Below are 144179 nucleotides of genomic sequence, written 5' to 3' on the forward strand. Positions count from 1 at the left end.
AAGTTGAAAAGAACTTCCTTGAAAATGTATAAGAGTTTTTAAATTCTTTTGCATGAAGTCACATAAAAAGCATAATGTTAATAGTAGACGCATCTTGAAATTTACCTTTAAGGGCCTCCCATTACTCTTGATAATCTTTGAGATGTTTCTACACCTTGATTGGAGTCACCTGTGGTAAATTCTGTTGACTGGACATTAATTTGGAAGATACAGCTCTGGCTATATAAGGTCTAACAGCTGACAATGCATAGCAGAGTAAATACCAAGCAATGATGCAGGAAAAAACGGCCATAGAGCTCAGAAACAGGACTATATAGAGGCACAGATCTGGGAATGGGTGCCAAAAATCTGCTACACTAGAATTGGTCAAGAGCACAGTGGCCTCTATCATTCTTAAATGGTGAAGAAGTTTTGAACAAACAGGACTCTTCCTAGAGCTGGCCATCCCAACAAACTAAGTAATAGGGGAAATGGGCTTTGGTAAGAACCCAATGGTCCCTTTGGCTGAGCTCCAAAAAACCTGAGAAACTTCCAGAAGGTAAGCATCAATGCAGCTCTTCACCAATCTGTGCACCAAAATGACCTCTCTAAAATAAAAGACACAACAAAGCCTGCAAAAAAAACACATAAAACACTCTCAGCCTTTGTTGAAACGCAATTCTTTACTGAGAGAGTAGTGGATACATGGAATAGCCTTCCTGCAGAAGTGGTAGCTGAAAATACAGTGAAGGAATTTAAGTATGCATGGGATGGGCAAAAGGCTATTGTAAGTCCAAGATGCCGCTAGTTTTCACCAGAGCGGGATGGTCTTGCTGCGGCAGGCGGCACCCAGGTCGCTACCCCTGGCACCACTTGTCCACACAGGTTGCTGGGATGTGGCGTAGCACAGAAGGAAACTGGCAAGACGTGGTCAAGGTAGCAGTAGGTCAGGAAGGGCCAGATCATCATTGGCGCTCCTGGAGCACCTGCTCTGGGCCCCATGCCCGCAGGGGTCCCCGTCACATTTGGGACATCCCTGTGGGCTGCTTAGTAGTGGATCGGGGGGGGGGGGGGACTGTTTTAAAGTGGCCACAGTGCCGGCTGCTTGTTAAAGATCAGTAGCCCGGCCGCAGGCACTTTAAAACAGTGACCAGCGGCGGCTCCTGTGGGCCCGGACACTTCTCCTCCTGCTTTTTCTATTTTTCATATTTCCATACCTGGCCGCGCTCGGCAGGCTCAGGTAATGCGTGGGGTCTTGTGGGCTGTGACGAGTGCGGCTCCTCAGCGCGGCATCAGGGACATCACTCATCATTTCCTGCAGCCGCGGCCGCTACGGGCACAGTTCTCTTCATTATACCCCAGCACTGCAGGAAATGAGGGGTGACGTCCCTGACGCCATGCAGAGGAGCCGCAGGAGACGTCACTCGTAACAGCCCACAAGACCAGACGCATTACCTGAGCCTGCCAAGCGTGGCCAGGTAAGGAAATATGAAAAATAGAAAAAGCAGGAGGAGGGGGGAGAAATGAGCAGAGGAGGATTATGAGTGGGGGAGGATGATGAGGCAGAGGGGGTAATGATAAGCATGGGGGGAATGATTGGCAGGGGGGTAATGATGAACAGGTGGGGTAATGAAGAGCAGGGGGAATGATTGGCAGGGGGTAATGATGAGCAGGGGGGGTAATGATGAGCAGGGGGGGTAATTATGAGCAGGAAGTAATGATGAGCAGGAGGGGTAATGATGAGCAGGGGGTAATGATGAGCAGGGGTGTAATGATGAGCAGGGGGGAATGATGAGCAGGCGGGAATGATGAGCAGGGGGGGAATGATGAGCAGGGGGGAATGATGAACAGGGGGGTGGAGTAATGATGAGCAGGGGGTGAATGATGAGCAGGGGGAATGATGAGCAGGGGGGAATGATGAGCAGGGGGGAATGATGAGCAGGGGGGAATGATGAGCAGGGGGGGAATGATGAGCAGGGGGGTGAATGATGAGCGGAGGGGAATGATGAGCGGGGAGGGAGGAATGATGAGCAGGGGGGAATGATGAGCAGGGGCTGGAATGATGAGCAGGGGGTGGAATGACGAGCAGGGGGTGGAATGACGAGCAGGGGGTGGAATGACGAGCAGTGGGGGTGGAATGATGAACAGTGGGGGGAATGATGAGCAGGGGGGAATGACGAGCAGGGGGTGGAATGACGAGCAGTGGGGGGTGGAATGATGAGCAGTGGGGGGAATGATGAGCAGGGGGGGAATGATGAGCAGGGGGGAATGATGAGCAGGGGGATGATGAGCAGGGGGGAATGATGAGCAGGGGAAAACACGGGAAAGGAGGCGGGGGGAGGGGTAAATATGACACAGGGGCTCATATAAGGGGGAGGAAGGAGAGGGGGGCAAACTGAGGGTCATGGGGAATCAAAGTTGGGGGGATGATGAGGCATATAGTTCAGAGCTTCCAAGTCATTTATTTTACATTTATTTTTTTCGCTCAAATTTTCCTGTGAAAATGAGGGTACATGTTATATGCCAGTGCATTTTATACGCAGATACATGCTGTCATTCCCCCTCTCCCCCCTCACATTCAGCAGGACATCCCTGAGTCCTGAAAGATCTTTTCGGGACACAAGGATCTTTTCGGGACACAATGTCCCGGATACCTTTCTGCGGCTCCGCGTTGACTTTAAAAATGCAGGGGCCGCCAGTAGGTAGCGCACGCATGGACATCACTGACGTCCCGTGCATGCGCCCGTAGGAGCGGAGCAGCAAGGATGCACGCATGGTAAGTTGCCTACACGTCATCTTCAGTGCTCTGACCACCGCTCCTCCTGTCCCGGGACCTACTGCTATGGCCCTTAGGCCATAGCAGTAGATCATGACCCCGGACCAGAGGAGCGGTGGTCGGAGCACTGAAGTGGGCAGTACACAGACATACAGTCTCCAGCCATACACTGTATATGACTGGAGGCTGTATGTCTGTGGGGGACACTGCCAACGTAATTTGGGGGGACTACAACCTAATGCGGGGAACTGCAACCTACTGTGGGGGAACTGTCACGCCCCCTCCCATAGACTTGCATTGAGGGGGCGAGGCATGACGTCACACGGGGCGGAGTCGTGACGTCACAATCTTCCGTTCTCGTGGTCGGGAGCCCGAACCTCCAGTGCTGCCGGAAGCAGATACAGGTGGGTGCTGCATGCTATATTGTGGGGGTCCCTAGCGGCGGGACCTCGCGATCAGACATCTTATCCCCTATCCTTTGGATAAGGGATAAGATGTCTAGGGGTGGAGTACCCCTTTAAGGACCAGGGGAGGACTAAGGCTAAGTTTCCAGAGAAGGCAAAAGTACAAGAAAAAAATGCCAAAAAATTACCATAACATCGGAAAAAGCAGTAGCAGTTTTTCTGTGTTTTTGCAGGTTAAAAAAGAAGGAAACCTAGCCTTAGGGGTCTCTGGGAGCAGGAGTCTGGAGGAGGACTTAGAGGTCTGGGGGGGCAGAGGGGTCTGGGGGAATTAGGGCTCGTCCACACTACGAACTTCCGCCAGCAGAAATTTGCTTGTTTTCAATGGGATGATGCTGCTCTGTGCACACTACGGAAGACACAGTGTGTGGTAGTATTATTATTGATGTTTGGGAGTATAATATACAGGGTACACAGGGTTTGGCAGTATTATATTTAGGAAGCACAGTCTCTTGAAGGGTTTTAATGATTGTTGTCTTTATACAGAGGATGAGGATCAGCTGGCAGAGTGAGGAACCAATGATGTCCAGGCGTCAAACTTTACAGAGGAAGATGGAGCTGGAAGAAGACATGGCGTCTGGACCAGATGAAGAAGAAAAGGAAAGACAACAGAGAAGACGTCTCCTGTGAGTCATTTTATGTTTGTGTATCTCCTGACTGTCCCATTAGATCTCTCCTCACTTCTAAGTTTTGCAGTAATAATGGATGAAACTGTTCCCCAATTTGAGGCTCCAGCTGTTACAAAACTACAACTCCTATAATGCCTGAAGCTCTCCAGACATAATGGGTGTTGTAGCTTTGCAACAGCTGGAAAGAGTGACTTGAACTGAAGTGATTAACGACCATGCAGACCATTTTATTTTAACGGGGGCCTGACTCCTGTTCCACTCAGTGGAAGGGAAGGGGGACTGTCGAGGGGGGAGGGCATCATAATGAGGTACTCCATCTTCCAGGCAGCCTTAATCTGGCCCTGAGGTCAGGGCAGGTGGCACAGGTGCAGGGTCAGATAACGGAACAAGGATCTGGCACACAGAAAACAGGAACACAGAAACACAGTAGCTTTCTCTAGGGCACAAAGGCAACAAAGATCTGGCAGGGAACAAAGGGAGGAGCTGATACTTAAAGACAGGGTGCAGGTGTGAACACTTAATTAAATGAGCACTGGCCCTTTAAATGTAAGCGCTCCTGCATGCATGCGCCCTAGGAGACGGGGGAACGCTTTCCAGGGCTGCAAGGACAGGAAGACCAGGGAGGTGAGTGACGGGCTAGGATTTGCATGCGGGCACATCCCGCAATGCGAATCCCAGCCCTGCCGGCAGCGGTGACAAGACAAGAGAACACTCACGGCCAGTGTGTCTGGCCCGAGTGCAGTTGTTACAGCTATCCTTCATATAAGATAGGGCCAGGGACCATAGTATTCAGAATATTGGGGAGACTAGAGGGGCTGAATGGTTCTTATCTGCAAACATATTCTTTGTTTCTATGTTGAGGAAAAGTTTAATGGAGCAAAGTACAGAGATAATCTTAATTATAACCTGATCCAGAGTGCTCTGGACTTCAGATTCACCTTAAAACATTACAATGGCCCTAAGCCCACAGCCAAGACAACAGAGGAGGGCTTAAAAACAACTCTCTGAATGTCATTGAGGGGCCCAACCAGAGCTCTGACTTTAACTCTGTTGCACATCTGTGGACCTGAAAATGGCTTCCACTGACAGTACCCATTCAAACTTACAGAGCTTGAGAGGAACTTCAAAGCAGAAAATCCCAGAATCCAGGTGTAAACCTTATAGAATCATATTGAAGAAGACTGGAGGCTGAATTTGCTGCCAAAGGTGCTTTAACTATGTTAAGAATAAAGGGTTCTTATACTTACATCAATGTAATATTTAAGTTTTTCCTTTTCAATCAATGAGCTAAGATTTGTAACATTCTGTTTTCACTTTGTCATTGTAACGCAAGCATTTGTCAGCCACCAGTGTGAACCGCATTCTGCTGCCTACCCCGGCCAAAATGCACGCACGGCTCCTCCTTCTCGAAGCAGGCTCCGGACTGTTCTCTCTGCACTATCTGAGGCGGCAACAGTGTCTGGTTCATCCAGTAGGGGCCGTACGAGGTCTGTCTATTTAACCCCTTAACGACCACAGACGTAAATGTACGTCCTATTTTGCGCACCAGGATGTACATTTACATCCTGTGTATGACCACAAGCATCGGAGTGGTGCTTGCGTCATACATGGGAGGTTCCGGCTGCTATTAGCAGCCGGGGACCCGCCGGTAATGGCCGACATCTGCAATCGCGCGGATGTCCGCCATTAACCCCTCAGATGGCGTGATCTTTACAGATCACGGCATCTGCGGCAATGCGCATGTTAAAATAGATGATTGGATCACCCGCAGCGCTGCCGAGGTGATCCGATCATCTGTAATGGCGGCTGGAGGTCCCTTCACCTGCCTCTGGCCATCTCCCGTCGTCTCCTGCTCTGGTCTGAGATCGAGCAGACCAGAGCAGGAGATAGTCGATAACACTGATCAGTGCTATGTCCTATGCAAAGCACTGAACAGTATTAGCAATCAAATGATTGCTATAGATAGTCCCCTATGGGGACATAAAAAGTGTAAAGACAAAAAAATGAAAAATGTAAAAATAAAAAGTAAAAAAAAATGTGAAAAATCCCCTCCCCCAATAAAAAGGAAAATTGTCAGTTTTTCCCATTTTACCCCCAAAAAGCGTAAATTTTGTTTTATGAACATATTTTGTATAGCCGTGTGCTTAAATTATTATAATGTTTATGATCCCATACGGTGAACGGCGTAAGCGTAAAAAATAAAAAAAAGTCCCAAAATGCAGTTTTTTGTCACATTTTATTAAAAAAATGTATAAAAAATGATATAAAAGTTTTATATATGCAAATGTGGTATTGATAAAAAGTACAGATGACAGCGCAAAAAATGAGCCCTCATACCGCCCTATATACGGAAAAATGAAAAAGTCATAGGTGGTCAAAATAGGCGATTTTTTTATTACTGATTTTGTACAAAAAGTTTTAGATTTTTTTTAAGCGGTACAAAAATATAAGTATCTAGCCATGGGTATCATTTTAATCCTATTGACCCACAGAATAAAGAATACATATTTTTTTGGGTCTGCCGTACATTTTATGGGTCTGTAGATGGAAATATAAAAGAATTATGGATTTTAGAAGGCGAAGAGGAAAAAACGAAAATGCAAAAATAAAATCCTTAAGGTGAAAATGGGCTTGATCCTTAAGGGTTTATGGGTCCGTTTGCGCCTCTGATTCTGCTTGCCCACAAATCCCTGATTGGCATTACCTATTTAAGGGCACTCTGCCCTCCTTTCCTTGCCTGAGCAAAATTAAAGGGTTACTATAAGCGAAGGTGCTGCTGCTGTTGTATCAAGGTGAAAAGCAATAGTTTTACATTTTGGTAAGGATTAGTGAACATTATCACTATTGCAATATTACATAATTTTGTAAAAACACCTAGTGGCATGGAAAATTTTGAAGATGTAGCTAAAATAAGTTTAAAAATGCCAGAATTGTGGTAAAATAACTGGTGCACATCCTTTGCACCACAATTATTATGTTTTTGAGACAGTTTGTGACCAAGAAAACATAACTTTGGTAAAGTTGGGCACATGTCCTGTAAAAAAGATTGGAGGCTTCAGATGCAGCGTTCTGCCCCAAAATTGTGTCAGAATTTTGATGCAAGATTTTGGTGAAGTTACAACCAACTGATAGATGGTCTAAACTTAGACTAGCCTAGTTTTAAAGGGGTATTCCGTCCCTAGACATCTTATCCCCTATCCTTTGGATAGGGGATAAGATGTCAGATCGCCGTGGTCCCGCTGCTGGGGACCCCTGGGATTCCCGCTGCGGCACCGCGCTATCATTACAGCACAGAGCGAGTTCACTCTGTGCGTAATGACGGGCGATACGGGGGACGGAGCAGCGTGACGTCATGGCGCCGCCCCTCGTGACATCACAGCCCGTCCCCTTAATGCAAGTCTATGGGAGGGGGCGTGACGACCGCCACGCCCCCTCTCATAGACTTGTATTGAAAGGGACGGGCCGTGACATCACAAGGGGCGGAGCCGTGACGTAACAATGCTCCGGCCCCTGTACTGCCCATCATTACGTGCAGAGCGAACTCGCTCTGTGCTGTAATGATAGCGCGTGCCGCAGCGGGAATCCCAGGGGTCCCCAGCAGCGGGACCGCGGCGATCTGACATCTTATCCCCTAACCTAAAAAACTTTTTTTTTTTTATCTACTGGTGCCAGAAAGTTAAACAGATTTTTAAATTACTTCTATTAAAAAATCTTAATCCTTCCTGTACTTATTAGCTGCTGAATACTACAGCAGAAATTATTTTCTTTTTGAAACACAGATCTGTCTGCTGACATCACGAGCACAGTGCTCTCTGCTGACATCTCTGTCCATTTTATGAACTGTCCAGAACAGTATATGTTTGCTATGGGGATTCCCTTTTACCCTGAACAGTTCCTAAAAATGGACAGAGATGTCAGCAGAGAGCACTGTGCTCGTGATTCAGCAGACAGCTCTGTGTTTCCACTGTAGTATTCAGCAGCTAATAAGTACAGGAAGGATTAAGATTTTTTAATAGAAGTAATTTACAAATCTGTTTAACTTTCTGGCACCAGTTGATTTAAAAAAAAAAAAGTTTTTCACAGGAGTACCCCTTTAAGGTAAACCAGATTTATCAAGCAGCCTGAGCCACTGGCACATTCTTAGACTGTATAGTCTAGGTTTACACTGTGTAAGAATTTGACAGTTTTACTAACTCTGCCCCAATGTTTTTAAACATTAAGTCATTTTATTACAAAAGGTTCTTTATATTGACAAATTACATTTTAGTAAAAATTGTTACTACTGTATAAATGCCATATTATTATTTATTTTACCTTGCCTTGATTATTTTTTACCATCTCTGTTCAGCAAAGCTTTCATGAAATCAATGTTCATGTGATTAAAGGGTGCAGTCTGCCTATTTTCAATCACACTCATGAATCCGAAAGAATGAAAAACATGTGATAAAGCAGATCACCGCTAAGATGGCTGAAACTAGATGCTAATTGCCAACCATGATGAAAAGACGCCTAGATTATTCTTGATTATAAACATTGATGTTAGTGACGTGCATGGTAGGTTTGTATTACTCCTGTGAAAATGGCTGGCATAATGATCAATATGTATTTTGCTAAAAGCTAGTTAAAGCATTTCTTTCGTTGAAATATATAATATTGTGTGCACAACATAGGTGACCTAGGTTTTTCAAGGATCAAGTATTGGATACATCTAAGAGATCCCATACAAACTTTGTGGAAATAAATCAAAGGCCACTCAAACTCATCTTCACCAAAAAAATAAATAAATAACCCAATCTGAAATCTATACAATCCATAATGGTAGGTGCCCGGTAGATGGCTCTATTTGAAAACCTATATTAAAAGTATAAAAGGAGAGGTAAAAGTTTTTGGACTTTTTATTTTAGACAGAGCCTAACACAAATTAAGGAATACAACCAATGTACAAATGAAAGAATACAACCAATGTACAAATGAAAGAATACAACCAATGTACAAATGAAAGAATACAACCAATGTACAAATGAAAGAATACAACCAATGTTCAAATGAAAGAATAAAACCAATGTGCAAATGGAAGAATACAACCAATGTACAAATAAAAGAATACAACCAATATGTAAATGAAAGAATAAAACCAATGTGCAAATGAAAGAATACAACCAATGTACAAATGGAAGAATACAACCAATAAGCAAATTAAAGAATACAACCAATGTACAAATGAAAGAATACAACCAATGTACAAATGGAAAAATACAACCAATAAGCAAATTAAAGAATACAACCAATGTACAAATGAAAGAATACAACCAATGTACAAATGGAAGAATACAACCAATAAGCAAATTAAAGAATACAACCAATGTACAAAGGAAAGAATACAACCAATGTACAAATGAAAGAATACAACCAATGTACAAATGGAAGAATACAACCAATAAGCAAATTAAAGAATACAACCAATGTACAAATGAAAGAATACAACCAATGTACAAATGAAAGAATACAACCAATATACAAATGAAAGAATACAACCAATATACAAATGAAAGAATACAACCAATGTACAAATGAAAGAATACAACCAATATACAAATGAAAGAATACAACCAATATACAAATGAAAGAATACAACCAATGTACAAATGAAAGAATACAACCAATATACAAATGAAAAAATACAACCAAGCACACCTTTTCTCTAATGATAGACTGGAATGGGTAAAAAAAACAAAACAAGAAAATGTCCAGTCTACCTTATTGACAAAGATAAAGACAGCAAATGAAAGTATTCCAATAATTCTATTTAGAGTCATCTTATGTATATGAACACCATGCAATAAGTCAGTGCTTCTCAAACCTCATCTCCCTGGCTGCAACAATCTCTGGTTTAGCTAGCTAACTAATATATATTTATTTTTATATTATATAGAGTTTATGAGACGCAACTTTTGTCGCTAAATAAAATTGCGAAATTCTGACAGAATTTCAGAGGAATTCTGTGTTCTCACAACATTCGGCAACATTAAATACAGAAAATCCCTTTAAAGTCCATGGGCAGCAAATTTCGGCAGAATTTTCAAAATGATTCCGCATCGAAATTCCACTGAAGATGGGCTAAGAGTACTCATATGGCATACATGAAGACCTTAATTTGGCCCCTAGCTGCAATCACCCAGCACCCCTGATCATATCATAGGGGCAGATTCGGTAACAGACAGAGAACCTCCCTGTCTAACAACATATATGTTGCAGTCACTTATGACCAGGCATTTAGGTGGTTGAACAGTCTGGTTTAGAGTTATCCCCTCCAAGCAATACTTGGTCATAACTATGGTAAGTAGGGAGGCCTTCTCAAGCTCCCTGGCTGCCATAGCAAATGAACAGCACCCTGCTATTGCAGCCTAGACATCTAAATGGAGCGTTAAGTTGCCAGAGAAACATCGCCGGGACTGTCGGCTCAGCTTCTGAGCCTACTCCATTATTACCCACTGCTCTTTTCAGGGTTTATGGTAAGAGAAATTTTACATTTAAAGGGATACTCTGGTGGACAATATTTTTTTATATCAACTGGCTCCAGGAAATTAAACAGATTTGCAAATTACTTCTATTAAAAAATATCTTAATCCTTCCAGTACTTAGCTGCTTCAGAGGAAGTTGTAGTGTTCTCTTCTGTCTGACCACAGTGCTCTTTGCTGCTACTTCTGTCCGTGCCAGGAACTGTCTAGAACAGGGGCAAATCCCCATAGCAAACATCTCCTGCTACGGACAGTTCCTGACACAGACAGAGGTGTCAGCAGAGAGCACTGTGGTCAGACAGAAAAGAACAACTCATCCTCCTGTGGAGCATACAGCAGCTGATAAGTACTGGAAGGATTAGGATTTTTTAATATAAGAAATTTACAAATCTGTTTAACTTTCTGGCACCAGTGGATTTTAAAAAAAATTCCACTGGAGTGCCCCTTTAACATAAGAACTTAATTTGATCAATAGATGATTTTGCTAACAAAAATTTCCCTCTAACTAGTAGCTGGTCCTTAAAGCGTACCTGTCATAGTGCAAAAAAAAGAAAAAAAGTTTTATGTTACTCAGAACCCAATCCTGATCATGTGCATATCATTTTTATGTGTCTCAGACCTATATATCCAGAGATATAAGCATTTATCTGCTGGTGAGTTACTTTTTCATTGTGCAGGCTGGAGGGGGCGTGTCAGTCTGTCTCCCTCACAGGAGCAAACCTGTGCAGTCAGCCAATCAGTACTCTCTACTCTGTAACCCTTTCCTCTCTGGTTTTATGCTGTGTCCTGTGTCAGAGAAAGATACTTGGAGCTTGCATGCAGTAATCAGAAGACATTATGGTGAATTCATAACAGGATAAAATGTATAAATATAAGAATAGATCTTTATAAAATTAGTGCAAGGATTTTTTAGATAAGAGTACAGCATTTTTATGAATACATGTTCTATCTGTTTTATCTTCTCCTAGTAAAGCTGGATGCTAATCAGCATAGCTGTCACTATGTGTGTCATTCATCTTTGACAGACTCCTGAATGTCTGATCAACTTCTTTGTCATTCAGGAGTCTGAGAAAGCTTTGACTATTTCAGCATGCTGGGAGTTGTAGTTTAGTAACAACTGAAGCTGCAATGTTTGTAAATAACTGTGTTAGAGCAGTGTTGCCTCCAGTTGTTTTAAAACTACAGCTCCCAGCATGTCCACACATCCTTTATCTGCAGTTTTGCATGCACAATAGAAATCTCCTATACTTAAAACCGGTATGCTTTACGGCCGGTATCCAGTATGCTGTAAAATCTAGACTAGTCTGTCTGGCTAAAAGACAGGAGACCCCTAGTGGTGGCTATTTTGAGGTTGAATTTCAGGTGAAAATTTACTTTTTTTTAAACAGGTGTATATTGTGAAATGTCATATTATAATGAGTCCTGCAATATATGAAAAGTTTTTAACAATCACAGTGCCTCTTTAAACACTTAGGAGGGGAATTATCAAAACCTGTCCAGAGGAAAAGTTGCTTAGTTTGCTTCTTTCAGATCGCTTCTTTCATTTTTGAAAAGGCCTCTGAAAAATGAAAGAAGCAATCTGATTGGTTGCTATTGGCAACTCAGCAACTTTTCCTCTGGACAGATTTTGATAAATCTCCCCTATAATGTGCAGTATACATTTTTTTTTTCAATCTGAAAATTCTGTATCCTATCTTAAATCCTCAAAAAAACAGACCCTCGGGGAAGCCTCATGGGACCAGAAGATCCTCGGACATCTAGGAAGAATAGCTGGGCGTTTGGAATAACGCTCTATACCCAAGATTCTGGACACCAGTGTCCGAATTTTCATGTATAGGTATAGGTTTTGTCTTAACAGCCAGGACCACCATCTACAGATGTCCATCCATTTTTTAAGGCTCCAGATGATCTTCTGGTTCCCTGAGGCTTCTCTAAGGGTCTGTTTCTCTAATCTCAATTACCGCCACAAGTCCCTCAAGTTGCGGTCAGACGCAGGCTTATCCTGGCATCCTGCATACTTGTGCACCAGTGTGGTGTAAGGTGCATGTTGGTGTTGTGCCCACAGCCCAACACAACAAGGTGACTGTGCATAACACTCGCCTTAAATCATATCCCCCAGTCCCTTGGATAACGGCACTTAGTTCCCTTTTTTTCATCTTCTATATCTGAGTTACCAATTAATATCCTGATAGAGAGCAGACTATATCATATGATAATACAGATAGCCTGTACTATTTCTTTATCCATGAGAGGCAGCTTGAGGGTCCTTACAGTGACCATATAAAATATGTAGCTCATGTACTTTACTAGGAATAAGAACAGCTTTCACTCACATAGTCTAACTGTTGAAAAACTGAAAACGGATACTTGAACATTCATAAGGGTTTTATAAATACTGTAGACTGTTTTACAAAATTACTGCACATGACCTTTGTCTCCTTGACTTTTCCCCCTTTCCATCGTTTGAATGTTTTTCTTACAAATACTGTAAATGAAATACTGGATTGCGGATTATGTTTTTAAGAATCAGGGTCAGTAACAAGATATTAACTGAGTTATCAGAGCTCATACAGAAACACCTCGAGGCTGCGTGCACATATAGGGGGAGATTTATCAAACCATGTACAAAGAAAGAGTGGAGCAGTTGCCCATAGCAATGAATCGGATTGCTTCCTTATAAAGGCCTCTAAACAATGAATCTGATTGGTTGTTATGAACAACTACTCCACAGTATCTTTGCCAAAGGTTTGATAAATCTCACCACCCCACGCCCACTCCCATAGACTTGCATTGAGTGGGGTGGGTCGTGATGTCATGATACTCTGGCCCCTGTATCACCCGTCATCATGCACGGAGCAAAGTTCGCTCCATGCAGCAGATGACACAGGGTGCTGTAGGAGAGATCGCGGGAGTTCCCAGCGGTGGGACCCCCGCGATCAGGCAACTTATCCCTATCCTTTAGATAGGGGATAAGATGTATAGGGGGAGAGTATCCCTTTAAATGTAGCCACTAGTTGACAAAAAAAAGTCTGCCAATTAAGGGTATGTTCACACATACGCAGATTTGATCAGCAAGATATTCTGCTGCAGATTTTGATGTAAACTAAATGACTGAGCACAGATTCTAATCTGCAGTTACAAATCCTGTGCATCAAGGAGATCTCTAGGATAGAAAACTAAGGATAGTCGATTACGGTGAGACCACTGGTATCCCCTGTGAACTGTTGTACGGGGCTCTGGTTCTCCTCCTGAGTGGGGCGTGTCGAACACTCACAAAGCAATAGCCGACATGCCCCCCTAATGCATCTCAATAGGAAAGCAGGAGTGTTGCACTCTGGAATCTCCAGCTCTCCCATAGAGCTGCATTGAGGGGGCATGACAGCCATTGCTTTGTGCGGTGGTCGACACACCCCATTCTGGAGGAGAGCAAGGGCCCCATACAGAAGATTGCGCGCAGGGGGGGGGGGGGGGGGTCAGCGGTTGGACCCCCTGCAAGTCTGACACTTATCTCCCCCTGATAAAGGTTTCTATCCCAGAGTACTCCTTTAAAGCCAATGATGTCTGTGCCGGTATGCACATGTACTGTATAAGTCAGGTATACATGAAGTGTAGGCCACAGTCTTATGTGAACAAGCCCTCATATGCTACTAAAGCAAAAATCTGAAGTGTATAGTTTTGATATGGAACATGAAAAATTTTAGTAACCTGCACTTGAAATTAGCCATCAACCTCTGTCGAAAAGTACCTTGGTTTTACTGCAAGTAGCTTCTGCACTTAAAGGCAATAGCCTTAACCTGTTGGGGACGAAGGGCGTATGCATACGCCCTTGCGTCCTGGCACTTAAGGACGAAGGGCGTATCCATACGCCCGTGGGAATTTCGGCCCCCGCCGCGCGCCGGGCGGGGACCGGGCCGGGGTGACTGCTGATATCTATCAGCAGGCACCCCGTGCAAATGCCCAGGGGGGTCATTAGACCCCCCATGTCGGCGATCGGCGCAAATCGCAAGTGAATTCACAATTGTGATTTGCGCCGATCCCGGGTCATTACGGGTCTATGGTGACCCGGTGACCCGGAATAGAAGGGGGATTGCGGGTGTCTAAGACACCCACGATCCCCCTAAAGCGATAGGAGTGAGGTGGCAGAGTTGCCACCCCTCCTATCTCTGCTATTGGTGGTCTAGACGCGACCACCAATAGCAGATCAGGGGCGGAGGGGTTTACTTTTGTTTTCCCCGTCCTGCCCTCCCACAATAGGCGGGGCAGAATGGGGAAAACGAAGAGGAGCGGCGGCAGAGTCCACTAACCCCTCCGGAGGCAGCGGAGCAACGGGGATCGGCGGTCGGCGACGGAGATCTGCAGCGGCGTGCTGCAGAAGAGGACGGCTCCCGGATGCGACGGAAGCCGGTGAGTAGTTGCCTAGCAACATCTAGAGGGCTACAGTCTGAGACCACTATAGTGGTCTCTAGACTGTAGCCCTCCAGATGTTGCAAAACTACAACTCCCAGCATGCCCAGACAGCTGTTTGCTGTGTGGGCATGCTGGAATTTGTAGTTTTGCAACAGCTGGAGGTCTGCAGTTTAGAGACCACTGTACAGTGATCTCTATACTGCCCTCTAGATCTTGCAAAACTACAACTCCTAGCATGCCCACACAGCTGTTTGCTGTCTGGGCATGCTGGGAGTTGTAGTTTTGCAACATCTGGAGGTCCACAGTTTGGAGATCACTGTTCAGTGGTCTCTAAATTGTAGCACTCCAGATGTTGCAAAACTACAAATTCCAGCATGCCCACACAGAAAACAGCTGTCTCGGCATGCTGGGAGTTGTAGTTGCGTACCTTCAGCTTTGCATAACTACATTTCCCAGCATGCCCTTCTGTGATCAGACATGCTGGGAATTGTAGTTTTGCAACAGCTGGAGGCACACTGGTTGGAAAATACTGAGTTAGGTAACAGAACCTAACTGAAGGTTTTCCAACCAGTGTGCCTCCAGCTGTTGCAAAACTACAACTCCCAGCATGTACTGACAGACCGTGCATGCTGGGAGTTGTAGTTTTGAAACAGCTGGAGGTTTGCCCCTCTCCCATGTGAACGTACAGGGTACATTCACACGGGCGGGTTTACAGCAAGTTTCCCGCTTCAAGTATGATCTGCGGCAAATTTTTTGCCGCAGCGCAAATTCCTAGCAGGAAACTCACCGTAACCCGCCAGTGTGAATGTACCCTAAAAACACTACACTACACTACACTAACACCTAATAAAGAGTAAAACACTACATATACACCCCCTTACACTGCCCCCCCCCCCCCCAATAAAAATGAAAAACGTATTGTACAGCAGTGTTTCCAAAACGGAGCCTCCAGCTGTTGCAAAACAACAACTCCCAGCATTTCCGGACAGCCACTGATTGTCCAGGCATGCTGGGAGTTTAGCATCAGCTGGAGGCACCCTGTTTGGGAATCACTGGCGTAGAATACCCCTATGTCCACCCCTATGCAATCCCTAATTTAGTCCTCAAATGCGCATGGAGCTCTCTCTCTTTGGAGCCCTGTCGTATTTCAAGGAAACAGTTTAGGGCCATATATGGGGTATTTCCGTACTCGGGAGAAATTGCACTACAAATTTTGGGGGGCTTTTTCTCCTTTTACCCCTTATGAAAAGGAAAAGTTGGGGTCTACATGTTTTTACACTAACATGCTGGTGTTGCCCTTTACTTTTTATTTTCACAAGAGGTAAAAGGGAAAAAAGACCCCCAAAATTTGTAACGCAATTTTTCCTGAGTACAGAAATACCCCATATGTGGGCGTAAAATGCTCTGGAGGCGCATAACAAGGCTCAGGAGTGAGAGCGCACTATGTACATTTGAGGCCGAAATTGGTGATTTGCACAGGGGTGGCTGATTTTACAGCGGTTCTGACATAAATGCAAAAAAATAAATACCCACATGTGACCCCATTTTGGAAACTACACCCCTCACGGAATGTAATAAGGGGTACAGTGAGCATATACGCCCCACAGGGTCTGACAGATTTTTGGGACAGTGGTACGTGAAAATGAAAAATGTAATTTTTTTGTTTGCACAGCCCACTGTTCCAAAGATCTGTCAAACACCAGTGGGGTGTAAATGCTCACTGTACCCCTTATTACATTCCGTGAGGGATGTAGTTTCCAAAATGGGGTCACATGTGGGGGGGTCCACTGTTCTGGCACCACGGGGGGCTTGGTAAAGGCACATGGCCCCCGACTTCCATTCCAAACAAATTATCTCTCTAAAAGCTCAATGGCGCTCCTTCTCTTCTGAGCATTGTAGTTCACTCGCAGTGCACTTGACGTCCAAACATGGGGTATTTCCATATTCAGAAGAAATGGGGTTACAAATTTTGGGGGGCATTTTCTCCTATTACCCTTTGTAAAAAAGTAAAATTTGGGGAAAAACCAGCATTTTAGTGGAAAAATATATTTTTTTCCATTTACACATCTGACTTTAACAAAAAGTTGTCAAACACCTGTGGGGTGTTAAGGCTCACCGTACCCCTTGTTACGTTCCTTGAGGGGTGTCGTTTCCATAATAGTGTGCGATGTGGTTTTTTTTGCTGTCCTGGCACCATAGGGGCTTCCTAAATGGGACATGCCCCCCAAAAACCATTTCAGAAAAACTCACTCTCCTAAATCCCATTGTTGCTCCTTCGCTTCTGAGCCCTCTACTGCGCCCGCTGAACACTTGACATACACATATGAAGTATTTTCTTACTCGAGAGAAATTGGGTTACAAATTTTGAGAGGATTTTTTTCCTTTTACCCCTTGTAAGAATTCAAAAACTGGGTCTACAAGAACATGCCAGTGTAAAAAATGAAGATTTTGAATTTTCTCCTTCACTTTGCTGCTATTCCTGTGAAACACCTAAAGGGTTAACACACTTACTGAATGTCATTTTGAATACTTTGAGGGGTGCAGTTTTTATAATGGGGTCATTTATCGGGTATTTTTAACCAGAAGACCCTTCAAATCCACTTCAAACCTGAACTGGTCCCTGAAAAATTCCGATTTTGAAAATTTTGCGAAAAATTGGAAAATTGTTGCTGAACTTTGAAGCCCTCTGATGTCTTCCAAAAGTAAAAACTCATCAATTTTATGATGCAAACATAAAGTAGACCTATTGTATATGTGAATCAATATATAATTTATTTGGAATATCCATATTCCTTATAAGCAGAGCGCTTCAAAGTTAGAAAAATGCAAAATTTTCAAATTTTTCATGAAATTTTCAAATTTTTCACCAAGAAAGGATGCAAGTATCGCCGAAAATTTACCACTAACATAAAGTGGAATATGTCACGAAAAAACTATCTCGGAATCAAATTTATAAGTAAAAGCATTCCAGAGTTATTAATGCTTAAAGTGACAGTGGTCAGATTTGCAAAAAATGCTCCCGTCCTTAGGGTCATAATGGGCTCCGTCCCCAAGGGGTTAAAATCTCTCTTTTGCGCTGCAAAAATGTAGCATGGAAACAGCAGTCTCTTCTTTCCTTCTTCCTCTTCCTTCCAACTATTTTTACAAGAAAATGAGGCCAGCTAAAAAAAAAAGCCTGCAAATCAAATGACGTCTTCTTTATACTCAATTCTTAGATTTTCTGTGAACTTCAGCTCTGAAGAGACAGATGCAGGTTATACAATGCATTAAATCCCATTAGGGAAGGTAAAATGTGCAGGAGGTTTGTCACACATGCAGTTGTGCTCATTGAGAACATCCTGTTTATTCAAGTTGTTCTTCTATGATTGGCTTTGGTGTATCAGCACATTGCTGACAGCTGGAAGTGGCTCTAGTAGAAGATGCCTTTCTTATGACAAAGTTCTAGGAAGGAACAGTATCACGGAGATGTCAAGTTTATCCAACAAAAAAGTAAAGTTTTTACAGAAATGAATATACTGTAGTATTGGTTTGTATGCGTTTTTTTTATTTTTTTATTATTTGGAACTCCGCTGAAGGGCCTCATTGACCTTTTCAGACCATCTGAGCTAATAAATCCTTAGACCCCCAGTTCCGGAATGTTTCGGATAAGGTCAGGATGGCAAAATTCCCTCTTCTACAATATCAGATGTTATGGTAATTCCTTTTAACTAATGAGTAAGAGCAAAGGAATGTCTTCAAACCTCATCTAGGCCCAGTGGAATCTGTAGAAAATGTATGACAGCTGTGAGATTTGGCTGGGCTTTTTATGAATGTATGAGAGCTGGCAGAAGAAAATGGGGATGACTGATTGTACATGTAATGTGTACATAATATTTGCTTCACAACCTCTTGTTTCACACACCAAAGCAAAATCAAAGTGTCGTCAACAAGGTCGCCATTATTGTATTTTATGACTAAGCATTGTTGGAAGCATGCTGCTAGACACATCATTATACACCATGAAGTACGATTATTATTTTTTACCGATAATAATATGTTTAAAATAAAAATAGAAAATTCCAATTTTAAATTTCAAAAGTGATATCTGTTCCTGGGAAAGCTGTATAAGATCCCAGATTCTGCAACAACCAATCAATTGATGAGAACACATCAGTTTTCCAAGTTTAAATTGCAATATTACAATTGCAATTTAAATAGACATAAGATTGCAATCCCAGCCATTGCCATGGGGAGACAGTTATCAGTCACAGTAGACCATCCACTGCCATGGTTGAGTGCATGGAAACAACTGCTTTCCTGTACAATCACAGTGCTAATACCATATGGTTATATGTGCTAAGGCCATGTACAGTTCCAACACAGGTGAAGGGTTGTCCAGTGAAATTAAAAGTAGTGCCCCCAGACTGCATAATAAAATAATGAAAACTTTAACTTACCTTCCTCCACTCCCTCTTGGCTCCAGTATCATGGTGCTCTTTCTGCAGCCTTTCCTGGAGCTGCAGATCATAGCGTCTATAGCCAGGTGAACTGATGGTGCAGCACATGCCAATCATTGGCTGAGGCGAGACACTTATGTGGCCAGTGATTGGCTGATCAGCCCTGTGACATCAAATCTACACCTCTGGCCAGCTCCAGGAAGCAGACTGGCCAGAGAAGGGACACCCTGATACCGGAGACTACAAGGGAGCGGAGGAAGGTGAGTTAAAGTTTTTATTATTTTATTAGGCAGTCTGGGGACATTGCATAAAAAATGTTCACTGGATAACCCCTCTAAAGAAGGCAGGTTATTGTGATACACCAATTAAAATAAAAGACATCAGTATGATACCCTGGGTGGTTTCACACCCTGGAGAAAATAACGGGGCAAAAATCACATGGAGGATGCATGGCATTTTTGTTTTGTGTTTCCTGAATAAATCTCTGCATCCATATATTAGCTGGGAGTCATTAGGAAAATATAAAATACTAAACCTACAGTGCTTTTTTGTTGGTAGCATTTTTGTACCTTCGCAGTTTTTCACCAGGTTTGTGGTAATTGTCCTCCCATAGACCTCATTGGGTTTAAGAAAGTGCTTAAAAAAGATATCTATATGTGTGTGTTTTGCAGTTTTTTCACATTCTTCGATTGATCTAAGATTGCGCCAGATTGTTAACAGTGGCTGTTTGAAAATCTTGTGCACCCTACACTGTATGCTCATTCTACGCCACCTCGGAGGTGGTATAGTTAAGGACTGTTTTTTTTTTAAGCAGACTTTCGAGCAAGTTAAACCCTGCCCCTGCACAGCCTGTTTGGAGTACATGTTGCTTTTTTTTTTTTTTTTTATTCCCTTCCTGAGATATGCCCGAAAATCTATATATGTAAAGAGGTGGTTTGGTGCACTCATGGGGGAAGATTTATCAAAACCTGTCCAGAGCAAAAGTTGCTGATTTGCCCATAGCAACAGATCACTTCTTTAATTTTTTAAAAGGCTTGTGAATGGGCAGCTCAGCAACTTCTCCTCTGCACAGGTTTTGATAAATCTCCCGCTAGGTGTTCCCCAGCCTGAGGTGTGCTGGTACAGCCGGCCCACTACAGGATAGGGGATAAGTGTTTATGGCTGCAGATCTCCTTTAACATGTAGGCCGTCCATGTTGGGACTAGCCTGGAAGTGTCACATGCCCAGTGATGCCCCTGGCAGTACTAGAGATGTTGCTGCACACTGCGCAGCTGTATTTTTTTTGTGTGAACATACCCTTACCCTAACAAAGAAAATGGTTTGGTCATCAAAAAGTGAGAACATTGTTAATAATGTTTAAGGCTAGGTTTCCACTTGTTTTTTTTTTGTTTTGTTTTTTTTATACACCTAAAAAAACGCCAGCAAAAACGCCAGAAAAACTGCCACAGCTTTTTCCTGCGTTTTGGCAGTTTTTCTGGCGTTTTTTTCTGGCGTTTTTCCTGGTGTATGGAAACAGCCAAATTTGTACCCTGAGTACAGTACAATTTTCTCACTGTCTTCAGGGTACCACTCCGTGGGTCGGATGCTGAGCGCCCGGTCCACAGAATGTATGGAGATGAGAATTGATGTACAGCATCACTACTCACCTCCCCAGGCCCTATAGTATACAGGGGGGCATAATGTACCCGTGTATACTATACAGAAACGGGAATCCCGTCACCAGACTGACAGGACTCCCTGCTCCTATAGCCCCTTTTGGAGGTATACAGAATATACAGCTATCTATAGATAGCTGTATATAGTGTATACAGAAGACACGATCCCCTTCCCTCCCTTGTTCCTGTCCCCACCGGGTCCGTGTAGCTCTGCCCCTAGTGATGACATCATTAGGGGGCAGAGCTACAAACGGGTGCCAGGCTGGTAAGTCTGAAGCTCTGTTCGTATTGTCCATTTTGTATAATGTGAACAGACCCTTATGTCAGTGTCTTCCCAGACAGGGAGACTCCAGCTGTTGCTAAACTACAACTCCCAGCATGTCCAGACAGCCAAAGGCTGCCTGGGCATCCTGGGAGTTGTAGTTTTGCACCAATTGAAGGCTCCCTGTTTGGGAAGACATTGCATTATGGGCGCTCTCCCCTGCGGAGAGCGCAAAAAATGTCCTAACCCATTTTTTTGTGTATTTTTTTCTTCTCATTTCAGATCAGTGTGTGCAGAGGACTACAGCAGATTTGATGGATTACGGCAGATGAACTGTATTTTTTTATTTTAGTAAAGGTTAATGAGGGCTGTGGGGGAGTGTTTTTAAAATAAAATAATTTTTCCAATGTGTTGTGTTTTTTTTATAGAATTTTCAGGCTTAGTAGTGGAGGCTGTCTAATAGACGGAATCTGTTACTAAGCCGGGGCTTAGCGTTAGCCCCAAAAACTGCTAGTGCTAATCCCCAATTATTAACCTGGTACCCAACAGGCATGAAGCATCAAAAATGGCGCTCCTGGGCCTAGGCGGTAACAGGCTGGTGTTATTTAGGCTGGGGAGGGCCATTAACAATGGTCCTCGCCCACCCTGGTAACGTCAGGCTGTTGCTGCTTGGTTGGTATCTGGCTGTGAATAAAAATACGGGGAGCCCCCTTAGTTTTTTTATTTTTCATAAATAAATAAAAATAAATAAATAGAATGCATAGGGTTCGCCATATTTTTATTCACAGCCAGATACCAAACAAGCAGCAACAGCTTGACGTTACCAGGGTGGGTGAGGACCATTGTTACTGGCCCTCCCCAGCCTATATAATGCCAGCCTGTTACCACCTAGGCCCAGGAGCGCCATTTTTGACGCTCCAGGCCTGCTGGTATAGGCTCTTCCCGGCACCCCTCTGGCAGTGGTTTCTGGGGTAATAATTAGGGGTAAGCGCTAGCTGTTTTTGGGGCTTAGTAATGGATTCCGTCAATAAGATAGCCTCCACTACTAAGCCTGAAAATTAAATAATAAAAAAACACAATACATTGGAAAAATGATTTTAAAAAAAACACTACCCCACAGCCCCCGTTTACCATTTTATTAAAATAAAAAAAATCCAGTTCATCCGCCGTAATCCATCAAATCCACCATAATCCTCTGCATACATGGATCTGAAATGAGAAGAAGAAAAAAACACAAAAAAATTGGTTAGGACATTTTTGGCGCTTTCCGCTGGGGAGAGCACCCATAATGCAATGTCTACCCAAACATTGAGCCTTCAATTGGTGCAAAACTACAACTCCCAGCATGCCCATACAGCCTTTGGCTTCCTGGGCATGCTGGGAGTTGTAGTTTATCAACAGCTGGAGTCTCCCTGTCTGGAAGGTCACTGCTAGAAGGGTCTGTTCACATTATACAAAACGGACAATGTGAACAGAGCCTCACACTTACCAGCCTGGGTCCCGTCTGAAGCTCCACATTCTAATGACGTCACCGCTAAGGGGCAGAGCTACACTGACCCAGCCTGGACTTGAAGGAGGTAAGGGGACTTCTTTATCTTCTGTATACACTATATAGAGCTATTTATAGATAGCTGTATATATTGTATATTGCCCAAAGGGTTAACCTACACTGTCCAGCTCAGCAAGGGGTGTCGGGAGAGACACTGTGATCTGTCCCTTACTGCAGGCAGATTCTGCTCCATGCTGGAAGCTGTAGTTCCTGCATTAATAGACAGATCGTAGCGAGTGTCACTCCTGACACCCAATGCGAACATCCTGTATAATGTATAGATGCGGCCGGCCACTTTTCTATGGTCCGCTGCACTGACGTATAAATACACCTATTATTATTTCCCACCAAGAGTTGGGAAATGGCTGGAACCATCCGGCCAATCACAGCTCTCTGCGGGAAATATGAATAGGTGTATGTCAAGATCCGGACTGGTATGCAGGGAGGACACGGGTGGTGGATCCTCTGTGTCAGTGAGGTGATGGCGTGGGCTGTACCAGGGGAACGGAATCTAAGGGGTTACTGGTTTTCACCAGAGCCCGCCGCAAAGCGGGATAGACTTGCAGCGGCAGGTAACCCCCAGGTCGTTCCACCCGATAGCAACTAAACCTCACTGACAGCTGAGACAGGTGGGGTACAGAAGGACAAAGCAAGAGCAAGGTCGGACGTAGCAGAAGGTCTGGGCAGGCAGCAACGGTTCGTAGTCAGGGGCAATGGCAAGGGTCTGGGTACACTGGCAATGGAACACACAGAAACGCTTTCACAGGGCTCTAGGCAACAAGATCCGGCAAAAACAGGAAGGGGAAGTGGGTTTAAATAGTGTAGGGAGTGCTTGGGACTAATTGGGCCAGGCACCAATTAATGGTGCACTGGCCCTTTAAATCTGAGAGACCCGGCGTGCGCGTGGCCATGAGAGCGGGGCCGTGCGTGCCGGGACTGAACAGGAGGACGGGGAAGGTGAGAGACACGGGGCGCGATCCGAGAGCGGGCACGTCCCGTACCTTGGATCGCGTCCCCACCGGAGACATGGAAGCAGCGCTGGTCGGAGTGCTGCATACACGGGCACGCCGTGAGCGCTCTTGGGAAGTGAGATCTCTCTTCGGGACCACAATTCTCCCAGTCAACAAGAATTTTTTTTTTATCTCTGGCGACCTTGGAAGTGAGGATTTCTTTTACTGAGAAGACGTCAGAGGACCCAGTGACAGGAGCAGGAACGGTGACCTTGGGGGAAAAGCGATTAAGAATGAGAGGTTTGAGAAGGGATACATGAAAGGAGTTAGGAATACAAAGAGAAGAAGGAAGATGGAGCTTGTAGGAGACAGGGTTGATTTGACTTTTGACTCTAAATGGACCGAGGTAACGAGGACCCAGCTTGTAGCTAGGGATGCGAAACCGAATATATTTGGCAGAAAGCCACACTTTGTCACCAGGGGCAAAGACAGGAGAGGTTCTTCTTTTCTCATCCGCATGTTTCTTCATGCAAGAAGAGGACAGTGAGAGCGACTTTTGATTCTCTTTCCAGATAGTGGAGAAGTCCAGGGTCAATTCATCTACAGCAGGAACTCCAGATGAAGTGGGGATGGGGAGGGGGGGAAGCGGGTGATGGCCGTACACCACAAAGAACGGAGACTTGGCTGATAACTCAGAGTTTCTGAAATTGAACGAGAATTCAACCCAGGGTAACAGGTCGACCCAATCATCTTGGCGGGAGGAAACAAAATGTTGCAGGCAGTCACCAAGGATCTGGTTCACTCTCTCCACTTGTCCATTGGACTGCGGGTGGTAGGAGGACGAGAAATTTAATTTGATCTTTAATTGATTGCAGAGAGCTCTCCAAAATTTAGACACAAATTGAACACCTCTATCCGAGACGATATGTGTGGGAAGCCCATGAAGACGAAAGATCTGCAGAAAAAATTGCTTCGCCAACTGTGGCACAGAAGGAAGGCCTGGAAGCGGAGTAAAGTGAGCCATTTTGGAAAAACGATCAACAACAACCCAGATGACAGTGTTGCCATGGGATACAGGAAGATCAGTGATGAAGTCCATGGCTATGTGGGACCAAGGCTGTTCAGGCATGGGCAGCGGATGGAGAAAACCTTAAGGTTTCTGACTAGGGGTCTTGTCACATGCACATACTGTACAGGCTCGTACGAAATCGGTCACATCCTTTTCCAAGGAGGACCACCAATAGTGTCTGGCAATCAACTGTAAAGTCTTTTTTATTCCAGCGTGACCAGCCAGAAGGGAGGAATGGCCCCATTTGAGGATCCGGAGGCGAAGACTGGGAGGAACATAATTCTTTCCTGGAGGGACAGGTACCAGAGAATCAGGGGCAGAAGAGATCAGGCACTCAGGGGGAATGATGTGCTGAGAAAATGGATCTGAAAGTTGAAACGGGCAAAAAACAACGACCTCCTAGCCTGGCGAGGATTTAGCCACTGGGCGGATTGGAGATAAGACAAATTTTTGTTATCTGTATAGATGGTGATGGGGTGAAGGGATCCTTCCAGAAGGTGTCTCCACTCCTCAAGGGCCAACTTAATTACCAATAGTTTGCGGTCTCCGATGGAATAATTTTTTTCTGGAGGTGAAAAGGTTTTGGAGAAAAATCCGCAAGTGACATTTTTTCCTTTAGCAGATTTTTGTAGGAGAACAGCTCCGGCTCCAACAGAGGAGGCGTCAACCTTGAGGAAGAAGGACTTCTGAGGATCAGATCTGGACAGGACTGGAGCAGAGGAGAAGGCGGCTTTGAGGTGGTTAAAGGCTTCCTCCGCCTGTGGCGGCCAGGATTTCGGATTAGCATTTTTTCTTAGTCAGTGCTACAATAGGAGCAACGATGGTGGAGAAGTGGGGAATTAATTGACGGTAGTAATTTGCAAATCCGAGAAATCTTTGGATTGCTCGCAGGCCAGTGGGACGAGGCCAATCCATTAACGCAGAAAGTTTATCAGGGTCCATTGGAAGACCTTGTCCGGACACAATGTAACCCAAGAAGGGAAGACTGCTGCATTCGAATAGACACTTCTCGATATTGGCGTAAAGTTGATTTTGGCGTAGTCACTGGAGCACTTGACGAACATGAAGGCGATGTTCCTCTAGGTTGGAGGAAAAAATGAGGATGTCGTCAAGATAGACTACCACACAAGAGTACAGCATATCCCGAAAAACTTCATTAACAAAGTCCTGAAAGACTGCTGGGGCATTGCATAGACCAAATGGCATAACTAGGTATTCAAAGTGACCATCTCTGGTATTAAAGGCGGTCTTCCATTCATCACCTGCTCGAATACGGATGAGGTTATATGCGCCCCTTAGATCTAGTTTGGTGAAAATCTTAGCACCTCGCAGTCGGTCGAAGAGTTCGGAGATGAGAGGAAGAGGATAGCGATTTTTTATGGTAATTTTATTGAGACCGCAGTAATCAATACAAGGGCGTAGAGATCCATCTTTTTTAGCGACAAAGAAAAATCCAGCTCAAGTCGGGGAAGAAGATTTCCGTATAAAACCTCTTTTGAGGTTTTCTTGTATGTACTCAGACATAGCTTGGGTTTCCGGGGCAGAAAGTGGGTAAATCCTACCACGGGGCGGTGTGGTACCAGGGAGCAGGTCGATAGGACAGTCATAGGGTCTATGTGGTGGTAAGACCTCTGCCTGCTTTTTACAAAAGACGTCCGAAAAGTCCTGATAGGCCTTAGGAAGACCTGGCAAAGGAGTAGCCATGGAGACTTGGCAGAAGAAACTGGGTGAAGACATCGCTTGTGGCAAGAAGATCCCCAGCTCTTAATGTCCCCGATGACCCAGTCGAGGCTAGGCGAATGACGTTGGAGCCAGGGCAAGCCCAGAAGAATTTCAGAAGTGCAGTTGGGTAGCACAAAAGATTCAATATGTTCATGATGGTGAACGCCAACAGTCATGAATAGCGGTTGAGTGCGGTAACGCACGGTGCAGACCAGTCTCTCTCCATTGACGGATGAAATGAAGAGAGGCTTGACGGGTTACTGGAATGTTGAATCTGTTTACTAGGGAGGCTTCAAAGAAACTTCCTGCTGAACCCGAGTCAAAGAAGGCCACAACGGAGAAGGAAGTAGCGTAAGCGGGTATAGCAATCCGCACAGGTAAAGTAAATCGTGGAGAGGTAGAATTCACTCCTAGCAACGACTCTCCTACGTTAACTAGGTGAGTGGGTGCGTTTCTCAGACGCGGAGGACGAATAGGACAGTCTTTTAGGAAATGTTCCGTGCTTGCACAGTATAGACACAGGTTTTCATTCCTACTGCAAGTCCTCTCTTGTTGAGTCAGGCGAGACCGATTCACTTGCATAGCCTCCTCGGCAGGAGGCACAGGAACAGATTGCAAAGGACGTTGGAGGAGAGGAGCCTGGGAGGAAAACCGCCTGGTGTGAACAAGATCCTTTTCCTGACGAAGCTCCTGGCATCTTTCCAAGAAACGCATGTCGATGCGGGTGGCCAAATGGATGAGTTCAGACAGGTTAGCAGGAATTTCTCGTGCGGCCAGGACATCTTTGATGTGACTGGATAAGCCTTTCTTGAAGATCACGCAGAGGGCCTCATTATTCCAGGAAAGCTCAGAGGCAAGGGTGCGGAACAGGATGGCGTATTCGCCCACTGAAGAACTCCCTTGGACAAGATTTTGCACAGCAGTCTCGGTTGAGGAAGCCCGGGCTGGCTCCTCAAAGACACTACGTACTTCTGAGAAGAAGGACTGGATTGTAGCAGTGGCAGGATGGTTGCGGTCCCAAAGCGGTGTGGCCCATGACAAGGCCTTTCCAGACAGGAGGCTGACCACGAACGACACCTTAGACCGTTCTGTAGGAAATTGGTCTGACATCATCTCCAGGTGTAGGGAACACTGGGACAGGAATCCACGGCACAGTTTATAGTCCCCATCAAACTTGTCTGGAAGAGACAAGCGGAAACTGGGAGCAGCCACTCGCTGCGGAGGAGATGCAGGAGCTGGCGGAGGAGATGGTTGCTGTTGTTGCGGCAGAAGCTGTTGCAGCATAGCGGTCAGCTGAGTCAGCTGTCCTTGTTGCGTGATCTGCTGTGATTGCTGGGCGACCACGGAGGTTAGGTCAGCGAAAATGGGCAGTGGGACCTCAGCGGGATCCATGGCCGGATCTACTGTCAGGATCCGGACTGGTATGCAGGGAGGACACGGGTGGTGGATCCTCTGTGTCAGTGAGGTGATGGCGTGGGCCGTACCAGGGGAACGGAATCTAAGGGGTTACTGGTTTTCACCAGAGCCCGCCGCAAAGCGGGATGGACTTGCAGCGGCAGGTAACCCCCAGGTCGTTCCACCTGATAGCGACTCAACCTCACTTACAGCTGAGACAGGCGCGGTACAGAAGGACAAGGCAAGAGCAAGGTCGGACGTAGCAGAAGGTCTGGGCAGGCAGCAACGGTTCATAGTCAGGGGCAACGGCAAGGGTCTGGGTACACTGGCAATGGAACACACAGAAATGCTTTCACAGGGCACTAGGCAACAAGATCCGGCAAGGACAGGAAGGGGAAGTGGGTTTAAATAGTGTAGGGAGTGCTTGGGACTAATTGGGCCAGCCACCAATTAATGGTGCACTGGCCCTTTAAATCTGAAAGACCCGGCGTGTGCACGCCCTAGAGAGCGGGGCCGTGCGCGCCGGGACTGAACAGGAGGACGGGGCAGGTGAGAGACACGGGGCGCGATCCGAGAGCGGGCACGTCCCGTACCTCGGATTGCGTCCCCACCAGAGACATGGAAGCGGCGCTCGCGGTCAGCGGTGCCGAATGAAGCGCTGCATACACGGGCATGCCGCGAGCGCTCCGGGGAAGCGGCAGGACCAGGAGCGCTCGGCGTGACAGTGTATCTATACGTCAGTGCAGGGGACCATAGAAAAGCAGCCGGCCGCATCTATAAATTATACAAAAGGATCACAACTGACCCTGGGCGATCTGTCAATTAGTGCAGATACTACTACTCCCATCATGGAACAGTGTGTGTTCCATGCTGGGAGTAGTAGTACTACCTAAAAAAAATATTAAAGGGAAAAACACACACACACACTACATTTTTATTATTGTCGGCTACATTTTGTTATAAAAAAAATTGTTAAATACAATTTTTTTCATTACTATTGTATCTTTTTTTGTATTTTTTTTTAATGGTACCCTACAAAATGTGAAGAAAAAAGGTATCTCCATCACTTTTTTTGGATCCCTAAAGTCCAAAAAAGAATAAAAACCTCCTGCAAAAATGCCAAAGTTAAAACCCACATGGCGATTAGACTTCTATGGGAGGAAAACACCGTAATTTTCCTGAAAAAAATGCCAAAGTCTCAACAAGAGGTCGTTTTTTAAAAAACTGCCAATGAGCCTAAAAATCGCCAAAAGGATAAAAAAAAAAACCCAAACTGAAAAACGCCAGGTGCATATGGCATTTTGCAGTTAACTACAGTGACCCCCCGACCTACGATGGCCCAGACATATGATCAAATCGACATACGATGGCCTCTCAGAGGCCATCGCATGTCGATGTCAGCATCGACATACAATGCTTTTTTATGTCGGGGCAATCGCATTAACTGCTATCCGACAGCACAAAGTATTTAAGCTGCTGCCGGATAGCAGCTTAATGTTCCCCGTGTGGTGCGGTAAGTATTACTTACCCCTCCACGATGCACCGGGGTGCCCTCCGGGTCCAGCGCTTGTCTTCCCGTGTCTTCTCGGCCCTCTCCGATGACGGCAATACGCTGCTGCGCACGTCATCCAATAGGAATGGCGTACGCAGCGGCGTAATGACGTCGCTACGCAGGCCCAGTAAGGCCTTGCGGAAGACAGCAGAGGACCGGAGAAAACAGCGGAGGACCGGAGAAGACAGCGGAGGACCGGAGAAGACATCGGAGAGCCCAGCGGAGGCCCGGGTTCACCTTCGGGAGCGGCGGGGACACCATCGCGAGCGACGGGGACAGGTGAGTACAGCTTCCTATACTTTACATTGCACGAATCCCTCAACATACGATGGATTCGACAAACGATGGCTCGTTTGGAACGAATTACCATCGTAAGTTGAGGGACCACTGTATTGATTTGCACCTAACATCTGGCCGCAATGTTTTTTCACACAAAAAAATGCCATGTGGCAGAATGGGCGTTTTTATTGGCGTTAAAAAAAAAACAAGTGGAAACCTAGCCTAATTGGATTTAGAAACAGGACCTGGTACTAGAGACCAAGAAGTAAATTCGGATTGAGAGGGACGGATGGGGTAACGAGGAAGTGAGCATCTGTTGAGCAGGTTTGCCACCCCCCCTAGATAATCATGGCCACCGAGTACTGCGACATTGGCATATCTAATTTACATTATTTATTATGAGTCTGACAGTAGGTCATATCGTGAAAATGAGCTGACAAACTCCCTTCAAGGAAAATAATATTTCTATGATCATACCCAGATGATGAGCAAATCATTTATGAATGTTGTATATTATATCACTTCTTTATGTATGAATGAATATGCTAATTCAGCCACCACAGAAACACCTGCAAATATTTCCAACAAAAACATACTTTTATTCAAGCAATTAATGGCAAGCGGCTTAGAAATGACAGGAAAGAACTTGTGATAACAGATTGATTCACCATAATTATCAAATGTCTGGCTTCGCTGCCCATGTGTGAATGCAATGTGAGTCAGGGATAAAAGAATACATCTGTAATTGCCCCATTTACAAACTATATGCTGTACATATAACTGTATGAAGGGCAAACCCAAACTCAATTACAAAATGGCTGCGTTTACACATGTTGTGCATTTTACAGTGATTTACATAAAAAGCATAATTGTGTCACTTTTACCGCAGTTTAGTTCATTCTCAGCAAAAGGCACATGCTCTTATTAGTTGCGGTACCGCAAAGTTAGAGCATGGAATAAAATTGGCGGAGGTCCCAATAAAGCATTGCCATGCTGGTTGTGGAGAAGGACTCAGAGTGTACAGAGTGCACTGAGGAGGTATAATGTACCGATGCAGCACTTTCATCACTAATGACAAGAATGCTGCTCTGTACAGTATACAGTAGGGCTAAGCACAACAGTGTATATTGTACAGAAGCAGGACCCCCTTCACATGCGTCCCCCCTCTGTACTAGCTGCAGAGCAGAGCATCCCTTCTTAAAGGGGTACTCCAGTGGAAAACAATTTTTTTTCTAATCAACAGATTTGTAAATTCCTTCTATTAAAAAAATCTTAATCCTTCCAGTACTTATCAGCTGCTCTCTGCTGACACCTCTGTCCATGTCAGGAACTGTCCAGAGTACAAGTAAATCCCCATAGCAAACCTCTCCTGCTCTGGACAGTTCCTAACATGGACAGAGGTGTCATCCAAGAGCAATGTTGTCAGACTGGACACTCTCACTACACATTCAGTAGCGAGAGAGCCGGACACCTCTGGCTCCCTGCACTTGCAGGCTCGTCCTCTCTCTTGGAAAACCAGCTAACCGTGGATCTTTTGTGACCTGATCCCGCTGGCTCAATAACTAAACCCCAAGGCCGAAGCCCGGGGTGTAATCCCCTATTGCTTACCCCTTAAAAGTTAACTTTTATTAATATTGGTTAAAAAGTAATTCCCACAACAAAACGATTAAAACTGACAACCATGTGATCCAAATATATCAGTGGGTGCATCTATAGGATCAATGTCCTCTCAGGTACTAGGTAGCCCTGCGGAGGCGGCGAAACATGTAGAGGCGGCAATTGTGTGTATTTTTTAAGCGACACCAGAGTGATCCCCTGAACAGGCAGCCACTGCAGGGCTACCTAGTACCTGAGAGGACATTGATCCTATAGATGCACCCACTGATATATTTGGATCACATGGTTGTCAGTTTTAATCGTTTTGTTGTGGGAATTACTTTTTAACCAATATTAATAAAAGTTAACTTTTAAGGGGTAAGCAATAGGGGATTACACCCCGGGCTTCGGCCTTGGGGTTTAGTTATTGAGTCTGATTTTGGCCCCTTACTACCCTAGGGTAGTTTTTTCCATATAGCTGATCCCGCTGGGCCACGGAACCTGTGTCATGTGACCATTATGGACAGTTTATCTCCCTGCAGCATTATCAATTGCCATGTTGGCTCTAAACTGATCCCTCTCTTTATTGCAGGTGGTTTAGGGATAGTTTCTTTTGCAGGTCCCTGGTCACTTTTATGGTCTGTTACCAGCTGTTTGTTATGCTATATCTATTAACATCCTTATCAATACCGGTCTTACTCTTGCATTGCTATATTCCCCCCTGATGACGCCACTGCTAACCCGGTGGAGGAAACGTGTTGACGGAATAATTGTGTGATTTTCACCCAGAGTGGTTACTGACATTATATACTCCTGGTGTGTGGCACCTCTGGGCTGACTGGGCCCCCCAAAACCCAGAGTCTGCCTTAGTGGTTTATATATGAGACAAGTCTATACATTATAAAATCACTTGGACGCTTTGTATATGATAAAGAAATGTAATAGTAATTAGTAAAAGTTATGTTTTAAGCACATCCCAAGCACTAGTATCTCCATATTTTTCATATGATTTTTGCTGGATGAGATTGCCTTGAACTGAGGTTTTACGTAGGACCTTTCATCTTTCTACTAAAGATATTGTTGTCAGTTAGTACAGAAGGAAGACTCCAGTGACTCTACTCCTGTACAGTATTCTACAGCATTCTACTCCTGTACAGTATACAACAGTGAGCTCTGCATCGCTGTATGCTGCACCCCTTTATCTGCTCAAAGTAGTGCTCCCATCATGAGTAACGGGAGTGCAGCTGAGGTACAGTATACAGTTGTGTGCTATGCATGGTTGTATAGAGCACATAGGTCATCTCTCATTCCATGCACCCCACACACAGAATGATTAATGCCCTGCATGGCCCACGCCAGCAGGGCGCATGCATTTACACCAGCTCTTGGCTGGCGCAAGCTGTGCAACTTTGTATGCAATTTTTTAAGCATTTTTAAAAAGTTGCACATATTACATCCCTGAGTAAATAGTATGCTGGGATGACCCCTTCCCAAAAAGCACAGAGAACAGTGTAGTCAGCTGATAAAGAGTAGGGGGTACATTTTCATCTGAGGATGGCTGATGACACTGTTCATCTTCATTTCTAGAGTCAGTTGTGCATAAAACAAAATAAATTATTCATATTTTAACAAAAAAAAAATGTTTATTAATTTTATAAATATATATTTTTTAAATATTAATTTCACATATTAGTTGGTTAGCTGATCTAAAAGATGTTGCCAATTTTTTTATTTTTTTTTGTAGAATGCAGTGATCTTCTGCATACCCAGTTGCTGGGGCTGTGGGTAGAAAATAAAACACAGCTCTGGCTGCACTAAAGAATTAAAAGGGTACTCCAGTGCGAAAAATATGTTTTCAAATTAACTGGCACCAGTTGATTTGAAAACATTTGTTTTCCACTGGAGTACCCCTTTAACAGACCATTAAAAAAAATGCTGCATCTTGAATATTAGCTATGGGCAGCTGCCATGTTCGGGATTTTCATCAGTTTTGATAAATCTCCCCCAATTAGTTTTTCAACCAAAAGCCAGATAAAATGGTTTCCAACCTGTGGCTCTCCATCTGTAGCAAACTACAACTCTTTTTGCAATACAGTTCCCGCATCAGGTTTTTGATTAAAAAAACAGATTCCTCAAAACCTGACTAAGGCTGGGTTCACACTACGTTTTTCAAATATGGTAACCGTATACGGTTTTCCGCAAAAAAATGTATACGACCGTATCCGAAACCGTATGCATAGAAAATTGTAAACCGTATTCCAAATATTGTGTACGGTTACATCCGTTTTGCCTCGGATATGGTTTTATCGATTTTTCAACCGTAGGCAAAAACGCTGTCGACCACGTTTTTGCCTCTGGTTGGAAAACCGTATGCGGTTCTTTTAACATTGTTGTCTATGAGATCCGTGCACAGAATTTCAGAACAGGGTTTTTCTAATCCGTTTTTGGAGTTGACACATGCACAGATTGGAACTTCAATAGAACAATAGTAACTTTATTAAATTGCTGGAAAACTAATTCCAACAAAATAGCAAAACCGTTGGCAAAAACTGATGCAAACGGATAGAACCGTACGTACGTTTTGGAACGGTATACAGGGAAAAACCGTATGCATTTTAATTTGGAGTCATACGGTTGTATACGGTTGCATACGGTTTTTGCCATACCTTTTTTAGCGGAAAACCGTATACGGTAACCGTATTTGAAAAACGTGGTGTGAACCCAGCCTAAACTGTATTAAAATGTGTGTACAAATTTTAATCCATATATAGTTTCCAAAAATGATGTACGGTTTGAAAAAATGATATCAGGTTGCATCAATTTTGTAAGAAAAAAAACTATACGTTTTTAACTTTTCATTCTATTATGAATAAAGTTTCACTTGTTTGATTGAAATTCCAAGAAAAAAATTGTGCAAAGTCAAAAACCGTATGGTGAAAACCGTATGGAACTGCATGCACATACGGTTCTGTACGGTTCCCATTGACTCCCATGTTAGAAAACCGTATACGTTTCAGTACGGTTTTTCACCCGGACTAAAAACCGTGATAGGCTACAGTTTTCAATATGGTTCCGTATGGTTTTCAAATTGAAAACGTGTACGGGAACTGTACTGCAAAAACGTGGTGTGAACCCAGCCTTAGTAAGCCCTGGCAGCCTCTAGCTTGTTCCAGATGTTTCTGCCCTCCTCTTCTATACACTGGCTGTGGTCTATGCTTGTCATAACAAGAGTTGTGTTGTCATGAGTACCTTGGAAGTCAACATATCCAATACACTCTAACTATCAATGCAATCAGATAAAAATAAGCATAGGCTTTAAGTTTATATTTTTATTTTATTTCATCATGCCAGTTCTATGACTCATCCTTTACAAAAGGAATTTTGAATTTTTATTACTATGTACTATTACTAATTTAGTGTCAAAAGATATATTTATTGACAGCAAAAGTAAGCATTACAGTAACAACAGGTACAGTACACCACGTAGGGTGATAGTAACAAGAAAAAAAAAAAGAAAGGAAAAACAACCATAAGAAAAAGGTGGTCATATATAACAAGCATCATAACCAAACTGAACCACAGTTCCCAAGAGTGACGGCTTGACATGTAAGTAGGGGTACATGGAGTAGGGGGGGGTAGGGGCAGGGGAGTCAAAGGAAGGGTTACCTCTCAGTATAATAAAAGTACAAGTGGAAAATAAAAAGGATAAAGTGAACCCTTCATATATCATAGCCTAGGGGAGTTAGACTAGTAGGCCCTATCATAGGGATAAATAATGAGACATGTCTGGGGCATACGAAGAAGAGAGCCAAGGGTCCCACACTTTAGTAAATGTTTCCATGGTATCTGCCCTAAGTGCATTCAGTTTTTCAGAGATCATGATCCTATTAATCCTAGTCACTACCGTAGGAATAGATAAATCTGTGGAATGCCGCTTAGAGGCAATATGTATATGTGCCGCTAGTAAGATGAATTGGACTAATTGAAAGGATGCAAAGGGTAGACCCTGAGGTCTGCGACCCAACAAACAAACCTCTGGGGTCAGAGGTAACTGACGGTCAATAACCGTAGAAGCTATATGAATGATCTCAGACCAGAAGGCTGTTACCTTAGGACACGACCACCACGTATGTAACATAGACCCCGTGTCAGGGCAATCCCTAAAACAGAGAGGAGAGACCTCCGGATATATGGCATGTAGTCTGCTAGGGACATAATAGGTTCTATGCAATACTTTGAGGGCTGTCTCATCCAAAGATACCTGCCAACTGCCTTTACTAAGTTGAGAACAGCATTCGTGCCAGTCGAACAGAGGCATAGATATCCAGAGATCTTCCTCCCATCGAGTCATGAACTTCAGTTTGACATCAGCGGGGGGGACTGTTGAGTAGGGAGTAAATCCAAGATAGCGCCCCAAGGCGCATAGGAGTATAGGTTGCCATAGCTTCTATGGGAGTGGTGTTAAAGGTAGAAGGAGAAAGGGGGAAGGAATTGAGAAAGGAAAAAATCTGTGCGTACCTAAAAGTTTCTGAAATCGGGGGCCAGAAAGTAGATAAGAATGCATCCATAGTAATAATATTCCTACCTACTAGGAAGTCGTTGAGTCGTGTAAGTTTATTCGTGTACCACCAATTAAACTTTGAGGGGCAGAGGCCTGGTTGGAAGGAGGGGTTACCAAATATAGGCATCGCTGGAGAGAGTGGTGACTGGAGTCCTAACTTAAAACGTACTGAGCGCCATAGCAGAAGAGAGTAGCGGGACAGTAAAGCAGAAGGGGGGAGGAAGGAGCAAACCAGACTGGACGACCACATAAGAGCGCTCAATGTATAGGGAGACAACATGTCATTTTCAAGGGTCAACCAACGAGGACCTGAAGAACCCATATTACAGATTACCAACTGAGCTATGCGGGCAGCTCTATAATATTTCAGAAGGTTAGGTACTGACATACCCCCTACACCTTTATGGAAGTATATTATATTCCGGGGAATTCTAGGATGCAGACCACGCCATATAAACTTGAATAAGTCCGCTTGGAGCGCCTTAATGTCAGCCAACCTAACAGGAACAGGCAGGGTACGAAAGAAATAGAGAAGGCGGGGAAGTATCACCATTTTAACTGAGTGAAGGCATCCCAACCAGGAAATATGAGGCTGGTTCCATCGAGCTAGATCTGCCCGAACAGATTTGAAGCGAGGGTGATAGTTGAGTTTGTAGAGAGAGGTGAGTTGAGTAGGAAGAGAGACCCCCAGATAGGGAAGATGTGAAGTAGCGGGATGGAGAGAAAAATTAAGTTGAATCAGGTTTCGTCAGACGTTGAGGTAATGGCGTAGAATCTTCGCAAGGGATATTCTCTTTGCGGAGTAACTCCAAAGCTTCTTGAGGGGTACGAACAGTGAAGTAGGTCGAGCGGATTTGAAACTGCAAGCTGAAGGGGAACCCCCAGCGATAGCGTATCTGAGCTTTTTGCAAGGCTAGGGTAATAGGTCTCATATGGCGTCTCCTTTCCAGGGTAGACGGGGCCAGTTCCGCATATATATGGACCGAGGAAGGCAGACCCGGCAGGGTATCCATATTTCTGGCTGCCTGAAGAATACGGTCACGTACCTCAGGGTAATTGAGGCGGAGGACAACATCTCGCGGGGTATCTGGGGTCTTCGGACGAGCAAGTGCCCGGTGGACCCTGTCCATGCGAAGAAGGCTGGGGTCCCCTTGAGGTAAGAGGGACTGGAAGAGGCCCGTGACCACTTTTGTAAGGTCCGTGTAAGATTCCGGCAGGCCCCGAATCCAGATGTTTGCTCTCCGGGACCTGTTCTCCAAATCCTCAATTTTCAGTTCTAACATCTCCAGGCGGTCGGCATGATCCGCACAGGTCAGACGCTCAGAGTTAATGGCCACCGCCATGTCATCCGTCTTAAGTTCCAAGTCGGCCACCCTCTGGCTCAGCTCACCCATCTGCTTAGTAAAGTCGGTAACCGCCCTAGCCAGCTCCGTTTTGAACATCCCTTGTATCGTGCACAAGAGGTCCACCGGAGTGAGCGGTATCTCAAGTGCCTGTAATTGTGGAGGTGGGTCCGCTATATTGTCCTCCTCAAGCAGCTCTGGGCTCGGAGCGCGCGAAGGAGTTGGCGCCATCTTAGATTTCGGGCCCGTGCGGAAGATCTCAGGAATAGTTTGCGACAGCGACCTCTGCGAAGGGCCAGACTTGGTCTTTTCACAGCGGGAGTTTCACCGCTGTGGAGCCGATAAATCGGCGCTATGAGGGCTGAGATCCCGTAGGCGGCACGGAGCTCACAGGGAGTACGTCTTCACCAGCGAGCCGCGCGCATGCGCCCCAGTACTATTACTAATTTAAAGTGTCAAGAATTGTTTTACAGTATACAAAGACATGGGGAGGATTTACTAAAGAGCTGCATTTTGAACATAAGGCATACTGTAAACTAAAGTACATTTACTATAGCAAATGTAATAGAATTTTAGGACAGTTTGCCACAATTTAGCCATATTTGCTATGAGTTTCAGATTTTGTTAAGGTTTATTCACACATACAGTATCCTGCACATATTAGATTCACAGGATTTGAAGTTGCAGACTTTATGCTGCAGAGTTCAATGTAAACGTAATGACTAAACACAGCTTCAAATCTGCAGCTTTAACTGTGCATCAAATATGTGCAGGATACTGTATATGTGAATACACCATAAGGGTTTGTTCACATGTACAAGATCTGCTGCATATTTTTGCTGTATATTTTGTGTAGCTGATTTTGGTACTCCTTAACTTCAATGGGTAGCAAAATCAGCTGCAGAAAATATGCAGCAAAAATATGCAGCAAATCCTGTACATGTGAACATACACTGAAACCTATTTTTGTTGTTTTGTACTTTGGTATAAGTAGGAATGGTCTCTGTAAAAGGGGCATGACTTAAAGGGGTACTCCAGTGGAAAACGTTGATTTTTTTAATTTTTTTTTTATCAACTGGTGCCAGAAAGTTGAACAGATTGTAAATTACTTCCATTAAAATTTTTTAATCCTTACAGTACTTATTAGCTGCTGAATACTACAGAGGAAATTCTTTTCTTTTTTTAACACCACAGAGCTCTCTGCTGACATCACAAGCACATTGCTCTCTGCTGACACCTCTGTCCATTTTAAGAACTGTCCAAAGTAGGAGAAAATCCCCATAGAAAACATATGCTGCTCTGGACAGTTCCTAAAATAGACAGAGATGTCAGCAGAGAGCACTGTGATCATGATGTTAACAGAGAGCACTGTGTTCAAAAAAGAAAATGATTTCCTCTGTAGTATTCAGCAGCTAATAAGCACTGGAAGGACTAAGATTTCTTTTAATAGAAGTAATTTACAAATCTGTTTAACTTTCTGGCACCAGTTGATTTAAAAAAAAAAAGTTTTCCACCGGAGTACCCCTTTAAGATGTGACACTATGTGCCAAAAACACGCCATACATCTGTCACAGTTTAAGCCAACATTTGGTCCAAATTCAGACTAAACAGTCTAAGAAATGTAACAGATTTATCAAACAGCCATAGCCCCTGTGATGAATGGGGGAGATTTATAAAAACCTGTGCAGAGGAAGAGTGGTGCAGTTGCCCATAGCAACCAATCAGATTGCTTCTTTCATTTTCCACAGGCCTCTTTAGAGGCCTGTGGAAAATGAAAGAAGCAATCTGATTGGTTGCTATGGGCAGCTGCACTACTCTTTCTCTGCACAGGTTTTGATAAATCTCCCCCAATATGACTCAATTTTACACTGTCCAGTCTATGTTTATTCTGTCTAGGAATTAGTTTTAGTAAAACTGGGCCAATATTTAACCATTTCTGGCACAAATAACAGTGAATCTGCTGGGAGGCCATGCCCTATCTTGTAAAGTGACACCATTTTTTTTCTTCTATTACAATAGGTTTTGAACAACCTTTGCCAAAAATGTGCAACCTTTGTATGCCAAAAATTGGTTACATGGTTTAAAAAAAATCCCCCATAGACTTTTGTTAGATATACCTTTAAGATCAACATGTGCCATTTTAATGTCTATAATCCAGACAGAAATAATAACAAATGCAAATTTTTGTGTCAAATGCCTTCAACAATTTCAACCACTTTAAGTGCGTGTCAAAATAATTATTCTTACTCCGTGCCAAGAATTAGCTGCTCTTCTTGTCTCACAGCAGGAATAATAAAAAGATCGTTTTTGTTCCCCTTTAATCCCACCTATTATAGAAACTTGCGTCCTCTCTCACGCAACTGGTAAAGTAGTTTCAGGCTCAAAACCAAGTCGTTGTTTTTTTCACAACCATTAACAAGTATGACATAACCCTGTTTTTATTACAACAGCAATGCTGTAATTTCTCTCACTGATCCCCAGATGAGAAATCCATAAATTAGACAATACGATGCAGATTGAATGGGTTTTTGACAGAACTCAAAAGAGCAATGAAGTCTATCAAATATTTATAATGGGAAACTTGAACTATGTGTCTGCATACACAAATAAGGTAATAGCTTTACACCAAAAATAGGGTATTTACCGTGTCAATCAAAGCTAAACTCATATTTGTTAGGATAAACAATGTACTGTAACTATGGGATCTCCTGAGAAGAACATGTTCAAACACAATGTAATTGTATGGGCGACATGCGCGTTCAGAATTCATTTTTACAACATCCCTCAGGAGGAATTTTATACATACAAATGTTAGAATACCCATGACTGACAGATATGTTGCCCTCTATCAATCAACACTTTACCTATCATAATAGCACATAAATTCAGGGTTTTTCGAGTTTCGTCAACACGCTTCAGTTGTCATTGGGATTTATATATATGTTTATTTATAGAAACCTGCACAATGAGTACTTAAAGGGGTGCTCTGCTGGAAAATTCTTATCCCCTATCCTTTGTTAGATGGCGGGGGTCCTTCTGCTGGGGACCCCCGCGATCTTCGGCGCGGCACTCCTGTCATTCCTTGCACGGAGCGAGCTCCGCTCTGTGCCCGATGACTGGCGATGCGGGCCACACCCCCTCCATTCTATGAGTGATGGCTGTGTACAGATTTGTACATATCTAACATCTTATCCCCTATCCTTTGGATAGGGGATAAGATGTTTTAAACAGAGTACTCCTTTAATACCAAACAAAAAGATAAGATCATTTTAATATAATCAATGGAAGTAGTTTAGAACGGAGAGAACTATTTAACAAAATATGGTAAAAAATATGGTAAAAAATATGGCAAATGGTTTATTTGCCAGGAAGCAAATTTGACAGAAAGTAAACACATGTGGTATTTTAACCCCTTAAGGACGCAGCTCATTTTCACCTTAAGGACGCAGCCCTTTTTTGGCAAAAACAGTGCATATAATGTGCTCTAAAAAAGGAATGTATACAAAATGAAGATAAAATCTATGGCTTCTCAGCACGTTTCGCCCCATTTCTGATGGTATTGGGGTTCTTCAGGAGGGAGTCATGAACCTAAACTCTATGCGGGAACCAGATGTAAAATGCGATATTCAGATGTATCCCCATAGCCGAGGTGCACATAGATGTGCCCCTCGGCTATGGGGATACGTCTGAATATCGCATTCTACATCTTTTCCCCGCATAGCGTTTAGGTTTATATCTTCATGACTCCCTCCTGAGGAACCCCAATACCATCAGAAATGGGGGAAACGCGTTGACGAAGCAAAAGATTTTATCTTTATTATGTATACATTCCTTTTTTGGAGCACATTATTTGCACTGTTTTTATCATATCTTTAGTCTGTAAGTGGTGATGCATCATCATTAGGGCCTACATCTTATGGTCGGATAGGGTGATATAGGGCCCTATAGTGGACAGTCAACACTTGAAGTGGGGGCTCATCCTCCACTGTTAGGTAGGGTAAGTGCAGGAATGTATTTGTACGGACAGCTGTTTAACTATTTGGCTTATTTCATGTACTATTTTTCATTAGAATGTGCCATATTGCTGTTTCCTGACACGCTATTGATTCATCCTGCTGTTCCCTGCAGAACTGTAAGTGACCATTCATGATATCTGCTTTTTAAGTGGCACCTATATATGTGTTCTTTGATCATTGCCTATTGATACACATGTATTAATGCTATATGTGACAGTGTGTATGCACTAATGCAGGCACATCACATTATCAGTCCGCCAAGAGTTTTCTGTGTGTTTTGATTTTTGCCTGCATTGGTTGCTTGTTCTAATATCTGTCTTTTCTAGACTATTTGGATATACACTACATACCATATTTATCGGGGTATACCACGCACCGGCCTATAACATGCACCCTCATTTTACCAAGGATATTTGGGTAAAAAACGTTTTTTACCCAAATATCCATGATAAAATGAGGGTGCGTGTGTGCGCGTGTATACCCCGATATACCCCCAGGAAAGGCAGGGGGAGAGAGGCCGTCGCTGCCCGCTTCTCTCCCCCTGCCTTTCCTGGGGTCTAGAGTGCTGCTGTCGGCCCTTTTCACCCCCTGGTTATCGGCGCCGCTGCCCGTTCTGTCCTCCTGACTATCGGTGCCGGCGCTTCAGCGCATAGCAACGACGGCGGCCTGGAGCAGCGGAGCAGCGCGGACCCGACTCAGGTAATTATGCCACTGGGGATGGGGGGAGGCAATGGGGCAGCGGCGCCTGCAATGGGTGCCGCTGCCCCTTCTCTCCCCCTGGCTGTAACCATGGGGTGAAAAGGGCCGACAGCAGCGCTCTAGACCCCAGGAAAGGCAGGGGGAGAGAAGCGGGCAGCGACGGCCTCTCTCCCCCTGCCTTTCCTGGGGGGGCATCGGCGTATAACACGCACACAGACTTTAGGCTAAAAATTTTAGCCTAAAAAGTGCGTGTTATACGCCGATAAATACAGTATTTATTTAGTTCATCCTTTTGTGTTGTGTATCAAATACATATCTTTTTGTAAACATTTAACAGATTATTGAAATTGGCCTCGTTATCATATATTGGTGAATCTTCATAGGATCTTAATAAAATGTATATTTTAAAGGGGTATTGCGGCACACATAAGTTACATGTTAAGTTTCCTTACCCTTATTATATATTTTCTATGGTAAATAATTTGCATCATTTCTTGGTGAAAAATGCAACAATTTGATGAAAATGTAGTAAATTTTGCATTTGTTTTTTAACTTTGAAACTCTCTGCTTCTAAGGAAAATGGACATCCCAAATAAATTATATATTGGTTCACATATACAATATGTCTACTTTATGTTTACATCATAAAGTTGACATGTTTTTATTTTTGGAAGACATCAGAGGGCTTCAGAGTTCAGCAACAATTTTCCACAAAATTTTTAAAATCGGAATTTTTCAGGGACCAGTTCAGTTTTGAAGTGGATTTGAGGGGCCTTCATATTAGAAATACCTCATAAATGACCCCATTATAAAAACTGCACCCCTCAAAGTATTCAAAATGACATTCAGTAAGTGTGTAAACTCTTTAGGTGTTATACAGGAATAGCAGCAAAGTAAAGGAGAAAATTCAAAATCTTAATTTTGTACACTCGCATGTTCTTGTAGACCCAGTGTTTGAATTTTTACAAGGGATAAAAGGAGAGTAATCACCCTAAAATTTGTAAGTTAAAATAGTATGCAATGTTGTTGTTTTTTTTTTGCTGTCCTTGCACCATAGGGGGCATGTCCCATTTAGGAAGCCCCACATTGCATACTATTTTGGAAACTACTTCCCTCAAGGAACGTAACAAGGGGTACAGTGAGCCTTAACACCCCACAGGTGTTTGACGACTTTTCATAAAGTTGGATGTGTAAATGATTTTTTTTTTTCACTAAAATGCTGATTTTCCCCAAATTTTAAATTTTTACAAGGGGTAATAGGAGAAAATTCCTCCAAAAAATTGTAACCCCATCTCTTCTGAGTATGGAAATACCCCATATGTGGCCATCAAGTGCACTGCGGGTGCACTACAATACGCAGAAGAAAAGGAGTCACATTTGGCTTTTGGAAAGCAAATTTTGCTGAAATGGTTTTTGAGGGGCATGTCCCATTTAGGAAGCCCCTATGGTGCCAGGACAGAAAAAAAAAACACATGGCGTACTATTTTGGAAACTACACCCCTCAAGGAACATAACAAGGGGTACAGTGAGCGTTAACACCACACAGGTGTTTGACGACTTTTCGTTAAAGTTGGATGTGTAAATGTTTTTTTTTCACTAAAATGCTGGTTTTCCACCAAATTTTACATTTTAAAAGGGGTAATAGGAGAAAATGCCCCCCAAAATTTGTAACCCCATCTCTTCTGAGTATGGAAATACCCCATGTGTGGGCGTCAAGTGCACTGCGGGCACGCTACAATGCTCAGAAGAGAAGGAGTCACATTTGGATTTTGGAAAGCAAATTTTGCTTAAATGGTTTTTGGGGGGCATGTACAATTTAGGAAACCCCTATGGTGCCAGAACAGCAAAAAAAAAAAAAAAAAAAACACATGGCCTACTATTTTGGATACTACACCCCTCAAGGAACGTAACAAGGGGTCCGCTGAGCCTTAACACCCCACAGGTGTTTGACAACATTTCATTAAAATTGGATGTGTAAATGAATTTTATTTTATTTTTTTTACTAAAATGCTGGCTTTTCCCCAAATTTTTACAAGGGGTAATAGGAGAAAATTCCCCCCCCCCCCAAATTTGTAACCCCATCTCTTCTGAGTATGGAAATACCCCATGTGTGGACGTCAAGTGCACTGCGGGCGCACTACAATGCTCAGAAGGGAAGGAGTCACATTTGGCTTTTGGAAAGCAAATTTTTCTCAAATGGTTTTTGGGGGGCATGTCCCATTTAGAAAGATCCTATGGTGCCAGAACAGCAAAAACAAAACAAAAAAAACACATGGCATACTATTTTGGAAACTACACCCCTCAAGGAACATAACAAGGGGTACAGTGAGCCTTAACACCCCACAGGTGTTTGATGAATGTTCATAAAGTGGGATGTGAAAATAAATATTTGGATTTTTTACACTAAAATGCTGGGGTCACCCCAAATTTTTCCCTTTCACAAGTGGTAAAAGGAGAAAATGTAATTGTAAATTTGTAAATACATTTCTTTGGAGTAAGGCCATACCTCATACTGTATCTGGGCGTAAACAGAGTTCACACCGGTCTCAGAGTAGCAGGAGCGCATTCAGGGGCCTTGAGCTCCTGCATTGCTGTCTCTGGAGCCAGAACAGTGGGACCCCCCTCAAGGGCATTGCATGGGGTAAATAACTGGGGTACACTGAATAACTAAAATGGGGTACAGTGGGACATAAAATTATAAAACAGGTAATGTTGCCAGAATGATAACCAAGAGCATAGCCAAAATTTTTACCTCTTGTGAAAATAAAAAGTATGGGCAACACCAGCATGTTAGTGTAAAATGTTTTATTTTTTTACACTAACATGCTGGTGTAGACCCCAACTTTTCCTTTTCATAAGGGGTAAAAGGAGAAAAAGTCCCCCAAAATTTGTAACACAATTGCTCCTGAGTACGGAAATACCCCATATGTGGCCCTAAACTGTTTCCTTGAAATACGAGAGGGCTCCGAAGTGCACATTTGAGGACTAAATTAGGGATTGCATAGGGGTATTCTATGCCAGTGATTCCAAAACAGGGTGCATCCAGCTGTTGCTAAACTCCCTGCATGCTTGGACAGTCAGTGGCTGTCCAGAAATGCTGGGAGTTGTTGTTTTGCAACAGCTGGAGGCTCCGTTTTGGAAACACTGCCGTACGATACATTTTTCATTTTTATTGGGGGGGGGGGGGGCAGTGTAAGGGGACGTATATGCAGTGTTTTACCCTTTATTTGGTGTTAGTGTAGTGTAGTGTTTTTAGGGTACATTGACACAGGCGGGGGTTTACGGTGAGTTTCCCGCTAGGAGTTTGCGCTGGGGCATTAAATTTGCCACAGCTCAAACTTGAAGAAGGAAACTCACTGTAAACCGCCCATGTGAATGTACCCTGTACATTCACATGGGGGCGCAAACCTCCAGCTGTTGCAAAACTACAACTCCCAGCATGCACTGAAAGACCGTGCATGCTGGGAGTTGTACTTTTGCAACAGCTGGAGGCACACTGGTTGGAAAGCCTTCAGTTAGGTTCTGTTACCTAACTCAGTATTTTCCAACCAGTGTGCCTCCAGCTGTTGCACAATTACAACTCCCAGCATGTACTGATTGCCGAAGGGCATGCTGGGATATGTAGTTATACAATAGCTGGAGGTACGCAACTACAACTCCCAGCATGGTGAGACAGCCATTTGATGTTTGTGCATGCTGGGAGTTTTAGTTTTGCAAAATTTAGAAGGCCATGGTTTAGAAACCATTGCACCGTGATCTCCAAACTGTAGCCCTCCAGCTGTTGCACAACTACAAATCCCAGCATGCCCAAACAGCAAACAGCTGTCTTTGCATGCTGGGAGTTGTAGTTTTGCAACATTTGGAGGGCTACAGATTATAGACCACTGTATAATGGTCTCCAAACTGTAGCCCTCCAGATGTTGCTAGGCAACAACTCACCAGCTTTCATAGTCAGCAGGATTGCTGCACGCCACACCAGGGAGAGGATGGTCGCCGCCGATCTCCGCCGGTAAAGGACCTCGACCGTCGCCACCGGTCACACCACAGTTCTGCTCTGACTACCATGGGTGGGTAGATTGGGGGAACCGAACTTTAACCCCTCCGCCCCCTGATCTGCTATTGGTCAGTTGCTTCTGACTGACCAATAGCAGGGATAAAAGGGGTGGCATTCCTGCCACTCCACTCCTATCCCTTCAGGTGGATCGGGGGTGTCTTGGACACCCCCGATCCCCCTTATTTTCCAGGTATGACCTGGAATCGCAGCAGATCGCCGTTCTGAATTGACCAACGATTTGCAGCGATCACCGACATGGGGGGGATCTCAGGACCCCCTCGGCGATGTGCCGGGATGCCTGCTGAATTATTTCAGCAGGCATCCCGGTCCAGGCCCTGACCGGCTAGCGGCGGGGACCGTAATTCCCATGGACGTACCTGTACGCCCTACATCCTTAATAAGGATGCAGGGCGTATGATTACGTCCTGCGTCCTGAAGAGGTTAAGATGAACGCCTTGGCCACCCATAATGGTTTGAATCTATCATGGTGCTGCTAAGAGTGTAAGGAGTAGGCTCCTGACTCAAGCCTACTCTATAACTGTCAAGCCCCTGGCTCTAGAAAGTTAAACAGATTTGTAAATTACTTCTATTAAAAAATCTTAATCCTTCCAATAATTATCAGCTGCTGAAGTTGACTTGTTCTTTTCTGTCTAAGTGCTCTCTGATGACACATGTCTCGGGAGCTGTCCAGAGTAGAAGCAAATTCCCATAGAAAACCTATTCTGCTCTGTGCAATTCCTATGGGAATTTGCTTCTACTCTGGACAGCTCCCGAGACACGTCATCAGAGAGCACTTAGACAGAAAAGAACAATTCAACTTCAGCAGCTCATAAGTACTGAAAGGATTAAGATTTTTTTAATAGAAGTAATTTTCAAATCTGTTTAACTTTCTGGAGCCAGTTGATATATATAAAAAAAGTTTTTTCCTGGATAACCCCTTTAAATGCCACTGTCAAAGTTGACAGCAGCTTGTAAATGCATATTTGAGTGGTTGGTGGTGCAGTGGGTCGGATCTCCTTGCAGTGGAGCTATTGCTGCCAGAAGATTCGCTGTGCAGGCAGACTGTCGATGTGCTTCTATTAATAGAGCTTGTCTAGGACAGTCTCTATCAATAGACAGCAGATTTCATGGATCAGTACAGTACAGAGATTCTGCATTGATCTATATGACCTATTAAAAAGTATTTTTTTTAAAAAACAACAAAACAATAGGGTTAACCCCTATTTGAAGTAATCCCATTCAATTAAAAAAGTGTAAACAAAAAAAAGCATAAACATATTTGGTACTATGGTGTGCAGAAATGTCAGAGCTATTTAACCCCTTAATAATGCAGCTATTTTTCCTTTTTTTCCTCCTTGTCTTTTAAAATCCATAACTCTTCCAATTTTTCATACATTTTCCATCCATTTGGGCTTGTTGTTTGCAGGACTTATCGTACTTCGTAAAGACATCACTCATTTAACAACAAAATGTACGATGAAGCCAAAATTAAATATTTGTGGGGCAAAATTGGGAAAAAAATGCCATACTTCAACATTAAGTGGGTTGCGTTTCTACGTAGTGCACTTTCGGAAAATATCACACCTTATCGTTATTCTGTAGGTCCATACAATTACAACAATACCCAATCATATAGGTTTTGCTTTATTTTTCTAGTGAAAAAAATAAATACATTTTTGTAAGAGAATTAGTGCGGTTACAATTGTCCCCTATAACTTTTTATCTTTTTGTATACGGGGCTTTGTATACGGGGCTGTATGAGAGCTCATTTTTTGCACCGTGATCTGTAGTGTATTGTTTCTAATGGACTTTTTGATCGCTTTTATTATTTTTTTTCTACTAAATGAAGCGACCAAAAACGTGTAGTTCTGGACTTTGGTGTTTTTTATACGTTTACACCATTTACTGTGCAGTAGAATTAACATTATATTTTAATAATTCAGACTAGGGATGAGTGAATCAAATCTGACTAATCCGAAGTCGTTACAAATTTCCGGAAAAATTAGCTTGACAATGAATCTGAATATCGCCACAGATCCACGTGAGGACATGGGGGGACATGGGGTAAGGAACTCTAGGAAGGCGAGTAGGCGGGATGACCCTGAATCACATGCAGCATGCAGCCTATCAGCAGCCAGCCACCCCTGTGATGTCACAGCCCTATATAATTGGCAGCTATCTTGCGGCCAGGCATTCCAGTGTTTTATTTCAGAGAGAGAGCGTTTCATTGCAGGGAGATATAGAGCAGAGTATGCGTTGCACAGAAAAACAGCTTGACAGCAGCGATTCAGCACAAGCCAAAATCACTGCAGAAAAGCACTGACAGGGAAGGGAGGAGAGAAATAAAGTACACTTTTTGGTGTAATACACAGCGACTCTACTGCTGCAGTGGTGTACAGCAACTCTAAAGCTTATAGGCGCCAGGTATGCTGAGCACTAAAAGCCATTGTCACCTGCTATTAGTGCATAATAAAACTGTACTGGGCTCTACTACACAGCGATTCTGTACTGCTACAGTTGGGTGTACAACAACTTTAAAGCTAACAGGGGCCAATTAGGGTGAGCACGAAAAGCCATAAACACAAAAGTCACCTAATTACAGTGCTTAATACAAGTTGCTTAGCGGAGCTTATTGTCCTCTCATAAGTGTAACCTGTGCGTACATAGGTGATGTACATTTTTTTTCCCTGTAAAACTAATTTTTGGGCTAGTTACTCTAAAAGGCCAGTCAAAGCTACACCCTTGTTTTTGTAGCCTAATACAGTTTTAAGCAGAGTGTATTGTCCACCTCTCATAAGTGTAACCTGTGCATACATAGGTGGTGTACATTTTTTCCTGTAAAACTAATTTGGGCCTAGTTACTGTGAAAGGCTAGCAAAAGCTACACACTTGTTTTTGTAGCCTTTTACAGTTTTAAGCTGAGCGTATTGTCCACCTCTCGTAAGTGAAAACTGTACGTACACCTACGTAGTGTACTTTTTTCCCCCTGAAAAACTCATATTGGCCTAGTTACTCTGAAAGGCCAGCCAAAGCTACCCACTTTTTCTGTAGCCTTTTACAGTTTGTAGTGGAGTGCATAGTCCTCCTCTCATGAGTTTAAACTGTATGTACACCTACGTTGTGTCCTTTATATATTTTCCTGTAAAACTAACTTGGGCCTAGTTACTGTGAAAGGCCAGCCAAAGCTACACACTTGTTTTCGTAGCCTTATACAGTTTGTAGAGGAGCGTATTATCCACCTCTCATATGTGTAAACTGTACGTACACCTAAGTGGTGTTCTTTATATATTTTCCTGTTAAACTAATTTTGTCCTAGTTACTGTGAAAGGCCAGACAAAGCTACACACTTGTTTCCGTAGTACAATACAGTTTTAAGCGTAGTGGAGCGCATTGTTCTCCTCTCATAGGTGCATCATATGCGCACTCAGCTGGTGTATAAGTATGTCAGGGAGAGAAGTGCCAGGATGTGCACAGAGGAGTGGCAGAGGCCAAATTCATCAGGCTTAGGAAGAGGTCGCAGCAGAGTAGGAGTGTGTGGCAGCAGGAGTCGCAGCGAGAGGTCTGAGCTTCTGGTGTCAGCTAGCATTTGTGTCTCGACCAGCAGCCCAGAAGCTGGGATTGATTGGTTCACTCGATCATCCACTTCATCCCAAGTGACATCCGACACCCCCAGTCAACAGTCGGTGGGTTCCTCAGACTAAACCCTCAGTTGACATGGCCCTAATGCTGCTGCTACCACCTCCAGGCTCTGTCTTTGTGCCGCTATATGGTCTCCTCATGCTGATGTTGCCACCTCCAGGCTCTCTCATTGTGCCACCATATGGTCTCCTCATGCTGATGCTGCCACCTCCAGGCTCTCTCATTGTGCTGCTATATGGTCTCCTCATACTGATGCTGCCACCTCCAGGCTCTGTCATTGTGCTGTTATATGGTCTCCTCATGCTGATGCTGCAACCTCCAGGCTCTCTCACTGTGCCGCCATATGGTCTCCTCATGCTGATGCTGCCACCTCCAGGCACTGTCATTGTGCTACTATATGGTCTCCTCATGCTGATGCTACCACCTCCAGGCTCTTTCATTGTGCTCCCATGGATAATGCAAAACATAATTAAGGTGCTGGTCCCCAGTTACAGAAATTCCTCCGCATTAGACCACAAGTAAGTATTGAGGATATGCATTAGCTAAAACCTAACTTTTCTTAGGATACAATATATGGACCCAAAAATTATTTGAAATCTAACAAAAGGAAAGGTGTGCAAAAAACACCATGGAGGAGATTTATCAAAACCTGTGCAGAGAAAATATTGTCCAGTTGCCCATAGCAGGCCTTTTCACAGGCCTTTTCAAAAATGAAAGAAGTGATCTGATTGGTTGCTAAGGGCAACTCAGCAACTTTACCTTTGGACAGGTTTTGATAAATCTCCCCCACGTGCCACCTACACCATCACGTATTGATGTGATGCAAAGACCTCTAAAAGGTTGAAGGGAACAATGTATGGTCCATTGTAACAGATGGGGGTAAAAACGTCCCCTGTAAGGCCCTACTCTTAACTATTAACACTATTAATTCCCTTCTTGGCAAGTGTTACTCGCCCTAAAAAGGGCGGCCCCACACAGGAACCTCTCCCTATTTCCCCCTCCCTATTCCCAGGGTTTTTAGTTGGAAATAGGGAGAGATTCCTGTGTGGGGCCGCTCTTTTTAGGGCGAGTAACACTTGCCAAGAAGGGAATTAGTAGCTAAGAATAATATTAAAATACTTACTCAATACTTGTGCACACCAACACTTTGACAAAAGAGATCATTTTTGTTTGCCTACCTGCCTCAGCTACTATTCTGATCCTGCCACCCATCTGATGCAACACATCTGATGCCAAGTTCTCCTTCTTTCACCCACCTTCGTCACCGGGTACTGGTATTAACACCCACCATCCTACTCTACCAAAGTGTACCAAAGTGCACGGCAGCGCCGAAGTGTGGAGCTGTTACTACGGTCGAGGACAATACATGTCCTTTACGGCCCATTGGGTGAATGTGGTTCCTGCACAGCCACAACAGCAACTTGGACAGGTCACGCCGATTCCGCCTCCACACTCTCAGGCTGTAGGTCCTGAGACAGTGTGCTACTCCGCCTCCTCATCCTCCATCGTGTCCTCAGCCTCCACTGCACGGACAAGTCTCAGTGTCCCTCCAACATACCATGTGTGCAGGGCACGGTGGTGTCACGCTGCTCTTCACATGGTTTGCCTTGGCAAACTGAGTCACACAGGGGAGGAACTGCTAAAAGTCATTCTTCAAGAAATCAAATCATAGCTTATTCGACAAAACAGGAAATGGGAACCATGGTGACCGACAACGGGAAGAACATCTTGTCTGTGCTGCGTCAAGGAAGCCTGAGCCATGCGCCCTGCATGGCACACATGTCCAATCTGGTTTTCAAGAAATTCCTGAAGTGTTCCCCCCATCTGCAAGACATCTTAACAATGGGAAGGAAACTTTGCATACACTTCAGCCACTCGTACATCGCAAAGCACACCCTCCTTGAGCTGCAGTGTCAGAACACCATCCCCCAACATAGACTGAATTGCGACGTTTCCACACATTGGAATTCCACCCTCCATTTGTTAGACGGACTATACTAACAGAGAAAAGCCATCACCGATTTCTTGATGATCCACTCGGATAGGGGGACTCCCCTGTGTAACTTTAATGTGAACCAGTGGCAGTTCATACGTGACGATTGTCCAATAGATCTTCTCCCGGGCACTTCACCCCCTCGAGGAAGAATTTACCCTTTTTTGGCTCCTGAAACACAGGCCATGTCCGAGTACATCTATGAGACCCTTCAGAAGGGCTTCATTTGTAAATCCTCCTCTCCTGCTGGGGTCGGTTTCTTCTTCGTGGAGAAAAAGGATGGGTCTCTTTGTCCTTGCATTGATTACCGGGGGCTGACTATGATCACCATCAAGAACCAGTACCCCCTTCCGCTGATCTCAGAGCTTTTTGACAGTCTACGAGGGGCCAAGATTTTTACCAAGCTGGACTTATGAGGGGCATACAACCTCATCAGAATCCAGGAAGGAGATGAGTGGAAAATTGCTTTTAATACTCATGATGGGCATTACGAGTACCTTGTGATGCCTTTTGGCCTCTGTATGTCGGATGTCGGCTATTTTCAGAGATTTGTTAACCATATCTTTTGGAACCTCTTTTAAACTTTTTGTGGTGTACTTGGACGTCATCTTGATCTTCTCGCCCAACTTAGAGGTTCATCGCACTCATGTGCAACAGGTTCTGCGATGCCTTCGGAGCAACCGCCTCTATGCCAATTTTGAGAAATGTCTCTTCGAGAAGACCAGTCTTCCGTTCCTCTGCAGTATTGTCTCCAACCAAGGTCTTTGGATGGACCCTGACAAGCTGTCTCCGGTTCTAAACTGGCCGTGACCTTCGGGCTTGCAGTCTATACAACGCTTCCTTGGCTTTGCTAACTACTATCAGCAGTTCGTTCCGCACTTCTCAACCCTGGTAGCTGCGATAGTAGCACTTACCAAGAACCCCAAGTCCTGGCCATCTACAGTGGAAGAAGCATTTTCTCGCTTGAAATCAGCATTTGCCACCGCACCCGCCCTGAGGAGACCTGACCATGACAAGCCCTTCTTCCTCAAGGTGGATGCCTCTTCTGTAGGGGCCAGAGCTGTCTTAAACCAGAAGTCCTCCAAGGGCAAAACAGTAACCTGCAGATTCTTCTCGAAAACATTTTCTCCTGCTGAGTATAAGAGATTGTGAGCTCTTGGCCATTAAGCTTGCCCTGGTCGAATGGCATCACCTGTTAGAACGATCAGTTCATCCTGTCAATATCTACATGGACCATAAAAATCTTCTCTATTTACAGTCCGCACAATGTCTGAACCCCCGGCAGGCCAGGTGGTCACTTCTTTTCTAGGTTTAATTTCCTCATTCATTTTTGACTGGCTCACAAGAACATCAGAGCTGATGCTCTCTTCAGACCCTCCGATGTGGTGGGCCAGGATTCTACGCCTCGTCATATTGTGTCTCCTGATCGACTGATTTCGGCAGCTTCGATCAATTTTCAGCAAGTTACCCCAGGAAAGACTTTTGTGCCAAGTCTGTTGAACTGGGGACACTGCTCTTTTCTGTCTGGGCACCAAGGAATACGAAAGTCTATTTTGCTCATCTTCTGTCATTGCTGCTGGCCAAACCCGGAGCGTGATGTTGCTGACTTTTTCCATTCAAGCGCTATCTGTGCCTGTGACAAAACACCTCTTAACAAGCCGGCGGGTCTTTTACAGCCTCTGCCCTGAGTGTCCTTGGACCCACATAGTCATGGACTTCTTCACTGATCTGCCGTCCTCCTCCAATTGTCATTTGGGTGTTCATTGATCGATTCTCTAAGATGGCTCATTTTACTCCACTGCCTGGACTTCCCTCGGCTCCTCAGTTTGCGGATCAATTCCTCCAACATATTTTCCGCCTGCATGGTCTACCACTTCACATCGTCTCTGACAGAGGGGTTCAATTAATCTCCAAATTTTGGCGGGCCCTCTGTTCTTGCCCTGTGGTCAGATTGGACTTTTCATCGGCATATCACCCTCAAACCAAAGGCCAGGTAGAGAGGGTGAACCAAATTCTTGGGGAGTTCCTTCGCCATTTAGTTTCTGCCCAGCAGGACAACTGGTCCAATCTGTTATCATGGGCAGAGTTCTACTACAACCATCGAGATTCTGAGTCTTAAAGAACTTCTCCGTTCTTTAATGTCTATGGTCGCCATCCTCATCCTCCTCTTCCTCTACCAGCCTCTTCTGGAGTACCAGCAGTTGATGTTCTGGTTCGTGTCTTCCAAGCCATTTGGCGGATACTCGACGCTCTTTAGCTCTTGCCTCCTCCCGAATGAAGTCCCAGGCAGACAAGAAAAGGAGGTCAACACCATTTTTTTCTCCTGGGGACAAGGTTTGACTATCTGCAAAATATGTTTGTCTGAAGCAACCCTTTTACAAACTGGGTCCGCGGTTCTTGGGTCCTTTCAAAGTCTTGCACCAAATTAACCCGGTTTCTTACAAACTCCATCTGCCTCCTTCGCATTCCGAACTCCTTCCATGTCTCCCTCCTTAAGTCGTTGGTCCTCAACCGGTTCTCCCCGAAAAATGCCATTTCTACTCCTGTAATTGGTGCTTCTGACATTTTTGAAGTAAAGGCAATACTGGCCACCAAGACCGTTATAGGAAGATGCTTTTTCTTGGTGGATTTGAAAGGTTTTGAGCCTGAGGATAGATCCTGGGAGCCTGAAGAGAACATTTTAGATCGGAATCTGGTTCTCAGGTTTTTGCAGCCTAAAAAGAGGGGGAGACCTAAGGGGGTTACTGTTAGGGGTTACGCTGCGGCCAGACATGCTGGCCGTGAGCACACCCCTGTTCTGTCCACCCTTGCCAGCGGCGCCGCTGTCCACATGTCGGGATGCAGTCACAGGCGTTCGCCGGTCCATAACTTACCTTCAGCTCCCTCTGTCTGCTGGCGCGTGGCGGCTCTCAGTACGCCCTTAATTGGTTCTTGCAAATTTGTGAAATTATAAGTGTCTACACTTCCTCTATTGCCTTGCCGGATCTTTGTACCATCATTGCCTCAGAGAAAGTGTTCATTTGTGTCTTGCCTTGCCGTGTATCTGACCTTTGCTATGCATCCTTAACTTGCTCCTGTGCCACCTGCCTTCTGACCTCTTGCTACGTGACCTGACCTTGCTACAGTGCCGCCAGCCCTGACCTACTGCCTGTCCTAACTACGAGTTGCCTCATCCTTCCTGCGCTACGTTACACTTTGGCAGCCTGTGTGGACGAGACCTATCGGGGGTAGCGACCTGGGTGCCGCCTTCCTGGGCACCTTTGAATCTGCTCCCTGGTATGGCCCATGCCATCTTGCACACAGGTCCAGTGGATCCCTTTCTCCACCTCCAGCCGTAACAATTTCTATTTATTCATTTTAATATCAAGCAAACACCAGTTTGTTTACACCTTGAGGTCTGAAACCTTTTTATGTTCGTTTATCCATTGGCACTTAGGGTATAGTGCAACTCAGTTCCTCGGTCTAAGCAAGCTATACATATTTTAGATATAGTATGTAGCCACCCAATTACATACTTTCCGATTACAACATACATATGACAAAGAGACAGACGATTGCAACTGGAACACAGAGGGCAAACCTGACTGAGCAAATGAACAAGCAATAAAGTTCAAGTACCTCCTTAACACAATAAAGTGTATACAGGGTAATACGAGGTAGAGGCTAGGATGTAAAAGCTCAGAGTCAAAAGTAAGAGCAAACAATAACCCCGGAGAAAGAAAGCCGTCCAAAGCGGTTGCAGGGATGGGCATACTGTGGCTTAATGTGGGTATTGACTGTTGAGATTGGTGTATGCTCTTATTTTTGACTGTGAGCTTTTCAATCCTAGCCTCTACCTCATATTACTCTGTATACACTTTATGTGTTGGGAGGTACATGCACTTTATTGCGTATTCATTTGCTCAGCATATTCTTTTTAGTACATTTTTTCTGCTGCAATTTCTTTCTTGGAGGTTTGTGTACTAGTTAGTATAGTATAGTACAATAGTATATAGTATCGTACTATGCCAACAACATAGTATGTGTCATTGATGCCTAGCAATGGATATTGCAAAAGCATGCAATAAGCAGTACTACTGCCAATATGCTGTTATGAACAAAATATACATTTACATATCCCACAAAGATGGCAATTATTGCCACCACACTTAACAAAGATCAACAATAAACATGTTGTTGAGCCTTGCACAAGAATTGTGCATCATTTATTGTTATTCTTGCCCTGAAGGACTCCAGCATAAGTCTATGGGATCTGTCAGGAACCATTTGTATCTGTTGCACAATAAATCTGATACATAATAGTTTTTATTATGAACAATAGCCATGACAACAATGCAAACCTAGTCCTATACTTAAAGGGTTACTCCAGTGGAATATATATATATATATTTTTTTTTTTAAATCAACTGGTGCCAGAAAGTTAAACAGATTTGTATATTAATTGCAATCTATAGCTTATGCCTCTAGGACCTCACCAATGGTGCATAGTGATGTGGGCAATAATAGATTAAAACAGCGTTACTTAAAAAAAAAATTTAATTCAGATTATAAAATATAAATATATAAAACAATAACAAAATAACACATTACACTGGCACTATCTAATGATAATCTCACTGGCCCCTAGTGAGATATCCGAAATAAAATATAAAAAATAAATAAAAATAAATTAGTGTTCCAATGAGTCCATGAATCTGCAGATAAAAAAATAATAAAATCCGCAAAAGGTGTAGATGGATATTTGGTTTTGTGGCAGAATAATTTTGTAACATAAAGTAACAAAAAGTCAGTGATCAAAAATGAATGAATGATACAGAGTATCTCTCACCACTGCTTCTGGCTTGATGGGTTTTGGTGGATGGATCGCAGCCTTGTGTTCCTCGTATGCCCCAATATGGTGAAGGGGGGCACTGGTTGATACGTCTCCATTAGCAGCCCCGTTGGCAGGGGGGGCGCAAATAGTTGCTGCGTACCATGGGCTCCGATGGTGGAGGAGCATGCAACAGACTTCAGCGCTGGGATCTCGTTCGCTAGCCGGCTTACTACAGATGGCACTGGTCTGGCACTCCGGCAGGAGTGTCAGTCGGCTCGGGAGCGACAACGGGTCTGGCGGTGATGGTACGTCTGGAGCGGTGGAAGGTCCGGGGATGGCGTCCCACGTGGAAACAGGAGGTAAGGCTGTGCGATGTAATGGATGGTTGCAGCCAGGCAGGGCGGAATGAGACTGATTTAACTCCTCTGTTGCCAAAAACATATATGTTTGCAGATGGACACTGATAATGGCTGTGTGAACAGTGCCAGATTCCTAAACGCATTTCGGGGTGCTGGGAAACATGAACCTTCGACCCCTTCCTCAGTAGAAATGTGTGTCAGACCAGTGCCATCTGTAGTAAGCCGGCTAGCAAACGAGGTCCCCAGCGCTGAAGTCTGTTGCATGCTCCTCCACCATCGGAGCCTACGGTACGCAACATCTATTTGCACCCCCCTGCCAACGGGGCTGCTAAGGGAGACGTATCAACCAGTGCCCCCCTTCACCATATTGGGGCATACGAGGAACACAAGTCTGCGATCCATCCACCAAAACCCATCAAGCCAGAAGCAGTGGTGAGAGATACTCTGTATCATTCATTCATTTTTGATCACTGACTTTTTGTTACTTTATGTTACAAAATTATTCTGCCACAAAACCAAATATCCATCTACACCTTTTGCGGATTTTATTATTTTTTTATCTGCAGATTCATGGACTCATTGGAACACTAATTTATTTTTATTTATTTTTTATATTTTATTTCGAATATCTCACTAGGGCCCAGTGAGATTATCATTAGATAGTGCCAGTGTAATGTGTTATTTTGTTATTGTTTTATATATTTATATTTTATAATCTGAATTAAAAAACAATCCTAGAGGCATAAGCTATAGATTGCAATTGATATTCATTATTGTTGCCGTTGGGGTCCGGCTTTAGCTTTGACTGCCTCGGTCCTTCTGTTGTGAGCTGCACCTAATTCTAAGATTTGTATATTACTTCTATTAAAAATCTTTATTCTTCCAGTACCTGTTAGCAGCTGTATGCTACAGAGGAAATTGTTCTCTTTTTGAATTTCTTTTTTGTCTTGTCCACAGTGCTCTCTGCTGACACCTAATGCCCACATCATGAACTGTCCAGAGCAGGAGAAAATCCTCATAGCAAACCTATGCTACTCTGGACAGTTCGTGACACGGACAGAGGTGTCAGCAGAGAGCACTGTGGACCAGACAAAAAAGAAATTCAAAAAGCAAAGAATTTCCTCTGTAGCATACAGCTGCTAATAGGTTTTGGAAGGATAAATACTGTATTTTTTTATGGAAGTAATTGTACAAATCTGTTTAATTTTCTGGCACCAGTTCATAAAAAAAAAAAAAGGTTTCCACCCGAGTACCCCTTTAAGCTTCTTTTAGAAAACATGTATTTTTTTATGAATCTAATAAAAATTGACAGAATTTCATAATTTGTGTTTTCATATAATGTACATCATTGTCATCCATTAGAATGTAATGCCTTAGCAATGTTTTGTAGTCTTCTCCAGTCTTGTGTCTCTTTATATTTATAGTTCTTGTTTCAAATATTCTTTCATCTTCATTTAAAAAAAAAGTATTTATTCCAGGACCTCACAGAAAGAAGGATATTTATACTAACAATTGGCAACAGATGATGCTCCAAAGACTGAATCAATGAACACAGTCTGTGACTTCTAAGGTAATATGTTCCTCCTGGGCAAATCTGAACCTGTAATTACAAATACCTTTTACATTTAATCATTCCAGCTTTTTATATACAGTAAATGGGGGAAATCATTCTACATTTTAATTGATTTAAAAATATATATAACAGGACTTGAGGTTGCCTGTCCAAAATTAATTATAAAAAGATACGATGTAGAGTATTCTGCATAATAAGCCTTCTGGAGGACCTATGATATATGAGTGTGACTGGGGAGAGGGGGGATATGTGGATTGGGTCTAAACTTTAGGCAATGTTGACACAGCGTAAAACTTCTGGGTCTATTTTTAGAAGCTTTTTGCAATTACAACTAGAGATGAGTGAACTTTTGACAAATTCGATTCGGCCGAATTTATTCACAGCGAATTGCTATTAAAAATGGCTATGTCTGGCCTACGGAGAGCCTCAATAGGGGCGTAGAGCACTTTGCCTTGTCCTAACACGCATAGGGAGTGTGCTGTGTTAGGGAAATAATACTGTTATTCAATATGACATGCAGATTACAGGCATCACTATTAGAATCATTGCTGCATAGCGTCGATGTGACAACAGGGAGACTGTATGGTGTCAAAATTGAAGAGAATAAAGAGATTTTATATGTCATTTTTAATGTAATTTAATTTGAATTTATTAACATTTTTTGAGTACCCATTCTGGTGAGCATCATGCTGGCAGTCCTCCGCCAGGCAAGATATAACCTGTTCCAGCCCCTGCCTCTCAGTGCCCCCCTGACTATGAAAGTTTGAATGTTTCATTTAATCAGTTATGGTTCATTGTTATCGCTCCAAGCTGTTTCATTGGATTCTTGTGATAATTCCACAGGTAACATGATGTAGATGACCATAGGGCATCAGTCTTGAAAAGATTACATACATTTTTTTTAATTCAAATTTAAGATTTATATTAGCTTCCAAAGTTTAATGTCCTGGTGTTTACTTTGAACTAATACTGTATGACCACAAAACACAATCTAACAAGGAGTCACATGGCGGCACAACGACAGAGCCTAGAGGTGGCAGCCGCATGAGGAGACCATAATCTGGCAGAATGACACAGCCTGCAATTGGCGGCAGCAAGAGGAGACCATATAGTGGAAGAACGACCCAGTCTGGAGGTGGCAACAGCCTGACAAGACCATAGGGCCTCAAAATAGAGAAGATTAAAGATATTTTTGAAATTTTAAATTTAAGATTTTAGATATATAAAATTTTTTGTTTAAGGTGCCAACAGCATAAGGAGACCATATGATGGCACAATGACACAGCCTGGAGCTGGCGGCAGCATGAGTAGACAATAATGCTTCCCAATCCCTGAGATTAAAAGATGAATTTTAAAATTGAAATTGAAGATTTATGGTAGCTAGTGCAACCATAAAATATTCTTAGGTAATGTCCCAGGAGCAGCAGCATCAGTTAACTATAAAGTGGCTGAATGGCACAGCCTGGAGCTGGCGGCAGCATGATTAGACAATAGGGCTTCACAATCCCTAAGATTAAAAGATGAATTTTAAAATTGAAATTGAAGATTTTGAAATTGAAATTTAGGATTACATTCCAAAGGTTTAATGTCCCGTGCCCCGGCGTGTGGTTACAAAGGACCAAATCTAACATGGAGTCACATGTGACATGGCGGCACAATGACAGAGCCTGGTGGTGGCATCAGTGTGAGGAGACCATATAGTGGCTGAATGACCGCCTGGAGTTTGTGGCAGCATGAGGAGACCATACAGTGGCTGAATGGCACAGCCTGGAGTTGGCGGCAGCATGAGTATAGCATATAGTGGCTGAACGGCACAGCCTGGAGTTGGCTGAAGCATGAGGAGACCATATAGTGGCTGAATGGCACAGCCTGGAGTTGGCTGAAGCATAAAGAGACCATATAGTGGCTGAATGGCACAGCCTGGAGTTGGCTGAAGCATGAGGAGACCATATAGTGGCTGAATGGCACAGCCTGGAGGTGGTGAAGCATGAGGAGATCATGTAGTGTCTGAATGGCACAGCCTGGAGGTGGCTGAAGCATGAGTAGACCATATAATGGCTGAATGGCACAGCCTGGAGGTGGTGAAGCATGAGAAGACCATATAGTGTCTGAATGGCACTAACAAGTTCTCCTTGGGGTGAATATGGCCCCCGCCACACTAAACACCCGCTCTGATGGAACACGACTGGCCGGGCAGGACAGCTTTTCCAGGGCAAACTCTACTAGTTGCGGCCACAAATCAAGTTTGGTTACCCAGAAGTCCAGCGGATCTTCAAGGTGTGTTGGAATGGTCATGTCAAGGTATACCAACACATGCTGGTTCAGGTCCTGCTCCAGGTCTACCTGCTGCTGATGAGTTGCTTAACTATACAGGTGAAGAAAGGTACTCATCAGTGACTGTAGACTCAGGCTGCTGCTGATGAAGCTGGTACTGCTCCTGCCACCCCACCCCTCCCCAGCAGCCATGGCAGTGGAAGGTGAGCGCAGAGGGCCCTCCGAGTATGCGAGAGGATGAATGATGGCGCCAATATTCATCTGCCAACTGACTACATAGGATGTCTCTGTAGTAGGTCAGTTTGTCCTCCCTCTCAGTGTGTGTGAAAAAGGCCCCCATTTTGTGGCGGTAGCGAGGGTCAGAAGTCATCTCGCTGCCAAATGGTGACAATTCGGTGGTCACTATGCAAGCAAGTGAGCATGCATCGTGCCATTTGTGCAAGTGGCTCGGAGGGGCTCGCTGCCTCCATCTCCACTGCATACTGCCATGGTGTGTCTGGGTCCCCTTTCTCACCTTCCTCATAACCCTCTAGCTTCTCTGGCTGCTCCTGCTCCTCCTCTCCTGTGAGAAGAATAAAAAAACCACCAATTTTGCGAAACCTAAACTGTGCCCACTGTGCCCCTCCCCCTCCTCCTCCAGTACAGCCCCCACAGGGCTCATGTGGCCGTGAGATGTAGGCGCCACTTCTCCATTGCCCTGACCAGCCATCCTTTCCAACATGTGTTGTAGGAAATGAAACAGTGTAATGACATTGTTCATTCCATAATCCTGGTAATGAACTAATAATGTGGCTTCCTCAAAGGGCCTGAGCAAACGGCAGGTGTCACGAATGAGCTGCCACTGGTTCACATTGAAGTTACACAGGGGAGTACCCCTATCCACTTGGATCATCAAGAAATCGGTGATGGCTTTTCTCTGTTCTTATAGTTGGTCCAACATATGGAGGGTGGAATTCCAACGTGTGGCAACTTTGCAAATAAGACTATGTTGTGGGATACCATTCTGATGCTGCAGCTCACGGATGGTGTGCTTTGCGGTATACGAGTGGCTGAAGTGCATGCAAAGTTTCCTTCCCATTGTTAGGATGTCTTGCAAATGGGGGGGGGACACTTCAGGAACCGCTTTACTACCAGGTTGAACACGTGTGCCATACAGGGCGCATGGCTCAGCCTTCCTTGTCGCAGCGCAGACACGATGTTCTTCCTGTTGTCAATCACCATGGTTCCCATTTCCAGTTTTTGTGGAGTTAGCCATGCTCCGATTTCTTTATGAATTACTTTTAGCAGTTCCTCACCTGTGTGACTCCGTGCGCCAAGGAAAACCACGTGAAGAACAGCGTGACACCGCCGTGCCCTGCACACATGGTATGCTGAAGTGGCACTGAGACTTTTCTGTGAAGTGGAGGCTGAGGACACGGTGGAGGATGAGGAGGCAGAGTCGCACACTGTCACAGGACCAACGGCCTGAGAGTGTGGAGGAGGAAGCAGCATGACCTGTCCAGGTTGCTGTTGTGGCTGTGCAGGAACCATATTCACCCAGTGGGCCGTAAAAGACATTTATTGTCCCTGACCATAGTTACAGCTCCGGATGTCAGCACTGCTGTGCACTTTGGTACACACCAACAGACTCAAGGACTGGCCGATCTTCTCTTCCACAAAATTATGCAAGGCTGATACTGCCTTCTTTGCAAGGAAATGACGGCTTGGCACTCTCCACCTCGGATTGGTACAAGCCATCAGATCTCTGATGCTACCACCTTGCGGGCTCAGCTGCTGCCTCACGGGCAACTTGTAACCCTCTTCTCCTGATGACAATGAAACCCCTTCTGCACCCAGCTCCCAATTGCGATTGACTTCATCATCATCAACAAGTGTCTGCACGTCATTGATGTCCTCCTCAGGTTCCTCAACAGTGTCTGCTTCAGGACCCTGAACGCTGGCAACTCCACCTCCCATGTCACTCTCCTCATCACTACTTGCCCACCTAGTGGAGGAAGCGGCAGATGTCTCCTCCACTTTTTGGCTGGGCAGTAGCTGCTGACTGTCCTCTATTAGATCATCCTCACTGAATAGTGGAGCTGAACCCACAGCATAAGATGCTTCTTTAGGGGATGTAACAGCATAAGACTGAGGAAATGGGAGGACAGGGACTGCTCCCGGGCCATGCCAACTAAGGGCTGTGTCTGAGGAACCCACCGACTGTTGACTGGGGATATCAAATGTCACTTTTGATGAAGTGGATGACTGTGTTAACCAATCGATGACAGCAGATGGGTTGCTGGTGAAGACATGACCGCTAGCTGATACCGGGAGATCCCCTAGTCTGCTGCGACCTTTGCCTCCACCTGATGAATTTAGGATTCTGCTACTCCTCTGTGCACGTCCTGGCACTTCTCTGACTGACATACTTAATGAGTATATGAGGGGAGTAGAATATGCTTCACTATGCTTAAAACAGTATTTGTTTAGAACAGCAGCAGGTGTGTACTTTTGGCTGTCCTTTCACAGTATCTAGGCCCTTGACAGAATAACAGGTACAAAATAGTACACTACTTAGATGTTGGTATGTGGTATGCCCTTATGAAGGCAGAAAAATGTGCAACAGTACGCTTAAATAAGTATCTGAATACAACACCAGCCGGTGAGTACTTTTGCCTGGCCTTTCATAGTATCTAGGCACTTGACAGAATGTAGGTATGTGATATGCACTTATGAGGGCAGAAAAATGCGCTACAGTATGCTTAAAAATACGTATTTTTGCACAACACCTACAGTACACAACAGTGCTGCAGTACACAGTCGCTGTGTACTAAACCCAGTCGCTGTGTACTAAACCCAAAATTGCACTCTCTCACAAACTATTAGGAATGGACTGCAGGGTATGTATTATACCGTCTACAGACTAGTATAACCAGCAGACCATTTATTGTGGAACAAAGAGGGCAGAAAAATGCACTACAGTAAGCTTAAAAAACGTATTGGAGTAAAACACCAGCTGATGACTAATTTTCACAGTCCTTTCACAGCATCTTTCACAGCATCTAGGCCCTTGACAGATTAATAGGTACAAAATAGTACACTACTTAGATGTAGGTAAGGGGTATGCACTTATGAGGGCAGAAAAATGCGCTAAAGTACGCTTAAAAAAAACATATTTTTCCTCAACACCAGCAGTACACAACAGTGCGTGAGCACATAAAAGCTGTGTACTAAACCCAAAATTGCTCTCTGTCAAAGACTATTAGGAATGGACTGCGGTATTATACTGTCTACAGAACAATATAACCAGCAGATGATTTATTGTGGAACAAAGACACAAAATTGTGCTGAAAAATTATTCCTGACTCCTCTGCTAAGGTTTAAGAAGTTGAGGCAGCTTGTTGAAATGTATGAGGCAACACACAGCTATCTGCCCCTCTCTGTAATACAATGCTGTAGAAAGGCGACTGGGAGGTTACTGGCTGCAGTAAAAATCCTTTTCAATGGAAAAAAGCACTGCACTCTGTCCACCAGAATGCTGATGTGACTAGGAGGTGAAACGCTGCTGGAAAACCTTTTCTGTGTAACACACACACAGGCTATCCCTATCTATCTCTCTGCAATGTAATGTATGAAGTGACTGGCCGCAATATGGCTGCCAATCATATAGGGCTGTGACATCACAGGGGTGACTGGCTGCTGACAGGCTGCATCCTGCATGTTATTCAGGGTCATCCCGCCTACCCGCCTTCCTGCCTTCCCAGAGTTCCTTGCCCCATGTCCTCACATGTGGATCCACCATTTTAGATATCCTGGAGCCTGGACAGCACTAAATGGAGTCTATTGAAGCGATTTGCAAGAATTGTGGCTATAGTCGCATTCATGGGTAATTGAATTTTCCCTGTAATACGTAACAAATTGAGATTCATCAGCTTCAATTCGCCCATCTCCAAGTATGACCAAAAAACAGCTGCAAAAACGCACAATAAAGCAGGATCACATATGACATATTTTGCTGCATATTTTCTGCAGCTAATTTTGCTACCCATTGACTTCAATGAGTAGGAAAATGCAAAGCAGAAAATATGCAGCAAAATATGGCATGTTTGACCCTACCCTTAAACAAAACAAAAAACAAATACAAAATGCAGTGTGAACATAGCCTTACCATGTTTACTGGAAAATGATATAAAGGTTTATGTAAAAAGTATCTGCTGACCACATATCCTACATCTTGTTATTGTGAATCCATCGACCTTGCTATTTTACTTGAGACAAGTTACCTTATCCATTAGATATTTTTGTATGGCTGTAACTCTGAGATATTAAGAAACAGATTTAGAACAGCTGTCATGATATAATAAAAAGCCCTCAATATAACTGGTAATATAATCTGGGATAAATACCAGGAAAATCATACTCTGGATGTTTTCTGTATTGTATGACAGCAGTTTTGAATACTTCATTTGGTCCTTGGCTTGATATAAATGTTGGCAGAAGCTCCAGACCTTTTTCAGTGGTTCTTACAACTGAATATGGTGTTAATATGGCCACAATAATTGACAACTATTTCCCCCATGTTCCCATAGACATGGCTGTATGTACTGTAGTATTGGAAGAAGCACCCTGTATAGAAGTCCTTGTGCACATTGTCTAGGAGCACTTGGTCAGTACATATTTATCAAAATTCAAAGGGTTCTTTTATAAGAATTGTGTGTTTTAAAGCAAATCTATCATGAAAAAAAACTACCTATTGTTTAAGTAATTTTTTATGTTAAACATATTTTTAAGAATTTTTTATTATGTTTTTTCTAAATTAACTATTAATTAAATTAACTTTTTACTATTTATATATATATATTTGTTAATTATGAAATCTTGCAGTGTTCATTCTGGCCACTAGGCCTACAACTAAGCTGAGACTTCCTGTTCTGTACAGATCATTTCCCAGCAATGTCTTTCTTTTAAATCAGACAGGAGTACAGTGAAAGGTGACACCAGAAGAGAGATAATCGGTCTACCACCATTCACAGTGTTCTACCTCCCTGTAGAATGAAAAGGTTACAGAGAAAGCTCAGTAATGTCTCCAATTCAGGTGAATGGGACAGCTCCTGTATATTGTTCTCTATGGTCCAAGGGTCCTGCTGTAAAGCATTTCTCTAAATACAGTTAAAAACTATTTCCTAGAGTAATAATAATGTACAAAAAAGTAAATACAAACAAATTACAATTGGAAAATAGAAACAGATTAGAAAAACATGTCTCAGGAAAAGGTGGCAGATGATATTAGGAGCTACATTCCCTTTGAATATTACTGAATATTCACTCAATTACCTCAAATGTATCATAGATATGTTGTGCTGGGCAAAACAAGTCAGTTTATCTGACTTTTCTGGCCTGCACTTATCTCTGAGGCAGGCACCAAATTGGGAGCATCGAATGTGATGTCTAAAAGCCTCACAAAGTTGCTGTTATGAAGCATTGCATGCAGGAGAGTTTTTTCTCACATACCATGATCGCAATTTAGTAACTGGCACAACTGACATGTAATAGTGGGCTGCCATTTATACTTACTTCTTATTTCTTGCATGATTTCTGATTGGTCCCACTATTCTGCCCTACCATAAGTCCTGGAGGTATTTGAATACCAGGAGCCATTGTTAGAGCCATGGAAAGGCAACACATCAGCCTTGTCATTGAACACCAATTGAAATCTTTATTTTTATGTAAATTAATTTGCAGAAGCTTCTTGACAATATTGCATTTAACTACAAAGAAGCAAAAGTCATTCTTGACATTTACAGACAATCCTTAAATATTTAAAAAGTTTAAAGTTCATGAATATATATATATATATATATATATATACTGTATACTGTATATATATATATATATATATATATATATATATATATATACAGTGGTCCCTCAACATACGATGGTAATCCGTTCCAAACGGACCATCGTTTGTTGAAACCATCGTATGTTGACGGATCAATGCAATGTAAAGTATAGGACAGTGGTCTACAACCTGCCGACCTCCAGATGTTGCAGAACTACAACACCCAGCATGCCCGGGCATGCTGGGTGTTGTAGTTTTGCAACATCTGGAGGTCCGCAGGTTGTAGACCACTGTTGGAGGAAGCTGTACTCACCTGTCCCCGCCGCTCCGGACCGTCACCGCTTGTCACCGCTGCCCTGGATGTCGCCTGCCATCGCTGTAACCGCATCCCCGGGGTTCCCCGACGCTCTGTCAAGGCCTCTGCTTCCCTGGCTCTCCTTCACCGCCATCAAGTCGCTACACCCGCTGCTCCTATTGGATGACGAGACGGCGTGCGCTGCGACGTGATGACAATGATGGAGAGCGCCAACGATGCAGGGGAGCCCGAAGAGGACGCGCCAGAGCCCCGAGGACAGGTAAGTGATCGTCAGCGGACCACACGGGGCACCATAAACGGCTATCCGGTGGCAGCTGAAGCAGTCAGCGCTGCCGGATAGCCGTTTATGCGATGGCCCCGACATACAAAAGCATCGTATGTTGATGCTGCCTTCAACATGCGATGGCCTCTGAGAGGCAATCGCATGTTGAAATTATCGTATGTCGGGGCCATCGTAGGTCGAGGGGTCACTGTATATATATATATATATATATATATATATATATATATATATATATATATTTGTGGTTTCTTATCTTAGCACAATAGTTTACCTTTTCATTTTTTTGTGAAAGTTCCAATTAAAACAGAGCATTGCGTGTTTCCGCTTATATGTTGACAATCCCTTAAAAATAAGCAGTCTGGATCTTATAAACTTAGTTCTTTCTGTCACATCATGAGCGAAAACAGTGGCATATAGCACTCCAAGAATACAAACCATGAGAGACAACATAAACGTAATAAATCTGTACAACAAAGCAACTAAAATGCATGTTGAAAATAAAATAAAAAAAAATGACTCCTTGGGTCTGGCTATATTTCAGACTTTGGAACAAAAACAACAGAGATTAGTTGAAATATATTCAGGTTACTATATTGTTTTCTTTGCATGCTCTTAGTTATAGTTTTGAATGTCTTCCAGGTAGTTGATGAAGCACCAATTTTGTTTTTAATCCAATATTACATGTCATGTCAGAAGCAGAAGACTTGCCAAAACTATCACCCATGCAGGTATCACTATCCATCTGGCTGTACATAAAGAAGTTTTACAGAAAAAAAGCTGTAAGTGACCCAAGGGAAACGAGCATTAGTCTTCCCATAAATAGCTGTAAAATTACTAAATATTTCCAGAGAATACACATTTTCAGTGAAGATGTATAGAGCCCCTATGTTGGGTAAAATGTTTAAATATTAAGCCTAACAAAAGAAGGTAACTCTTTGATATCTGAACTTAAGTGGTTCAAATGTGCAGTCTTCATCCACTAGGCCTGGAAATGTTTAAGGGGTAGTCCAGTGGTGAAAAACTTATCCCCTATCCTAAGGATAGGGGATAAGTTTGAGATCGCGGGGGGTCCGAGCGCTGGGGCCCCCTGCGATCCTTTGGATAGGGGATAAAAGGTTTTTGCCCGGAATACCCCTTTAAAGGAGATTCTAACTATTTTTGCTGTCTGAGGAAAAATGTGACATGGCACCTTTACCAAATAATTGACATACTGTTTTTTTTATTTTTTCCTGACAACTGTTTAGCTTAGGCATTAAAGATGCTGATAGGAAACATGATTTGTGTCTACAGTCATAACATTTGTACTGCACGTTCATAGGATGTACATCCCATTGTAGAGGTCTAGTGTCATACAAAAGATATGTGGGTTATTAACTACACTAATGAATTATTTCATTTTTATCCAACTTTGCAGCATCTTCCTGTGTTTGAAATGTACAAAAGATCCTAAACACACTATGTTGTATCTGTCATCATTACCAGAAGATTCTCTCATCCACATAGTATTTGAAGCCATCTGTTTTCCCCTTGGAAAAATATATGGACATAAACCTTGATAGTTTTTTAGACATTACTTGTTCTTGTTTTTTAAGAAAGGAAAATGCGCATTTCATACAAAGTAGTCTTATTTCACACAGTTCATTTATTAAAACCAGGCCGTCCTTGCTATAGTGAGAATAATATTGATTTTTTTTAGCTTTGTGTCTCAAAGGGGTACTCTGCCCCAGACATCTGATCCCCTATCCTTTAGACAAGATGTTTGATCATGATGGGGCCGCTGCTGGGACCCCCCACGATCTCCCTGCAACACCCGGCGTTCATTTAGAATGCCGGCTGCTGCATCGGAGGCTCGTGGTGTCACGGTCACGCCCCTTCTCATAGACTTGCATTGAAAGGGAGGGCGTGGCCGTGATGTCAGTGCCGCAACACTAATCAACAGGCACGGAGCAAAGTTTGCTCTGGCACCTGATGACTGCGGTGCCATAGCAGAGATCGCAGGGGGTCCTTTGGATAGGGGATAAGATGTCTAGGGGTGGAGTACCCCTTTAAAGCATACAGGGGATAATTTACTGTATCCCACGCCAGCACAGAGTATCAAAATTGCAAAAAAATAAAATAAAAGCAAAAAATAAAAGTTAAAAAATTTGTAAGCCCTGTCTTGGAGCAATACATTTTTTGCAAGCTGTTTTTCCAGTCTGCATTAGTAAGAGAATTTTAAATCCGTCCTAGTATTTTTTCATGATGCTGCAACTATTCTTTGGTGCTGAACAATTTCATTTCAGCTTTACACACCGTCCTATATGTCTTAACCTTATATCGGTTTTGCATATTTAGCATCATGATTTATCAGTTACTAGCTGAGTGCCCGGTTTTTCTTTCCTAATCCTTGTTGTGGAGGAAAATCAACAGAGGAAGCTTTTGACTTCATATCCCATCCTCATATATTGTTGTCATATCCCAACCCCATATCTTGTCCTCATATCCCGACCTCATATCCCGACCTCCTATCCCGACCTCCTATCCTATCCTCGTATCCCGTTCTCCTATCCCAACCTTCTATCCAGTCCTCCTATCCTGACCTCCTATCCCGACCTCCTATCCCATCCTCGTATCCAGTCCTCCTATCCCGTCCTCGTATCCCGTCCTCGTATTCCGTCCTCCTATTTCGACCTCCTATCCCGACTTCCTATCCCGACTTCCTATCCTGACCTCCTATCCCGACCTCTTATCCCGACCTTCTATCCCGACCTTCTATCCCATCCTCCTATTCCAACCCGTAATATGTGTACCAGGTATTGAAATATCTCCAGCGGAAGTTATCTGGGAACATACATTTCCCATCAATTTGCATGGGACTTTAAACAAAAACCCTGACGAATGGGGGTAGTTAAGGGTTAAATTAATTATCCTATATTTTAAGTGGACATATAAGTAACATATGACCAAGTATTATCGAAATATCTTCAGACGTTTGGAAGTTATGCAGTAACATATTTTTTTCATAGACTTGTATGGGACTTTTAACATAAACCCCACCCCTGGCAAATGGGGGTGAGTAAGGGTTAAGTTACGTATCCTATGTTTGTTGTTGACATATTAGTAACATGTGTACCAAGTTTCATGTTAATATCTTTAGCCGTTTGGACGTGATGCTGGAACATAAATACATACACACACATTGGCCCTGATTTACTAAGAGTGGAATGTTTATTGTGGAGTGATTTCCATATTACTATTACATATTACTATTCTTTCGCACATGTCGGTTATTTTTCTGTCGCACTTTTTTTGTGTCGCACTAGTCAATTGTGTCACACAAACTCCGAGATAAAGAAATTAGTTGTGTGAGTCAAAATGGTTTAGACTTGTTTGTTTAAAAATATTTCCATGAATCAAAAGTATTCATGTGTTATAATTTTTCAAACATTACAACAATTATCCTTGTTTATCAGTTTGGGTGTTAAATAAATTTAAACCTAATATCGCAAATGTGTTAAAAGAAAAAAAAATTATACATTAACTCACAAAAGCATTCAATATTTTATTCATAAAAGTGTTGAACTGTACAAAATGTTTTCAGGTTAGAAAACAAGTTACTTTCACAAAAAACGCAATGGCAAACAGTCCCTTGTTAGAAATCACCCAATTTTTTTAATTTCACTCAGCCTCTTGGCTGTCGGTTATTGTGTGAGGCAAACTCGCACTTTTTCTCGAGTGATTTTGGAAGTAAAACGCCCATTTTTGCATAAAACACGCCCATTTTAGAGTGGAAAAAAAACACTCCGAGTGTTTTCTAAAGTGTTGGTTGTGCGACAAAAATTTGGTCGCATAAATAGTCACACAGACGTTGCGACTAAAATTTAGGCCCGAGAAAAAGAGTCGGTTGGACTTTAGTAAATGAGGGCCATTGAGTTTTATATATATAGATTATAAATGAAGTTCATAGGACACTCCACATGCATTAATATAATCTCACATATGGCTGCACATTCCTGATATCCATTGTCGGAGATCTTGGTATCCAATGATCTAGAATACTGCAAATTCTAAAAAGATCTGTTTAGTTTTTCGTGCACAATGATGATGATTGAATAGTGGCCGTATGAGTAGATAGAAAGCCTTTTAGATATGTCAGTCCTTCTACAGACCTGTATGGCCAATTGACTAGAAGCTGAATTATGTATTGCTATGCATTGAATAAAACTAGTTAGAAGAAGATAATAAAGATGCGTGTATGCGGAACGTTATGTCCCACATCCTTTTATATTGTGTAGTCTTACATTATAACACAATCTTTACATGAATCCAGGGATATATTTCTGTTGGCATAATAATGTAATATAGAAAGGAGTAAAGTTTTTTGAGTAGTATTAGTGGTTTATGTTCCCTAAAAATGGCCATACTTAAGCTCAAGTGTCTGATGAAAATATAGTCTGACTAATGTACTGTCACAGATAAAAGGGCTTGCTGAAGTGGTTTGCGGTTAGTTCTATGAATGAAGGAAGTGGAAAGGATATGGCCTTTCCTTGCATTCTGTAAATCTTTTTGACCGGGGTAAGGATTTATTTCGTCTGTTGCACTCATAAGTTGTACAGCCTAGACTTTATTGCATATAATATGTCTCATTTAGCCTCCGTGATCAATAAAATAACTTGTCTAAGTTCATCATCCACTACGCCACTCAGAATGCCCACTGTCTACAGCACTGATTTTTAATGCTTTCTTAAGCCACCTTGAATGATCAGTCAGTTCTCAGGATCCCTGACAGCAGCTGCAGCCAGCTGTGTTGTAGAGGAAGAAAACATCCGACAGACCAAAGTCCAGACTGTACTCGGATCCCAGATGATCCCCGTCTAAAATGGTGGAAACACATCTTTCCCTGCTGAGTAACAGTTTCCACAAGGAAGTTCATCATGAGGATGGCTCCATATGTTTCTGCTGAACTTGTAGAAGAAGCCTTCCATTCTTGTCCTGTAGAGTGAGTCATTTCCATATGAACATTTTACAACCGTGAAAACACTGAATCTTTCTTTCTCTGACGCAAAATAAGAAGCTTGGAAACAGTGGTTGCTAAATGTTATGGTATATGTTTAAGAAAACAATCATAGATTTCAGGGGACACAGTGTGCGACTTGTATTAAACAAAAAAGGAAAATCATTGAGCATTAGGTCAAATATCATGGACGTGTGCACACACCTAGTTTAGTAGTATTTTGTTACCATGTACATGCGTAAGGCTCTGATCATATCTATTCAGAGTCTTACGATGGCGGCATACACCAGTGATAACACTGGCAACCAACGGAAGACTATTAAATATCCTTCTGTATACGCATACAGTGGGAATTGTTGCTATAGACCCTCATTTATTTACTATAGGGAAAAATAAAGTTATGCCAACACAGACCATCCCAATGTATGGCAAAAGGCAATCCCCAGGACAATGGAACTTATGGATAAGCATATACTGTACACTATTATTCAGTCATTTCACATTAGAATTCACTAAATCTAGTTATGTCCAGAATTAAAAAAAAGTTCACGGGAGGCAAGGGGCACATTTTAAGCTAAAATATACATTTTAACGTATCTGCTTGTAAGGAAAATGGATATTCCAAATTAAAAAAAATTTTTTCACATATACAATATGTCTACTTTATGTTTGCATCATAAAATTGACGTGATTTTACTTTTGGAAGACATTATTTTTCAGGGACCAGTTCAGGTTTGAAGTGGATTTGAAGGGTCTTCATATTAGAAATACCCCACAAATGACCCCATTATAAAAACTGCACCCCCCAAAGTATTCAAAATTACATTCAGTCAGTGTTTTAACCCTTTAGGTTTTTCACAGGAATAGCAGCAAAGTGAAGGAGAAAATTCACAATCTTCATTTTTTACACTTGCATGTTCTTGTAGATCCAATTTTTTTTATTTTTACAAGGGGTAGAAGGAGAATTTGTAGCCCTATACATGAATTTGTAGCCCAATTTCTCTCGAGTAAGCACATACCTCATATGCCTATGTAAATTGTTCGGCGGGTGCAGTAGAGGGCTCAGAGGCGAAGGAGCGACAAGGGGATTTTGGAGAGTATGTTTTTCTGAAATGGTTTTTGGGGGGCATGTTGCATTTAGGAAGCCCCTATGGTACCAGAACAGCAAAAAATCCCCACATGGCATACCATTTTGGAAACTAGACCCCTTGGGGAACGTAACAAGGGGTAAAGTGAACCTTAATACCCCACAGGTGTTTCACGTCTTTTGCATATGTGAAAATGTGTTTCCCCCCAAACTTCACATTTTTGCAAGGGTTAATAGCAGAAAATACCCCCCAAAATTTGTAACCCCATCTCTTCTGAGTATGGAGGTACCCCATAAGTTGACCTGAAGTGCACTACGGGCAAACTACAATGCTCAGAAGAGAAGGAGTCATATTTGGCTTTTTGAGAGCAAACTTTGGTCGGGGGCATGTCGCATTTAGGAAGCCCCTATGGTGCCAGAACAGCAAAAAAAAAACACATGGCACACCATTTTGGAAACTAGACCCCTTGAGGAACGTAACAAGGGGTACAGTGAGCATTTACCCCCACTGGTGTCTGTCAGATCTTTGGAACAGTGGGCTTTACAAAATTTTTAATTTGCACAGCCCACTGTTCCAAAGATCTGTCAGACACCAGTCGGGTGTAAATTATCACTGCACCCCTCATTACATTCTGTGAGGGGTGTAGTTTGCAAAATGGGGTCACATGTAGGTTTTTTTTTTTGCGTTTGTCAAAACCGCTGTAACAATCAGCCACCCCTGTGCAAATCACCTCAAATGTACATGGTGCACTCTCCTTTCTGGGCCTTGTTGTGCACCCCCAGAGCACTTTGCGCCCACATATGGGGTATCTCCGTAGTCGGGAGAAGTTGCATTACAAATTTTGGGGGTCTTTTTTCCCTTTTACCTCTTGTCAAAATGAACAGTATAGGGCAACACCAGCGTGTTAGTGTAAAAAATTTATTTTTTTACACTAACATGCTGTTGTAGACCCCAACTTCACCTTTTCATAAGGGGTTAAAGGAGAAAAAGCCCCCCAAAATTTGTAACACAATTTCTCCCGATACCCCATATGTGGCCCTAAACTGTTGCCTTGAAATACAACAGGGCTCCAAAGTGAGAGCGCCATGTGCATTTGAGGCCTGAATTAGGGATTTGCATAGGGGTGGACATAGCGGTATTCTACGCCAGTGATTCCCAAACAGGGTGCCTCCAGCTGTTGCAAAACTCCCAGCATGTTTGGACAGTCAACGGCTGTCCGGCAATATTGGGAGTTGTTGTTTTGCCACAGCTGGAGGCTCCATTTTGGAAACAGTGGTGTACCAGACGTTTTTCATTTTTATTGGGGAGGGGAGGGGGGCTGTGTAGATGTATGTGTATATGTAGTGTTTTTTACTTTTTATTTTATTTTGTGTTAGTGTAGTGTAGTGTAGTGTTTTTAGGGTACAGTCACACGGGCGGGGGATTACAGCGAGTTTCCCGCTGCGAGTTTGAGCTGCCGCGCAAAATTTGCTGCATTGCAAACTTGCAGCCTGATACTCACTGTAAGCCCCCTGCCCATGTGAATGTACCCTGTACATTCACGGGGGGGGGGGGGGGAGGAGAACCTCCAGCTGTTGCAAAACTACAACTCCCAGCATGCAGAGTCTATCAGTGCATGCTGGTAGTTATAGTTTTGAAACAGCTGGAGGCACACGGGTTGGGAAACACTGAGTTAGGAAACAGACAATGTTTCCCAACCAGTGTGCCTCCAGTTGTTGCACAACCACAACTCCCAAACATTCTCAGGCATGCTGGAAGTAGTAGTTCGGCAACAATTTTAGAGCCAGATGTTGCCGAACTACAACTCCCAGCATGCCTGGAGTTGTAGTTTTGCAACATCTGGAGGACTACAGTTTGCAGACCACTAATACAGTGGTTCCCAATCTGTGCCCTTCCATATGTTACAGAACTACAACTCCCAGCATGCCTGGACAGTAAGGGGATGCTGAGGATGTGTAGTTTTGCAACATATGGAAGGGCACAGTGGTCTCCAAACTGTGGACCTCCAGATGTTGCAAAACTTCAACTCCCAGCATGTCCAAACGCCAAGGGCTGGCTGGGCATGCTGGGAGTTGTAGTATACAGGGTCCCATTACAGCAATGCATGTCGCTTTACGGCGACGTGCATTGCTGTAAAGGGCCTGACCGCGCCTGAAGAGGAACTCACCTGTCGCCGCCGCCGCCGTCTTCATCACCGGGATACGGGTCTTCAGGGACAAGGTAAGTACCGGGGCCAGGCCCCAGCACTCCCCTGTCCCCCGCCGCGTCTTCCGGTCTTCCTCCCGTCCACTCCAGACTTCCGGGGACCGGGCAGGGCGGGAGGAAGTAACTGCCCCCCCCCCCCCTGCGATTGGTCGGTTAGCTAATCGACGGATCGCAGGGCATAGGAGGAGGTTGCAGGCTTGCCACCTCGCTCCTAGCCTTCAGCATGGTCCTGGCTGTCTGTGACAACAGGGATCATGCAAAATTACCGGGCGGTTGGGTCCCAGAGACCCGATCAGCCCGGTATCGCCGCAGATCGCAAGGGCGATTTCTCTTGCGATTTGCGGCGATCGTCGACATGGGGGGCCTACATGGCCCCCCTCGGCGTTTGGCCTGGATGCCTGCTGAAACATATCAGCAGGCATCAGCTTCCGATCTCTGCCCGGCGAGTGGCAGAGACCGGAAATACAACAGGACATTCTCTAACGTCCTTGGGCATTAAAGCCCAGGTAGCAGGGATGTTAGAGAATGTCCTATATCCTAAAGAGGTTAAGGACCAAGCCCACAATTTTATTTTTGCATTTTCTTTTTTTCCTCCTCGTCTTATAACTCTTTTATATTTTCATCCACAGACTAGTGTGAGGGCTTTTTTTGTGTGCGACTAGTTGTCCTGCATAATGACATCACTCATTTTATCATAAAATGTATGGTGCAACCCAAAAAAATACTATTTGTGTGGGGAAATTAAAAAGAAAACCGCAATTTTGCTCATTTTTGAAGGTTTCATTTTCACGCCGTACAATTTACGGTAAAAATGACGTGTTCTTTATTCTGTGGGTCAATACGATTAAAATGATACCCATGATTACATACTTTTCTATTATTGTTGCGCTTAAAAAAAAATCACAAACTTTTTAACCAAATTAGTATGTTTAAAATCCTTCTATTTTTGATGACCTAAAACTTTTTCACTTTTCCGTATAAGCGGCGGTATGAGGGCTCATTTTTTGCGCCATGATCTGTACTTTTTATTGATACCACATTTGTGTATATAAAACTCTTATTTAGTTTTATATACCATTATATTTTAATAGTTCGGACATTTACACACGCGGCGATACCAAAATGTGTATTAATAATTTTTTTTTTACACTTTATGGGGGTACAATGGGAAAAAAAGACATTTGACATTTTTTTTTGGGGGGGGGGGTGAGAGGATTTTTCTAATTTTTTTTCCCTTTTTTAAATTTTCTTACTTTGATTTTTACACTTACACGCTGCCGGTGACGCGATCATCCATATTTCCGCCCGCACTTCCACAGATGCCGTGATATGTATTTATCACAGCATCTGAGGGGTTAATGGCAGACATCTGCGTGATCACAGATTTTGGCCATTACCGGCGGGTCCCTGGCTGCGATTAGCAGCCGGGACCAGCCACGCATGTTCCGAGCATCGCTCCGATGCTCGCAGTCATGTACGGGACGTAAATGTACATCCTGAGCGCTAAGTACCACAGCACCAAGACATAACTTTACGTCCTTGGTTGTTAAGGGGTTAAAGGGATAATTAGGGGACCGGCAAATAAATACTCCACATGGTCTCTGGCTTGTTTCTGGCACCATTCACTGGTCCTCGGTGCACTGTCCTCCTCTGTCCACTGCTCCATTTTCTCTCTGCTCCTTCCTCTGGCACACTCTATTTAAACTACATTTCCCAGCAGTTTTCACTGCTGAGATCAGTAGAAAGGGGATGTGGCTTTTCAGCATCATGTCATAAAGGGGAGTGGCCCACATGGTGAGGATGCTGAAAACCACGACAACATTTCACATGATCTCTGTCTCTGTTGGGGGGAAGACAAAGTGGACAGAGGATGGCAGGTTTTTCTTCATTTTCTGCCTGTCACCGCTTATCCACACCCCTGTTTTCCTACTGACAGGCCTACTTTAAGTTAGTTCAAATATTTTTTTTATCCTCCATATATATGTGTCTAGGTGTTTCCTCCTCAGGTAAAGTGTTGTGTGTTAGGTGTAAATTCCATCCTTACTAAGCCCAAGGTTATTTTAATGAAAATTCTTTAGTACATGCTAAAAGGATAAAAGTACTTTTTCCTTTCCAAGCCCGTTCTATGATCCCAAATTACTGGAGCTTACTGTAAAAAACAAGCAAACAAAAAATGAACACCTTCTGCCTGTCAAGTTGTATCTAATGTTTTAAATAAAAAGGGGTAGAAAGGGTCATAAAGAAGGTAGAAACAAGTCCTAAGAAAGCATGTTGATGGAATAAACACAACTCCTTTTTACTACAACTTGCCGTTCGGTGTGCTGTGGGGAATTGTTTATTTGTGAATTATTTGACTCTGGACACACTTTATTCAGGCGGATACCTGGGGTGCCGGGCCGGAGATCACAGTGTCGGTCCTCCCACAATCTGACACTTAGCTTCTATACTGCGGATGGAGGATATGTTTTTTTAGACTGGACTACTCTTTTAATTATAGAATAGGACTTTGAATTATACACAGCAGTGGAAATCCTGAAATTATTTCCATTTTTAAATATCAGTGCTACCCTTGAACTTCTTGTGGACTTTGTGATTGATTGCTTGTCCTTAGGATACCATTTCTTATTGGTGGGGTGCAAACACTCCCTAACACTTCAATTGGGGTGAGCATCAGTAATCTGGTACAGGCACTATACAGTGAATGGAGCCATATGTTTCCGGCTCCATTTACTGTGTACAAGTAAAAGCAGCAGCTCTTCCGAACAGCTGAATGGCAGGGCTGCTGGGTATTGGCACCCCGTTAATCAGATATTGATTGTGTATCCTGAGGATAAACCATCAACCACATAGTGCCATAAGACAGATTTATACTGTAATATTCTTTGTTTCTTTGGGATTTGACTACTGATAGTTGATTAAATATCTTTAAAATGAATGAGGAAAAACATGTAGAAAATAGGTAATGCCCAATAGTTATACAAATGTCCAGCCTAAAATTGTTATGGTGTAAGTGAAGAGTTAATACTGACTGATGCTCTATAGGTATTTTTATAATACTAAAGTTAAAGAGTTACTACATAAAATCAAATAGATGGCAAAGTAACCATGCTGTTAGTTTATAACCATTCATTATTTCAGGGACTTTTATAATGTTGTATACACAATAGTAAAAAAAAAAAAAAAAAAAGAGTATATAGTTGCTGAAAAACAATCATTTTAATCCCATCAGTGTTGAAGTACAATAATGTTCATTGTTACTGGACATTGTTTAGCACCTGTCTTTGAAAATGACTAGAGAACTCCTCAACCATTCAATTGAAGGGACTTTTACTATCTTGTAAAATGGGTATGAATAGTTTTTTTGTTCTAGCTGTGAAGCCCAGGTAAACCGTAGCATTCATTCACTGCTCCTGGCCCATCCTCATCGTTTAGTTATTGCTACTGTATTTCAACTGTGTGAATAGTAAAAGGCAATATTTGCCATTCATGAATGACCTCTTTGTATATTTTTTTTGTTATTTTGTGTGTTGTTATTGCTTTTAATTGCTGTCCTATTATTAACCTCATGTAAATAATTGCATACTCAAAAATTTTTTATATTTCAGAAGAGTGTTTATACAGAGAGAGTCCAAAAAACTTATAACAATGGATGTGTAAATATATATCTATTTGCTGTGGTTAGTGGCCAATTTTAGGGCCTGCTCCCAATTTATGTGCTCGGGCATGGTATGAGATGGTCTTAAATGGGTACTCTGTCCCTAGACATCTTATCCTCCAGCGGCGGAACCCCCGTGATCAGACATCTTATCCCCTATCCTTTGGGGGGAGATTTATCAAGCTCAGTCTTTGTTATGGTATTTTGAAGGTCTTTTTTTGCTCTCTGTTTTGCCTTACTGCCCTGCCTGCTGCTATTTCGTATCAGTGGGAAGCCTGGCAATATCTATGTGCAGGCTTTAACCTAAGATCAAAGTTTGAGTAAAATGGCACAGCATCAAGCCCACGATATGACAACATTTAAAGGGGTATTTTGGGCAAAAAAATCTTATCCCCTATCGAAAGGATAGGGGATAAGATGTCTGATCGCGGGGGGCACGCCACTGGGACCCCCCGCGATCTCCCTGCAGCAGCCCACATTCTATGCGTAGCTGCGTCTTAAGTTTTGTAAACCTCGGGGCTTCCGAGATGGGGACGTTACGTAACGCCACACCCAGTCCATTTATGTCTATGGGAGGGGGCCCTAAAACCTCTTGACAAAGCCGTATAGAACGGTGAAACATGTCGAGGGGGGCCACGAGTAGGTTTTAAAATACAGTGCACACTCTTCCCTCATAGTGCGCATACTGCAGATGCGCACGGACAGATTGAGATACAGCGATGCCAGAATGGCACTCCAATAACTAATACTATGGGAAGAGAGATACGCTGATACTTTTAACCCATTAGTTTTTTTGTGTTCTTGTATTAATAAAGATTATAGTATTTTAATATATGGGAAATATAGGGGATTAGTGGATCACCTTTTTTGGTGATCTTTTGGTTAATTGGTTTAAAACAACCCTCCATATATTGGTCCCTAATTGGGTGATGCAATTATACTAGCCAGCACATATGAAGAGGTGCACACCTCATCATACATGTCGGCCATCTGCACCAGGTGCGCACCTGGTGCAGCGACAAGTCACAGAGATTAAAGTGTACCTGTCGTTAGTAAAAACTTTTTATACAATGTAGATAATACCATTCTATGTATATTTGTAATATATGGTAATATACATTGGTTACAAAATGTGTGTATTTTAGGGTGAAAAAAGCTGTCCCTGTAGCTATTGCATACATGACATGTCTCTGTGAGAAGACCAAATACTGGAAGTGAGGGCAGGACAAGAAGGGCTCTGTGCAGGCTCCTGGATTGTCAGTCATCCTGATGTGTAAGCCGGGAGCATGTCACAGAGCCTCACTGCACAGAGCCCTACTTGTCATCAGTGCACAGAGCCTTTCTTGTCCTCAGTGTACAGAGTCCTGCTTGTCCTCAGTGTACAGAGCCCTGCTTGTCCTTAGTGTACAGAGCCCTGCTTGTTCTCAGTGCACAGAGCCCTGCTTGTCCTCAGTGCACAGAGCCCCGCTTGTCCTCAGTGCACAGAGCCCTGCTTGTCCTCAGTGCACAGAGCCCTGCTTGTCCTCAGTGCACAGAGCCCTGCTTCTCCTAAGTGCACAGAGCCCTGCTTGTCCTCAGTGCACAGAGCCCTGCTTCTCCTAAGTGCACAGATCCCTGCTTGTCCTCAGTGCACAGAGCCCTGCTTGTCCTCATTGCACAGAGCCCTGCTTGTCCTCAGTGTACAGAGCCCTGCTTGTCTTCACTGCACAGAGCCCTGCTTGTCCTCAGTGTACAGAGCCCTGCTTGTCCTCAGTGTACAGAGCCCTGCTTGTCCTCAGTGTGCAGAGCCCTGCTTGTCCTAAGTGCCCAGTGCCCTGCTTATCCTCAGTGCACAGAGCCCTACTAGTCCTCAGTGTACAGAGCCCTGCTTGTCCTCAGTGTACAGAGCCCTGCTTGTCCTCAGTGCACAGAACCCTGCTTCTCCTCAGTTCACAGAGCCCTGCTTGCCCTCAGTGCACAGAGCCCTGCTTGTCCTCAGTGCACAGAGCCCTGCTTGTCCTCAGTGTAGAGCCCTGCTTGTCTTCAGTGCACAGAGCCCTGCTTGTCCTCAGTGCACAGAGCCCCCTGTTTGTCCTCAGTGCACAGAACCCTGCTTGTCCTCAGTGCACAGAGCCCTGCTTGTCCTCAGTGCACAGAGCCCTGCTTGTTCTCAGTGTACAGAGCCCTGCTTGTCCTCAGTGCCCAGTGCCCTGCTTGTCCTCAGTGCACAGAGCCCTGCTTGTCCTCACTGCACAGAGCCCTGCATGTCCTCAGTGTACAGAGTCATGCTTGTCCTCAGTGTACAGAGCCCTGCTTGTCCTCAGTGTGCAGAGCCCTGCTTGTCCTCAGTGCCCAGTGCCCTGCTTATCCTCAGTGCACAGAGCCCTTCTAGTCCTCAGTGTACAGAGCCCTGCTTGTCCTCAGTCAAAAGAGCCCTGCTTCTCCTCAGTGTACAGAACCCTGCTTGTCCTCAGTTCACAGACCCCAGCTTGCCCTCAGTGTACAAAGCCCTGCTTGTCCTCATTGCACAGAGCCCTGCTTGTCTTCAGTGCATAGAGCCCTGCTTGTCCTCAGTGCACAGAGTCCCCTGTTTGTCCTCAGTGTACAGAGCCCTGCTTGTCCTCAGTGTAGAGAGCCCTGCTTGTCCTAAGTGCCCAGTGCCCTGCTTATCCTCAGTGCACAGAGCCCTACTAGTCCTCAGTGCACAGAGCCCTGCTTGTCCTCAGTGTACAGAGCCCTGCTTGTCCTCAGTGCACAGAACCCTGCTTCTCCTCAGTTCACAGAGCCCTGCTTGCCCTCAGTGCACAGAGCCCTGCTTGTCCTCAGTGCACAGAGCCCTGCTTGTCCTCAGTGTAAAGAGCCCTGCTTGTCTTCAGTGCACAGAGCCCTGCTTGTCCTCAGTGCACAGAGCCCCCTGTTTGTCCTCAGTGCACAGAACCCTGCTTGTCCTCAGTGCACAGAGCCCTGCTTGTCCTCAGTGCACAGAGCCCTGCTTGTTCTCAGTGTACAGAGCCCTGCTTGTCCTCAGTGCCCAGTGCCCTGCTTGTCCTCAGTGCACAGAGCCCTGCTTGTCCTCACTGCACAGAGCCCTGCATGTCCTCAGTGTACATAGTCATGCTTGTCCTCAGTGTACAGAGCCCTGCTTGTCCTCAGTGTGCAGAGCCCTGCTTGTCCTCAGTGCCCAGTGCCCTGCTTATCCTCAGTGCACAGAGCCCTACTAGTCCTCAGTGTACAGAGCCCTGCTTGTCCTCAGTCAAAAGAGCCCTGCTTCTCCTCAGTGTACAGAACCCTGCTTGTCCTCAGTTCACAGACCCCAGCTTGCCCTCAGTGTACAAAGCCCTGCTTGTCCTCATTGCACAGAGCCCTGCTTGTCTTCAGTGCATAGAGCCCTGCTTGTCCTCAGTGCACAGAGTCCCCTGTTTATCCTCAGTGTACAGAGCCCTGCTTGTCCTCAGTTCACAGAGCTATGCTTTTCCTCAGTGTACAGAGCCCTGCTTGTCCTCATTGTACAGAGCCCTGCTTGTCCTCAGTCAACAGAGCCCTGCTTCTCCTCAGTGCAAAGAACCCATCTTGTCCTCAGTTCACAGAGCCCAGCTTGCCCTCAGTGTACAAAACCCTGCTTGTCCTCAGTGCACAGAGCCCTGCTTGTCCTCAGTGTACAGAGCCCTGCTTGTCTTCAGTGCACAAAGCCCTGCTTGTCCTCAGTGTACAGAGCCCTGCTTGTCTTCAGTGCACAGAGCCCTGCTTGTCCTCAGTGCACAGAGCCCCGTTTGTCCTCAGTGCACAGAGCCCTGCTTGTCCTCAGTGCACAGAGCCCTCCTTGTCCTCAGTGTACAGAGCCCTGTTTGTCCTCAGTTCACCGAGCCCTGCTTGTCCTCAGTGCACAGAGCCCTGCTTGTCCTCAGTGCACAGAGCCCTGCTTGTCCTCAGTGCACAGAGCCATGCTTGTCCTCAGTGTACAGAGCCCTGCTTGTCCTCAGTGTAGAGCCCTACTAGTCCTCAGTGTACAGAGCCCTGCTTCTCCTCAGTCAACAGAGCCCTGCTTCTCCTCAGTGTACAGAACCCTTCTTGTCCTCAGTTCACAGAGCCCAGCTTGCCCTCAGTGTACAAAGCCCTGCTTGTCCTCAGTGCACAGAGGCCTGCTTGTCCTCAGTGTACAGAGCCCTGCTTGTCTTCAGTGCACAGAGCCCTGCTTGTCCTCAGTGCACAGATTTCCCTGCTTGTCCTCAGTGCCCAGTGCCCTGCTTGTCCTCAGTGCACAGAGCCCTCCTTGTCCTCAGTGTACAGAGCCCTGCTTTTTATCAGTGCACAGATCCCTGCTTTTCCTCAGTGCACAGAGCCCTGCTTGTCCTCAGTGCACAGAGCCCTGCTTGTCCTCAGTGCACAGAGCCCTACTTGCCCTCAGTGCACAGAGTTCTGCTTGTCCTCAGTGTACAAAGCCCTGCTTGTCCTCAGTGTACAGAGCCCTGCTAGTCCTCATTGTACAGAGCCCTGCTTGTCCACACTACATACTTCCCCCGCCCCCCCCCCCCCCCCCCCCACATACACACACACCCTCCCCTGAACCACCAGGCGAGGCCACGCACACCCCATGATCCAGTGGCTGACACTAGTACGAGGGTCCATGCCGCTCATAATAGGAGTCCGTCCCCCCAGACAAGCATACCGGAACTCCCTTGTGGTGAACCTGTCTGGAGACCCCCAGTTGGTTATCAGCCACGGATTACTGAGTTTGTTGAAATGAAAAATTTGGGGCAACCCCAGCATTTTAGTGTAAAAAATAAAAAATGAATTTACACATCCAACTTTAATGAAAAGTCGTCAAACACCTGTGGGGTGTTAAGGCTCACTGTACCCCTTTTTACATTCTTTGAGAGGTGTAGTTTCCAAAATAGTATGCCATGTGGGGTTTTATTGTTTGTTTGTTTTTTGCTGTCCTGGCACCATAGGGGCTAAATGCGACATGCCCCCCCAAACACCTTTTCAGCAAAATTTGCTTTCCAAAAGCCAAAATGTGACTCCTGCTCTTCTGAGCATTGTAGTGTGTCCGCAGTGCACTTGACATCCACACATGGGGTATTTTCATACTCAGAAGAGATGAAGTTACAAATTTGGGGGGGCATTTTCCCCTATTATCCCGTGTAAAAATGTAAAATTTGGGGGAAAACCAGCATTTTAGTGAAAAAGAAAATTTATTTACACATCCAACTTTAACGAAAAGTCGTCAAACACCTGGGGGGTGTGAAGGATCACTGTACCACTTGTTACGATCCTTTAGGGGTGTAGTTTCCAAAATAGTATGCCATGTGGGGTATTATTGCTGTTCTGGCACCATAAAGGCTTCCTAAATGTGACATGCCCCCCAAAAACCATTTCAGAAAAACTCACTCTCCAAAATCCCTTTGTCGACCCTTCCCTTCTGAGCCCTATTACCTGCCAAACACTTTACATACACATATGAGGTATTTCCTTACTCAAGAGAGATTGGGTTACAAATTTTAGGAAGATTTCTCTTTTTTTCCCCAGTGTAAAAATTCAAAAACTGGGTCTACAAGAACATATGAGTGTAAAAAATTTAGATTTAGAATTTTCTCCTTCACTTTTTGGCTATTCCTGTGAAACACCTAAAGGGTTAACACTCTTACTGAATGTCATTTTGAATACTTTGAGGGGTCCAGTTTTTATAATGGGGCCATTGATTGGGGTATTTCTAATAAGAAAGCCCTTCAAATCCACTTCAAAACTGAACCCGTCCCTGAAAAATTCCAATTTTGAAAATGTTGTGAAAAATTGGAAAATTGCTGCTGAACTTTTTAGCCCTCTGATGTCTTCCAAAAGTAAAAAACATGTCAATTTTATGATGCAAACATAAAGTAGACATATACAGTGGTCCCTCAACATACGATGGTAATCCGTTCCAAATGAACCATCGTTTGTTGAAACCATCATATGTTAAGGGATCCATGCAATGTAAAGTATAGGAAGTTGTACTCACCTGTCCCCGCCGCTCCGGACCGTCACCGCTCATCACCGCTGCCCGGGATGTTGCGCTCCATCGCTGTCGCCGCGTCCCCGTGATGTCCCCACCGCTCCGGAACGTCTCTGCTGGCTGGGAACGTTGCTCTCACGTTGCTGTCATCACGTCACTACGCACGCCGCTCCTATTGCAAGACGGGACGGCGTGCGCAGCGATGTGATGACGACGATGGAGAGCGCCGGCGATGGAGGGGATCCCAAAGAGGATGCTCTGGAGCCCCGAGGGCAGGTAGGAGACCATCACCGGAGCACACGGGGCACCGTAAACGGCTATCCGGCGGTAGCTGAAGCAATCAGCGCTGTCGGATAGCCATTTATGCGATGGCCCCGACATAGAAAAGCAGCGTATGTTGATGCTGCCTTCAACATGCGATGGCCTCTGAGAGGCCATCGCATGTTGAAATTATGATATGTCGGGGCCATCGTAGGTCGGGGGGTCACTGTAGTATATGTGAATCAATATTTAATTTATTTGGAATAACCATTTTTCTTAAAAGCAGAGAGCTTCAAAAAATGCAAGAAATTATGAAAGTATCGGCGAAAATTTACCACTATATTAAAGTAGAATATGTCTCGAAAAAACAATCTCGGAATCAAATTCATAAGTAAAAGCATCGCAGAATTAATAATGCTTAAAGTGACAGTGGTTAGATTTGCAAAAAACGCTCTGGTCCTTAAAGGGGTACCCCGGTGGTCAACGTGTTTTTCCGTTTTTGATTTACCTTATTTGTTTTTTTTCTTTTCTATTCTTGTTGTTTAGGCGACTCTATTTCCATTCTTTGTTTTCTTTTTAACCCCCACTTTGTTTTCCTATCTTTGCTTCTATTTCCTGTTTCTTGCTGTGCTGAAAACTACAAATCCCAGCATGCCACATGCCTTGCTGGTTTGGGGCGGCTCCTTTTTTTTGGTTGTTTGTTCCGCCCTTTACCCATCCTACTATTTTCCCAGGTCAGCCCCCTTATACACAGCACACTAATATAAATCAGAATTGGTTGGGATACACTGGCATACACACACAAAAGGGACTACAACTCCCAGCATGTGTCATTCAGGAGTCTTCAGTCTGTGGTATGACACCAGCATGCTGCCTCTGTAGTCTCCAGGGGTTTGTAGTTCACCACACCTCTGTAGGGCATACATCAGTGGTTCCCAACCAGGGTGCCTCCAGGTGTTGCAAAACTACAACTACCAGCATGCCCTGACAGCCTTTGGGCATGCTAGGAGTTGTAGTTTTGCAACAGCTGGAGGCACACTGGTTGGGAAACACTGGTGTAACATGATGTGTATGCTGAATATGCTAGAAAAGTGTTTCCCAACCAGTATGCCTCCAGCTGTTGCAAATCTACAACTCCCAGCATGCCCAAAGTCTGTTAGGGCATGCCGGGAGTTGTTGTTTTGCAACAACTGGAGGCACACTGGTTTGTAAACACTAGCATACACACACACAACAGGGACTACAACTCCCAGCATGTGTCATTCAGGAGTCCCCCCCTCCCCCTTCACATATAGAGATCATTCCCAGTATGAGATTTATTCCCCTGCAGTCCATACATTCCCAACCCATGCACCTTCTCATCCTACCCTTCAGATAACACTTATCTTCTCTGTGTTCCTTCTCCTGTGTAGACCTGCGTCCTTAGAATACAGAGCAGGGGGAGGGGAGGAGCTGTGTACTCAGCTGGATGAATTGAGGGGGTGTGGCTTATTTCTCTCATGCAGACAGAGAGAAAAAAAAAGCTGTGACATCTTGTCCACAACAGACTCAGAACATAGCTGACTGTGGACAACAGTAAAAGAAAACACTCTGAACTACAGAACCTCCTGCCCAACAAACATATAACACATGTATATTGCAAAAAGAACTAAACTTACAAAGAAGATGCCATATAGTCAACAAGATTAACCACCGGAGTACCCCTTTAAGGTGAAAATGGTCTTGGTCCATAAGGGGTAAATATATGACCCCTTCATTTTCTCTAAAACACCTGTTGCTATTTTATGCTGCCCATGGTTAGACCAGTATTACGTTGATAATAGCTCCCCTTTATTATAATTGTCAGCCACAAGAATCATTAATAATGTAACTTCTGGAGTCAGTAAAAAAACTGTCAAAAAAGAATCCAAAGGCATAGACAGAACAAAGAAACAGACCAAAGCATTATTAAAGGCTAATAGGCAACTGCAGTAGGTCTGAAATGAAGAAGTGGTATGGTATGGAGAAACCAGTCTACTGAGCAATAATTCAACTAAGTTATACAGAAAAAGAAACCTAAGATACATGAAATGGTAATAAGCAAAGTAAAAAAAGGGTTGTTGCTGGAGACTACAGAACTTTATGAAAGGACATGATACTGTAGCATTTTCAGAAAAAGTATTCTTATGTAATGTAATAATACACATTTGTAAATGCAACTTTAGAAGAGAAAAACAAAGCTGAATTTTAGAGCAGATTGCAGATTTTATTACATTTAGATAACTATTACTCATTGGTCTATGGTGGCAGCCAAAGCTGATGTTTGCTGTCTCATCTCTTCATTATATGGCCTGTAGTGACTTCATGTGAGCCATGTTGATAAGTTGCTTAGTTATCATGAGAGATATCATGGTTTATGCTGCTTGGATGCTTATTAAATGATCCCTGTGCAAGCAGCTCTATCATATGTTCTTATTAATATGTATTTTACCGGCATCTCCTTTGTGGCTAGTTAATGAGTGGGCGCATTTCCGAGCGTCTCCCACTCACTGTTTACTTTGTGCTTCTAATCTCTGACAGCTAAACCTTCTGGAACACTGGCTAACAGAATCCTGTTTGTGACTGTTGTTCAGTTTCTCTGTCTTTTTTCTGGGTATACACATTTTCTTCTAGTTAGGTATGAAGTGCATTCCTTGCTAAAATACTTTTCTGCTCAGCTATATCCTCCACCATTATGTACTGCTCTCCTCTGCAATCTGCTAAATGGTATGGATATCTGACCAAGTCTGTTCTCAAAGAACCAGTACTGTTCATATATGGAAATGTTTTAAGGATCTGCCAAACAAAAACAGTTTCCTGATTCCTGATGTCTCACATTTAACAGGACTCATGGTATAATTTTATAGATATTTAAAGGACTCTGGACCAAGAGGGCCATTACTGGAAGTGCAAACCACTGGGACTAGTAGGTTTTTGAGGTTCTGTATGTGGTGTCAGCGGGGTGCAATGCAGGTTAGATGTTATAACCCTTCTTGTCGTGACACCAGGGCGTGGTTTAGCCTTAACCACCCGAATGTAATACCGCTGGTCCTGGGCTAGGCACTGGGGCAATGAAGACACAGATGCCAAATTACGGACAACGGTAGCTTTACTGAGGTTAGACAGATGACACAGTCTATGCAGTGCCGCCAATATCTCAAGGAGGTGACCAGTGACACAGGGGGACCTCGCAGGCTTGCTGGGACTTGCAGTAGTGCAGGCCACGGTGACTAGACAATTGACTTGACTGATGACTGGCTTGTGACTGACAAGACGATGACTTTAGCTTACTTGAGCTGACTTGTGGCTGCAGACTTTTGGCTTGAGGCCTCCAATGCTCCGGACACACACACTGAGATGACTGCATTGGACCTCAGCAGGAATAGCAATGAGCTAAGAGAGAGAGATTGCAGCCCCTCCCCTGGTTATATAGGGGGGCTGTGCAACGAGCCCATAGGCCACCCTGGGTAACAATCACATGGTCAAAGCAATTAAAGAAACATTACACTTTTAATGTATGACATATGTACACTGGGGGTTACACTGGAGGGTGGCCCTGGGGACATGAAGGGACACTGCCTGACAGGGCAGGAGAGGTACGGGGAAACACCATCCCGTACAGGGCCACCACAAACTCCCCCTCTTTAACGGAGTCATCCTCGACGCCCAGTCCTGGAGGGCAGAGGACCGGAATGACCACAGGGGCCACAGACAGTTCCTGGGGCATTTCAAACAACATCCATATCCAGGTCAGAAATTTATATTAGGATGCATATGAAGACTTGTTAATTTTATAACTGTTTTAAGGGTATGACTCTAATACATTATCTATGACAATAGACACAACTTGAACAGATTGGGCTGCCGGAGGCTTTTTACCCAATGCCTTGGCTACTGGGGTCCCTCGGTGGACACACTTCTACCTAGAACTCTATGCATTGCTAGACAATATTAGACATTTGTTACCTTATTTTTGTATGTGCGCAGTTGTTAACAGGAATACCTTCTGGCCAGTAAAGTATCCTGGGCACTTGGACACAAGAAAATGATAGACATTAAACATCATAAACATTTTGTGGACTGGTACTATGGTAAATGCTACAGTCCTAATCTGATTCTACACATATGTGAAGGACTTAACGTGGTGTCAGTGGACTATGTGTAGCACTGGACTTTATGTGGTTTTTTAATCTTTATAATATTGCCCTGGCGGTGAAGTAGTAGTGATGTCCCTCCTGACTGGGTCCGGATACCTCCCATAAAAATCGACAGACACAAAAACACTGTACACTTTGACCTTGATGTACAAACAAGTTACATAAATTTTATTATATTACGACTATTATAGCACATTATCACAAGTGTTGACTTGTGAAGAATAGTAAGCAAAAATATATTACTATAACAGGATATATATATATATATATATATATATATATATATATATATATATACATACATACACATAAGTCCATTGTACCACTTCACAGTCCAGGTACATTTTAGAGTTCTTGGCAAAGAATCTCGGCTAAGAGCCGGGCACAAACTTACCAAATTGGTTGTTCAAAATCTCTTGACAAATCTGTCAGGGGCTGTACTTGAATGTTGCTGTAGAAACCTGAAACAGCAAAAAGTATTCTCACACAGAACACAGTTAGTCTTTTTGACCAAAAAAGGGTAAAGTTCCTTGACTGACAAGATGCTCTTCAATATGGCATCTTTCCATCCCAGCCTCGGCTGTCAGTTTGCTTCCTAGGTTGTGACATGAACCTAGGGCCACGAGACTGAGCCCCCTCCATGGGGTTGAAATGTGCTCCATGAGAGATGGGAAAAACGAGACTCGGTTATGGTCGGACTCACAGTGACCACCACCTGCACCGCAGCATCTTGTGCCACTGGGGGTTGAACAGTTGGTGCCCGGTGAACCGGCCAAACCTCTGCAACAGCTGGCGTAGGCCGAGGAACTTTGTTTGGTGCCTGCTGATTAGGCCAAACCTCCTCGACCACAGTAGTAGGCCTGGGCACATCCTCAGATGACTCTGGCAGGTATCTTGGAGCCATAGCAGGCACCTCGGGTATGAAGACCTCCTCTCGGGCGGGACCTTTGACTTTCGGTGGCAGCAACCCAAAGGGATCTGCGTCCCAGTTGTCTGAAGGGAAATAAGTAAATGGAATCTGCGTTGGATTCTTCGGACAGGTCACCGCAGCTGCCCACTCTCCTCTCATGCTCTGCACAGGCGTGTACTCCACAATCTCAGAGAATGTTTATCCTCTCCAGAGAATGTTTTGCTGGGGGGAGAGATAGTCCCTCTGTACTGCCCGTCGATTGACTAGGATGGTTCCTCCATGACGGCAGTTTATAAGGGTGCCAAACCCCCGTACCTTATCAAACTTCACCACCGTCGTACGGCGGCGTTCCAGGGGTGGCACACCCTCTGTTTGGATGCTCCAATTTACTTATGTGCAGGGCCTTCAGGGTTTTGGTATCTTGTTGCTGCGCCTGTCGCACCTCAAATGGCAGCAGCTTCGGCCCACACTTCTCCATTCTCTGAGCCCTCAGTCCCTCCACAATTTCATCCACTTCAGAGTCTCTTTTGGCCCTTTCAGACTGGGCCAGAGGAACTGGGGGATGGGACTTCCCTGGCAGGGGAAGAAGGTGCTCCTTCATGTATCGGTTCAAACTGGGCTCATCGCCAAATAACCACTTTTGCAAAGGTGGTGATGGTGGAAAGACAACAGACTTCAGGGCCAGGGGGTTTGTTCCGGGCTAGGGGTGGAAGGAGGGGTAGAAAACGCGACCTCAGCCGAGAGTACTCACTTCTGATTCTTCTGTCAGGATTTCGGCCCAGGACCCCTAGGGGACAGCCTCACCGGCAATGATGCACTTGATGACTTGGATGCTGCAGTAGTGCAGGCCACGGTGACTAGACAATTGACTTGACTGATGACTGACTTGTGACTGACAAGATGATGACTTTAGATTACTTGAGTTGACTTGTGGCTGTAGACTTTAGGCTTGAGACCTCCAATGCTCCAGACAAAGACACTGAGATAACTGCATAGGACCTCAGCAGGAATAGCAATGAGCTAAGAGAGAGAGATTTCAGCCCCTTCCCTGGTTATATAAGGAGGGCTGTACAAGGAACCCATAGGTCACTTGGGGGGTTACCTGGTCACTAGTGCCTCCTGGGTAACAATCACATGATCACAGCAATTAAAGGAACATTACACTTTTAATATATAACACTGGAGGTAACACTGGACGGGGGACCCTGAGGACATGAAGGGACACTGCCTGACAGGGCACGAGAGGTACGGGGAAAATACCTTCCCGTACTGGGCCACCAATGTACTTTTAAGTATTTAAGATGGTGTCTGTCATCCCTGCACATACAAAAGAGGAGATCCTGCACTTCCATCTCTCTGTACAACCTAAACTACAGCAGCCACGTCTTGGAAGGCATTATAAAGAGGCAGTAAACAGTCTAAACTGTGTTTAAAGCCCTCTCATGTCCCTCCTTCCTCCTCCATAGATTTGTGTTGCTTGTAACTTGATCCCTTAGTGAACTACAGGAGAACCACTGAGCAGACGACACATGACAAAACGTAGCTGATTTTGAGAGTGGAAGACAGCAGGAGAAGAATATATATTTAAAGTTTCTTGTATGTAAGATGTCTTGTACTATTAATGTATGCAAAGTTTTTAGAAATCCAGGTTACTGTCTTTTTCTAAATAAAATAACATGAATAAATTATTTGATATAAAACAGTATTTTTTTAGGTAACTATAAAGAAAAGCTTTGGAATCTTCGAAATTCCTGTTTGATATATTTAGATTTTTTAAATTTTGATAACTGATCTTAAGATTGTTGCTTCTTCCATGCCAGCTAGGTAGGTAGCCATGAATGTAGGGCTTGAGAAAGATCCTGGAGAGGATCGAAACGTCGCTATTTTGTCACTTTTTTATGGAATAAAACCACTTTTTTCACTTGAATGGAGTGCTGCACTGATTTTTGTATTTTCATGAATGTAGGTAGGTAGCTAGCTAGCTAAGTAGTTAGGTAACCAGGTATGTAGGTAAGTAGCTAGCTAGGTAGTTAGGTATCCAGGTATGTAGGTAGGTATGTAATTAGGTATTTAGGTAGCCAGGTATGTAGGTAGGTATGTAACTAGGCATTTAATTAGCCAGGTATGTAGATCGGTAAGTAATTTGGCATTTAGGTATCCAGGTATGTAGGTATCCACATACGCTGCAGATGCACTTCCCTTACAGAGCTCCCTTTAAAGAATGGATTGCAGACATTCTGCCTATAGGCAAAATAGGCAACCGCCTAGAGTGCTCTCTTGATGGGGGTACCAGTCTGCCAGCTGTAAGAAAGTTAGTAACCAGCCAGCATCTGAAGCACCTGCCACTCATCTGAATCACCCGCCCAGCCAGCACTACCGTCGTGTTAGAAGGAGGTTTGTTAAAGTGTGTCACCCAAGTAGTAAGGAGATCATATTAGGAATTGGTTTGTTACAGTGTGTCACCCCAGTTGTAAGGTGGGGCATGTCAAATGGCGGAGACAATGAGCAGGGTCAAGGGGTGGGAAAAATACCTTTCACCTAGGTGCTGCTTCTGTTCAACTATTTAAGGTATTTTTACAGACTATGGATCTGCTCTGGTGAGGTGGACAGAATATATATTCATTGCTCCTGTGCTGCAGATAAAATACTTTTTTCTAGTCACTACCTACTATAGGATTATTCCAACGAACCTCAGCTGATTACTCTAACTTGCAACAGCAAAACAAAACAAACTTTTTTAGGCCAAAATCAGTAGACCACCCTGTTTTCCACAGATTAACTTCACCTTGTGAAGACATTGAACTTACACTTCCAGAATTATATTTTAGGGACAATACCACTACAAGGTATTAACATTCAATACAAACTTTTTGGCATTATTTACAGAACAAAATTAGGCAGCAAATTATGAATAATCAACAAAGACTGTTGTTACTCTTGTCATACTACAGATGTACCTAAAGAAACGGGGTCAGGAACATTGCTTTAGCATTATCCCAAGAGAACCTCAACTGCATTTGAATTATTTATTTTTAAGGAATTTACTGTAATTATGGGAATGACAAATAGTTGTTAAAGTGATACTCACTGATGGATCAACCCCACTAACATGAAAATACAAGTGGTTAGTTCAGGTCAGTGATCTCAAACTTTGGCCCTCCAAATGTTGCAAAACTTCAACTCCCCGCATTCCCGGAGAGCCATTGACAGCAGCCAATGGTTGTCTGGGCATGCTGGGTGTTGAAGATTTACAACATCTGGAGGGCCAAAGTTTGAGACCAGTGGTTTAGGTGATCCTGTGTAAAACAATGTATTCCTTACCCCAATCCATTTAGCCGCTCCGAAAATAAAGCACAATCTTGCAATATGCAAAACTTCCTATAACTTGCACTGTTTTGTCTTCTCTCCTGTATCTCCCCATGCCCTGCTGTAACACCATTCTCACCCCTTTTTGATCACTTTTTATACATTTTTTTAGGCAATACAAAGTGACCAAAAAATACGCAATTTTGGATTTTGGAATTTATTTACGTGTATGCCATTGACCGTGCAGTTTAATTAACATTATATTTTTATAGTTCGGACATTTACAGACGCAGCAATACCCCATATGTTTATTTTTATTTACATTTTTTTTTTAAATGGGCACGGGGGGGGGGTGTGATTGAAACATTTGTTACTGAAGGGGTTAAATCACATTTATTAACTTTTTTTACACTTTTTTTTAGCCCCCATGGGGGACTATTACATGCAATTCTTTGATTGCATATACTGATCAATGCTATGCCATAGCATAGCATTGATCAGTGTTATCTGTGCTCGATTGCTCCAGTCTGCTTGGAGCAATAGAACACTGATCTGAGAGCGCAGAGGAAGGTAAGAAGCTTCCCCCTGTCCTCTCAGCTGTTCTGGATGCCACAATTTCACTGCATCGGTCCCAAACAGTGTTTTTCCCATTTTAAATGCCGCAATCAACTTTAATCACGGTTTCTAAAGAGTTAATACCCGACATCTGCCCAATCGGCGATGTCCGGCATTAGCCACGGGTCCCGGTTGCTGATAGCAACTGGGACCCACCAAGTATGAAGCACGCTCAGCTCCTGAGCGCACTTCACATAACGGGAGCCAGCTACAGATGTATATACTCACCTAGAAGGTCTGGGCTATTTTTTATTCTAGATTTGTAACTTACCGTATATGCCGGCGTATAAGACGACTGGGTGTATAAGACGACCCCCAACTTTTACAGTTAAAATGTAGAGTTTGGGATATACTTGCCGTATAAGACTACCCCTCCTATCGCGATGTACAGAACCTTGTAGTTCCCCACACATTAGATAGGCAGCATGTTCCCCCACATTAGTAGGCAGTATGTTCCCTCACATTAGGTTGGCAGTACAGTTCCCCCACATTAGGTAGGCAGTATAGTTCCCCCCACATTAGGTAGGCAGCATGTTCCCCCACATTAGGTAGGCAGCATGTTCCCCCACATTAGGTTGCAGTTCCCCCACATTAGGTTGCCAGTTCCCCCACATTAAATTGCCAGCTCCCCGCTCCCCAACATTAGGTAGGGAGTTCCCCAACATTAGTAGGCAGCTCCCCCACATTAGTAGGCAGCTCCCCCACATTAGTAGCAGTTCCCCCCACAATAGTAAGCAGTTCCCCCACATAAGTAGGCAGCTCCCCCCATAATAGTAGGCAGCTCCCCCCATAATAGTAGGCAGCTCCCCCCATAATAGTAGGCAGCTCCCCCTATAATAGTAGGCAGCTCCCCCCATAATAGTAGGCAGCTCCCCCCCGTCATAATAGTAGGCAGCTCCCCCTATAATAGTAGGCAGCTCCCCCTATAATAGTAGGCAGCTCCCCCTATAATAGTAGGCAGCTCCCTCCCATAATAGTAGGCAGCTCCCCCCATAATAGTAGGCAGCTCCCCCTATAATAGTAGGCAGCTCCCCCCCCCCCATAATAGTGGGCAGCTCCCCCCATAATAGTAGGCAGCTTCCCTATAATAGTAGGCAGCTCCTCTATAATAGTAGGCAGCTCCCCCCATAATAGTAGGCAGCTCCCCCTATAATAGGGAGCAGTGACCGGAACACTGAAGAAGATAACACGCCACCGGTCACTTACCATTCCCTGGCCAACGCGCGTTCTCCTGCGATGATCCTGCGGTCTTCCTGGTCCTCCTACGTCTCTATGGTTGTGCGCACGGGACGTCACTGACGTACAACCATAGAGGCGGAGGACCAGGAGGACCAGAGGATCATCACAGGAGAACGCGCGTTGGCCAGGGAATGGTAAGTGACCGGCAGACACAGGGCTGTCCGGGATAGGAATACTTATTTTTATGTGTCCGGCCCGGCTCCCGTGTACGGCTGCAGACGGGGACGGCCATAGCATGTAAAAACTAATACTGTCTACTAAAAACCAGGCCTTTGCCGGTCCGGGCATGCTGGGAGTTGTAGTTTCACAACAGCTGGAGGCCCCCTGGTTTTTAGTATCCGTAATTAGTTTTTACATGCTATGGCCGGCCCCCGCCTGCAGCCGCACACGGGAGTCGGGCCGGGCAGATAATCATAGGTATTCCTATGCCGGACCCCAGTACCCGGCGTATAAGATGACCCCCGACTTTTCAGAAGAAAATTCGGGGTTAAAAAGTCGTCTTATACGCCGGGATATACGGTACTTCTATTTAAAAATCTTAATCCTTCCAGTACTTATCAGCTGCTGTATGCTTCAGAGGAAGTTGTATTTCTTTCTGGAGTTCTTTTCACTCTTTTCCAGCACCCCAGACTTGACCTCAGTCCATTTAGACATCCAAAGCAATGGTGCAGCATTCCAATGTAGCAAAAAAAAGTGAATTTATTCTCTCATGTCAAAATACAAATAGCAACGTTTCAGCTTCTCCATGAGCCTTTCTCAAGCATAGTGATACATCAAAATAAGGTTGTTTTTTTTAAACAGAGTCATGTGATTAACAATAATTAAGTGAGTACATACAGTACATTATAAAGTGCATAACTAGTGTTTATATATCAATAAAACATGTAAGGTTCGAAAACTGTAGCTCTGTATCAATCATCAATAATGAATTATAATATACAGCTGTAAACATCAATCATAATATAAGAGGACACTCACCCGCTCTGTTACTCAAGATGGCGCTGCCTGTTTGTATACAATGTTATTGCACATGTGCAGAAATAAACCATCACGTGATCTTAACCAAGCACATCACATGGTAGATCACATGATCTAACTTCAGTCATGTGATAGACCGCATGACCTGACACTGATCACATGGACCATCACCCTGGGAACCATAGATGCCTGTAACAAGTGAACAAGAATCCAGGGAGGCTGAACAATTTATATCACCGGTATGTTAGAAAAAGCAACAGATTGGTTGCAAAATGGCGATGAACAAATACTGAACCTTTAGACATGAGTGTACAGTTCACACATGACAAGCAGGGAAAAGAACCCAGTCTGCGTGTGGTCAAAGTAGTCTGACCTGTGTTCCTGTCAGATCACGCCTGTGTCTTCACCAATTTATCCTTCAGATTTCTAGATCTCCTATAGGACATTAACGGGTTGGTAGTGAACTTATCAATGTCATGAAAACTCTCTTTCATAATGTGTTTATTTTGAATTTTTGCAATGTGCCCACTATAGGTGTTGTATGTGGATGTAAAAGGAATCCCATTCTATTGTCTTCTTGGTTTAGTCACTAAAGTAGATTCCCTAGACATTTTCACCACTGTTGTTTTATGCTTGCTCACTGTCCTCAATACATAACTTCTATCCAACAAATCTAGGGTCCTTTTGTTCAATGTGTCCCGGCATCCCCCTTGCCGTTAGCCAAGGTATCTGCCCGCAGAGCCGATAACGGTAGGTACCCTGCCAAAGCAGGAGTACCCGGGGTGTTTGCAGGGAGGTGCGGAACTTAATGGCCACACACACCTCCCCTAGACCGCCAGGAGGGACACCCAGAAGGGCTACCGCATCCTGACAAATCCTGTGAACACACAACACGCAAAAAGTGACACAGTGAGACAAAAATAAATAAATAAGTGAATGTGTGCAAATATACTGCCCGGACATCCGGCCCGGACCCTCCTAGCCCTCCCCATCTGGATATAAAGCTCTACCTATCCTCTTTCTTAATGAGTTCATCCCAAAAAATTACGCTGGCACTAGATTGGGTCATGGTGAACTTAATGATGGGGGCCTATGTCATTAAGGAAGGTATGGAACAACTCAAGCTCCTCAAAAGTACCCTTACATAGGAGGAAGATGCCATCAATAAATCTAGACAATGTCTGAAGTGATGGGATGAATAGATGAGGTCCTCCTCCATGGCTGCCACATACAGGTTGGCGTACATAGGTGTCACGTTTGTCCCCATGGCGGTCCCAATTAACTGCAAAAAAAATTGTTCATCAAAAACAAAATAATTGTGCGTCAAAATCAAATGCAACAACTGTAACAAAAAATCTTGGGCCGCCATGGAGAAATTTGAATTATAAAGCACCTTACGAATTGCTGCCATACCCCTGTCATGACTAATAGAAGTATAGAGGCTGGTTATGTCAAATGACACCAAAATGACATCAGCCAAAACCTCCACATTCTTAATTTGATTCATAAAATCGCTGGTGTCGCGGTTGTATGACTTGGAAGAAAAAACAAATGGCCTTAAGATTTTGTCTAAAAGAATAGATGCATTGCTCAGTACTGCATTGCGGCCTGATACAATGGGCCTACCCGGGGGATTCACAAGGGACTTGTGTATCTTCGGCAAGATGTAAAATGAGGGAGTATAGCATAAGCATTTCTGAGCTCACAAGGAGAAAACACAGGTTCTATCTCACAAAATATGCAGGGGTTAAAACAACATTAGTGGAGAATGGACATTAAGTTGGGCCATAAATTGTATAGCAATAGGACGATAGATACAGATAAGGATGAGGGGGGGGGGGCTGGAGAGCAGAGGTGAGAATAGTGGTTACGCTGGACAGACAATTTTACTATAGAGCCATAGACTGAAGATAAGATTAGACAGGGGAGGGGGAGCAGGGGTGTGATGGTGTTAGAGCAGGGAGAGGGTAGAGAGTTTAGCAAAGGTTTGCTAAACTCTCTACCCTCTCCCTGCTCTAACACCATCACACCCCTGCTCCCCCTCCCCTGTCTAATCTTATCTTCAGTCTATGGCTCTATAGTAAAATTGTCTGTCCAGCGTAACCACTATTCTCACCTCTGCTCTCCAGCCCCCCCCCCTCCTCATCCTTATCTGTATCTATCATCCTATGCTATACAATTTATGGCCCAACTTAATGTCCATTCTCCACTAATGTTGTTTTAACCCCTGCATATTTTGTGAGATAGAACCTGTGTTAGTCCAATAAAAAAGGTATTACAAGATACTGCAACTACCGATGATTTTGCTTTTTATATATATATATATATATATATATATATATATATATATATATATATATATACGGGGTCAGTACTTTGCTCAGGGAGAGGACACCTCTTCAGGTGTAACGGAGATTCAGGTTAGGCCAATTAGCACTCCGCAGGCATTTTGGGTAGGGAATATGCAAAGCAGCTCATTACACCACCTTTTCAGGTAGTGTTCCCTGGTATCAGCTTGGCTCCTGTTAAGGAATATAAAAAGCTGATCAGGATTGATGCCAAGCCAGACTACTCCCCAAAAGGGAAGTTTCTACCCATAATGCCTGCGGAGTGCTAATGGGCCTAACCAGAATCTCCGTTACACCTGAAGAGGTGTCCTCTCCCTGAGGAAAGTACTGACCCCGTTTAAAGCCTCAGGCCTCTCACCACAGCCAAACCAGATCACCCTGCTCTGTACTGACGAGGAGCAAACACCCCGAAACAGCTGTCTGCAGATGGGTAGAAACTTCCCTTTTGGGGAGTAGTCTGGCTTGGCATAAATCCCGATCAGCTTTTTATATTCCTTAACAGGAGCCAAGCTGATACCAGGGAACACTATCTGAAAAGGTGGTGTAATGAGCTGCTTTGCATATTCCTATATATATATATATATATATATATATACACACCGGTATATATGATTACAGTCATGGCCATAAATGTTGGCACCCCTGAAATTTTTCAAGAAAATGAAGCATTTCTCACAGAAAAGGATTGCGGTAGCACAGGTTTTTCTATACAAATGTTTATTTCCTTTGTGTGTATAGGAACTAAACAAAAAATGGAGGAAAAAAGCAAATTGGACATAGTGGCCCACATTTATCATTGTAGTGTAAGTGAAGCATTTTTTTACACCTGTTTTTGTGTGCTGATAATTTGTAGGAGCACCAAATTTATTAAATGGTCAAAGAGCATTTGATAAATTTTGTGCAGGTCATATTTTCTGAAATTTCTGTCTTCACATACACCAAAAAGCTAAGCTAAGTCTGGGCTGGTGTAGTTTTAGAGACTTTTCAGTGGCTCTGCAACTTTTTTGCTCCTTTTCACAAAAAGGCACTGTTGATAAAACCTTTCCCTATCATGTGTATTGCCAAAATCAGTGGATTGCAACTCAAAATCAGCAGAAATATGTAAACAAAAAGGCAAAAAAAAGGCGCAAAAAACCCTGCTTGCTCCTTTTTTTGCCCCTTTTAGACACAAAAAAAAGTCTAAAGACAATGATAAATGTGGGCCAATGTCAAACCAAACTCCAAAAATTCTCTGGACAAAATTATTGGCACCCTTAAAGGGGTATTCCGGCCCTGAGACATCTTATCCCCTATCCAAAGGATAGGGATAAGATGTCTCTCCGCAGGGATGGCCTCTGCCTCCATGTGACGTCACCCCCCGCTATGCAAGTCTATGGTAGTGGGCGTGATGGCCGTCACGCCCCCTCCCATAGACTTGCATAGCAGGGCCAGGGGGTGACGTCACACAGGGGCGGAGTCGTGACGTCACGATTCTCCGGCCCCGTGGTCGCCACCCTGCTGTTTGGGAGCTGGCACCGCGGTGTGCAGCTCAAACAGGTGGGTGGCGAATGCAAGATTGTGGGGGTCCCCAGCGGCGGGACCCCCGCAGTGAGACATCTTATCCCCTATCATTTGGATGGGGGATAAGATGTCTCATGGCTGGAGTACCCCATTAACTTAATATTTGGTTTCACACACTTTGAAAATAATAACTGAAATCAGTTGCTTCCTATAACCATCAATAAGCTTCTTCAACCTCTCAGCCGGAATGTTGGACCACTCTTCCTTTGCAAATTGCTCCAGGTCTCTCTTATTGGAAGGGTGCCTTCCCAGAAGCAATTTTAAGATCTCTCCACAGGAGTTCAATGGGATTTAGATCTGGACTCATTGCTGGCCACTTCAGAACTCTCCAGCGCTTTGTTGCCATCCATTTCTGGGTGCTTTTTGACATACGTTTGGGGTCATTGTCCTGCTGGAAGACCCAAGATCTCGGACGCAAACCCAGCTTTCTGACACTGGGCTGTACCATGCGACCCAAAATCCGTTAGTAATCCTCAGATTTCATGATGCTTTGCACACATTCAAGGCACCCAGTGCCAGAGGCAGCAACACAACCCCAAAACATCATTGAACCTCCATCATATTTCACTGTAGGTACTGTGTTCTTTTCCTTGTAGGCCTCATACCATTTTCGGTAAACAGTAAAATGATGTGCTTTACCAAAAAGCTCCATCTGTCCACAAAACATTTTCCCAAAAGGATTTTGGCTTACTCAAGTTCATTTTGGCAAAAGGTTGTCTTGCTTTTTTATGTCTCTGTGTAAGCAGTGGGGTCCTCCTGCGTCTCCGGCCATAGCGTTTAATTTCTTTTAGATGTTGACGGATAGTTTGCGTTGACACTGATGCTCCCTGGGCCTGCAAGACAGCTTGAATATCTTTGGAACTTGTTTGGGGCTGCTTATCCACCATCCGGACTATCCTGCGGTGACACCTTTCATCAATGTTTCTATTCCGTCCACACCCAGGGAGATTAGCTACAGTGCCATGGGTTGCAAACTTCTTTATAATGTTGCGCATTGTGGACAAAGTCAAATCTAGATCTTTGGAGATGGGCTTGTATCCTTGAGATTGTTGATAGTTCTCTTCTCCTCTTTCTGTTGTCCATGCTTAGTGTGGCACACACAGACACACAATGCAAAGACTAAGTGAACTTTTCTCCTTTTAATCTGCTTTCAGGTGTGATTTTTATATTGCCCAAATCTGTTACTTGCCCCAGGTGAGTTTAAAGGAGCATCACATGCTTGAAACAATCTTATTTCTCCATAATTTTGAAAGGGTGCCAAAAATTTTGTCCAGACCATTTTTGGAGTTTGGTGTGACATTATGTCAATTTGCATTTTTTTCCTCCCTTTTTTGGTTTAGTTCCAATAGACACAAAGGGAACAAACATGTGTATAGCAAAACATGTGTTACTGCAATCCTTTTCTGTGAGAAATAAAAAATTTCAGGGGTGCCAACATTTATGGCTATGACTGTAGATAGATAGATAGATAGATAGATAGATAGAAAATCTAATGGCGCAGCACTCAAATAGATAAAGTGCATTTATTCAATCATGTCTCTATACAGCAACGATTCTGTTCCTATGGAGCCATTTTCAAGCTTAGCGATACATACATCATGAGGGGTATAAATACCCAACAAAAATGCAATTGTGCAATCATGACAAAACAAGTGGATCCAATCTCAATCACTATACAATTAAATAAAAGAATTGAAAAATATACGTTATACTTGTAAATACATATTTTTTGTGCTATATGGTAAGGTGCATATAATAGTGCAAATGTGCATTTAATAAAAGTGCTTTAGAAAACATAACTACACATGGTATATGAAACCAAAATCATAAACCATTTCTCATTACATATTAATTAGAGATGAACGAAGTAACAGTAATTTGATTGTTCATGAACTTCTCGGCTCGGCAGTTGATGACTTTAGCCTGCATAAATTAGTTCAGCTTTCAGGTGCTCTGGTGGGCTGGAAAAGGTGGATACAGTCCTAGGAGAGAGTCTACAGCCCACCGGAGCACCTGAAAGCTGAACTAATTTATGCAGGCTAAAGTCAGCAAAGGCCGAGCCGCGAGGTTGATAACGAATCGAATCACTGTAACTTCGCTCATCTCTAATATTAATTATAAACACATGATTACAATGTATATATAAAACTAATAGGGGAAGATGCTGCTTACCAGCTCTGTGAGCCTAACATGGCGCCACAAGCGTGGGATAAAATCCAGTGCGCATGCGTACAAATGCGTGATTACTTGTGTGTAGTCATGTGACAGAGTATTATGGCCAAAGTCTCGCGATATCTCGCAGCACGCAATCTCTCCCCTCCGACACACGTCATATTACTATGATCGCGAGCTCCAGCAGTAAAGATCTGGCGGCCCCAATCAAGTGACCCGGCTAAAGTCACCTGATCACTTACGACAATACTCTATCATGTGATATCTTACCAGAAGACTGCTGGCGCCTGGCGCTATATTACCTATCACCAGTCAATCTGGAAAAAAAAAATATATAAGTGTAATAAATTATGGAACAAAAGGAGAATGGCAATAGACCAATTAACTATATATATATATATATATATATATATATATATATATATATATATATACCAAAATATAACAGAAAAAAAGAAAAAAAAGAAGAAAGAAAAAAAGAGAAAAAGGGGGGAAAAGGGAGAAAATGAAAAAAAAGGAATTATACTAAAGTTAAATTAAAAAAATAAACTAAAAAATATTATGTTGAAATAATAAACTAAAAAAAATAAAACTAAAAATTATATATATATATATATATATATATATATATATTATGTGTAAAATGAAAAAATATACTAAAAAAGATAATAATATAATATAAAAATAAAGAAATAAAATAATATATAAATTAATAAAATAAATATAAGTGAAAAAAATTAAGTAAAAAAAAGTTAAAAATAATAAGTAAATAAATAAATAAATATTCCACCCCCATTCCACAGAGGGACAGAAAACCACTCCTCCAGGTTTATGGTTGGAAAGGATTTGTGTCATGGAGGATCGCAGAGGCTAAGCTGCGTGAGTCTCAAGCCACCCCAGATCCACCCTCACCCAGGACTACGAGGGACGCCCGCTTATTTCAGCAGCGCTTGCTCCATAAATTAAATTAACTAGTGTGGCATTGGGGATAAAGCACAACTTAAAGAAATTAAACTAAAAAATAAAACTGAAAACGTTTTTTTTTTAAATATATAAATTTTTTTTAAATAATGGGAAAAAAATTATAATAATATAATGATATAGTATTATAGTGAATTAAATAATTAATAATATAATAAAATAAATAAAGAAAATGTATTTAAAAACAAATACAAGTACAGAAGAAAGTATATACATTTTACGGTCCATTATAAATGCCGTCTCCCTTTACCCAACCATAAATGTGCATATGTGTGACCACAAAATGGATTAACAAAATAGTGTTTCAAAATTTTATAAATGTGCATATTTCAAACCTATAAAAAAAACAAATAAATAAAATATATAAAAAAAAAAAAAAAACAGCTACATAGCGAGTGGGGCATCATTCTCCAGCAAATTCTTCCGGATGAGAAATCTATAAAATAAACGAAGACACAACAAAATTATTACCAAATTTAAGCTATATACAATATTATACAATGTATGTATCCACCATTAGCCGATAACCAAAGTAACAAAACACGAGGGACATTCAATAGGAGGCCCACCTCTCAATCCAACCCAATTGATCATATTAAATTCAATATTGAGCCCATAGGGGCGCAGAGTATTAAGTTCATGTATCCACCTTAACTCCCGTCTCCTAAGTAACGCCAAATGATCCACACCTCTAAGCGGAATAGTTACCTGATCTATTGCCATAAATTTTATTTCTCTCTCTCTGTATGTTTAAATTCAACACAGTGTTTAGAAACAGGCAAATCCAGCGTGCCCTTCCTAATGCTGTATCTATGATTGCTTATTCTTATCTTTAACCCCTTAAGAACCACAGGTTTTTCCATTTTTGCACTTTCGTTTTTTCCTCCTCACCTTTTAAAAATCATAACGCTGCCAATTTTGCACCTAAAAATCCATATGATGGCTTATTTTTTGCACCACCAATTCTACTTTAAAGTGACATCAGTCATTTTACCCAAAAATCTACGGCAAAATGGGAAAAAAATCATTGTGCGATGAAATTGAAGAAAAAACGCCATTTTGTAACTTTTGGGGGCTTCCGTTTCTACGCAGTACATTTTTCAGTAAAAATGACACCTTCTCTTTATTCTGTAGGTCCATACAATTAGAATGAGACCCTACTTATATAGGTTTGATTTTATCGTATGAAAAAATCATAACTACATGCAGGAATATTTATATGTTTAAAATTGTCCTCTTCTGACCCCTATAACTTTTTTATTTTACTGCGTACAGGGCGGTATGAGGGCTCATTTTTTGCGCCGTGATCTGAAGTTTTTAGCGGTACCATTTTTGTATTGAGCAGACTTTTTGATCGCATTTTATTCATTTTTTTAATGGTATAAAAAGTGACCAAAATACGCTATTTTGGAATTTGGAATTTTTTTTGCATGCACGCCATTGGCCGTGTGGTCTAATTAATGATATATTTTTATAGTTCGGAAATTTACGTACGCAGCAATACCACATATGTTTATATTTATTTTAATTTACATGTTTTTTTTTTATGGGAAAAGGGGGGTGATTTGGACTTTCATCCCTAAAAGGGTTAAATGGCTTTTATTAACTTTGTTTCACACTTTTTTTTTTGTAGTGTTATAGCTCCCATAGGGGGCTATAACACTGCACACACTGATCTTATACACTGTTCACTGCAAAGCCATAACTTTGCATTGATCAGTGTTATCGGCGGTCGATTGCTCAAGCCTGCATCTCAGGCTTGGAGCAATCAATCGCCGAAGGGACATGCCGGAGTAAGGTAAGAGGACCTCTGCTCGCATCCCAGCTGCCACGCGCTATTATCCCCGGGTCCCAGCTTCCCGGGACCGACCCAATATGACCGCGTAACCCTGCGTTATATCGCGGGAGCCAACCAAGGACATAAATATACGTCCTTGGTCGTTAAGGGGTTAAACTACACGTTTGACCCACATAAAGTTTTTTACATGGACACATTAAAACATAGACAACCCATGTGGAATCACACATTCAATATTGTTTGAGATTATACACTTGGGTATTAGGGTGTACAAATTGAGAACCTTTTATCATCAAAGGGCAATTTATGCATGAGAGACAAGGAAAGGAACCCAATCTGCGTGTGGTCAAGAATGTCTGCCTTTCCCTAGTCTCTGTTTCAATCTCAGTGTGTACTAACCTATCTTTTAAATTCCTAGTTCTTCTCTAGGACTTTAGTGGATTAATAGAAAATTCCTTTACTGTGGGGAAACTATTTTTTGAGATAGGCCAATACTTATTTAGAATCCTGGAGATAGCATTACTATGTTGATTATAAACCGAAGTAAATGGAATCCTGTTCTGAATCTTTTTATCTTTTTTTATCAAAGTAGATGCCCTATCCGTACCTTCAACTCTCTCTGTGGTATGGATACCTCTGGCCTGAACATTTTTTGTCATATTATCCAAGGCTGTCTTCAAAGCCACATCTTCGTCAACCACCCGTCTCGCTCTAAGCATTTGGCTAAATGGTAGAGCATTAACCATCTTTTTTGGGTAATAAAGAGTATTCTTCTCTGTAGGTTTAACATATAGCATGGTATGCAATTGTGTACCCTCTTTAATTACAAGTACATCCAAAAAATTAATACTGGTGGTGAATTCACTCATAGTGAAACCTATGTCCGTATCAATACCATTAAGGAACACATCAAATTCCTGTAATTGTCTGAAATGGTGGGATCTAAAGATGACATCCTCCTCCAGTAAAGTCACAAATAAATTAGTGTACATTGGCTCCACATTTGTCTCCATAGCGGTCCCAATGAACTGTAAATGAAATGTATTTTCAAACAAAAAATAATTATTAGTAAGAATCATTTCTAGAAGTTGTAACATAAAATTTGGGCCGCTATGGGGAATTCTGAGGACGATTCTGCACGAGTAACTGCTGAAATTCCCTTAGAGACTAATGGGCGTAAACAAACTTGTGATGTCGAAGGACACCAGACATGTATGTTCAAAAATCTGAGTATCTTTGATTTTCAGAAGAAAATCATTCGTATCCTGAATATATAAAAATGTACGAAAAACAAAGGGCCTAAGGATTCTATCTAGAAAAATGGATGCATTGCTAAATAGGGCCCCTCGCCCAGAGACTATTGGGCGCTCGGGAGGTTGTGTTAGAGATTCATGAATTTTCGGTAAAATATATATTACTGGTGTCTTAGGATATTTACAATTAGAAATTGTCTTAGTTCCTCATCTATAATACAATCCGAAAATGCTTGTTCTACAATATTAGTTAAAGGTGTACTCCGCTCCCCAGCGTTTGGAACAAACTGTTCCGAACACTAGAGACGGCGTCGGGAGCTCGTGGCGTCATAGCCCCACCCCCTCATAAATTCACGCCCCGCCCCCTCAATGCAAGTTTATGGGAGGGGGCGTGACAGTTGTCACGCCCCCTCCCAAAGACTTGCATTGAGGGGGGGTGTGATGTCATGAGGGGGTGAGGCTATGACTTCACTAGCTCCCGGCACCAGCTTCAGCATTCGGAACAGTTTGTTCCAAACGCTGGTGAGCGTAGTGCAACGTTTACTAATATTGTAGAACAGGCATTTTTGAATTGAGCAGCGGAGTACCCCTATAACTTAATCAAAATTTCTTGTTTAGGGTCCCTTTCTAACTGCCTAAGCATTCACTGTCTGTAATCGGATGTATTCATAACCACGACCACACCACCTTTGTCCACCGGTTTGATGGTAAGGTTGTGATTATTCATCAACATATCCAATGCTATTTTCTCATTTTTAGTCAAATTATGTATACTACCCTTGTTATAAGAACTCTCTGTCCTAAGATGTTCAAAATTATGTTGGACCAAAGACATGCATGTTTCAAAAGGGTGGGAAGTTAATGCCAGATTGAATGTGCTCTTATTGTATAGACGATAATATTTTAGATGTAACATATTGTGATCCCTAGTACCTATATAGCTATTCATATTTTCTTGTGTATCAAACCAAATTTTCAACTTGATCCTTCTAAAAAAGATCTGTAGGTCCTCTTCTAAGCTAAACCAATCAACCGTAGCTATAGGGTAATATGACAACCCCTTAGCCAACAAAGAAATTTCACAATCAGATAAATTATAGGAGGACATATTTACCACTGTATCATGACAGTTTATGTTTTCTTAATTCCGTTGACGACAGTTTTTTCCGGCTATGGTGTCTTCTTCTGCCACCTCTTCTTGTTAGTTTTCTGTAGGGATGTTCTCCTAACAAAAACTTAGAACTAGATGGAGAAATATCATTATTATTATCAGAAGGACTTTTGTTCTTTTTGTCCCGCCATGGGGTAACACCAGAATTATCCACATTATTGGAGTAAGACTTATTCCAATCATAAACTCTATTCCCTGAACCACTTCTTCTTAAAGGGGTTATCCACCATAAGGTAATTTTAGTACGTACTTGCCAGACAGTAATGGACATGCTTAGGAAGGATATGCACTTGTCTTGGGGCTCATGTTGTGAGATTACCATAATACTATGGCTAGCTTTTTGTGAACTGGTATTTCCTGTTTGAGTTTTCTTTTTTGCCTACAAATTCCATAATTCCATTTTGCTCCCTCCCACACATGAGCCACCCACCCATTAAAACATAAATTAGCTGCATCCATTCAAAAGACCTGTGGTTTTCAATCAGGGTGCCTACAGCTGTGGCATTAATTGCAGTTTGATCTCTCTCCCACCAAGCGATCGCTCCACCCATTGAAGCAGATAGGCTCCGTGTCATGAGCTGACTAGTGAGTCAGGTCTCGGCCACATTGCAACCGGGGAAAAATCTGATTTGGCTTCATTGGTGCTCTCAATGGGATTTGGATCCCCTACAAACATCTTTGTCAAACATTTTGAACTTTCTAGCGGCATCTTTTGACGCCGGTAAAGCTTATAGAACTATTAATTTATATCGATCTGCTATTTCAGCTGGACATTCTCTTATCGATTCCATACCGGCTGGTAGACACCCTCTAGTTTGTAAACTTTTAAAAGGCATCCGCTTCCGTCATCCTCCCTTACCTAGATATAATTCTACATGGGATGTTAATATGCTTTTGAATCCTTTTCTTTCTTGGGAAGATAAAGATTCTTTACCTCTTAAATTACTTTCTTTCAAACTTACCGTTCTCTTATGCCTTATATCCATCCATCTGATGTCAGAGCTCTTGACATTTCAAGATGTCAATATTCCCCTGAGGGAGTGATTTTCACAATTTATCGCCGCACAAAAACGAACTTACATTCTGTTTTCTACCCTTCCTTTCCTCATCAACACAAACTATGTGTAGTTCGTTGTTTACAATCCTATGGAACAAAAACTGCCTCTTTACGCTCTGTTTCGTCTTCTCAACTTTTAATTTCTTTCTGTAAACCTCACAAACCAGTTTCCTCTTCTACCTTGGCTCGTTGGGTTAAACTAACTATGTCTATGGCTGGCATTGATACCTCTAATTTTTGTGCTCATTCAACTAGAGGAGCAATGTCCACTATATTATTTCAATCTGGCGCTTCTCTTTCAGATATTCTTAAGGCTGCTAACTGGTCTTCAGAATCCACTTTTAAAGCTTTTTATTTCAAACCTGATTCCCATGTATCTATGGTACTTGTATAATAAGAATGTGTAATTTAACTTTATATATTCTTTTATTCATTTTAAGCTTTAAACTAGCATAATAGGAGCATCGTGTATGTATATAAAATTGAAGATTTTCCTACCCTTGGTGAAGGAAAATGTAGATTTTATTAAAGACAAGATGTGAGTATTATCCCTCCCATTGTACACATCCCTGTAACATTGTTGTATCATTTGTTTTCTTTCAGCCTCCTAAAACGATCTCTTCCAGGAATATATCTACTTATCTACTCAAGTTCACTTTCTATTAAAATTATATTCAAGTTGAATTCTTAGAAGAAATGTTATCTTCCGTTGCAGTCATCCACAGTTCTAGCCATGGAAAAGATTCTTCCAGTTCCAGTTTCTTCAGTGGATTGACTTTTTATTCAGATATTATTAACATTACTCAAAAGAATAAGAAAGATTATTGTCAACAGCAGTTTATATAACCTATCCTGCATCCTGATTGGTTAATATGGATTAGTAGCATGTTAGGCTACACTATACCTGTATTGAACCTGTATTTCAAGTTTTTTCTTTGACATATGTTATTATATTTATTTTACTGCTTAGATCTAAGTAAAAGAAGATAAGCATAATACTCGCGTCTTGTCTCTAATAAAATCTATATTTTCCTTCACCAAGGGTAGGGAAATCTTCAATTATCTAATTATCTCTTTGGAGAAACCCTGTTTAGGTTTGGAGCGCTTGGACTATAGCTATGATATCTGGCTGAGTGGTGCTGCAACTTATTTATATATATATATATATATATATATATATATATATATACAGATATATATATATATATATATATATATATATCCAAGGTAGTAATCCGCAGCACTCCAAGAGTAGGTGCAAAAATAAAGTGCTTTATTCCATACTAATACAAAGCAACGTTTCAGCTGCCATGCAGCCTTTCTCTTTGCTTGAGAAAGGCTGCATGGCAGCTGAAACGTTGCTCTATATTAGTATGGAATAAAGCACTTTATTTTTGCACCTACTCTTGGAGTGCTGCGGATTACTACCTTGGATGTGTGACTGCCTTGACCGGGCTATATCGCCACTGGCACCGCTTTTATTTATCTACCCTTTTGGATGTGCTGCTCATTTGGTATTTTGGAAATATATATATATATATATATATGTATATATATATACAGAGTGGGCCATTTATATGGATACACCTTAATAAAATGGGAATGGCTGGTGATATTAACTTCTTGTTTGTGGCACATTAGTATATGTGAGGGGGGAACTTTTCAACATGGGTGGTGACCATGGTGGCAATTTTGAAGTCTGCCATTTTGAATCCAACTTTTGTTTTTTCAATAGGAAGAGGGTCATGTGACACATCAAACTTATTGGGAATTTCACAAGAAAAACAACGATGTGCTTGGTTTTAATGTAACTTTATTCTTTCATGAGTTATTTACAAGTTTCTGACCACTTATAAAATGTGTTCAATGTGCTGCCCATTGTGTTGGATTGTCAATGCAAACCTCTTCTCCCACTCTCCACTAGTGTTGCTCGCGAATATTCGCAATTCGAATATTCGCGAATATTTGCGAATATAGCACTATATATTCGTAATTACGAATATTCGTTTTTTTTTTTTTCTCACAGTACACATCACAGTGATCACCCCTCTCTGCTTCCAGCTTGTGTGGTGTAAAGAAGGCTCTAATACTACTGTGTGAGACCGGTGTGCGAATTTTCGCATATGCGAACATTTGCATATGCTAATTTTTGCATTTGCGAATTTTCGCTTATGCTAATTTTTGTATATGCTAATTTTCGCATATGCTACTTTTCGCATATGCGAATTTCTCGCATATGTGAAAATAAACGAGACTATTACGAATATGCGAATATTCGCGAATATATTACGAATATTCGTCCATATATTCGCGAATATTCGCGAATTCGAATATAGCCTATGCCGCTCAACACTACTCTCCACACACTGATAGCAACACTGCAGGAGAAATGCTAACACAGGCTTCCAGTATCCGTAGTTTCAGATGCTGCACATCCTGTATATTCACAGCATAGACAATTGCCTTCACATGACCCCAAAGATAAAAGTCTAAGGGGGTCAGATCGGGAGACCTTGGGGGCCATTCAACTGGCCCACGATGACCAATCCACTTTCCAGGAAACTGTTCATCTTGGAATGCTTGGACCTGACACCCATAATGTGGTGGTGCACCATCTTGCTAGAAAAACTCAGGGAACGTGCCAGCTTCAGTGCATAAAGAGGGAAACACATCATCATGTAGCAATTTCGTATATCCAGTGGCCTTGAGGTTTCCATTGATGAAGAATGGCCCCACTATCTTTGTACCCCATATACCACACCATACCATCAATTTTTGTGTTCCAACAATCTTGGAAGGATCTATCCAATGTGGGTTAGTGTCAGACCAATAGCGGTGGTTTTGTTTGTTAACTTTACCATTCACATAAAAGTTTGCCTCATCACTGAACAAAATCTTCTGCGTAAACTGAGGGTCCTGTTCCAATTTTTGTTTTGCCCATTCTACAGCACCTGAATATACGGATACTGGAAGCCTGTGCTAGCATTTCCTCCTGCAGTGTTGCTATCAGTGTGTGAAGAGTGGGAGAAGAGGGTTGCATTGACAATCCAACAGAATGGGCAGCACATTGAACACATTTTATAAGTGGTCAGAAACTTGTAAATAACTGTTGAAAGAATAAAGTTAAAACCAAGCACATCATTGTTTTTCTTGTACATTTCCCAATAATTTTGATGTGTCACATGACCCTCTTCCTATTGAAAAAACTAAAGATGGATTCAAAATGGCCGACTTCAAAATGGCCGCCATGGTCATCACCCATCTTGAAAAGTTTCCCACCTTACATATACTAATGTGCCACAAACAGGAAGTTAATATCACCAACCATTCCCATTTTATTAAGGTGTATCCATATAAATGGCCCACCCTGTATATATATATATATATATATATATATATATATATATATATATATTCTGTATATAATGGCTTATGTGAAGGCACTAATTATAAACATAGTCAGGTAAGTGGGTCTTCTAAAGGAAGAGGTTTTCCTATAGAACTTTTACTGATCATGGTAACCCATTCCCCTATAAGGCTGGGTTCACACCACGTTTTGTTAAATACGGTTCCCGTATATGGCTGGGAGGAGGGGGCGGGGCTTAATCACGGCACTCGCACTTAGCCGTATTCGGAAACTGTATTTAATGCATGTCTATGAGCCGACCGGAGTGATCCGCAGCCTCCGGTCGGCTTCGTTTTCGGTCGTATGCGGTTTCCCAACCGTAGGCAAAAACACGGTCGACCACGTTTTTGCCTGCGGTCGGGAAACCGCATACGGCCAAAAAAGAAGCCGACCGGAGGCTGCGGTTCACTCCGGTCGGCTCATAGACATGCATTAAATACGGTTCCCGAATACGGCTGAGTGCGGGCGCCGCAATTAAGCCCTGCCCCCCTCCTCCCAGCCGTATACGGGAACCGTATTTAACGAAACATGGTGTGAACCCAGCCTTACAGAGAAGTGGACATATGAGTTAATGTGCAGTATCAACACACCCTATATATACTGTACACCGTAATCATTATGTATAAGGTGTTAAACCACTCCTGCACACCTGTCTTTTTTATGGTCTTTCATACTTCCAGGTGACTCTAAGTAAATCCACTTTGAAGTTCTCTGCAAGTTGTCCTAACTTATGTAGGTTTTAACATCTGCCAATGTGTCCAAAGACAGTACTTTTTCCTTTTCCTATCCCACTTTTTTCTTTTACTTATTTCCTGTTAATTCTTAAATGTATTTAATCCTCCCTTCTTTTGCTTGGCTGTTTAAACCGTGTTCCCATAACCTTGCCATTTTTTTTCTCACATTCGTTGCCATGCATTGTGATCATTAAATATTGTTTTGCCATCTGTAACTTTATGGGCATTTTATGTTATTTTTTTTACAATCTTGATAACTTGTATTGTTGTCAACATCAAAAGCATGTGCAGTCTGGATATTTACTATATGTGATCTTTGTACTTTAACATTTTCAATAAAAAGTGATGAAAGATAAGAAAAACTTATTGCTTTCTCCATGATCCAATCCATTGACAATCATGTAAAATGGGATGTGGGAACTCTTCAAAAAAAAATCTAAAATAAAACTATGTACATTCTTAATGACACAACAGTTTAGTGAAATGTAATTCCTAGTTCGTTCCTATTGGAAAAGACAAGTAAAAAAATACAAGTAATAAACTCAAAAAGCAAATTTCTCAAAGTCAAAAAAGAATCACTGATGTTTTACTATATAACTTTAACATGTTACTGGCTGTTTTGTCATCACAAAAGGGGCATTGGAAGAGATACTTGTCAGCTGAATGAGCATTTGCCAATGAGCTATCTTATGTGTTTCCCAGTATGCCACAATAAAAAAATAAAAAAATAAAATAAAATGCTGGGGCTAATATGAAAAATAGAAGTTACACTTACCTACTCCAGTCCCCTACAGATACAGCTGCAGTTCCTATTTCAGCTCCTTCTGGTCCCCCAGATGCTTATCTCTTTTGCCTGCTTCTGAGATGAGATGTAAAAGCAGGACCTTTCACCTCAGTCAATCACTGGCCACAGCAGTGTCTTGTCTCGACCAGTGACCGGTGGTCGAGACAAGATAACGCTGTGGCCAGTGTTTGGCTAAGCGGAAAGGTCCTGCTTCTAGAACCTGTCTCATAAGCATCTTTTTCTAACTAGACCCAGCATTTTTTTTTTTTTTATTGTGGCACAACAAAATACCTCCTTAAAGGGGTTAGTCGGTTATTAAAAACGTATCCCTTATCACCGGCGTCAGTGCACTACTAACAACAGTTTGTCTAGGAACGTGGAGGCCGGAGTACTCGGTGGAAAGATAAGGGCCCTGTTCTCAAATACCGGGGGAACACAGTGGTTGGATCCCCAGTGATCAGACATTTACGCCCTACCGTGTGGAAAGGAGATACATTTTATTAACTGGATAACCCATTTAAGTTTCTCCTTAGCACTGCCTTTAAGGTTTTCATGCCTTTCTGTCTATTGTTATTGTTACCTCAGAAGTCACCTAAGAACAACATTGACCATAGTAATTATTATATACTTACATTCTTTGCTAGAGGCACAGTCAAATTATATACTTGCATACATTAATAAACTGCATAGTATATAGATGACATTTTATAAATGTACTGTGTCAAGGTGAAAGGATCTGAAAAGAAAAAGATAAATGTTAAAAAAAGCAACAAATCTTGGAAAGTACTTACCGTAATACGTAATTCTTTATGTTTTACATACAATTGACAATACCTCTTACTAAATGTATTTTCACGTACTGAAGTACATGTGCAGATTGCTTTGTGTGGATTTAATGTGGCCACCTTACATGCTGCATAGTGCTTTATAATGCTTTAGATTTGTGAATGAGAGAGTCAGTGTTTTTGAGGATGCTGCTAGTTAATATTTTACTTCTATAAAACCTAAGGCTTTCTAACTTGTTGATCCTTGTAACCAGGATGGAGAACAGTTTGCAAATATTTGGGGAAGGTTCATCATTAACTGGCTCAGGATAAAGCTGTGTGTAGTTTTTTCACATTTACAATTAGAAAAGCCATGTCTGTCGAGAGCACAGTCCGGAACACTTCCTTTTAAGGCCTCATTCACACATTGGAATTTCCGAGTGGAATCTGTCTGAAAAATTCAGAAAAAAATCAGAAAATCTGTTGCAGCAGATGGGAATGTGCTGCACTGGGCACTCGATAATTTCTGTGCCAGAAACATCTGGTGAAGAAATTCCAATACCGGCCTCTGCTGAAAGAATTGAAAATTCTTTTAGCGGAATCCCTTCTGAAATGCATTGCCATCTATGGAGATGGCGCATTTCTAAGTGGTCCTAGTGGCGACTAGGAGGAGTTGTCATCTGTTGTGGCTGCAATGTAGTGCCAGAAATTTTATGGCCAGACAATCCGTTCTTATTAGTCAATCTTTTAGATGATTTCTGCAAAAAACAACAATATGCACACAAAACCGCACCAAAAAATCTTTTTTAGTAAGATTTTTGATGTGGGTTTATTGCAGTACAGAGTTCAGTGTATGGCATTTGCTTTGCCCTATTGATCAAGAGAAAGGTGAAAAAATGTGTTTCTTCTCCATTTCAGGTCACAAATGGCAGAAATAAATATTCTTACAAGAACTCTATACATTTACAAAAATGTTATTGTTATTTTGTTATAAAATATCATCTATATGCCTTTTCTGCAGCCCTCAACTTTTACTACTGTGCCCAGCTACTGAAGTAGACCATTCCACAGATTTCCAGTTCTGATGGTAAAAACTTGTTTTTTTGTTTTTTTTATTCAAATTAAAAATGTTTTTGAAATATTATAAGAAAGAATACAGAGCCTATACATCAGGCACAGTATACAATAAGAAAACAATTCTGCACAAAAGAACAAAGTGCAACAACAAACCGGATGTCAATAACAATATGGTACAATTGGTGCATTAGCATATAAATAAAGTTACCCGCAGAATGGAGAGGAGCCAGTGTAAAAAAAAATAAAAAATATTCATGCACATAAGTATGTAAGTATTGAACAAAAGCAACACTCCATTGAACCATCAAAACTGCACTTAAAAAAAATCGAGTTGTAAGGTGTAAAATAACAAAACAGAGAAAAGGATAAAAGAAAAATTTAACAAAGGACATACAGTCATGGCCGAAAAGGTTGTCACCCCTGAAATTTTTAAAGAAAATTAAGTATTTTTTACAGAAAAGGATTGGAGTAAGACATGTTTTTCCCTGTATTGGAACTAAACCAAAAAAGGGAGGGGAAAAAAAGGTAATTGGACATAATGTCACCCCAAACTCCAAAAATGGTCTGGACAAAATTATTGGCACTCTTAACTTAATATTTGGTTGCACACCCTTTAGAAAAAATAACTGAGACCAGTCGCTTCCTATAACCATCAATAAGCTTCTTACACCTCTCAGCCGGAATGTTGGACCATTCTTCCTTTGCAAACTGCTCCAGGTCTCTCTTATTGGAAGGGTGCCTTTTCCCAACAGCAATTTTAAGATCTTTCCACATGTGTTCAATGGGATTTAGATCTGGACTCATTGCTGGCCATTTCAGAACTCTCCAGCGCTTTGTTGCCATCCATTTCTGGGTGCTTTTTGACGTATGTTTGGGGTCATTGTCCTGCTGGAAGACCCAAGATTTCAGATTGAAACCAGCTTTCTGACACTGGGCAGTACAATGCGACCTAAAATCCATTGGTAATCCTAAGATTTCATGATGCCTTGCACACATTCAAGGCACCCAGTGCCAGAGGCAGCAAAACAACCCCAAAACATCATTGAGCCTCCATCATATTTCCCTGTAGGTATTATGTTCTTTTCTTTGCAGGTATTATGTTCTTTCCATTTTTGGTAAACAGTAGAATGACGTGCTTTACCAAAAAGCTCTATCTTGGTCTCATCTGTCCTCAAGATGTTTTCCCAGAAGGATTTTGGCTTACTCAAGTTCATTTTGGCAAAATGTAGTCTTTCTTTTTAATGTCTCTGTGTCAGCAGTGGGGTCCTCCTCGGTCTCCTGCCATAGCGTTTTATTTCATTTAAATGTCGACGGATAGTTCGTGCTGACACTGATGCTCCCTGAGCCTGCAGGACAGCTTGAATATCTTTGGAACTTGTTTTATCCAACATTCGGACTATCCTGTGTTGACACCTTTCATCAATTTTTCTCTTGCGTAAACATCCAGGGAGATTAGCTACAGTGCCATGGGTTGCAAATTTCTTGATAATGTTGCTCACTGTGGACAAAAGCAACTCTAGATCTCTGGAGATGGACTTGTAACCTTGAGATTGTTGATATTTTTCCACAATTTTGGATCTTAAGTCCTCAGACAATTCTCTTCTCCTCTTTCTGTTGTCCATGCTTAGTGTGGCACACACAGACACACAATGCAAATACTAAGTGAACTTCTCTCCTTTTACCTGTTTTCATGTGTGATTTTTATATTGCCCACACCTGTTACTTGCCCCAGGTGAGTTTAAAGGAGCATCACCTGCTTGAAACAATCTTATTTTTCCACAATTTTGAAAGGGTGCCAATAATTTTGTCCAGCCCATTTTTGGAGTTTGGTGTGACATTATGTCAATTTGCATTTTTTTCCTCCCTTTTTTGGTTTAGTTCCAATAGACACAAAGGGAACAAACATGTGTATAGCATAACATGTGTTGCTGCAATCCTTTTCTGTGAGAAATACTTCATTTTCTTGAAAAATTTAAGGGGTGCCAACATTTACGCCCATGACTGTAGGTGTGACATCCATAGAAATCTTATGAGGGTATTGGGTATAGCAGAGTCTTATATAGAGCTCAGCCATTGGTTGTAATAATGAGGATTAGTCATCCAGGCATTCCATTGGGCCATGAACTTAGTGTGACTATTGTGGGCCAATGAGAATGACTTTTCATAATCACATGTAATGTTGACCAGGTTAACAACTTCACATAGGGTTGGGGGTTAGAGATGTTTTCCTCTTTTTTGTTCAAAGAGGTAAGCAATTGGTGTTCTCACTTTAGGTAAGAATTTATCCAGGTCAATCAGAATAAAAGTTGTCTCTGGGGTCAATGCAGAGATAGAGTTAGACAAATGTTGAAACCCCCCCCCCCCCACCCCCTTCCCCCTCAGAGATAGCTCAGGTGGGGAATTCCCATAGTGTATGCAACAAAGATCCCACCATACCACATTCTCTCCAGCACAGATTTGAGTGGGAAGGGTCAAGAAGGTGCAATCTAGATGGAGTGTAGTACCATCTATTTATGATTTTAGCTATGGCTTCTCGGTGGTTGATGCCATTGAGTCATAGAGAGAGTTTTCTTTAAGTCAGTTTCCCATTTAGTCAGGAAGTGATTCTTTGTTGTGAGTTCTGTGTTGCTCAGTAGGTTATAAAAGACCGTTATTCCCCCTGCTCTAACTGAGCTATTCAAGAAAGACAAAAAATCCTTTGAAATTTGTGTAGATTAATAAAGTCAGGAGTTAATAAGCTCCTTAGTTGTAAACTGTGTGGGTGTGGGAGGTTGAACTTGCTTCTCAATGTGGGAAAGTGTACATCTCCTGCTGGACAAATGGTATTTTGCGCTGTGAGAATACCCCAGGATTTCCACAAACTCAAGTCAATATCAGAAATATGATGTTCTAAGTAGGCGAGGGGCATATTTTTCAGGGGACAAGCAATTTTAGGCAGATTTTGTTTAAGTACACGGGACCAAGCTTTGTCTGTGGAAGTAACTGCAGATAGGTAAGATTTGGGTGAGGAGACTGTCTAAAGGGTGAGGAGCAGTCATGAGCATAAAGAGAGGGGTGCAGTGCAATTAGATTCCAGGGTAGCCCAGAGTTTGTCAGGGTTCTTTGACCACCAATGTTTTGCCTGATCTAGAAGACCAGCTGTATGGTAGTTTTCTATATGAGGGAGACATAAGCCACCTTTGGTAGGGTGATGGGACATAACATTTCTAGCAACGCGAGGATGTGCCTCCCCACACAAATAATCCAATATACTTATTCATAGTAGAGTAGAAGGATTTGGGTAAGGAGATAGGAATTGTGCAATAGAGGCATGGAAGTCTTGGGAAGTAGCATCATATTAGATGCTGCTAGGCGGCCGAACCATGAGAGAAAGGCTGTAGAATATTCCATCATTGATTTAGTGTGAGATTGGGAGATGGGTACATTTTAAGTTGGTAAAGTAAGAGGAAGGATAGGATAATTGAATGCTCTGGTTGGTCACAGAGTAAATTTGCCAATCAAGGAAAAAAGTGCATCCAAGGTTAAGAACACAACAGGGAGGCCTTTGAGTTCACAAAGCTGCAGGAGGGAAACCACCCTCCTAGTGTTGTCGGGAGCTTGTCGACCACTGATGAACCCCACTTGATCGCTATGTATTATTTTGGGCATTATATTGAGAAGTCGGGCTGCTAAGATTTTTGCATAGATTTTAACATCTCCGTTAAGGAGGGAAATTGGTCGGAAGTTTGATGTCTGGTCTGTGGGTTTGCCTGGTTTGGGAATAGTTGTAATAAGGGCTGTGGGCATATTATGGGGCAGGGCACCTGAATCCATCGTGCCGTCAAACACCTGTAAGGTTTCTACAATAAATCGGCAGACAACAGATCATGATGCAAGTCTGGCACCTTGCCAGCTTTATTTATACCGGTTGCAGGCGAAAACAAACATAACACAGGAACAAAATTAAATCCTAGACCGTCTTGTCACTGACTACACATATCAGCATGCCCTGACTTCTAACTGGTGAGCTACCCTCAGCCAGTAAAACATGTGCCTCCTGCAACCTGCTACTCACAGTTCACACCACTTCTTGGACCACTCACAGCTCCGGCTGTGTGTTTCCTCATCAGGGCCCGTGTCTCACCCTTACAGTCAGCTTACTGTTTCCTAGGGAGAGCCTAGCTCACACTGAGTCTCTTCCTTATGAAGACCTCCAGTCTCTGCTGACTCATTACTTAGGCCCCAGGTGAAGGTTTCTCCAGAGTGAGCTTGCCACTTTATCACACACCCTAGACATAAGAGGAAGGAGGATGTGACTGTATTTTTTATAATATTCATTGGGTAAGCTGTCGGGTACAAGGGCTTTGTGTGCTAGAGGAGTATGGATGGCAGAAAGTATCTCTTGGAGCGTGATTGGAGCATTTAGGTGTGAGAGGAAGTTTTCAGTGATACGGGGAAGGTTGAAGGCGGATAGTAAATCGTCTATGGACGATTGGGAAAGTTGCAATGTATCTGGGTCATTTTGAAGGTTATGTAACTTGTAATAATATTTAAAAGTGTTAGCGATGCCTCTTGGGGAGAGTATTGGTTCCAACAAAGGAATGTCCAGCGCCAAGTGCAGCAAAATGATAGGTACTCCATTGTAGAATCAGCGGATACAAACTTGCATCAGGCAGGAGCCAACGCGTTTCGGACCGTTACAGGTCCTTAGTCATGGCATAACACACAGGATAAAATCCAAACTTTAATCCAAACTTTAATCCAAACTAGCAACATCACATGTATCATGACATCACACTTAGAAAGACGTGCGTTAATACAATAGAATGGGTCGATTTGAAACATAAGTTATTCAATAGAGAATCCTATTGGATTTTCGTGTTATGCAAAAGAGAGCTGAATGGAATGAACTTGAGACATGACCTAATATTGACCTATTGACATGTCCATCTAAATTTATCCTGCTTATTAGCTCTTGTGTAACAAATAACAATTTTTTTCTTTTGTTAAAAAAAATTTCACTATCTTTTTTTTTTATAATCACTTTTTCTATTGTTTATTATTTTGCGTAGGGCTGCTATATAATTGCATTCATTTTTTGTGTGGGTTTTTTCTGCCTGAATTCATGTGTACATACACATCCATTGTTCCATTTCCATGTTTTCCACATGTCTTTATCAAGTGTGATGTCATGATAAATGTGATGTTCCTAAGAAAGTATTTAAAGTTTGGATTTTATCCTGTGTGTTATGCCATGACTAAGGACCTGTAACGGTCCGAAACGCGTTGGCTCCTGCCTGATGCAAGTTTGTATCTGCTGATCCTACAATGGAGTACCTGTCATTAGAAAATAGTTGGTCAGAGTGGATTCTTTTCCCTTGGAATGTTCAGTGTGTGCTATTGCATGAGTGTTGGCCCTCCAAATAAAGTCGCTATATTTGGGTGTTATGTCTGATAAAGAAAGTATTATCAGAGCCTGATCGGTCCAAATCATCTCACTTATCGAAGTCTTATCAGTCCTATCTAGCTGACACCTACTTGTGAGAATTAAATCAATTCTGGAAAAGGATCTGATTTGAGGGGAGTAGTCACGTTCAGTGGCGTGTTGAAGATGCCACATATAATAGAGATCATTGTCGCGCAGCAGAGTTTGCATATAAAACTGTCTTTGGTCTGAGAGATCTAGTTGAGGGTTGGCCACTGATTTGAAATCACCACAAACTATAATTTCACCCTTTCTGTGTTTGTCTAGTTGTTTATAAACCTTCTTAAGAAAACGGCTTTGGACTATGTTAGGAGCATACAGGTTTACAACTGTGTAGTCATTTCCATCAATATTACAGATGAGGATAATAAAGCAACTGTGTGGGTAAACTATTTCCAAAATCAAAGAAAACTCCACTTCATTCACTTCATTACTAACAGCAATCAACACTCCATGTTCTTTCTGTGAGAAGGTAGACCATATGATAAATTGGAACTTCCTATGGCGTGAGCCAGGAGTATTATGTGAAGACAGGTGAGTCTCTTGGAAACAAGCTATGGTGGCCGTGAGAGGATGGAAAGTATGCCTAGCCTGTAGCATAGCAGCTGAAAGGTCAGCAAACATTTTCATATCCTCATATGGAGAGGGCAAGGTGGAATTCTTCCAAGGGAATTTGAAGGAGTCTATCTTTGGTCTACAAAAATGTAAATCTTGCAAGGACATCCCGTGGCAGGTTCTCAGATAAAGATCTTGGCTTTGGGACCCGATAGGCCCTATCCACACTATATTTATATGGCTCTAGGTCAGGTATGAGTGATTGGTTCATCTGCTTTACATACCGGAGAAGTTGGGAGAACTTCTCGTTATGTTGGTTCCTGTCCTCAGCATCCGTGACTTTAACTTGAAGTGTGTATACTCTGTCATCAAGGTCTTTGTGAGCATCTGAAAGCTTATTATGGGATTATGCAGAAGCCGCCATTTTAGATCCTGTGAGTCATCTTGTGTTCAATAGCTTGCACAAAGGATTTCAGAGCCATCAGAAGCTGGCTAAAGACTCTATGCAAAGAGCTCCTGAACATGAGCATGTATGTGGTATGAGGGGTATCCGAGACTATGTTATCAGTTGTTTGGTATGCAGCAAATAAATCGGTGTCTGGCATTTTTCCAGTTTCCACATTGTCCCCAATGCAGCATGGTCATCTTGATCGGGAGGGCCACTCAGCAATGCTCTTTGTTTTGAGGGGCTCACTTTGGGAGAGTTCAGGGATCGGGCACAATCCTGCGTTTCAAGCTGCAAGATTATGATGGTGGCAGCTGTGTGGGACTTTCCCCCTCACTTCATATCTCCCGGCAACTCACCATGTTCTGCAGAGTGAGCAGGATCCGGGATGCTCCAGTGGTCCAGTATCTCAAAAAACAAAGGGAGCTTAAGTGAGTAGGCATTGCATTTCCCGGAGGTAGTACGCAGTGTCTCTTTGAGGTCTAAATGACTCTCCCACTCTGGGACTCGTCCTTTCTCTGGGAAGATATGAGCGCACATTGCGGCACCATCTTTGTCAGAGCTATGTCAGAGGATTCAGCGGGGAAAAGGTGACGGAGAGTATTAGTGTATTATACTATTCTATACTATATCAGTTATGTGATTCTTTTTTTTGTACCTTAACCAAATCAAGGGGATCTTTTTTATGAACTGTTTCCTAGAAATTAACTTATATAAAGTGTCAATATTAGGTTTCTATTCCATGATTCCTTACCTCTTTTAGCCCCTTTATGACTGCGATATGTCCATATCCGTTTGTGATCGCATGGGGGAGTATGGTGGACCTAAGAGCTTAGCCCGCTCTGTACATGGCAGGAGCTGGCTGCTTACTGCAGCTGACACCCACCGTTAACCCCCCTACATGGCATGATCAATAGTAAACAGGACAGACCTCAAATTGGCATCATGCAATCATAGGGTGCTGATTAGTTGCCATAATCTTCTGAAGAACTCCATGCCTGCCATGGTGATATCACATTTCAATTTAATGCAATAGCAAGAGGTTCAACTACCTGTGTTGCTGATTTTATTCTCAATAAATGGGACTTTGATCATTTCCACGCTGGCATACTCTCTTTGTCAATGCAATAGCACTGTATTGAGCTGTATAAGCAACCCAGAACACCACAGCATTACACAATACATCACAGGAGTAAGGGGAATTGATATATAGGGCATTCAAAATTCATTGCACTCAAAAATCTCAAAACATGTACAGAGAAAGTGATCCTAAGGGTCAACTGACTTAGATATATGAATAAACATAACATTCTTATGAACTAATCTTACTCCCCTAGAATTAGAATAGGTAGAATAGGTAGCATGGAGTGTGTATCTGGCCTTGGGTTTAGATAATGCACCAATAGCGACCGTCGTTACAGGAGTCTCAGAGAGACAAAAAAATGCTACACTAAGAGAAGACCTGTGACCTCTGCCCCAACACAGTCCCAATGGCATTACTCATCAGTACCTGCACTGTGTAGGGAGAAAGACGCAGCCAGACTGCGCTGCAGAGGAGATTGCTGCATGGGACACGACGTGAGTATAAGTTAATTTTTTTACTCTTTTTCATCCCTGCATCTTGGGGGGCTTTCACTACATACCTGGCTAGCTTCCTGACTATTTACTTGCCTACCTGGCTACCTACTTACCTACATAGGTATTCTCTATTAAGCTAGGGGGAAAAGGCCCGTGGCCTTGAAACGCGTCTAGCCTGTTTTACCTCTTATGACTCTTGCTTCAACCATAATTTGGAAGACCTGTAACCCCCTTAATTTGGTATCACTCAACCACGCACCTTACTGCCGACATGAGGACACTACTACAAACTATCGTTCTGTTATCTACTACCATCATCCCAGTTCCCATAGGCCGGACGCAGGTCCGTGCCAGTCTGTATACCATCTGCAAGCTCATACCTTCTGCCAGCTTGCCTTTTACCTGCTGTACCTGCTACAATTGTATACATCCAGGTCGGACATCGCTCCGTGCCAACAGCAGCAAACAGCAGCCAGCCCTCACATCTATGCACAGCGAGCGCAGAGACTGACGATCCTGACAATCCTGACATACACTCACAGGCCAACTGTGCCAGGACATTCTGGGACTTCCAGTACTCCGACTGCATCAAATCCACTAACCGAAGGCCGGACGAAGCTCCATGCCAACCTGCAAGTGCAGAGTGATCTACAAGGGGGTGAGTGGTGCCGTGTATCAACCTTCTAATTGCTTTTAAGGGACTTGTTCCACAATTTTCATAAGAGACTGAGGCATTTGATTATGGACATTTGATTCCTTATTGGTGGTTTTATTATATTCCATTTCTGTTTTATTCCATTTAACACTTCATCATATTTATTTGTAATTTTTACTATCTCCGCTTGGATGGTAGCGGATTATCATTTTATGTATAATAAATATTGTACACTTAATTAGCCATGTCTCAGGTCCAGAGTACTGATTTACAACGTTTTACTTACGTTTTTGACTTACCCTATTTTTTTGTTTCATTTCTGTTCTTGTTTTTTAGGCTACTCTATTTCTGTTCTTTGTTGTATTTTTATCCCCCACTTTGTTTTCCTATCTTTGCTTCTATTTCCTGTTTCTTGCTGTGCTGAAAACTACAAATCCCAGCATGCCACATGCCTTGCTGGTTTGGGGCGGCTCCTTTTTTTTTGTTTGTTTGCTCCTCCCTTTACCCACCCTACTATTTTCCTGGGTCGGCCCCCTTATACACAGCACACTAATATAATCAGCATTGGTTGGGATACACTGGCATACACACAAAAGGGACTACAACTCCCAGCATGTGCCATTCAGGAGTCTTCAGTCTGTGGAATAACACCAGCATGCTGCCTCTGTAGTCTCCTGGGGGTTGTAGTTCACCACACCTCTATAGGGTATACACCAGTGTTTCCCAACCAGGGTGCCTCCATGTGTTGCAAAACTAATACTACCAGCCAAAGGCTGTCAGGGCATGCTGGGAGTTGTAGTTTTATAACAGCTGGAGGCACACTGGTTTGGAAACACTGGTGTAACATGATGTGTATGCTGAATAGGCTAGGACAGTGTTTCCCAACCAGTGTGCCTCCAGCTGTTGCTAAAACTACAACTCCCAGCATGCCCAAAGGCTGTCAGGGCACTCTGGGAGTTGTAGTTTTGCAACAGCTGGAGACACACTGGTTTGTAAACACTAGCATACACACACATAACGGGGACTAAAACTCCCAGCATGTGTCATTCAGGAGTCCCCCCCCCCCCCCCCTTCACACATAGAAATCATCCGAAGTCCGAGATTTATTCCCTTGCAGTCTATACATCCCCAGCCCATGCACTTTGTTATCCTCCCCTTCAGATAACACTCTTATCTTCTCTGTCTTCTTTCAGTGCAGACCTGCGTCCTCAGAAGACTTCCTCTGGCTTCTTTCTCTCATGTACACCTGTGTCCTCCTGGAGGGTGAGATGAGGGGGCGTGGCTTCTTTCTCTCATGCAGACCTGCGTCCTCTGAAAGAACAGAGAAAAAAAAAGCTCTGACGTGTTGTCCACAGCCTAATCTAACATTGCTGACATTGTGGACAACAGTAAGAGATCCAACACAGAACTACAGAACTTCCTGGCCCACAAACAGGTAGGAAAAAAAGATACATGCTACACAAACATATAATACATGTCAGTTGCAAAAAACATGAACATTAAAAGAAGATGCAATATAGCCAAAAATCTTAACCACCGGAGTACCCCTTTAAGAACGTTTTTGCTCCAGAGGGTGCCAATTTGGCATCACTGGATATTATTAATTTATACAAGTCAATCCCACATGATGATGGTATCCTTGCAATGAAGGATGCTATCAACAGGGATTTTCCATCTACACATGTAGGACTGTTGGTGCAGCTACTAGAGATAGTTCTTACCAGAAACTATTTCAAATTTAAAGACAACTGTAGTGGTACACATTTATATATGCCCGTGCCCGGGCCTCAAAAATAAACAAAATAAACTCATACATACCTTCCTACGAGCCCCCGTTGGTCCGGCACAGGCCTCACGGTCCAGCAGTGCTGACGTCATTTCACTTCCTGGGGACGGGGACGCCGCAGAGCTGTCGGCGTATCACTGGCCGTAGCGATGTCCCGCCCCGGCCTGTGAGAGGCTGAGCCCACTGTCATGTAAGAAGCCGGCCAGAGCTCCTTACATGACAGTGGGCTCAGCCTATCACCGACCGGGGCGGGACATCGCTACGGCCGGTGATACGCCGACCCCTTTGCGGCGTCCCCGTCCCCAGGAAGTGGAATGACGTCAGCACTGCCGGACCGTGAGGCCTGTGCCGGACCAACGGGGGCTCGTAGGAAGGTATGTATGAGTTTATTTTGCTTATTTTTGAGGCCCGGGCACATATAAATGTGTACCACTACAGTTGTCCTTTTAATTAACAATTTTTTGTACAACGTGTCGGGACCGCCATTGGGACAAACCTTGCGCCAACTTATGCCAATGTGTCCCACCACTTTAGCCATGTGCTGGAGTGGGGGAGATACATAGATGACATGTCTCTCCTCTGGGTGGGCGAGGAGACGCAACTACTGGCATTTCACAAGTATTTGAACAACATTCATGCAAACATCAGGTTTACATTAACATACTCAAAAAAATCCGTACAATTTTTAAGATACGGTAGTTCAGATTGAGGGATGCAGCTTGACCACAGATTTATTTGTAAAAGCCACTGATTCTAATTCTATTCTTAGGTATGATAGTCAACACCTGAAACCAATGCCTCGGTCATTACCTACTAGTCAAATGCTATGTGCAAAAAGGATAATCAATTCAGATTCTGAGCTGGAGCCGGACCTTGACAAAATGGCGTCCAACTTCTCTGAATATGGATATCCTAAAAAAAACTCCTAACCACAAGGAATAAAGAGAAACTTTTATGTAACAAAAAAAAAAAGGGATTGACACCAAGGTTAACAATTATATCCATAGAGATGTCGCGAATTGTTCGCCGGCGAACGGTTCCCTGTGAATATAGCTTGTTCGCGTTCGCCAACTTTTTTTCTTTCAAGCAACTACAGTATTCAGTGTCCACAAAAGTCCGGAAGGACTCATCTGATCTCTGCTTTAAGGACAGCACCCAAAAAAGCCCTTTTTAGGGCTCAAACATCAGTCTGCATTTTTTATTTTTTCCCCTGTGTACTCTAATAGCATTTGCCTGCCTGGCAGCGTGTGGCAGGCCCGCTCACAAAGTATATTGTGCCCACTTGCCCAGTGGCACCACTCATATCTTCTGTCACAATAGTTTGCAATATAGCAGTAATATAGCAGTCAGTTTCTTTCACACGTGTGTTGTGCAACAGCTGGAGGCACCCTGGTTGGGAACCACTGGTTAAAAGGGGTACTCTGGTAGAAAACTTTTTTCTTTCAAGCAACTACAGTATTCAGTGTTCACAAAAGTCCTGAAGGACTCATCTGATCTCTGCTGTAAGGACAGCACCCAAAAAAAAGCCCTTTTTAGGGCTCAAACATCAGTCTGCATTTTTTTCCCCAGAACACTTTTTTTACTCAGTTTCCATCACACAAGTCCGTTTCAGGGCCTGCAAGGGCACAGTGTTACACCAGTGCTACTTATATATGGTGTAGCAGTAGTGTAAAATTGAAAAAAAAAAAAAACTTTTTTGACTGTGAAATAAAATCAGTCAGTTTACAAAACTCTTGGGAGTTTTTGGGCCTGTAGGGCTCTGTGTCACACTAGTGCAAGTCATATTTGGTGTAACAGTAGTGTAAATTAAAAAAAAAACATTTTTGTCTGTGAAATAAAATCAGTCAGTTTACAAAACACTTGGGAGTTTTTGGGCCTGCAGGGCTCTGTGTCACACTAGTGCAAGTCATATTTGGTGTAACAGTAGTGTAAATTTGACAAAATAACACCTTTTTGGCTGTGAAATAAAATCAGTCAGTTCACTTCACACTTGGGAGTTTTTGGGCCTGCAGGGCTCTGTGTCACACTAGTGCAAATCATATTTGGTGTAACAGTAGTGTAAATTTGAAAAAAAAAATACCTTTTTTGACTGTGAAATAAAATCAGTCAGTTTACAAAACACTTGGGAGTTTTTGGGCCTGCAGGGCTCTGTGTCACACTAGTTCAAGTCATATTTGGGGTAACAGTAGTGTAAATTTGAAAAAAAACACTTTTTGGCAGTGAGATAAAATCAGTCAGTTTACAAAACAGTTGGGAGTTTTTGGGCCTGCAGGGCTCATTGTCACACTAGTGCAAAGCATATTTGGTGTAACAGTAGTGTAAATTTGACAAAATAACACCTTTTTGGCTGTGAAATAAAATCAGTCAGTTCATTTCACACTTGGGAGTTTTTGGGCCTGCAGGGCTCTGTGTCACACTAGTGCAAATCATATTTGGTGTAACAGTAGTGTAAATTTGAAAAAAAAATACCTTTTTTGACTGTGAAATAAAATCAGTCAGTTTACAAAACACTTGGGAGTTTTTGGGCCTGCAGGGATCTGTGTCACACTAGTTCAAGTCATATTTGGGGTAACAGTAGTGTAAATTTGAAAAAAAAAAAAACTTTTTTGGCTGTGAGATAAAATCAGTCAGTTTACAAAACACTTGGGAGTTTTTGGGCCTGCAGGGCTCATTGTCACACTAGTGCAAAGCATATTTGGTGTAACAGTAGTGTAAATTAGAAAAAAAAACTAGCTTGCAATATAGCAGTAGTATAGCAATCAGTTTCTTTCACATGTGTGTTTTGCAACAGCTGGAAGCACCCTGGTTGGGAACCACTGGTTAAAAGGGGTACTCCGGTGGAAAACTTTTTTTTTTTCAAGCAATCTCATCTGATCTCTGCTTTAAGGACAGAACCCAAAAAGGCCCTTTTTAGGGCTCAAACATCAGTCTGCATTTTTTATTTTTTTCCCCTGTGTACTCTAATAGCATTTGCCTGCCTGGTAGCGTGTGTGGCAGGCTCGCTCACAAAGTATATTGTGCCCACTTGCCCAGTGGCACCACTCATATCTGCTGTCACAATAGCTTGCAATATAGCAGTAATATAGCAGTCAGTTTCTTTCACACGTGTGTTTTGCAACAGCTGGAGGCACCCTGGTTGGGAACCACTGGTTAAAAGGGGTACTCTGGTAGAAAACTTTTTTTCTTTCAAGCAACTACAGTATTCAGTGTTCACAAAAGTCCTGAAGGACTCATCTGATCTCTGCTGTAAGGACAGCACCCAAAAAAGCCCTTTTTAGGGCTCAAACATCAGTCTTCATTTTTTCCCCAGAACACTTTTTTTTACTCAGTTTCCATCATACAAGTGTGTTTCAGGGCCTGCAAGGGCACAGTGTTACCCCAGTGCTACTTATATATGGTGTAGCAGTAGTGTAAATTTGAAAAAAAAAAAAAACATTTTGGGCTGTGAAATAAAATCAGTCAGTTTACAAAACACTTGGGAGTTTTTGGGCCTGCAGGGCTCTGTGTCACACTAGTGCAAGCCATATTTGGTGTAACAGTAGTGTAACTTTCACTACAGGGCTCTGTGTCACACTAGTGCAAGTCATATTTGGTGTAACAGTAGTGTAAATTAAAAAAAAAAAACGCTTTCATGCTGTCGTGCCTGTTGAGGGACCCTCGTATAAAAATGCTGAAGGAGAACGACCTGTACTGGGTGTCCACGCTACTAGACCCCCGGTATAAACATAAAGTGCCTGACATGTTACCGCATTACTGCAAGGCGGAAAGGATGCCGCAGGTCAAAAATAAATTGAAAAGTATGCTTTACACAGCGTACAAGGGTCATGTCACAGCACAACAGGGGAAGAGGTGAAACGAACACGCCGGTGTGAGGTGAGATTTCCGAACCCATGCAGAAACCGAACCGCTCCTCCCCTTCGCTCTTTCGCTCCTCCCCTTCGCTCTCCGAAGTTTTCCGAAGCTAAAGCGGGGAGGAGCGGAGGCAGAGCCTGAGATCGCACGTCTGCAGGAGAATTAAGCCCACCCCTTGGGTTCGGAGCGGGGGGTGTGAAGTGAGATTTCCGAACTTAAGGGGCGTGACTTAATTGTCCTGCAGATGTGCAATCTCAGGGGGGAGCGAAAGAGGGAAGGGGAGGAGCTTTTGAAGTCCTACGCATCGCCACAGCCCTTCGGGGTCCACCCTCAGAGAACGACTTGACCGACAGATAGCAGACTACATGGCCTTAACCGCAGATATCGACACTCTGAGGACCGATGAACCCCTTGACTACTGGGTGTGCCGACTTGACCTGTGGCCTGAGCTATTCCAATTTGCGCTAGAACTTCTGGCCTGTCCCGCTTCAAGTGTCCTGTCAAAAAGGACCTTCAGTGCAGCAGGAGGTATTGTCACTGAGAAGAGAAGTCGCCTAGGTCAAAAAAGTCTAGATTACCTCACCTTTATTAAGATGAATGAGGGATGGATCCCGAAGGGACTGACAGTGGGCGATACATTTGACTAAACAAGGCCTGATCAGATGAGCTGCCTTGGGCTAAAAATGGTCCACACACTGCTTTATTTTACCTCTGAATGCCGGATGACATGCGTGACTTATCCGCCACCAACTAGGGTTCAAGCCGCAATGTTTTAGGGCACTTTCTGCCTGGGAAACAAACAGAAATTTTTCTGGCCGCTGCTACAGCAGCGGCTGCAACAATACCGAATTTTTCACGCATGTGTACATGCCTAATTTTTCTGGCCTCTGGTACGGCACTGTGGCTTCAAAAACCAAACCAAAAAAAAGGCACATAACAGGAATTAAACTGATAAGAATAGAGCTACTTAACACACCACTCCTATCTGGTGTCACAATAACTTGCATTTAAAAAAAAAAAATAATTTTGACTGCAATATAATAGCAGTCAGTTTCCTTCACACGTGTGCGTTTCCGACCAAAGTCCTCTGCACGCTGACAGATGCAAAAGAAGCCCGCAGCAGAGTGGGGATATCGGGGACCCCCTTCCCACCCTTGTACATAACAGTCAATTTAACTTTGTACATTTTGCCCCAGATGAAGCGAAACACGTCCGGGTGATGGCCCTGCAAACGGTGGCAAGGGGGGGGCATTTCCAAAAAACAGGTCCGAAGCGGAGGATACGCATCAGGCACCAAATATAGAGCCACTCAACGGAATAAAAAGCCTTATAGATATCCAGGCTGACCACGTAACCAGGGGAGACACTCTCCTCCGCTGCAGAGATGTTGAGCTGAAGTCTCAGCACAGGCCAGCAGAGAGGGGGTTAATGGAGCAGCAGCAGGATCAACTGTCAGCACCACTCAGGCTCCAGCAGGTCCTGCAGCCAGGACACTTCCTCAGCTTGAGAGCCCCACCGTCCCAGCAGCTGGAGGAGCGGGGGTTGCCCTGGAGACCTACACTACCTGATCGATACAACATAATACCTGATGTTTTAAAGCACATTATTCCAAACAATTTAGGAATGTTAGGTGATTTATGCCCTTTATGGATTAGTTTTGCCATGGATCCCCTCCGGCACGCCACAGTCCAGGTGTTAGTCCCCTTGAAACAACTTTTCCATCACTATTTTGGCCAGAAAGAGTCCCTGTGGGTTTTAAAATTTGCCTGCCTATTGAAGTCTATGGTGGTTCGCACGTTCGCGAACATTTGCGGAAATTCGCATTCGCCGTTCGCGAACGGAAAATTTTATGTTTGCGACATCACTATATATCCACATTTTCAGTTTTCAGGCAGGCTATCCAGTGTATTAAGTAGACACTGGCATATCCTGAGGGATGGCTTTGAGGAGGTGGAAGAATTTAAAACTGTACCAAGTATGGCATATCATAGATCAGGCAACCTTAGGGACCGTCTGGTGAGGGCAGACGTGTCCACCCCAGCACCCAGACAGAGTTTTATCACCTCTATGAATCCCGGCTCTTATCCCTGCAGATCATGCATAAACTGTCCACTGATGCACAAAAGGAATACATTTGTGCATCCAGGGACAGAAGTTGAATATAAACTTCAACATTATTTAACGTGCAACTCCTCATTTGTGGTCTACGTGCAAGTTTGAGCTTTGACAAATTTTCCACCGCAGCTCAAACTCCCAGAAACTCACTATAAACCCCCGCCTGTGTGAATGTACCCTAAAAACACTACACTAGTGTGGTAGGGCCTTGGGGGTGTAGTGTACTTGGGGTGTTGCTTCGGTATATGAGGGGTTAACTTAACCCCTGTCACTCGTGACGCCAGGGTGAGGGTTAATACACTGAATTAAATCTTCAGCCTATCGCCACCCTTCCCAGAAACAATAGGTGCATGATTAAATGAATGAAGGTCCACAATAGAGATGAACTTGAACTTGTATAAACTTTACTGAAGTGCTTGCGGTACATCTAATTAACAGCTACAGTCTTAGCAATACAGTCTCTATGTAGTACGACAGTGATTGACAGATGCCGCAGACCATTAGCTTATCCAAAGGACTAGTAGAATTAGGATTGATGCAGAGATCCGTCTGGATTTAGGGGTTTGTTTAGGTCCGGTGATCTTGCAGACTTAACAGGGATTTGAGGTAACTCACAGTTTTGTAAGATGGCCGTTGCCGCAAGGCTTGGGCCTAGTCACTGCTGACGACAGCTGCGCAGATCCTCCTCCATCAGCAGCCCACGAGAAAAAGAGAGATGCTGCTTGCTTAACAGCACAGGAACAAGAGAGCGATTAATGGCCGCCGCTCCCTTATATGGGCAGGGGCAGGGCCGTTTTGGATTGGTCCGAGTCAGCTCTCACTCACCGTTACAATGCATGGTGGGCGATCACCTGACTTCCTTCAAAGGTCCATGAACCATAAACCATAGAGTTTTGGAACGCATCACGTGACCTGCAGGTCCTGCGACATTACATCAAGGTAAGTACACTTTATATACATATATACACTTAGAATTTGAATAGTTTTAACTATTAAAGGGGTGACTAGGGTCTAACTATAGATGAGGACCCCACCGGTACCTAGGGACTCTGACTTTGGGGACCTCACCACAAGGTAACGGATGCAATCCGGTACCGGGATACCACAAACCCCCTTACTTAAAACAAGTCGACCCCGACGCCTGTCCCCTAAGGCAGAGGAACTAGTGAAGGCAGAACAGGATTGCTAACTAGACAGAATTTATATACTGACAAAACTTTTATACACATTAGGTACTTTTAAACCTACTAGATATTTTTCCTAGGCATTTGAAACATCTGTAGACTAGTAATCCTACTAGACAATTATAAAGGCTTCCTGGACATTTATTAAGCTATCTGGACAATTATGAAGCCATCTAGACCTTCAGTTTCTAGCTTCTTAGACATTTCAATTAAGCTTACTATACATTCTAAGCTTACTATACAATTAGGCAGCTATCTGACATTTAATTGCAAGCTCCTAAAACATTTTGTTTTTGCTCTCTACACATTTTATGAGGCTAAATAGACATTAGTACAGCTCTCTATACATTTAGCTTCAAGCTGACTAAACACATTTTTTATTATCTCACACATTTTTTCTTTTGCCAGCAATGAGTTACCTGTTAATACACGAAAGGTATACTGGCTAGCCGGAAGCTAGGTCACAGTAAGATTGGCTGCTAGGGTTTATTGGCTACACGCTACTTACCCCTAGAGCACTTTAAAATAATCTACCTAGGTTACCTTTAGAAATACGTGTTTAATTCTATACTCGCAAGAGCACCTACTGGCCAGGTAGAGCATCTCACACACATAATACAGAGAAGAGAAATATGAGTGTAGCTAACAGTGACAGGAATTGTGTTATCAATTGGCTACAATTCCTAAGTGTTTCTTGAAATGTGAGATACATTTTGTTTTTTTATGTATGTACTGAAAGAAACTGAAGTAGTACATTTAAGTGAGTAGTCTAGAGTACTATGTGTGCAAGTACTATCTTAAGGGTATTTTTCCCTATTATTTCTGTTGAGACAGGTACTAGCGATTGGCGACAGCAATAATACTACCCTCGGAGGAGCCGAGGTGTCACCTATTGAGTAACTACTAAAACACCTTTGAGCATTTTTATACCTTTGTATGTACATGTGTACAAGTATTATCTACATTCCTGTGTTTGGTGTACACGTGCATATAGCGGGCAATTTTCTGCGTACAACGTTTACTTTCTTTTTATGTACACAGACATGAAGCTATCTTCCGTGTGTACAAGAACCATATACATTTTTATTATACATTCACTAACACTCCAACAAGCTTCAAACGCATACACCTGATAAGTGCAACATTTAGCAGAGAGTCCCATAAATATAGGATTATATACATAGAACGGATGTGTAAGGATCTGTAGTCCACCTACACTAAGAGTTCATGGGAAATATACAAATTGTAGTCCACCTACACTAAGAGTTCATGGGAAGGGAAAGGAAAACACGGCCGTACCACAAATCAGCTGGGTGCAGTCCTTATGAATCTCCTACTGGCTAGGAGTCTCTTGACTTAATAGTCAGGCACAAAGCTTAGTGGTTACATTGCTGAACTTTGAACTGGAACAATCTTAGCACAGTCCTGCTAGGTACAATTCTTGAACTTGGTTGCTGTAAAACAAAAGTGGTTAATAAAACAAGACATTACTTTGAAGTCCTTTAGAGGAGATTCTTCCTCATGCTTGTTGTGCCTCTCCTGGTTCCTCTGTACCTCCTAACCTCAGGGGCAGGTATGGAATTAACATAGCTCTGCCACACCATATTGGTGAGGGTGGAGCGGTTGATGGTAGGATTCAAAGAAATTATAGGCTTACTAGCCGGAATCAAAGTGGGGCAATGGGGCTTGAGCACCATCTCCAAACTAGGATGGACCCATGACCCTTTCGTCGGTACCTCAGGAACAGGTGAACTCTTATGGCTCAGAGAGGGCCTAGGTACATATGTTGGTACCCCAGGATCAGACAAACTCTCACTGCTCTGAGAGGGTCTAGGTACTGATTTTGGTGGCCGCAACTTTGGCCTACTTTCTTGATCCTGTGCAGGACTTGGCTCTTTGCTGTACACAGAAAAGGATATTTGTTGTTGAGGCTCCTCCTCCTTGGGTACATTGATGGAGGCTTTAGGAGCGGGCCATTTCGGCCTCAAGTTAAAGGGATCGGACTCCCAATCAGTTGACGGGAAATACTTGAAAGGAAGCTGTGTTGGGGCAGTTGGTCTTGTGACCGCAGCAGCCCATTCTCCACGCAGGCTCTGGACAGGGGTGTACTCCACAATTTCACTCACCTCCAAGGAGTAGAACTTTTTGTGTAGATATGGCCTTTGTACTGCTCGCCGGTTTACGAGGATGGTCTGCCCAGTGTGGCAGTCAAGAAGTGTCCCATAACCTCTGACCTTGTTGAACTTGGCCACAGTTGCTCTTTTTCTTTCCAATGACTCCTCCCCTTCTCGGGGGTGATCCCATCTGCGTATGTACAATGCCTCCATTTCTTTGGTATTTTCTTGATACCGCACTTTTTCTTCATGAGGCAAATGCACGTGCTTAGGGGCATACAATTCTTTGTGTCGGGCCTTTAACTTTTCCATCAATTCAGCCAGCTCGGCTTCTTGACGGGCCCTTTCTCTCTGTGCAGTTGGGATTTGTGGGAATGGCTTCCCAGGTATTGGCTGAAATACCTTATGCATATATTCGATCAGCTCCGGCTCATCTCCAAACACCCATTGCGGCAATTTCGGTGAGCACGGTCGTGCACTTGGCAAAGCAGATAGAGGTATTTTAGCTTCAGGGCTGGAGAAGGAAGAATAGGCCGCCTCTGGTGGGGTACTCACTGCAGACTCCTCCGATGGGATCTCAGCCCCCGAGCCCCAAGTTCTGTGGTGAGGGGACAGTCTCACCGGCGGTGCACCTCCAGGTTTCCCTGCACTCTCCGCTGGAGGTTTCTCTGGCCAATCGTCGCAATCATCAGGCAGTGGGGGAAGATTGCAGGCCCCCTCTTCGTCTAATGACAACTGCTGCAGACAGTCAGCAAGTTCTTGGAAAAGTCGGGCTGCGAGTGCCACAACTTTCCGCTGTTCCAGCGCCATTTTGCCATCTTCACCACGTGGAATGCTTCTCTCCGCCATGTCTGTACTCTCCGGCTCCCTGTGCAGACTGAAGAGGTCGCTGTGCGTGGTGTCTTTTATAGTGGGCTTCCGCAAAATGGCGGCCGGCAGGAAGGACGTCATCGTGCAGCCCCGACTTCCGGTCCCTCCAGAGACGACTCCTGTATCTCCAAGTTCCCTTTCGGCTGAGATACAGCAACTTGGCAGCCACGCCCAGGGGAGTGGGGCGTGGCGCAGCGAGGGCCTTTTTGCGCGCTTTTCCGGCAGCAGTTTAGCTCCGCCGGTTCTGACCGGACCGGAGGATCGCAGCATGAACTCATTGCGCAGTTTACACATCTTAGTTGCAGATACATTTTCACCTCCCCCCTTACTTTTCTGGTGGCCCCCTTGTATGGTGCACCACGGACACCGGTCCCATACACAACAACACGGTTTACAGCACATGAATAAAGTTCGTTACTTGGGGGGGGGGGAGTACACTTTCACTAGTGGCAACTGTAGTAGGCTCACACCCGAATCCTGTTCGTGATGCCAAAAAGTCTTTGTGGTAGGGCCTTGGGGGTGTAGTGTAGTTGGAGTGTTGCTTCGGTATATGAGGGGTTAACTTAACCCCTGTCACTCATGACGCCAGGGTGAGGGTTAATACGCTGAGGTAAATCTTCGGCCTATCGCCACCCTTCCCAGAAACGATAGGTGCGTGATTAAATGAATGAAGGTCCACAATAGAGATGAACTTGAACTTGTATAAACTTTACTGAAGTGCTTGCGGTACATCTAATTAACAGCAACAGTCTTAGCAATACAGTCTCTATGTAGTACGGCAGTGATTGACAGATGCCGCGGACCATTAGCTTATCCAAAGGACTAGTAGAATTAGGATTGATGCAGAGATCCGTCTTGATTTAGGGGTTTGTTTAGGTCCGGTGATCTTGCAGACTTAACAGGGATTTGAGGTAACTCACAGTTTTGTAAGATGGCCATTGCCACAAGGCTTGGGCCTAGTCACTGCTGACGACAGCTGCGCAGATCCTCCTCCATCAGCAGCCCACGAGGAAAAGAGAGATGCTGCTTGCTTGATAGCACAGGAACAAGAGAGCGATTAATGGCCGCCGCTCCCTTATATGGATTGGTCCGAGTCAGCTGTCACTCACCGTTACAATGCATGGTGGGCGATCACCTGACTTCCTCCAAAGGTCCTTGAACCATAAACCATAGAGTTTTGGAACGCATCACGTTACCTGCAGGTCCTGCGACACTACAACAAGGTAAGTACACTTTATATACATATATACACTCAGAATTTGAATAGTTTTAACTATTAAAGGGGTGACTAGGGGCTAACTATAAATGAGGATCCCACCGGTACCTAGGGACTCTGCTCTGGGGACCTCACCACAAGGTAACGGATGCAATCCGGTACCGGGACACCACACTAGCACCAAATAAAGGGTAAAACACTACATATACACACCCTTACATAGTTACCTCCAATCCCCCCCGCAATAAACTTGAAAAATGGATTGTACGCACTGTTCCCAAAATGGAGCATTCAGCTGTTACAAAACAACAATTCCCAGCATTGCCGGACAGCCATTTACTGTCCAGGCATGTTGGGAGTTTTTCAACAGTTGGAGGCACCCTGTTTAGGATACACTGCCGTAGGGCATTTTTTGCTTTAGGAGGCAAACCCCATGCTTGCATCCAGTCTATCCCTATGCAAATCCCTAATTTAGGCCTCAAATGCGCATTGAGTTCTCTCACTCTGGAGCCCTGTCGTATTTCAAGGCAACAGTATATGGGGTATACAACTCACATGGGGTATTTCCGTACTCGGGAGAAATTGTGTTACAAATTTTGTTGGTCTTTTTCTCCATTTACCCCTTATGAAAAGGAAAGCTTAGGAGCTACACCAGCATGTTAGTGTAAAAAAATAGAATTTTTTTTACACTAACATGCTAGTGTTGCTCCATACTCATTTTCAGGAGGAAAAAAGACCCCTGAAATTTATAACCCAATTTCTGCCAAGTATGGAAATGCCCCATATGTGGACGTAAAGTGCTCTGCTGATGCACAAAAGGGCTCAGGAGTGAGAGCGCCCCATGTACATTTGAGACCTAAATTGGTGACTTGCACAGGGGTGGGTGATAGTTACAGCGGTTTTTGACATAAATGCAAAAAAAAAGCACCCCATGTGACCGCATTTTGGAGACTATACCCCTCACGGAACGTAACAAGGGGTACAGTGAGCCTTATCACCCCACAGGTGTTTGACGAATTTTTGTTAAAGTTGGACGTGAAAATGAAAAATTCTGGTGTTACCCCAAATTTGTTATTTTCACAAGGGGTAACAAAAGAAAGAGCCACCAAAATTTGTAACCCCATTTCTTCTGAGTATGGAAATAACTCATATGTGAACGTAAAGTGCTCTGCGGGCACACTACAATGCTCAAAATAGAAGGAGCAAAATTTGCATTTTGGAGAGAGAATTTGGCTGGAATTGAAGGCCATGTGCATTTACAAAGCCCCTATGCTGCCAGAATAGGGAACCCCCCACATGTGAAACTATTTTGGAAATTACACCCCACATGGAATGTAATAAGGGGTACAGTGAGTATTTACACCCCACAGGTGTCTGCCAGATTTTTTGAACAGTCATCTGTAAAAATGAAAACTTTGCTTTTCATCTGCACAGCCCACTGTTCCAAAGATCTATCAAATGCCAGTGTGGTGTAAATGCTCACTGCACCCATGTGAAACACCTAAAGGGTTAACAAACTTTCTAAATGTAATTTTGAATACTTTGAGGAGTGCAGTTTTCATAATGGGATCCATTATAGGGGATTTCAAACATAAAGACCCCTTTTTGTGAAAATTTGGAAAATTGTTGCTATACTTTGAAGCCCATGTCTACAGAAAGCAAAAACATGTCAACTTTATTATGCCAACATAAAGTAGTCATATTCCAGAAATTTGGGAATTTTTCACCAAGAAATTATGCAAGTATCGACAAAAATTAACCACGATCATTAAGTAGAATATGTCACGAAGAAACAATCTCAGAATCAAATTCATAAGTAAAAGCATGCAAGAGTTATTAATGCATAAAGTGACAGTGGTCAGATTTGCAAAAAAGGCTCTGGTCTTTAAGGTCAAAATGGGCTTGGTCCCCAAGGGATTAGAAAAAAAATATTTAAACAAAAATAAATATATAAATATGTGGTATCGCCGCAATGCATAAATGTCCAATCTGCATAAATATAACATTAGTTAAACCGCATGGTCAATGGCGTATACATAAAAAAAATTCCAAACTCCAAAATTGCATATTTTTGCTTATTTTGTATACCCTAAAAATAAATAATAAAAAGTTTAAAAAACAGTCCCATCACAGCGCAAAAAATTTGCCCTCATACATCCCCGTGTGGAAAAATAAAAAAGTTATAGGGGTCAGAATATGACAATTTTAACCCCTTAAGGACCAAGCCCATTTTCACCTTAAAGGGGTACTCCGGTGGTCAACCTGTTTTTCCGTTTTTGACTTACCCTATTTGTTTTGTTTCATTTCTATTCTTGTTGTTTAGCCTACTCTATTTCCGTTCTTTGTTGTCTTTTTATCCCCCTACTTTGTTTTCCTATCTTTGCTTCTATTTCCTGTTTCTTGCTGTGCTGAAAACTACAAATCCCAGCATGCCACATGCCTTGCTGGTTTGGGGCGGCTCCTTTTTTTTTGTTTGTTTGATCCGCCCTTTACCCATCCTACTATTTTCCCAGGTCGGCACCCTTATACACAGCACACTAAAATAATCAGCCTTGGTTGGGATACACTGGCATACACACACAAAAGGGACTACAACTCCCAGCATGTGTCATTCAGGAGTCTTCAGTCTGTGGTATAACACCAGCATGCTGCCTCTGTAGTCTCCTGGGGGTTGTAGTTCACCACACCTCTATAGGGCATACACCAGTCTTTCCCAACCAGGGTGCCTCCAGGTGTTGCAAAACTACAACTCCCAGCATGCCCTGACAGCGAGGGCCTTTTTGCGCGCTTTTCCAGCAGCAGTTTAGCTCCGCCGGTTCTGACCGGACCGGAGGATCGCAGCATGAACTCATTGCGCAGTTTACACATCTTAGTTGCAGATACATTTTCACCTCCCCCTTACTTTTCTCGTGTCCCCCTTGTATGGTGCACCACGGACACCGCTCCCATACACAACAACACGGTTTACAGCACATGAATAAAGTTTGTTACTTGGGGGGGGGGAGTACACTTTCACTAGTGGCAACTGTAGTAGGCTCACACCCGAATCCTGTTCGTGATGCCAAAAAGGCTTTGTGGTAGGGCCTTGGGGGTGTAGTGTAGTTGGAGTGTTGCTTCGGTATATGAGGGGTTAACTTAACCCCTGTCACTCATGACGCCAGGGTGAGGGTTAATACGCTGAGGTAAATCTTCGGCCTATCGCCACCCTTCCCAGAAACGATAGGTGCGTGATTAAATGAATGAAGGTCCACAATAGAGATGAACTTGAACTTGTATAAACTTTACTGAAGTGCTTGCCGTACATCTAATTAACAGCAACAGTCTTAGCAATACAGTCTCTATGTAGTACGGCAGTGATTGACAGATGCCGCGGACCATTAGCTTATCCAAAGGACTAGTACAATTAGGATTGATGCAGAGATCCGTCTTGATTTAGGGGTTTGTTAAGGTCCGGTAATCTTGCAGACTTAACAGGGATTTGAGGTAACTCACAGTTTTGTAAGATGGCCATTGCCACAAGGCTTGGGCCTAGTCACTGCTGACGACAGCTGCGCAGATCCTCCTCCATCAGCAGCCCACGAGGAAAAGAGAGATGCTGCTTGCTTGATAGCACAGGAACAAGAGAGCGATTAATGGCCGCCGCTCCCTTATATGGATTGGTCCGAGTCAGCTGTCACTCACCGTTACAATGCATGGTGGGCGATCACCTGACTTCCTCCAAAGGTCCTTGAACCATAAACCATAGAGTTTTGGAACGCATCAAGTTACCCGCAGGTCCTACGACACTACAACAAGGTAAGTACACTTTATATACATATATACACTCAGAATTTGAATAGTTTTAACTATTAAAGGGGTGACTAGGGGCTAACTATAAATGAGGATCCCACCGGTACCTAGGGACTCTGACTCTGGGGACCTCACCACAAGGTAACGGATGCAATCCGGTACCGGGACACCACACTAGCACCAAATAAAGGGTAAAACACTACATATACACACCCTTACATAGTTACCTCCAATCCCCCCCGCAATAAACTTGAAAAATGGATTGTACGCACTGTTCCCAAAATGGAGCATTCAGCTGTTACAAAACAACAATTCCCAGCATTGCCGGACAGCCATTTACTGTCCAGGCATGTTGGGAGTTTTTCAACAGTTGGAGGCACCCTGTTTAGGATACACTGCCGTAGGGCATTTTTTGCTTTAGGAGGCAAACCCCATGCTTGCATCCAGTCTATCCCTATGCAAATCCCTAATTTAGGCCTCAAATGCGCATTGAGTTCTCTCACTCTGGAGCCCTGTCATATTTCAAGGCAACAGTATATGGGGTATACAACTCACATGGGGTATTTCCGTACTCGGGAGAAATTGTGTTACAAATTTTGTTGGTCTTTTTCTCCATTTACCCCTTATGAAAAGGAAAGCTTAGGAGCTACACCAGCATGTTAGTGTAAAAAAATAGGATTTTTTTTACACTAACATGCTAGTGTTGCTCCATACTCATTTTCAGGAGGAAAAAGACCCCTGAAATTTATAACCCAATTTCTGCCAAGTATGGAAATGCCCCATTTCTATTCTTGTTGTTTAGCCTACTCTATTTCCGTTCTTTGTTGTCTTTTTATCCCCCTACTTTGTTTTCCTATCTTTGCTTCTATTTCCTGTTTCTTGCTGTGCTGAAAACTACAAATCCCAGCATGCCACATGCCTTGCTGGTTTGGGGCGGCTCCTTTTTTTTTTGTTTGTTTGATCCGCCCTTTACCCATCCTACTATTTTCCCAGGTCGGCACCCTTATACACAGCACACTAAAATAATCAGCCTTGGTTGGGATACACTGGCATACACACACAAAAGGGACTACAACTCCCAGCATGTGTCATTCAGGAGTCTTCAGTCTGTGGTATAACACCAGCATGCTGCCTCTGTAGTCTCCTGGGGGTTGTAGTTCACCACACCTCTATAGGGCATACACCAGTCTTTCCCAACCAGGGTGCCTCCAGGTGTTGCAAAACTACAACTCCCAGCATGCCCTGACAGCCTTTGGGCATGCTAGGAGTTGTAGTTTTGCAACAGCTGGAGGCACAGTGGTTGGGAAACACTGGCGTAACATGATGTGTATGCTGAATAGGTTAGAACAGTGTTTCCCAACCAGTGTACCTCCAGCTGTTGCAAATCTACTACTCCCAGCATGCCCAAAGTCTGTCAGGGCATGCTGGGAGTTGTAGTTTTGCAACAGCTGGAGGCAAACTGGTTTGTAAACACTAGCATACATACACACACAACAGGGACTACAACTCCCAGCATGTGTCATTCAGGAGTGCTCCCCCCCCCCCCCCCTCCCCCTTCACATATAGGGGGAGATTTATCAAAACCTGTGCAGAGGAAAACTTGCCCAGTTGCCCATAGCAACCAATCAGCTTGCTGCTTTCATTTTTATGAAGGCCTGTGAAAAATGAAAGAAGCAATCTGATTGGTTGCTATGGGCAACTGGGCAAGTTTTCCTCTGCACAGGTTTTGATATATCTTCCCCATAGAGATCATTCCCAGTATGAGATTTCTTCCCCTGCAGTCCATACATCCCCAGCCCGTGCACCTTCTCATCCCCCCCCTTCAGATAACACTTATCTTCTCTGTGAGGTCCTTCTCCTGTGCAGACCTGCGTCCTTAGAATACAGAGCAGGGGGGAGGGGAGGTGAGGAGCTGTGTACTCAGCTGGATGAGATGAAGGGGCGTGGCTTATTCCTCTCATGCAGACAGAGAGAAACAAAAAACCAGTGACATCTTGCCCACAACAGACTCAGAACTGTGGACAACAGTAAAAGAAAACCCTCTGAACTACTCAGTAATCTAAAATCGCCCTATTTTGACCACCTATAACGTTTTCATTTTTCCATATATAGGATGGTATGAGGGCTAATTTTTTGCGACGTCATCTGTACTTTTTTTAGATACCACATTTGCATATATAAAACTTTTAGATAATTTTTTATAAAAAAAAATTTTTATAAAATGGGACAAAAAAGCAGCATTTTTTGACTTTTTTTATTTTTTATGTTTACGCCATTCACCGTACGCGATCATTAACATTATATTTTGATATTTTGGACATTTACACATGCAGTGATACCAAATATGTTTATAAAAAAAAGTTACGCTTTTTGGGGGTAAAATGGGAAAAATTGACAATTTTCATTTTTATTGGGGGAGGGGATTTTTCACCTTTTTTTTTTACTTTTTATTCTTCAATTTTTCTACTTTTTTTTTAACACTTTTTATGTCCCCATAGGGGACTATCTATAGCAATCCTTTGATTTCTAATACTGTGCAGTGCTATGTATAGGACACAGCACTGCTCAGTGTTATCGGTGATCTTCTGCTCTGGTCTCCTCGATCGCAGACCAGAGCAGAAGACCCCAGGAGACGGCCGGAGCCATGTGAGGGGACCTACGGCCGCCATGCTGGATGATCGGTGATCGGATCGCCGTGGCAGCGCTGCGGGTGATCCGATCATCCATTCAAAGTACCGCAATGCCGCAGATGCCGTGATCTGTATTGATCATGGCATCTGAGGGGTTAATAGCGGACATCCGCGCAATCGCGGATGTCGGCCATTACGGGTGGGTCCCCGGCTGCTGCTAGCAGCCGGGACCTGCCGTGTATGACTCGAGCACCGTTCCGATGCTCGCGGTCATACACAGGACGTAAATGTACGTCCTGGTGTGGAAAGTCCCGCCAAACCAGGACGTACCTTTACGTCCGTGGTCGATAAGGGGTTAAACATACAAATTTTGGTGCATGTAGTTATTATTTTTTTTAAGTAGTAAAATTTAAAAACCTATATAAATTAGGTATCCTTGCCACCGTATG

The 144179-nt window shown here is 43.2% G+C and overlaps 1 long non-coding RNA gene across 3 annotated transcripts; it reads left to right on the forward strand.

Annotated features, from left to right (window-relative positions):
• Positions 1 to 38905: 38905 nt before the first annotated feature.
• LOC130303149 (uncharacterized) lies at positions 38906 to 109811 on the forward strand. Of its 3 annotated transcripts, none has more exons than XR_008853278.1 (6): positions 38906 to 38969; positions 41210 to 41271; positions 58191 to 58282; positions 65512 to 65633; positions 67619 to 67758; positions 68394 to 68602. It is a non-coding gene; the product is annotated as an uncharacterized LOC130303149 (long non-coding RNA). The 3 variants fall into 3 exon arrangements; XR_008853272.1 differs by lacking the exons at positions 38906 to 38969; positions 68394 to 68602 and adding exons at positions 39040 to 39750; positions 109316 to 109811; XR_008853266.1 differs by lacking the exon at positions 38906 to 38969 and adding an exon at positions 39040 to 39750.
• Positions 109812 to 144179: the final 34368 nt, after the last annotated feature.

This window comes from Hyla sarda, chromosome 1 (genome assembly GCF_029499605.1).
Source record: "Hyla sarda isolate aHylSar1 chromosome 1, aHylSar1.hap1, whole genome shotgun sequence".
Classification (NCBI taxonomy): domain Eukaryota; kingdom Metazoa; phylum Chordata; class Amphibia; order Anura; family Hylidae; genus Hyla; species Hyla sarda.